The following is a 144,179-nucleotide window of genomic DNA, read 5'->3' as shown; positions in this document are numbered from 1 at the left end:
AATGCTTTCAAAACTCCCTTCCAGCGAAAAGCAATAGCGTTAGCTAATGACATCAGTTTGAAATGGAACTTTTAAGGCTGCTCCATCACCTTGCCGATGCTGGACCAGAGCTGTCCTATCAGAGGCGAGCACAGAGAGACAGCCTGGTGTGGCCCGTGTGATGTATGAAAGTGTATGACATAAATGTGTCATTCAATAAGCCATTAATTATGGACTAAATGTGCCATGAAGAACACGAAAAGACACACACCTACACGTCATACCCTCCTGTCAAGTCACACAGGAACGTAGGGCAAGATTTTCAGATGTAAAGCTATTATTCAAGTCAAACCAGACTAAAGAGGGTATATAAATTAATACATTAATGGCAATATCCTTGAGCATTCAAATACAAACATTCCAAGCATTTGTACATGTATATGCTGTGCATTAAGACATGTAATCTTACATTGTCTACACACCCAACAAGAAGACCTGTGCGTTCAAGATCCGAAATGAGTAAAATAACCGACACTCAACTTTGCATAACCCATGCTGAGAAGAAGACAGCTGGGATGATGATGATGATGATGATGCTGATACACCTCCAGGTCGTGAATAACAAACGCGTTTAACATAATGTGTGTTGGGTGTGTGTGTGTGTGTTTTTTTTATTTTTTTTTATGTGAAAGCCTGAATGACTGAACTCTCTAATATGAAAGCCAAGGGTCACGGCTTAATAGTTTCTGCTCTTGTGTTCCTGTGCTGTGGCTCCTTTGTAGCCCATGATGAAAGAGGCCTTGCAGAATGCCTTTTCCCAGTTTGTCCTTCATTACTTTATTGCATTTCTTCTCGTAGTCCTACTCAAGATCTCTGGGTCTTGAAAGCGTGCCTATTTTTTGGTACTCTGCAAGCATACCTAAAGCACCACATGGAATATGCACTTGGGTTTTACAAGAGAAATATAGACTATACAAATCATTTTGAACAAACATCAAAATTAAAATTAATTTTAATTGTATTAAGATAATGGTAACCGTTTGTTCACGACTATTAACTGCACTGTATATGAACAGCATTACAGTATTTTATTTAATTTTATAAAACAATATTGACCCGTATATTGACTGCACCCGTGTATTAATATCACAGTTTATTGAACGTTACCTCATGCCATGTAGTTATGGTGCGAGCACTACTAGCCATTTAAAAGTTGTATGAAGTAGGGATTGGCATTTCAAGCAAAAATACACCTACACACACAGAAATACCCCATTCCCACTCACAGTGAAAACCATTTCTTCAGCATTTATTTAGTTTTATGGTGTGGTGTGGGAATGGATGCTGAACATTTAAAGTTTAATTGTTAATTGATCCCCTGGCGACCTAGGACCATGAATGATGATCTTCTGACTTGCTTGCAGTGGGAATTGCGACTATTAAATTAATGTGTTAGAGATTACAATATCAGAGAAAGCCCTTGCTCAGTTGATGCCCCATTATTTCTCTCAGGATTGTTTAATGTCTACGTGAAGCCATTTAAAATCACTCGCGAGTGGTTGTGATCACTCTGAACCCAAGACTACCTTCTATTGGTGAGCTGATTTTGAGAAATCAAACTTTGCAGCTCACGTTGTGGTTCCTGGTTGCTATGGTTATCTAGTTGCTATACTAGCTTACTAGCTAGCTAGCTAAGGAAATAATCGTAGATGGCCAAAGAGCATTTTGATAGATAAAGAGCCATGAAATCCTTGTTTCTCAATATTTCCAACTGAAAATGGCAGAGGATTTATGTTGTACTTTCGGCAACACAAAACATACTTTCTTGAATTAAAAATTGAGAGTATATAAATGGGAAATCCTGGGAAATGCAATCCAATATGGCCACCGCAAGTGGTTTAACTGACTCAGCCTCCGCAGTTCTAATATTATTTTAACCATTATAGATACAGCTCTGTCGATCTTATCTGAATCACATATACTCTAATATACAGGTATTTGTGAAGCAAATTTCCATGACTTTCTCAAAACTTTCTGGCTTTATATATTTTTCAAAAAACTTCTTCAGGTCTGGAAATTGCTATTTTCAAATTCCATTACTTTTCCAGGTTTACGAACCTATTCCAGGTTCACGGTACGAACCCTGACAGACATTGTTGATTGTTTTGTGTCCTAGAGGAAACACAACAGCTCTTTTTTCACTTCACCTTTTCTGACACATCCTTGAGACAAACCGCACTACAGTATTTCCTACAGTATTAAAAAATGACATTTAACAACTGAAATATAAGAGATGTAAATATCCAACAGAGCTTTATGTTAGAGGTTACTTGTCTAAAGTTTTAATAAATACATTAGATCCAGTCTATTTTTCCATTAATCTAGACCTAAAGAAAGAAAATTCTACAATATACTGCATGGCTCACATGGGTGTTTTGATGTTATTATATTGCAAGCAGTTCAATCATTTATCAAACTTCCATTTGATAACAATTATCCCTAACATTTTCAGATGAATGTTGTTAAAAGAAAGTAGGATAAGTTCAACCATTAAAAATGTATGACCTTATGATACATTTTTGCAATTCCAACAGTCTCTCTTAGAATGAGAGGCACGGAACAAAACACTGTTATTTTCAGCGTAAAGAAAGCCACAGTCTTAGTAAAGTCAGATGAGGCTGACTTAGATTCATGGAAATCATAACGCCTTTGCTGCTCTGACATATATTTCTCTTGACTGTGCCCAAGTCCCAGAGGCTGCCACCGCCTCTCCTGCACACAGCCGCCGAGTTGCGCTGTCTCAACGGCTCCACTTCCTTACCACACTTTCACATATTAAACTGCAAAAAAGGTGCACTCACATACGCATACACACACACACACAACAGTCAGAAAAGTTTGCTGACAGCAACTCCCCACAACATCCCTGGCTCCAAATGTGGAGTGGAGTGTGTGTGACGCGTCAAAATAAATTAAACGTCACTGTTGTGCCCTTTGTCTACCACTTTGCAGTATGCTCCCCTCAAAATGGAGACTCTGTGGCATAAATGCAACAATGGACTGGGCAGAATTGTCCTTTAAGGTGTTGAGGGGCATATAAGATACCACCAGTTCTTCATATCCAAGTTGACCTTCTGTGGATATCCTCTGTGGAATTATCAAGCAGAACAATATGTACAGACGTAGCTCACATGCATTGTGAAGCCGCTCATTATCTAGTATACGTCACATCCAGTTGCTCTAGTCAATAAATTAGGCCCATTGAATGCATCTAAACAACATTCATCATTGTCTTAGCAGGGGACGGTGCAAAGGCATCGTGATGGGGGCTTCCTGTGGGAGACTGCTGTGTGCTAAGGAGAGGGCAGCGCAGCGAGATGTCTGCTCCAGAGGTCTCTGAAAGTCAGCTTCCAAAGGGCCCCGGCCCGCTCCTAGCGATGCCCGCTCATCACTCAGACACAGAGGCCCTGATTCAGGGAGACCTGGAGAGACTCCTAGGTCTTTTTTGTCCCGCCAGTTCTTTTCCGTCTCCTCCATCCCATTCCCCTTATGTTTATGGATGGGCTGTCATTAAACAACACCAACTCCCCCTCCAACTACTCCACGAACGGCAGTGAGACTAATGCAGAGACTCATCTGCCGTGGCGCTTTTCTGGAGGGGTTTGATGTGTGTGTGTGTGTGTGTGTGTGTGTGTGCGCGTGTGTGTGTGTATGGGTATGCGTGCGTGTGTGTGTGTGTGTGTGTGTGTGTTTGCGTGTGAGTGTGTGTATGTCTGTGTGCGTGGGTGTGTGAGTGTGAGAGAGACAGTGTGTGTGTGTGTGTTTGAGTGAGTGTGTTTGTGTGTGTGTGTGTGTGTGTGTGTTTGTGCACAAGTGAGAGAGAAAGAGGTGGGGGAGGGTGTGTGGGGCACTAACAAAACAAAGTGGCTGAGGATATTGCCATGGCGGCTCACTGGTGAAGTTCTCCTGGAGATGTTTCCAAACTCCCTCCTCCTCCCCTTTTCCCTGCATCAGGCGCAGACAGCCACTGTAGGTCACATGTATGAATCATGCAAGGCAGAATCCAAATGTCACTCACACACAGGCGGACCTGTGCAGACGCTGACAGCGTCGCAAGGGGAATGAATCATGCTCCTCCACGAAGGTCACACTGATCTTTAACACGGCAAGCATGTAAGAGACACAGTTCAACATGTCTGAAAAATATGCTTTTGAATAAAATGAAATAGCTGATGAATAAAATGAAATAGCTGACTGGGGAAATCATGTGAAATGTGCACAAAGTTGGAGGTGTGGGTAGAGATCATGGCAATATATTTTCTTGCGTAGAGAAGAAATATGGACTTCCACAGTGTGAGTTGCAGCTTAAGAACATAAAACTGCTGATCTCACACAAACCCAACCCCCCCCCCCCCAAACACATGCTCCCCTCCCCCGTTGTTTCTGGTACAAATGGGACAGTCTGATTTATATGCCTGATCTGAGCTTGTGCTGAGCCCTCCCAGTGAACATCCCCGCCACGGATGCATCGTCTGGGTCAGTCATTCTCTCCGGCTAATTCAAGGGTTGTCTGAACTGCACTGTGCCATGCCTGTGTTGGCACCGTTCACTATGATAACCAACACAAAGCACCACTGCACACTCCCTTCTCTACCCAGTGCAAAAATATGCAAATATTTAATTTTATCCCAAGCTCTTCTGCTAATAAATCACAGAGTGGTATACACTCTAGAGCCAAGATGGCAGCATGGATTGAACACTCACAACCCAGTGATGCTAATTTTGTCGATTTTATCCTTTTTTTTTACGCTTTTATCGTCTTAGCTTCAGATTGTTATCTCAGTTCAATACTAGTTAAAAGACGATGGGTGAATAGGGCAAAGAAGCTTCATCTGCCACCTCTAAAGCAAAAGGATCTCGGCCTGTCATTGCCGAGTCAGTGCTAGAATATATATATATATATATATATATATATATATATATATGTAGGTACACCTGGAATGGTCCATTGTGTTTGACTTCAATCAGCAAGTTGCCTATGGTTTCATCCGGAACCTCTGTAAAACTTTCCCTATTATAAAACGGCAACCTGATGCGACTTTGACCACGCCCCTTTAGCTTGAACAAAAGGCACGTCTTCCCAGATGTGACTCTCTCTGTGTGCCGGCGCCCACCTGGCAAGGACCTCTTCACCTCTCTCCCTCCGGGCATCGTCCGCGAGGAGCAAGCCTCTTTGACCTCCTCTCACCTCAGGCATCGCCTGCACACGGTGAAGAGCAACTCTCTTTGTTCTCTCGCAACAAAGAGAACTCACTTTTGTCTTACGGCCGACACACGCCTAAGATCTCTCAGTCAACTGACTGCTAAGTGAGACGAAGTAAGTTTAGCGAAAGCAGCTAACAAGAGCGAAAACTGCAACGAACGAACGGTCAAATCCTCCGACCTAAACTGCAGTGAAACAGACATCACAGCAAGGACAACTTTCTCCAGCTACGGACGGCATCATCTCTTCTCTGCCGTTTCAACATCGGACTCGCCAGCACGACCCTTTTCATGAAGGACTGGTAACTCTGACTATAACTGGGCATTTAGCTATCCTAGCTATTCACAACCTGGCTAAGCATAAGACTGTTTACATGCCATTGTTCATGTGTTTCATATGTTTTGTTTACTGAACGTAACTGTTTATATATTTTCATTGTTAGTTGGTAGTTGGCGTCGCCACACCATCTGGGTTATCGTTAGGACTGCTTCTCAGACACATCGGGTCTTGCATGCATCACTAACCATTTCCCTCTCCTAACATGGCATCTAAATCGCGCACGATTACATATATATTGGCCTTCACATAGCCACACACGCGAAGAGAATACTCGAACTTCGCGCTGCATATAGGCTCGCCCTTGTTCACATCACATGTATGTTCGCGTACGTGCACACACATGCACGCGGAACTACGGTGATCCTAACAGCGCAACCCCGAGCTCACAAGCTCTCACACACACTCCCTCTCTATTACACATACACCTATTCCTTCAATTCATTGGTTAGTTACATTTAGCTAGATTACATATTGTGTGTTATTTTCTTATCATTGTGTAAATAAATACTTTGATTTATATACGCTGGTTTATTTAATGTTACACAAGAATGGACGTTGCCAACCTCTTCTATTCAGAATTCTAATGACCTTCAACCATACTATTAGTAAGGTAACTTTGGTTGTAGTTATTAATTTAATTATTAATCAGAGTTCCAAATTGATAGTATAATATATTTTATGAGACTGATATATTTAACGAGACTGATTTGTGGATTATCATTATTTTGACCACGTGGAGGACACTACACTTTGTGTGGCGCCCCTTAGGTGTTCAACTTAATTGATCTGCCTTTGTGTTGAATGGTTGATACCTGTCCAATCGGGTGAGATTACCAACATATTGTTGCTGTTGCAAGGACAGCACCAGTGTGTCTTGGTGGCCCTCGCAAAGACGGTATCACAATTTACACACAATTGCACCCACATTCACCCGGCTCCTGCTCACAGGGTAAGTTACCTACATAGTCTGGTACTCCCATGTGAGGCTGGTACCAATTTCACCTACATATATATTGGCTTCATAAACGCAGAGATGAGTAAGATAAAGTCTGATTTCGAGAACAACTCTGGCATGTTGGTCAACCACGAGACGTCACTACTCTCCATGGCATTACTGATGGTGGATTAAGGGGATAGGAGCAGAAGGTGCAACATTCGCATTACCAGCCTAGCCGAAGGATCTGAGGGGTCCAATGCTGTACAGTTCCTTACACGCTCATTACCTATGTGGTTTCCCCCTCTTAGTGACCTCCAGAACAAGATCATGCAAGCTCATCGTATTTACAACAACAAACGACCCTCATTTTTAGCTTCCTCTGCTATTCCGCTCGTCAAGCCAATCGAAGTGCTACCAGAAGCCCCCTCACCATTGATAGATGGAAGATTTGTTTATCCCCAGACTATAGCAATGGTACACTTAAACAGCGTCAGGCTTTTTCCTATGCAATGGACGCTGCTCACACCAAAGGGCTGGAAATGTTTTGTGTTCTACCTTGCTGTACTGAAAATCAATGGAGGTGGTGGCCGAAGAGAAACCTTCGAGTCAGCTACAAAGGTCGAGCATTTCCTCAACTTGCTAATGACAGTAGGGGAGAAGGCCCTGACAACGGTTCCGGACGAAAGAACCATCCCTGAGGAGATCGAGTGCGGGCAGGACAAATGAAGTGAGCAGATTTAACCTAATACAGAATCGCATGATGGACTTTATCGTTTAAGCTAAGTTGCATTTGTTCATGAATGACGTGTTCTGCCAATCTTGTTCAACATCACCAGACACATCACATCACATCCTTGTGTGCAGAATGTCTGGCGTATACGGTTGTAGGCATTGTGCTATTTGAATTAGATAGTCTGTGAATGTTTTCGGAACTATAAAAACTGGTAACGAATGAGCTGTCTATTCTAGTGTGAAACTGTGGTGGGTTGAATGCACCTTTGTTGCATCGAAAAAAGATTGATGTGGCATTCCTTCGGGAAATGCACCTATTGAGTATAGACACTAGTTGCCTCGTTTTACTATACAAGTATGTCTTATTCAGATAGTACAGAAACTAAAGGAGTTACCATCATTGTTAAATATTGTCTTAAAATTAAAGCGTTGGACACATGGGTGGATGTTGCAGGCAGAATAGCATTTGCAACTTCAGAAATTCAAGGAAGGAAGGTAGCCCTCATTTCTGCCTATGCCCCAAATACATTCAACAAGGATTTTTATGATGCTTTAATGGAACAGATGCTAGAATTAAGGGAATATTCCTTCACTGTAGGTGCAGACTTTAATGCGGTACAGGACCCAATTTATGATCGATCGAACTCAACAGTCGCTAAAGACCAAGCAATGGTGACTAACACCCTGGAATCAAGGGCCAACAGTTTAGGTCTCGTAGATTTATGGTGTTTTTTTTCAGCCAGGTATAAAAGTTTCTCAAGAATAGATTTTCTTTTCATTTCTCCACAACTTTTCCAAAAATGTTGACAATAGCTATAACCAATAGCTCTTTCAAGACACAAAGGTGTTCTGTCAGGCTACCCTGGGCTGCTTGTCTAAATGTGCCACCAGATGGTGCTTCAATTCCTCTCTACTGTAAAATAGGGATAACAGATCACAATCACAAGGAATTTCTTGACTACAATGTTGGTTCAGGCCCAAGGATATTATGGGATGCAGTTAAAGGTTTCATATGGAGCAACACCACATGGTTTTGCCATAATTTACGTAAAACCAGATCCTTCAGACTACAAACTCTTTAAGTAGAATTTGCTAGTCTAAATTTTCTATTTTAATTACTCTACACAAGTCGCTCTACAACACAACTTAATAAGGGAAATCAATTATTTTAAAGCAAAAGTTATAATTTTTGATACACTGAAAAAAAACAGCGTTTTTATTGTCATGATGCCAGACCCTGCCACATAATGGCCATGAGAATGAGGTCCAGTCAGCACAACAATCTAATCAACGACACATTTCATACCTATTACCCCAATTTATACAAATCCGAGATTCTGCTAGACAAGGTTAAGTGCGATAATTTTCTTAGGCAGTTGGACCAGCTGGCCAAGGCAGTCTTGATAAACTCATCTCTTTGAAAGAGGCAGGATACCCCGTGAGTTTTATATAGAATTTTGGAGTGTTGTTTGGAATGGTCTGCAGCTTCTAGACATGATAATTGGTTCTGCAGAAAAAGGAAGCTTTGCAATGTTTTTAATGTAATCCTTATATCTTCACTCCTAAGGAAAGACAAAGATCCAACCAAGTGTGCTAGTTGTTGTTCCTTAGATTTGCTGAACCTTGACCTAAAGATCTATACTAAGGTGACTGACCAACGCATCCAGGATTACATGCCATAATTCATTAACTGCGGTGAGACAGGATTAATTAAGTCAAGACAAGCTGATAATGTCAGACACCTCATCCACATAATTGATGCTGCTGTAAACTTTCAGGTTCCAGCAGCAGTGGTTCTCCTTGACACAACGAAAGCATTTGATAGACTTGTGTGGTCCTTTTTGTTTATCCTCAGTCCTGGAGGCAATGGGTTTTGGAAAGGGCTTTATTCGTATGATAAAGGTTTTGTACTCCCCTCTGCACTGGTGCACACTGGCCAACCCACTCCCCTATTACTAGGTCATCCCGTCAGGGGTGCCCTTTGAGTCCTGCACTCCTCGCACTCGCTCTTGAACCTCTAGCCCAAATGATTCGACAATCTACTAGGGTCCTGACATTTCCCAGTTTATTTGTAATAAAACAACGTCCATATCTCAAACTGTCCACTGTGCAGAGGTGGTGGTCTCGCAGTCTCTTACTTGGCTGGACCCTCATACCCCTGTTTCCCTGTACCCTGGAACAGAATACTGTATACCCGTGGACACTGCAGGATACTATTTGGATACTTGTGAAGACATCTAAAAAACAATGTCAACAAGACTTTTGCCCCATGTCATTCAGACTTGGAGTTTAGTGGAGGCACAGTGCAAGATTTTTTGAAGGGGGTATACACTCTCACCCATATTTAACAACAGAGGCCTGTTAACAGGAGGGAGACCTATCTCTCCCACTTATTGGGGTAACAGTGGCGGTTTGTTTTAGTTACAGCTTAGATCAGCTCTCAAGGTATATGGTATCCCATAGCATCAACCCTTATCAACTCAACCCAACCTTTATCCACTTTATAAACTGTTTGCTACGCAGGGAAGGTCGAGGAGTATGGTGTCCACACTCTTTTATATGATATAGGACTGCTAACCCATTGCTACATTTTGGACTAAAGATGCATCTAAATGATCGGATTTGATATCTGAAACTGTGTCTGCAATAAAACCAGCCTTGATATTAGATGGTCTTTCAAGTATCCCCAAACGAAAAAAAAGTGTATCGACCAAGAAAATGGTCTTTGCTCTCTTTAGCATAAGACATTGAGTCCTAATTTCGCTGATGGGCAATGCGGTTGGCGACACGCAAAGTCTGCCACACTAATTTATAACCTGAGCAAGATTGACAAACAAGTGCAAGTTGGTGACCGGAAATTAGTTGTTTGCTCTACTGTAGAACAAATACTCAGCACCATGTGAACATTAATAGGGTAAGGTAGTATCATTGTAACTCTGATACTCAAGCCATTTATGCTTGATTGTGCCTTGCATTGTGTCAATGAAATTTAGCTACTATTCTCACTGTGCAGTTGCTGATGGGCAAAGCGTGTTCGCAGTGCTCGTTGCGCTATGAAATAAGAGCCCCTAGGCTTCTTTCCTTTCTGGATGTAATTTTTCCTGCAGCTGTCTACTGCTAGAATTAATGGCGCTGATGAGACCAGTTTGAATAACTGCCGTTCTGCAACCAATGCAGTCAGAGATCTCCTTAAAACTTACACAAATTGCTCCTTGACCAGTGGCACTTAAAATGAGAATCCTGAGTTTCCCTTTGTGTGTGTGTGTGTGTGTGTGTGTGTGTGTGTGTGTGTGTTTCTGTTTGTTTCTGTGTATGTGTTTGGGTCTATTAGCGTTTTGAGGGTGAATGAGGTGAGTATTTTTGCTTTAAATTTAGTTTTTACTTTCAATTGGTATGATGATGATGTTAATTGTCCTTTTTTAGTATTTATAGTATATAATTTACTCTCTCTACTTAGTTACTTGTTTAAAGCCCAGTAATGTCTTTGTTGTATATTTTCAATTTTTCCAATAAACATTTGATTGCAAAAAAGTAGTATATACTCTAAGGGAAGGGAAAGGTTTTCTCATTGGTTAAGAACACCCAGCAGCAGTGACCCAATATAACATATATAATAGTATTAACCCTTTCGAGACTCATAAGAGATATACATTAAGTAGAATAGAGTCCATGCATTCTCCTCATACATACTGTACATATGCATATGCTTGGGCAAATTTGTAAATTAATGCACATCTTTTTAGTCCTGATGTTGTTGTTGTTTTTCCACCCTTTCCTGCAATCGGAAGCTACGTTATGCGCAATGCCCTGCCTCAGAATCAGTCATCCTGCATCAGCATCAGCATCAGCCTGAGTCATTAGAAGAGCAGCAAAGCATCCCAGAGCCAGCAGTCTGTCTGAGCTGGGTGGTTAGAAGGGGCCATTATGCTAAATCCCGAGTCAGCTCCAGACGCAAGACACAGGCCTCTCTGAGGGCCAAGGCGGAGTGCACAACCTTCACTCACACACAAACAACACAAACAACAACGCAGAACATTTCTGGTCTGAAAACCACAAGACTACTGCTTATAGAATAAGCAAAGATGCGTATTGGTGTGTTAACAGAACCCAATTTAAAACCTTGAACTTCATCAATTGAGCATATGAGTGATGTTTTCAACTTGTTATCCAATTGGTTTGTCCATAAACAGCACAGAAAAAAGATTTATCTAATGATGTGGCGTATACTCAATGCCTTCCAAAGCTAGAGGGTGATCACAATAAACTATGTCAGTGCTCTTCATATTGTGAAATGTGAAACATTTTTACATTTCGTTTCAGAAAAGCCAGGATTAAGCTGAGGCAACACAACACTTCACAACTTCACAAAAAGATTTTGAAAGACAGAAGCGTGTAGTCGGGTGTCTTGTATTTCAGTGGTGTATTACTGTGATAATGTGCACTATTAATACTGACTTCATTAAAAAGGCTCAGGAGGCAGGATGCATTACCTTCTTTGCTGTGTTAATTAATAAGCCTATTTAGCATATGCTTTACAGCGATGGTCATTTGATTTGAGCTTCTTATACCATCACCACGAGATAAAGCTAAGAAATGACTCAGCATTATTCTGCTTGAGTGACAGATGACGATTAAAGCCACCATTTTAAGATTGTGTATTACTGTAATTTAAAGGACTGGGCTTGTTTAGCTGGTGACAATGTGAGTACAACCTATCTAAATCTAGGTGCCTATTTCGGTGACATTGATAGGTTTAAAATATACCAAGATGTTTTGTGTGTGTGTGCGTGCGTGCGTGCATGTGTTTGTGTGTGTGTTCTGTGTGTGGGTGCACGCTGTAAGTAAAAGACAGATGGAAGCTATAAAGAACTGATGTCCACTCAATAACTATAAGTGCAAAGTTCTCTATTGAACAAACGTGAAGGTAACACACAGGCAGGTAAATCCAACTTATCACTTTAGCATTAACATCCGACTAACGTATATCTCGCGTGATCTCATTACTGGTGACGTCACTCATAAGGTCACATATACATGTACACATTATATGACATCTCCCCTTTTCAGCTTGTTTCTTTCTCTCAGAACAAAACAAGACAATTACATTTCCTGACAACATTCAGAAGATACTGCTTTCATTAAATCAGCAAGACACTGATATTACTTATCAAACACTAAATTATCAAAATCAAAATCTGAGCATTTTATCAATTAGATCATTAGAACATTAGCTCATTTCACAGCTTCAGTAAACTTTTCAATTCACAGAATCAACAACCTTATTTTTTTTCTCTCTTTCTTTTCTTTCCCCTCCCCACAGTCCATAGCTTAATTACTGAACAAAATAGCAACATACAGCACAGTGAACATGTGACATTCTTTTTTTTTTTTTTTCACAGATTCAGTCTTTCCCCAGGTTTACTCTGTCTGCCAGACCGGGTATGAAACAGTCCATTCTGTGGGTCTGGGGGTTTGACAATGGCTGTTGGTGAGGTAGTGTCAGTCGTAACTGGAGGGTCGGGCTGCTGTCCAGCAGCTCCCTGCTGTAGTCCGTCTGGAGCTAAAGGGTGTGCAGCTCCAGCTGTTTCAGGAACATGTTGCAAGTGACGGCGGTTGCGTTGCAGTGTTGCACCCTGGGGTGTTTCAATGACAAAGGAGCGAGGTGTGATGCCTTCTCCAGTGACAATGGCGGGTGTTTTCCAGGACTTCTGATGGTCCAATTTCATGAGGACCGGATCACCTGGTTTTAGTGATGGTAGGGATCTGGCTCCATGGCGCTGATTAAAGTAGAATGCTTGTTTCTGTTTTTCCATTGCATCCTTATTCCTGACTAATTCCAGATCAGGCCATCGAGGCTGAAGATTGGCCTCCAGAGTCGGAAGAGTTGTTTTGATCTTCCGGCCCATAAGCAGTTCTGCTGGGCTTACGCCAGTGGTGGCGCAAGGCGCTGACCGATAGCACATAAGGGCGAGCAGAGGATCTTTCTGCTGTAGGATTCTCTTTGCGGTTTGTACTCCTCTCTCAGCATGTCCGTTCCCTTGGGGGTTGTGTGGACTAGAAGTGATGTGCATAAAGTCAAACTGTCTTGCAAACTCTTGAAACTCTTGGCAAGAGAACTGAGGCCCATTGTCTGAAACGACCTCATCTGGACAACCAAATCTTCCAAACACTCCTTTCAGCTTTAAAATCACCTGTGAAGCAGTGGTTGTTGGCAGGTGAAGTATCTCAAGGAACCGGGAGAAGTAGTCCGAGACAACAAGGTAGATGTGTTTGTTATGGTCACACAGGTCAATGGCGAGTCTCTTCCAGGGTCTATCAGGTAAAGGGGTTGAGATCAGGGGCTCCTTTCGCTGTGCGGGTTTCATCTCACGGCATACCTGACAAGACTGGACTTTGTTTTTAATTTCAGATGAGACGCCGGGCCACCACACAGACGCATGGGCCCGCTCTCGGCACTTTGTCAGACCTTGATGTCCGTCATGTATTCGATCCAGGATGTCTGCTCTCATGACATCAGGAATCACCATGCGGTTTCCTCTAATGATGATCCCGTTGTGTTCAGACAGTTCATTTCTGATGGGAAAGTAGTCTTTAATCACCGCTGGAACATTGCCTATATACTCAGGCCAACCGGATCTGACGTACTGCAACACTAACTGAAGATTGTAGTCAGCTGCTGTAGCGGTCTTTATGGCCATCAGTTTATGTGGAGTAGCTGGCATATTATCAACAATGGCTGCTATGTAACACGCTACATCTGAGTGAGTGTCAGCCTCTCTTTCTACGTACTGTAGCGGACTTCGCGAGAGTGTATCTGCCACTGTCAATGTTTTTCCAGGTGCGTATTCAGCTGTTGGTTTAAACCTCATCAGTCTCATGAGTAGCCTTTGGCATCGTATTGGCACATTGTCAAGGTCCTTTTTGTTCATAAGTGGCACCAAAGGTTTGTGGTCTGTGACCAACTTGAAGTTTTCAAGGCCACAGAGGTACTTCTCGAATCTCTCACACGCCCACACACTAGCCAAACATTCTTTCTCAATTTGGGCATATCTGGTCTCGGCCTCCGACAGACGACGCGAGCAGAATGCCACTGGTTTCCAGTCCTTGTCGTGCAGCTGCAGCAGTACCCCGCCAATGCCATAGCTGCTGGCATCAGCTGATACAGCAGTTGGTCGGTTCACATCGTAGAATTTCAGGACTGGAGAGGTAGACAGAATGTCTTTCAGGCGCTGGAATGCCTCCTGTTGAGAATGGTCCCACGTCCAAACTGACTTGGATCTTAACAGTTCATATAGTGGCTGGCCCACTGTTGACAGGTTTGGGATGTATTTCCCTAAGTAGTTAAACATACCCAGGACACGCCTTAGGTCATTCACATTCTGTGGTGGAAGGAGCTCACGGATTGCTTTGACTTTATCAGGGTCCGGCTTCACGCCTGATTTGTCAATTACCTGGCCCAGGAAGTGAAGCTGGTCTTGTCTGAATTTACATTTTTCTTTGTTCAGCTTCAGTCCGGCCGACTCAATCCTCTCCAACACCTTGCTGAGACGCTGGTCGTGCTGCTCAGGAGTGTCACCATACACTAGCACATCATCCATAAAGATTGCCACGCCTTCCAGGCCGTTGAGCGTCTCCGTCATCTTGCGCTGAAAAATTTCAGGCGCGCTCGTGATACCAAATGGGAGTCGTTTGAAGGCATATCTCCCAAAGGGCGTTATGAAGGTGGTTAATTTGGTGCTTTCTGGGTGGAGAGGAATTTGCCAAAAGCCAGAGGCGGCATCCAAAGATGTGAACATGGTTGCGCCACTGAGCTTTGCAGTGATTTCCTCTGCGGTAGGAAGGACATATCTCTCTCTACGTACACCTTCATTTAACCTCTTCAAATCCACACAGATACGCACTTTTCCATTTTTCCGTGGGACTGGCACCATTGGTGCACACCAGTCTGTAGGTTCAGTCACGGCTTCTATCACCTCATTCTCCTCCATTCGCTGCAATTCTTCTTTTACTTGCTGCAACATGGGCAAAGGGACGCGACGGGCCGTGTGCACTGTGTATGGCTGTGCGTTCTCTTTTAACAGGATTTTAACAGGTTCTGTTTTCAAGGTTCCAAGTTCACCGAATGCTTTGTGAACTTCTTCAATGCGCTTCACAAGCCCCATCGATGTTGCTGTCTCTGCTCAGCAAGTTATTTGCAGTTTTGCCACTGATGACGTACATAGGAAAAGTGTATGGCTTCCCTTTGTATTGTGTGCTAGCTAGAAATTTCCCTAAACAGTCCAATTGACCACCTGGGCTACACAGTGTGATATTAGACGGCTCTAATTTCTTCTTGGGAGTTAATTTGTTAAATGTCTCTTCTCCCATAATGTTTGCATCTGCACCTGTGTCAATCTTAAATTTGACTGATGCTGCTCCAATTGTTAACTTTATTGTCCATAGTTCGTCATTTCTGTTTGTGTTAGTGACTGCACCCAGGTAATACGGTCTCTGTGAAACTGTCTCTTCAGTTACTTCTCTCACTAATTTACTATAGCATTTATTTTCCCAGTGACCCACCTTTTTGCATCTGTTGCATGTTGAATTCATGGCTGGGCACCTTGCTGGATCGGTGTGTTTCAATTTCCCACATTTTCCACACTTAGAGTCTCCTTGCTCTCCACTTTCCCTCCTTTTGGGTTGCCATTTAGATTTCCCTCTGCCTGCTGCATTTCCACGGACCTCCTGCACCGCAGCGTGTGCTTCACCCTGCTGGTGAACTTGGAGTGTGACCTGATGGCTGACCAAGCGTCAGTTCAGCCATCAGTTGCAATTTGCGTGACAGTTCTTTATCGACAATGCCCACAACAATCCGGTCACGGATGTGCTCGTCTCTGTTCACGCCAAATTCACAGTGTTCTGACATCTCATAAAGGGCTCTGATAAACATTTCAGCTTTCTCACCGGGCCGCTGCACTCTCTGGTGAAAACAAGCTCGCTCGTGAATCACGTTGCGTTTGGGATAGAAGTATTCGTCGTATTTCTTTAACACAACGTCAAACTTTTTCTCATCCGCTCCATCCGCAAAGTTAAAAGATTTGAAAATGTTCTCAGCTTCACTGCCCATGGCATAAATCAGTGAACTGACCTGAACTTCGCCACTCTCTTTAGTAAGTTTCGTCGCCATCCGAAATCTCTGGAAACGTTGCTTCCAATCTGCCCATTCATTCGGTCGGTCGAAAGCAAAACTCTCCGGGGGTTAAACTTGGCCATCCTTTCGAAGCAATGTGTTCGTCAAACGCTTCTGACACCATGTAAAGAACTGATGTCCACTCAATAACTATAAGTGCAAAGTTCTCTATTGAACAAACGTGAAGGTAACACACAGGCAGGTAAATCCAACTTATCACTTTAGCATTAACATCCGACTAACGTATATCTCGCGTGATCTCATTACCGGTGACGTCACTCATAAGGTCACATATACATGTACACATTATATGACAGAAGCAGACAGAGAAATAGAGCAGGAATGACAAATTTACTCCACGTGAAAAAATCTGATTCTCTGTATTAGGAATAAATGAATAACAAAAGAGCACAAAGGCTCCATCTGGTAGGCACATCCAGCCGAATGATGTGGGTTAGGGGGGGAGGATACACTCACTGTTTCACTTCATTCGTAACAGCACCCTTGACAGGTATCTTTTCCCCCGAACGCTATGTTAATGGTGGCTCACCGACATTAATAGGAGTAATCTGCACAGCCCATCTTCACTCATCTCCAAGACACAGACGAGTTTGACTTCAACGGGCGCTCGACTGACAACAGCATCACTCAACAGCAAACATGCCAGGGCAGCAGAAACTGTAGAAATCAATGCATAGGTACAGCCCAGAGAGCTTTGAGCATGCTAACTACCATCTATGATCATCCATCTTCACATGGATCATATATCTTGTCATTCCTCCCTGCACGTAGCCTTGGCTTTAACAAACGTCAACTTGCCAAGCCATTGGCCACAGGGCCTGCATCTTCCAAACGCTTGCATATTTGTGCACCTCACATCTTTAGAGCAGAACATGAGAAATATGACTTGTGTTGTGAGAGGCTATGATGAGTTTCTAAAATATCTTTGTGTGTGTGTGTGTGTGTCTGTGCTTGTGTGTGTGCGTGTGCGTGTGTGTGTGCGTGTGCGTGTGCGTGTGCGTGTGCGTGTGCGTGTGCGTGTGCGTGTGCATGTGCGTGTGCCTGTGCCTGTGCCTGTGCGTGTGCGTGCAACAAACAACAAGGGGGGAATCAAGACACAATTCTTATCAGAGTCTCTCTAGAGGACACATGCAGCTGAAACCCCGTTCAGAAACAACATGAAGCATTGCAAGGAGAAAAAAAGATAAGACTTGTCCTGCCTTGTTGAGAGCAGCATTCTGGTCCTGATGCATTTAGGGGTCATATTTCTAAACACGCCGCTGGATTTTGCATCGGCTTTGGGCTTCTCTCTGTGGCACCGTGGCTTTCTTACGGGCTAATGTGTGGCACTAGTACCAGAGGCTCGACCAGAGTTATTTTTAATACGGATTCCACTGCTCGTGTTCCGTTCACCCTTGAGCAAAAGCTGCCAATGTGGCAAAACCAGTTGCGATGACAAAGGACAAAAGCCCCCTTGAGATTTACCTCTGAGGTGCATGAGACCCCGGCCTATGAGGGCAAAATAATGCGACGCAAAAGCCCCCTTGGTGGGGAGGGGAAGGAAGAATCAGCGAGGAAAGCAATGGAACAACCCAAGGCGATGAAATACAAGAAAATATCAACATCATTAATATGCAGTGCTGTAGCCATGATTCTGCCTGAGGTTTGAAATTATACCTGCTGTGTCCTCCTCCAACACAGAACCATATCAAACATGGAGGCGCAGTCAGCGATGTCCTAAATACCAAAGAAATAAAACTCCCCAGCAAATATGGCACTTAAAAGAGCATGAAAATCGAAAATGATCTTCAATCATTTCTTTCATTTTTTTGGTGTGACAAGAAAACAACAGAGATGGGAGAGTGAGGGTTTCTCAAAGAGATCTGGAACTGGCCCCGCTCCTCTTAAGTAGTAGGACGACCAATGCCAGGGTCTAACTCAGCACTCAGGAATCACAACCTCTTTTAAGAGCGAATATCCGTTCATTGGGATGGGAATGTCAGTTGTAAGCAATGTGAAAGCCTGAGTCAGAGTACTCACCTGAGTGAAACAGGGTTGCGGATCTCAGGGCATAAATGAAGAGACTGGCTGGCTGGACAGAGTGAGAGGGCAGAGGAGGAGAGCGGAGGAGAGCAGCTGTCTGCCTCGGTTGATCAGTTCATCAGCCTTTACACGCGTTTCCAGGTTGATAACCGGCCCATTCTGGGGTGAAATGCAGTGCATGAAAAAAAACAAAAAAAACATCAGAAAATAATAAAATCAGATTAGCCCACTGTGATCATCAAAGTGTTAATTAACCCCTGCCGTCAGTCTTGCGTGTCTGCCATACGTTGCACCTTGTCCGCGTCAGGGCTTCCGCAGGCCCAGGGGGAGGGGGAGGGGTTTGCCCCCAGAGCGTACACGTGGTGGAGCACAGGCACCATATGCCGCCTGATTCCTCCACCACACGCTTTGCTGACTTCCCTCATGAAGGGGAAGCCCAAACGTAATTAGGGACTGTGTCTCTAATGCGGTCTGCACTGAATAGAAAGGTAGGATTGCACTGGAGACAGCTTGCTACATCATTTCATAGCTAATCTACTATTTTTGGTCTCTTGTTACTGTGAAGTATATGAAGGTAAATCATAAAAAAAAATCAAAAAACTACATATAATAGAAATGACAAAGGGAGAGTTTTACAGGGACACATCAGCAGGGCCACTTTATCCCTAACCAGAGACATAATATAGTAGTGTACAGGTGTGTTATGTCCCTAACCAAAGACATAATATAGTAGTGTATAGGTGTGTTATGTCCCTAACCAAAGACATAATATAGTGGTGTGCAGGTGTGTTAAGTCTCTAACCAAATAGGGATCCCAAAAAACTCTCGGGTTTACTCTTCCAGGTCATGTGACCAAATGCTGTCACACTTCCAGAATACTGGGAGGATTCCGTCTGTCCAAAGCAGCTCCACCTTGAAGAGAGGAAGAGCAATATACAGTAAGCTAGTGATTCATTTTGACTCTGTAATCCATAGAATATTATAATTATGTTTCAGGCAAATGGAGAAAAGGAATTTACCAGATGCGATCACACTGCTTCCTTAGTGAAATGTGTGCATTAGAGTTCCACTTTAGTCAGGTGTGTATTGTGAAGAATCTCTGAATAAGCACATACACAGAACAAGAAAACACTGAAAACCCATAAGAAGTCAATCATGTCATATTTGTGAAGCTTTACATACATTACACTACAGTGTAGTGACATTATCAGTCAGGTTACAAATGAAATGGTTCTGTTCACTTTAACTTATACATGACAGGCAAAAAAAACACTCCGTAACATACATACTCCATAACATAATATAGACCATAACCAGGCATTTTCCTTACGTTGAATTCTGCTGGATTAGTGAGAGGAATCCAACTTCAACTTCATCCAGGAATAAATTCTTCAAGTAGTCAAAGACATGGAACAGAAAAAGAGGAATAAATGATCTTAGTGTTTGTCTTCATGTTCACAGCACCATCTAATGGCAATTTCTGAGCTGCATTGTCCCAGTGGAAGCTTTGTGAGAATATATCAGATGCCTGTCAGAGGCCTACATAAGAACATTACTTTCACAGAAACAATGGATTTCTCAAACAGAAGCAGACTAAGAATTCTCCCACATATAAATTACTTGTGTGTGTTTGGTCATTATAACAACACAGGAACATAAAATCACCTGTTCCTGACCTCAAGGAATGAATGGATAGGCTATGGTGGTAAGACTGTAACATTGTAAGACTGTTTTGGCAGGGTAGATAGGCTATCACCATTGTACAACCTATTCCCATTCCTCTCTATTAAGGAACTATTTAAAGGTATAAATATCAATCACTCACGGCTACTTTTGCGGTTGCAGAGGCAATGCATCAGGGTAGTAGTGCCCTCTACTGGTATTTTACTGTCAGTGTCATTCAAAGATGTTTCATGTTTATGACATTTGGACAGCAGTAAATTGACGTCAAAAAGACACAGATGTCTTGTTTAAGTTCACTTACAGTATCTTTATAGCGTGAGTTTACATCTTTTACAGTAAACCCTTGCAGACTTATAACTATGAGTTTATGAGTTCTCATAAAGTGGATTCGGCACGGGTAGTCAGCAGAAATATTTGGTCTGACAAATCCACCCCAAGCGGTCTGCCTGGAGAAAGATGAAAGACAAGCATTTCTAGTGTTTTCCATCCCCAGTCTGTGGACACAGTGCACGCATAGCACCGGAGTTAATCGCTTCCTCTGTGGTGGATGGCGATCTGATCTCTCATCTGACACGGGCCCTCTCGCTAAGCATCCCAGAGGTGGAATTCTATTACAACACAGCATGAAATTCCGCAAAGGCTCAACACATAAATCAGACCGTATTAATGTTTAATGATTTCTAAAAGCTAATACTCTTGCCTCGCTTTCTCCGTCATCCCCTTCCTTTCATATCGTCACCTTCGCGGATTATCACTTGACCCCCGCTCAAGGACTCAACTGCGCTGATAGAAGGCGCACATCCGTCAGATTAAGGCCAAGTGTTGGGATGGGGGGGGGTGACGTAGCCATGAAATGGAACAGATTTCACAGAGTGCCACCCCCCTTGATGGTAGGAGCAATAAGTGCCCCTTGCTTTGACACTCACAACCCCAACTAAAACACACACACACACACTTCCTGAGAGACAAGGCCAGCTATGCACAATATGTCAGCTCTCTCTGCAGGCATGGATTTAACCCACATAATATTGCACTAAGGCCAGGAAAGTGTGACGATTGAACGCCATACTTCATTGTACCTTAAGACTTCATTGTACCTTAAGACTCACTTCTTAATAAAACAAAGACAAGCCTTTACTTTAGCTGAGATAAATGCAGCCATGTATAGGGCACATAACCAAACAGACATCCTTATATGATGCTTCAAACATTAAAGCAATAAAGTATATCATATTTACCAAGAGCAAATGCCAATCTCGGAAATCTTTTTTTCCTTACACTAAATTATTAATAAGACCTAAACTATTTATATTGTTAGTATTAATAATGAATTACAGGCCTTTTAACTCTGTGCTTCTGAAGCCAGAAGCTATGGGAGAGAGGCGGCCATTTTTCACTTCTTTTGCTGAAGGGATACAAATGAAGAGGTTCCAATGCTGTACTATACATTGACAAAAACATTCCATGTTATAATTACACAAGCAGACGAGGTTGGTAGCAATGGAAAGAACTAAGGTCATTTAATGACACTGATTTTTTTGAGTTGAGAAACATTGAGTTAAGAAGTGCTTTAGTGTAGAGTTGAGAAGACAACATTATGAAAAAGGTTACACTTCAGCTGTAGGGTCAAATTTACTTTCATTTCCCCCCCTGTTCCTTCCTATTCTTAATCCTGCTGGGGAGTAGCCTACTTGTGGAAGGAAGTGAAGTGTTTGCGCAGAGTGCATTTCTCATCGGGTATCTAGAGAAGGACATGATTGATGTGGGAACACATCTTCAGGAAATATAGCCCTGATCGACTGCATCTCCACACCAGTACTCCAATTAGAGAGATGCAATTCCTCTTACGTGAAAGGAAAGTAGAATGACCGTGAGCCAAGCTCCATCTGTGGCTAAAAGCTAGAATCCATTGAAAGGGCCAAGAAATGACATTGCCATGATACGGTTCACATTATAGTATGTTTCTGCACCAACATTACATTCCAGTCATTCCATGCTGTATTGAAAATATACAACAGTCTACAATAAGGACCTGAAAACTTTACGCATGCTTTACTCTCCCACCAAACACTGAATAATAGCACAGGTGAAGGTCCTTGCTTGGCTCTAATGACAAATTGCTTTCCAAATCCTGCTTGAAAAGTTGTGGACTTTTCAAAACGCAGCTGCAGTTTCAGCAAGCTAAGGCATCGCGCAAGAAAGCCAACTCAGAGCTAAGGGATCATGCACACAAAACAGAGCAGGAAATAGCACACAGACAAGTTATGCAGAACTGCTTAGGCGCCACAAATATCAGTCCATGGGCACCAAGGTTGTCACTCTCAAAGGCCAAGAGGGGCTTATGATGATAACCTTTCAAAAGCTTTAAAGCAAGATCTACACAACACAGTGCTATATTTTTTACATGATTTTGAACTTTTAAATCCCCTAAAAGAGTGCGAATGCAGGGCTTAGCATAGTATTGTACCACTTTGTGCGCTTAACAAAGTGTCTGCTGATATTACATCTCTTCTCTCCTCTACGTGGTTTGCATGTGGAAAAACACGGACTTGTCTAACAAAGACATCATTTCTTATTTACAACATTTCCCTTGACATCAAGAGACGCAAAATAGCATTCATACCACACACTGAAAAACACACAAAAGACCTTCTCCTGTACATGGTGTTTACTGTGGCTTTTGTGTAAATGCACATTAATGGGAGGTTTATCAAAGAAAGGATTTTTTATTTACAGTACAATATGTCTTGCTCACTGACCTGTCAATTGACTTAACAGCTTTTATTGTTAAAAAAAATCACTTGGCATACTCTGCCTTGAATTTAATGCAAGGCTGACACATACCATTAGCAAAACGTACAGATTAATCAATAGTCGGTTCATTTGGACCTGGCCCCAGTGTATTTTGCTCTGTTCTATCCGGTAAGCCGAAACTTAGCGTTAGCTTATCTGCTTCATCTGCCTTCCTGAATGTTTCTGAGGAAGATGGAAGGATCTAAATGAATGCCCATCACTATTATGGGCCATTTTGTTATTTATTGTTACTCCAGTTGAAATCATAAAATGGCAGGCCTCTCTATTTAAATGCGAAGAAGGGCAAGAGTTAAGTTAATAATCTGGTTAATTTAAGTGCCCTCTGATAGCACTCCTCATTATCAGCATCACATTCTAACCTTCAAGTATCCTTCAGGCTAGCTTACCCTCCCTCTAGCACTCCAGCACTTTTCTGTACATTGATAATACACTATGTCTTACATGCCCTTGGCTTTAATTGCGGGATAATACTATTTCATAGCCACCTATTCTATGACCCTGCCAGCCTAACGCTGCACTATGCCGCGGTCAGCTTCTCCGACCCACTCCGATGCTCTATTAAACCTGGACATATTTATGCTCCAGGAGTGAAGTCATTTTGCCAGGCCACTGCAGTCCCCTTCGGGCTGCATGGTTCTGCCCTGAATGGGCGGCACAAGTGGGGATTTCAGTTTGGCTGAAATTGTGAAAAACTGCATCTCTGGACCATAGTTTGTGCTTTACAGCAGACACTCAGTTTTGGAGATGTAAAATGACTAGACGTCAACAGCAGGATGTCACTATTAAGTGTTAATATTGAGGTGTCACTATGAATTGTTACTATTGAGGTGTCACTATTAAGTGTTGCTCTCACATTCACGTGTACTGCCTAAAGATCCAGATATGTTCTGGTTCTGCTCCCACCTACCTAAATGCTCTTGTAAGGGCAAATGTTACACCCAGGACGCTGCGCTCGTCTAGTGAGCGTCGTTTGGCACTGCCGTCCGTGCAAGCACGGCAATCCAGACTATTTTCATTTGTAGTTCCACGTTGGTGGAACGAACTGCCTAGTACTACCAGAGCAGGGGCGTCTCTCTCTACCTTCAAGAAGCTTTTGAAGACCCAACTCTTCAGAGAGCACCTCCCCTCCTAACTGGCACCTGACTAGCGCTTAACTTGCACTTCAGCAGTTACATTCCTGCACTTCTTTTTCCTCTTTTCTAGGTTGTTGTTTTTCTAATTCTCATGTAAAGTAGTATTTATTGTTACACCATGCTTTTTTATTGCTCTTAGCTTGACTGTTCTCTCCCTTGTACGTCGCTTTGGACAAAAGCGTCTGCTAAATGACTAAATGTAAATGTAAATGTAATATGTAGTGCAGCTTACAATTTATTTCGGAAGCCCTGGTATTGATGTGTTGTATAAAACACTGTGCTGCTTCTGTGCTGAACCTTACTCATTTCACAGAAAGATACTGAGTGCATACAACCTATTTCTATTTTATCTGGATTTTTATTACCCTGGTCAAAGTGTAAAAAAACTGAGGGTCCTTGTGTTAAGATATGTTTAAAGGCCTACCAAAGTATTCTCTGGCATTGACATCTCAATCAGCTTACACAGGCTTGAACACGTGTTGTGTAAGTGGCCCAATAAAACAGAAATGAGAGGAGACTTGAATAGTACTGTGTATATATATGAAATCACTTCAAGAATTCACCTTATAGGATAGCTGAGTATTGGAACTTAGTGCTATGGTGTATATAGACGTTTTATCTCAATATCCTAAATAGCTAGTCAAACTATGTAATCTGATCTTATAACGAGGGTAACTACATTGTCTTAAGTTTCTGCCCTTTCCTTTCATCAATTATTTGAGTTAAAAAGGCAGTAATTCTTCTTTTAAGTCTTATTCTAGAAAAGTTTCATCCGAGTGAACGAACAGAATAGAAAGGAACTGGAGGAAATTAACCATGCACAACTCAGCATCTTCTTCTTTCAATAAACTAAAATATTAAATGAATGCAGATACCCTAAGCCCCCTGATGTGAAATCTCTGATCACTTCCTTCTACCTATTACTTTTTGTATTTCTTTCCTTTCTATACTCTGTATATTCAATTCAATTTCAATTGTATTTATATACTGCCAAAACTATAAAATTGTCAAGGCGCCTTTTATAATTTATCCCATTTATCATTCCTGTGAACGATATAGGAAGAGGCTTTGGTGCATTTGTTACCACATTATACATGAAAAGAAAAGAAAAAGGGGAAAGGACTTACAAGTAGTTTGCCTCTAAGCTAATGAATATCTCTTCATGATTAATGACTCAGGGCAGGATGTGGCAAAGTTCATGACCTTCGGTTCATATTTATTTACAAAACTCAGGCACCATTCCGAAGGTTTCTGAATGGAATGGTAGAATCACATGGAAAGCCCTTTCAGTGATAATTAAACAAACAGATTGTTCTCACCTCTTAACTTACTTAGCCAAATGATGTAGCTTCAGAGCGTCTCAGAGACAACAAAGGTACGAGAATATTTCATCTCGCTCAAGTGTATAACACACACACACACACACACACACACACACACACACACACACACACACACACACACACACACACACACACACACACACACACACACACACACACAGCACTCTGGGAGGGGTGAAAGGAGCTTATAATTCTCATTTGAATGTGCAGGTTAATGCTACAGCCTGAAAAAAGCATGCAAATGAGCCTTTTAAATGGGTGTGGGAAATGAGATATATGGCAACATTTACCAAAAAACCGCTTGACACATCCACACCTAGGCAAATGGAAGCGGTTTCCTCCACAGAAAAGAAATGACATTAAAACACTTTGATGATTTTGAGTCTTCAAAGTCTTAATCCCACAAAAGGCTCTTCTGGAAAAAAATTCAAAGGCACGTCACCCATATACCCAACCCCCACACCTTTCTTCTTAATAGCCGAGGAAAGAATAGATAGTACTATCATGCTACTTTACCTACACTGCTGGGGGGGTTTAAAGGGAAAAAGTGAGGGATAGTGTCATGGTGTCAGAAGGCGCTGCCTTACTCAGAGTGGCGATAAAGAGGAATTAGCCCGCAGATCAAATTGGGAACCTCGTGGGAGAACTCACTCCATTCTAAGTAATCTGCTGCACAGATTTGCCTGCAGGAAGCAGATTGAGTCTCAACTTGTGATGTGTGCCATTGAAAAAGAAAAAGGGGGGGAAAAAAGCCTGAATCAAAGAGCTGATATTAATTACATACCACTTCTGGGATTGAGGAAGTTGACACTACCCACCAGTGGAGTTTGGCTGCCTCTGTCACCAAATCAAAAGAAGATTTCATCTGATATATTTATCGTAACTTGCATCGTGCCACGCGCAAACAAGATGAGCATTATGTTGTCCATCAATCACTTGGAAAATCTGCAAGTTTTGAGGAATGCAGGAGAAAAAATCCAGAACACTTGTTTCCATGAAAAGCCTTTCCAACCACCATCACCCCCCTCCCTACCCTCCCTAAACCCCCTTCCCCCCACCCCTCAAGTCCCACACTGGTTAATACTAATTAGATTTTTGACACTTCGTCAATATTATGGGGGGATCCGTGGCAGGCCTGTAGGATATGTGAATGAGTGATGCGCACATCCCCTCTCATGTTCGCCGGGGGGATCAAGAGGGTGTGAAAGCCGACTTGTCTGTTACAGTAAAGAGGATGGAAATTCCGGAATACAGTGTATAATGTGATTTTAAGCTCGGGTTTCTCTGGGCACGGGGCACCGCAGCACTTCAACTCTCTTAATATGACCGTCCGGAACAGAGGCGCGCGTACGTCTGAGGCAGAGCAGGGAGAGGAAGTGTTTTCGCTCGGCTAATGCCTTGCCTTCTTCTTCTTCTTGTTTCTTTCTCCATCTGCTTAAGCACACTGCACAGTTACTGCTGACTTAGCTACGCAGATGCTTTGGGAAGTGAACGCAACCAGCCCAGGAAAAAGTGTGTCAGCAGGCAAGCATATTTGTTACAGAGAGAGGGCATGTCGAAGATCCTCTTTTACAGCAAAGGCGTGCGGCAAGCTAAATCAAGTGTGTGGATGCCCTCCATGCTCATTCAATCCCAGAAACACACACACACACACACACGAATACTCTCACACACAGAGACATACAAACAGATGCATACAAAGAAATAATACAATACAGGACAAAGCGATCTGGATTGTGAGGTTCTTAAAGTTCTAAAAAAGGTATGATAATAGCCTTTCTCTACGTAGTATTTCCGGAGAGCTAACTAGGCCTTTTTCAGCAGAAGCTCACACCTTTCCCAGTGCAGCGTTCCCTGCTGGGGACAATCTGCCCATTGGTAGAGGCGCACCGCAGCAGCGTGTGAGGCTCTGCCAAAAGAGCCGGAGGGAATCTATGGACACGGACCAAACCACGAGCAAAACAGTCTGATACACAAAAAACCCGCTGACACCTCCACACACAGGGGACCCTCAGCATCAATGTGAGTACCCCACCTACTCCTCACCGGAGGTCTCACCTCATGCACAGGGGGGCGGCGAAAAGAGATGAGGTCACCGATAGGTGAGGGGTGTTTCCTTCCCGTGGCCTGATCATGTGACCCGGTGACACACTCCCCTCATGGTGGGAGGCAGAGAAAGGGTGCTAGTGTGTGTGTGTGTGTGTGTGTGTGTGTGTGTGTGTGGGGGGGGGTTGTTTAGGGGTGTGAGAGATGCGCGGCAATAGGGGGTGCCTGACCACAGCGCTCGCAGTTGTGACATTTTTGCGGATTATGTCTAAATAAAGCCCCGGCTCTGCACGAATCACACTGCCACTGATCCTACGGCTGAGAGACAGAGCTGCCGAGGCTGTTTCCTCTTCCTCAGTGGAAATGAAAGAGAAAAAGAGGGAGAGAGCAAGAAAGTGTGCAAGAAAACGAAGGAAAAGAGAAAGGGGAGAGAGAGAGGAAGAGAAGGCGTTCTTCACTCGAGTGCCTCAGCTTAGCCTAAGAGGCTTGAATAATCAGTGGTTAAGCTGTCAGCCCTGCACTCGCACCTACCGCGCGCAACAAACTCCCGTGCAGTTTTAATCAAGCAAAAACGCTGAGACCCAGAAAGTATGCCAAGCCAGAGCGCGAGGGCTACCACATAAGATAAGCTTTTAGAGTCTCCATCACTTCCACCGCCCCGACCACCACTTCCAGGCACCCCACCTCAAGCGCTTCCCGTATATGCACACGCAGAGCACATGAAATATGTATAACACGACCTTAATGGACCGCTCTCTCTCTCTCTATATGCGAGGACAGGAGGATCTCTAAGAGCTCAGAGGAGCAGCGAAATCAGATCATCAGAAGATCAGCCCCGTCCTGCCCCCTCCCATTAACACCCCATTAGCTCAGCCGGCCTTTTGTTGACCAGGAAAACAACAGTCAAGTCACAAGATCCGCCATTATTGTTGTGTGTGTTGGTGTGTGTGTGTGTGTGTGTTTGTGTGTGTGTGTGTGGGTGTACGTGTGTGTGTGTGTGTGTGTACACGCACACAACAACCCTCCAACCCTTCCAACCCCCAACCTGGGTGCAGTTTTCCGACATCATAAAAATAGCAGCACCACCCAGTGCAACACAGGCACACACGCACACAGGCAGGCAGGGGGAGTGGAGCAACACAGGCAGCGGGAGGTAGAGCAGAGCTCCGCCCGTCCCCTTGGCTTCTCAGGTCCTGATTGATCTCACGGCCCATCGGCGGGTTAAATTACACTGCAGAGTGGTCCCTGCTAGGAGAGAGGGAGAGAAAGGGAGAGAGAGAGAGAGAGAGAGAGAGAGGAGAGACAAAGGGCTTGGGATTTCGCAGGCCATAATTCTCTCTCTCCGGCCTCGACTTTCAAGAGGTGCAGCGTTCAATTTCAACCGCTGGCTAACGCTTTTGCATTCTACAAAAGAGTTATTACATGGACCAGGCACTTTTAACTTACATGGGAAAATGGAGGAGGAGACCAAGCAGACCTGTGAAGGAGGCGTGAAAAAAACACTAGTTTTTTCTGTCAACATGAGGCAGCACTGATTATGAAATGCGACATGGTGAAATCCCCCTATTGAAGTCGAGCGTTCTTCACTCTCGCAGTCCTGTAAGCCCCACATCATGTATGGACTCCATTGGGACTCGGTGGTCTCTCACAGAGTCTCTGTGGCTTCCTGGCAAACAGGCCTGAGGCCGTCGCCATGGGAATGTCATGGGTCTTTCACGTAGCAGCACAGCCGAAAAGGCAACTCGGAAGTCAGGACAGCATGAAATCCGGAGAGCGGGACAACAAGCCAAAACACAAATGAGGCCAGCTGCTCCAAGAGCATCAGCAGAGAAAGGCAAACAAACAAACAAACAAAGAACAACCCAAAATGCATAAATAAATGTCTGCTTAGAGAAAAAATGTAGATCATTGGCAAGTCCAAGTTTTCCCCAAACTTCTGGGTTTCTTTCAAAGCTGGCTATAGAAATTTGGGAGGGGGGGGAAAAGAACCCACTGAAATTAATCTGGCATGCTTTCACAGATTTACGTCATCTTTGTCAACATTTCCAATTTACTGCCACAAGATATTGCCCATATTTCTTTGGTAATCCAGAGTGATTAAAAAAATATCTAATCTTTTGGGGATATTAATAAAGCAAATTTGATGTTTAATATCAAGCAAAAGCTATTGCAAAGAACCTGTTCATAGCATTTCTATCAATCCAGAACACTCTACATGGGACTTCCACTGCATGGCCATTTTGATGGACACGTGAGTGAAAAAAAATAAAACAGAAAGGTTTTTGCAGGCCAAACCTGAAACTCTCTTAATGTGCAAACAAAATAACTGCTGAGCACATTGTAAACGAATCTAAAACAAAACACTGCCCTTTCTCACCTTGAAACTTCCCAACAAAACTTCCACCAGGTTTATAATAAGGCCAAGTAAGCAAGCCCAGCCATAACGTGGCACCACCACCTCCCAGCAGCACTTTAAAAAATCCATTTCCCACAGAGTTCCCACCATGAGGAAATGCTGACAGCCCCTGACAGTAGCCCTATATTACTGTTCTGTCACAGAGGTGAGAGCAAGGCTGGAAATGTGGCCGGAGTGGGAATTGGTTTGCAAATTATATCGAGATCACTTCCCATGATGTCCCCACCAACATCTTAGCTTCACTCAGGCTGAGAAACACGCTGAGGTGGAGAGAACAGCAGAGGGGTAGGGTGGGGTTGACAGTGAGTTCAGCCACTCTGCACTAAATGTACTTTTTTAATTCATTTTCCTTCATTAGAGGTTGTGTTGATCTTTCAGGCTTTCATGTAAAATATTGTCGTAGGGTCATGAGTTTTCCAATGCATCTGTTAGAAATGCATAATAATAATAATAATAACAATAACAATAATAATAATGTCAGATCCTAATGAAGCTTTACTGATGCTCACAAGATTACTCACTTCATTATGGCAAGACGTTCAGTGTGTGTTGAACACTTGACTGCCTGTTAAACAAGGATCTGCTCTTGTTAGAAAAGATGATAGTGCTCAGTAAGGCTCTTACATTTTTATTAGAGCTCATTTGCTCACAAACGTGGAAAAAAAAGGTTCTGGCTGTGTGGAAAGGAATCTAACGTGCCTATTAATTTCCTAAATTCACTGTCTTACCTACTGTGTATGTATTACTAACAGTAGAAAGAGCAGAAGCAGTACACAGTCAATCACATCTTCAGTTATATCACCCCTTGGCCATACCTATAACTACTTCAGTCAGTACATCCACTAAATCTCTCTCTCCTTCGTGACACTGAATCATTACTTATTACCGTCGCATGACAGCAAAGGTACACTCAAACTTTCCACCCCAGTCCTCTAAAAGCCTCTACACAGCAAGTCTGGCTGAGTGTATTAAAAATAGAGGGTCCCAAAAAAGGACAGGCCTACACCTGTGAACCTGACAGGGCACGGAGCGAAGCCCTCTGAAGAAGCATTAGTCTTAGGCTATCAGCTCACTTAGCCCTTCCGGCCAGTATTGATAGGTGTATCACTTCAATCTCTCCCAGTGCCCATCCCCAGTAAAGTGCAGCGTAGAACGAACAGACAAGCATTTTTTTCCCCCTTGCTGTTGCCAGTGATGCTTTATAGGCCACGTTAATGTCTGAGTTACGCCGTGAAAAGCTTGCTTGATTCAATCAGGCGAGCAGAGCAAGTCGGGTTATAAAGTACTGTAATTACCGTTTGTGCAATGTCATGACGTTTGTTTTCTGGTGCCCTTTGCAAACTCAACGTTCAGATGAAGAGCTGCTCTGTGCTGGTGCCCACATGACGTTTTAAAAATAGTTTCCTTTTTTTTTCTCCTTTGCAAGTAGTAGCAGCAGCAGCCAACATTATCAGTCAATTAGAAAACATCAACAACGGAACCAGACCAGAGAGTAGACGGTGTGCTTCCACAGACAGCATATCAGGAGGACAAATGGCAAAGTAACAGACTGTTTACTTGGTTGTGTATCACTTTAAGGTTCCTTGCCTAAAGGGATTAGACGGTAAAAATAAATAAATAAATAATAAAAAAAGATGGGATAGATGAAGGGGATAGATAGTGGCGAGGAAAGTAGTAAGCACTCCACATGAACTGAGTTTTCAGGGAGAAAACAGTGACCTCCCAGATTCTAATCCCCCCTCTCTCAACATGCCTCCCTCCGAGAGGAACTGCTAGAGGGAGAACTTGAAAGCCAGAGAGAAAGAGGGAGAGAGAGAAGGAGAGAGAGAGAAAGGGAGAGAGAGAGAGAGAGAGAGTGAGGGAGGGTGTGTGCCTCTGTGTGTGCATGTGTGAGTGTGTGTGTGTGTGTGTGTGTGTGTGTGTGTGTGTGTGTGTGTGTGTGTGTGTGTGCGTGCCAGAGAGAGAAACAGAAAGAGAGAGAAGAAGCAAATTAAATGCAGAAAAAACAAGGATAGAGAGCAAGATACAAGCACCCTGAGAAGCACTTTAAGAAGGCAAGGCAGGCAGTCACATTTACAGTGGTGCTGGGGTCTCCCTTACCTGCTCAGCTGATGAGGCGGGATGGTGAAGAGAGAGGAGAGTCAAAGGGTGGAGGTGGGTGGAGGGTCCGGGTCGAGATCCGAGTAGGAGACGGGTGGTCCGGGAGGGAGGAAGAGGAGGAGGAGGGACGGAGTGACAGGGAGCAGGGAGACGGGGAGGCCAGAGGGGGGAGATGAAACGCTGCTCCTCGCTTTTCTCTCTCTCTCTCTTTATCTCTCCGGTGCACTCCCCACACACACACGCAACATAGACACACACACACACTCGCCACGCGCGCTCAGAGCGAGGCTCAGAGACCAGTCACCAATACCTGCAGTCACTCAAATAATGAGAGAGAAAGAGAGCCCTTGCATCCACACGCGGTCCAGCACAGCACGGAAAGCCCCAGCACCCCGCCCACCTGCTCCCCTGAGCCAATCGCGCGCAGCTGAGCGGTATCACTGACAGCGAATCAGAGCCCTGTCAGCCGGTGCCATGCCCCAGCCAATAAGTGCAATTGCTCATATCCAATCGGAATAATTACTCAGGGAGCAGCGTGAAGCTTACCTCTGAAGGACAGACAAACTGGTGCACTTAGCCAATAAGTGTGATTTAAGACCGCAACAGACATTAGAGTAATTAGATTCAGAGGCACTTAACCCAGCACAATAACATTGCATGCTCCACTGCAGAACTGGCAGAAAGCAAGCTCCAGAAAGAGAGAGAGAGGGAGAGAAAGAGAAAAGTACAGTTGAGCAAGCATCTGTGCAAGAATGAAAATAGCAGCAAATGAGAATAAACATGTCTAGTCTTGAGAGTTAAGACGTTATAGTTACACCTGCATCTCTATGGACACCATAGGATGTCCACAACTGTGTCTGCAACTGAAGGATCGGGGTTGGAGACCAACACCGGAATGGAGTTGATTTCGTAAAGTCTTATTTCATTTCAGGATCAATAGCCCAGCATGGGAAAAATGATCAATGGCAAACTGTCAGGATGAAAAATGAATAGCACATCAGGCATCCCCTTTCTTTCCTGCATGTTAGACTGATCCATGGGAAAAGCCAAAGTGACGTCCCATTTTAAACAGCGTGCAAAGACATGGGATCAGTTCGAATCAGTTTTGTGGTTTGGAATGCTGGACCACCCCCACACCCCCCCTCCACACTCCCAGTCGGAGAAACTCTAAACGGGATGAGGATTCTCTGTTGAGGCAGGGCAACAGAGCAGAGCTCCTACTCCTCCGCCGGACGGAAATGTGAAGAGAGGGAGAGAGAGAGAGAGGGCGAGGGAGAGAGGGAAAGAGAGAGAGAGAGAGGGAAAGAAAAGAGAGGGAGAGAGAGAGAGAGAGGGAGAGAGAGAGAGAGAGGGTGAGAGAGGGAGAGAGATATAGGAAGTACTTAGAGCTGTCGCTACTCTGTTCATTTCTAGGAGGCATCTTGATCGATCTGCCCCTCTCAATAACCGGAGTGCACTGGAACATGGTCTGATTTGCATTGCACGAGCCGGAGGATCCCCCCACTGTGACGCAGCGGGCGTCTGGCCACCACTCTCTGCTCTGCCTTCTGTTGAAGCTGACATCCTTGTCATGAGAAACAAAAGCTAGAGTAACGGAGAGAGAGAGAGAGGGGGAGAGAAAGGAGAAAACAACGGCCATTATTCGTCAGCCCTGTCTCCACCATGTAGATCACAAACACGCCCAATATGTTCAAGTGGAGGGGATAGAAGAGAGAAGGAAACATCCAAAGGCTGAGAGACAACAGAGATGGCAGGCTTTTATAGAACATGTCCCCTCCCAACACACACACACACACACACACACACACACACACACACACACACTCACACATCACGGCAGGCTTTTATAGAACATGTCCCCTCCCCAACACACACACACACATCATGCGTAGCCCCCTTCTTTCGCGTGAGCTGGGTGGGACGGAGGTCCATAAAAAATGCATGAGAGATGGGAGGGGATGTCACATTGGATATGTATTTCGCTGCACAGACAGCCGTGCGTAGAGAGGCAGAGAGAGGGCGGTTAGTGCGCGAGGTAACCATGAACCTGTGCTGAAGTAGGTGAATGGGGGCGGGGGTGGGGTGTGGGAGAGAAGTACATCATAACACCACCATCGATTCGAGATGCCGCCACGTTCAGAGCTTGCAGGATTTCAGAGATGCTGTTGGGAGAAATACAGAGGAATTAGATAAATATTTAACGTCTAGACGAGCAATGAAGAGGTCATTGTAAAACAAGAGTGCCAGGAAAATATTTTAGGTACTTCTGAATCCAAAGGAGCGACAGAATAAAGTGACTGAATAATGCATTGCTGGTACTTTGATGAGCAAACAAGGCTTGGTTTTAGCCCATGGAGGTGACCTGTGCCTTCTGTAGTTGCAAGATTGCAGGGAAAGATAGTCACCTCATCAAATATTAAACTGAAGCTCCGTAACGCTTGAAATGTCAGGATTCACAGGGGTGCCCGAGGGGAGAGGAAATCGTAATTAAGAAAAACTATCATTACTTCAAAGGGTGTGATTTAGAAATATGTTGAGTCTTTGTTGTGTGATTTGAAAATGTGTTGTGCAAAAAATTCACAACACATACAAAAATAAATGATCAAATCAAATGTTGATACTTTGTTGTTGACACCATCGTGAGCGTTAGATGGCAGATGTACTGACATTATTAAGAGCTTATTAATGTATCTTCCAGAACAGGCTTTTAGTACTCAAGATTATTCATTAGTCTGTGACAGCAGAGCCAGCCAGAACAGCAAGAATGATCAGGAACTGAAAACAAACCAGCCGACTGAATTGAAATGGAGGCATCTTAATCATCCACAGCCCATTTGGTTCGGTGGTACATTTATTAGAACATTTCAGCCAACAGTTTTCATTAATTACCTCACAACTGACCCTTGAAATACATTTAAACCACTGCCCTCTCTCAACTGTTTCTTTGATATGTCATAAAATAGCAATTAAAATTAAGCTATTAAATTACAGTTCATTCCTGGTTGCATTTTTTGGACAAAGCACGAGTGGCTTAATATAAATAATATCTAAAAACCAGTGTCATATAAAATATAACCCTCTTTATTTAAAATAAAATGATAATACAAGCCAAAGGCTAAAATAGACTAAGTGGAGGTGGGCTTCTATCCACTCTTAATTCTGTACTTTCAGAGCGCCTCTGGATCCTCGTGACTCACTAAGACAATATAAACACAGCGTATCTGACAGACAAGGATTTACTTCCACCCCAAATGTAATTAAAACCCAACATCTTGTCCCGCTCTTGTATCATTAGCGTCTGTGGGCCACTTGGACCTGCTTAGTTATTACTTACTCCCCTCCTAAATATAGCTTCCACCATGGCAGCGGCTGGAAGAGAGCAGCCATCTGCAGGTTCCCCTCACCAGCCTTTCCAGGCAGAGAGACTTATGAGGACACTACATCACTCAGCAAATTATATTTTGAGGGGGGAAGAAAGATTTACACGGGGCGAAGGCCTTGAGGAATTGCAAACAGCATGTAAGGCTAGTTTATTTTTCTTTCAGGCACAGGCAGCCGGAGAAGCGACTAAAGTCAATCACAGGTGACGCACTGGTGCCACTGCAGCACAAGCTACCGTGAAATGGAGTCTCGTAACACATGAACAGAATGGCGCTTTCTTTGTTTTTTTATTACTTGCGTTCAGCTGCATCCCTGCTATCCTGGGCAGAAGATAATTACATTTGCTCAAAATTAATGTCGGAGACAAGCCTTTCCACGTTTTTGAGTTTTTTTTATAGCCTACTCCACATACAAAAGGACGTTAAACTTAATATCAATGACAATAAACAGCGGCCCAGCTTTGGACTCAATATCTGACACATAGCTACAGTACACAGACTTGTTTATGAGATGTGTGTGCGTCTGCCAGATGGGGAAGAGAGGCTGGACGGATACTCTGCAGCATCGTGCGGCAGGCCCCCTTGTCACCATGACCACTGATTTGTTTCCAGGAGGTCTACTCAAGGCCACACAGCTAAATCCCATTGAGTGGAAAAAAAAAAAAAACACACACACACCCCAGACAGGCGAAGGAAAGGCTGTCACTGCCCAAGCCTCAGCAGTGGGATTGCAATCTCATTAGCCAGGCACAGCGCGTGGCTGTGCAACATGCAGAAATTATCCCCCGATCCCTGCTCAACAGCAGCCAGGCAGATGCAGTGTTTTACCACCAACGCCGAAGAATCTGGTTAAATATGGCAAAGCCAAAATCATGCTGTGTCAATCAAGAACAGAGCAAAAGAGAACATCTGTGTCTGCCATACCAGCGACATACAATACAGAAATTGCTGTATTATTTGAGTAATTATTTCTCCTAACTTAAGATGTGTTTACAGGTATGCTCACATTGCATCAAGCATGTGAATGTGAATGTGTTGGCATGCATCAATACATTTCAATTACGTGACAGGTAACGAACAACCTGTGACGTGTTAATATTACTCACAGTGGATGATTGATTCACAACAATCAGTCCAGACAGAATATTCTATGGCGGTGGGGGCATAAATGAAGAGTGGTGAGACATCTTGAACAGGTGAACATGTGGTGCCAGGCTTGCCCATCATAGTGACTGCCAACTGCCAACACTCCAACATTCACACACACACACCACCACCAAGTTCAAAGTCCACTCCAAACACAGATACAGAGCCAGGCAGTCCCGGTGGAGGATAACAGTTCTTGGTTGTCAGTGGAGGCGGTTCAGAATCAGACAGGGGCCCACACAGTCACTCTCCAGTTTGGGACACCGTCCCTTTGCGCCGTCTTGGATTGTACACCCACCCTGGTTCCAGCTGGCGCCCAGCTCAATGTGTGTCATAACTGCACTTCTGCCTGATCGCAGCACCTCGTATGAGCTCCCTGGCCAAGTGGTGGGCTCGGCCCATGGGACCTTGCAGCTCTACCACATACTCTAATCTTGGTGTCGATGACCACTCTCCGCCTGGTGGTCTCCCAAAGGCCAGGTCTGATGGGGGCTGCGGCTCCCTGCACAGCATGAGGGCCGCAGGTGTGACACCTCTTGACATCTACGCAGCTGTGCGATAGGAAAAGGGGACCAGAGGAAGGTGACAGTCCCAGGCTCGCCGGTGTTCTTAAGTCAGCAGAGTAAGCTGTGTGGCCAGTGAATGGTTCAACGGTTTTGACGAGGCCGTCACAATGGGGGTCGAGTAGCATTGTTCTTGTCTTTTCAATCCCCAGATGGCAGCAGACCTCAGCGAACATCTGGGACTCAAAAATCCCTGATCACTTTGCAGGGATTTCAGGGACCCCAAACCGTGAAAACAGGCCCTTCAGCAGGCAACTTACAATGACAGCTGTCTCTTCTGAGAGAATAGCATATGCTTCTGGCCACTTCGTAAAATAATCCATTGCTGTGAGCATATAATGGTTTCCTGCCTCTGATTGAGGAAATGGCCCCAGGACATTGATGGCTTCACATTTCCTTTGGGGACCCGCTGAAGAGCAGCTGGAGGGGAGCCCAGACCTATCTGTTGGCCCCACGGCACTGGAGTATGGGATCAGTTTGCTGCCTGGTTGGCCATTGTGCACACTGTTTCAGCCCCCATACAGGCCCTGCCTCCTCATCAGACTGCTGAGCTGCTAGCAGGTCAGTGTGGGAGACACTGGAGATGAGCTGCCAGGTGGTGAGAGCACTGACCTGGGGCCTCATGCACAAAACAAAGGTTGTGTAGGCACAAAAACATTGCCAGCTTCATTTCTGGCGAACACACGTTTCTAATGGTTTGAGTCAGGTGGCGACACTTAGAGACTATGCTACGACTTTGTTTACGAGTGTGTAGGCACACATGAAAACTATTACTCTTCAAAAGAATTTACACAGTACTGACCCAGGGCCCTTATTTGAACTATTGAACACATCAAGGTGTATGCAGTTTAATAAGTGGACCTGTAAGCATGCGCAAATCCTATGCTATGCAATACAGAGTCTGATAATAACAATGGCAGCTATGCTAATTAATATAAATAGGCCTAGGCTACCCCGTGTTCAGACTGAGACAAAATGGCAAAAGCAAGCAGTAAATCAACCAAAAAGGAAATTCCAGCGAATGCAAGGTGGAAGTGCTCTTAATCGATGTAAAGCCAAGAAAACTACATTTATCTGGCAATTTGTCATGCCATTAATAACAAAAGAAAACAGTTGTGGGAGAGTGTGGCAGTGGCTATAACTGCGGTGGGGTCAGAGAGCCGTACACAAAATAATCCTCAGAGTTGTCGAGGGTGATTAGCAACCACGGCGTCCTGATGGGCAGTTGAACAATTTATCAAAATAACTGCAAACATAAAAAAAAAAAAAAATGACATCAAATTAATCGTGTCCCAAGAAGCCACCCACCGCGCAGCCCGTCACCTTCGGGTAAATTAATCATGAGTTGATCCAGGCCGTCTTGCCACTATATTAGTCAGTCGCATTACTGCATCACAGATCATTTGCGCATTGATGGAATGAGAATGCTTTCAATTAATAAAGTTAAATCCCCCCCCCCCCAGATGCATTTATGTCTGTGCAGTCAATCGCACCGCTTAGACTGGAGATAACGGCTGTCGCTGCAACTTTCGTTTTAATGTTAGCCTGGTCAACCATATCAAATCGGAACTCTATACACCTGGCTGACATAGGGATGATCCTGATCCTGTCCCTCCTGACCGGTCTGCCAGTTCCCTCTGCAAAGCCCCTGTTGTCAAGAAGCCCGATGGTCCTCACAGCATTGCACTCAAAAACCAGACCCAGCGCAGCACAGACTTCCAAGAGGATTGCTCTTGGAAATCTGAAATGACCAGTAATAGTATTCAATCATGGGCCTACAAACTCCTAGGGAGTCCTACATCGGCGGCGAAAATGGCTACCGGAAATAGCAGCACATGTGCACTGTTGCATAAGCGGTAAAGTTAGCGGTAAAGTCCAATGTTACTTTTATTGAGATCAATATAGCCCATCCCACCTAAGCCTACATTGTGGGGAATTTGTCTTGGACTAGAATGTAAAATGTCCAAACTTAAGTAACATATGATTTAATTCACTTTAATAATCAAAATGTGTTTATTGGAACACATTTGCAACTTCAGAGCTAGGTATTGAAACGAAAAATCTTTGCTGAAATGTTAAAGGCTTCAGCAGACATTCTGGTACTTGCTGAGGTGTGGCTTGTGGGAGCTTAACAGATCAGCTCTATTCTCTATGGAAATAGAAGTTTTTGGAACAAACCCAGGTTTTCTTTGTAGGTAACTTCCACTCCTTTCCAAAAGAGCATAGACGACGTACTATGTGGAGATGTGAAAGAATGATCTTAAACCTTTAGGCTACTGCAACAGCATATTAGGTCAATCTCAGGTTACTGTGGTATTTGATGTTAATTATATTGAAATTGTATCCTTTACATGGGTTTTTGTACCTGTACCACCTTTTTTTTTCAATTTTGTTTTGTTTTTGTTTCCAATGATTGTTGGGGGGGGACAACTGTATGGTAGGGGGGGCATCTAAATTGGGTTCTCCTTTGGCTTTGGAGATGTGCAGCACTTAAGAAGTAGCAGTAGTCGTGAATGACAAAATTAATTTATTCAGTGCCTCAAAGAATTGTTACAGCACATACTGGTTACAAAAGTGTCGTTCCACAGGGTCACACTAGGTCATGCTAGATACATCCGTAGCACTACCACTGAGCTAGTATGGAAATTCAGCATGGTGCTATTATAAAGTGTCTTCACAAAATACACCTCAGCTTTACCTGCACCCCTTCTTCCCACAGCAGTCCTTTCATCAAAGTAGCACCAAATTCAGCATTAGACCACCATTTCCAAAATACACTGTAAGTTAGTGGTCAGAGAATTGATTCTGGAAATGCTTGCTGTTTGGGTAAACGGTAGATTGCCTTCCCCTACACAATTTCAATATCGACATTTCATCTGGGAAAGATCTTAAAACGTCATTGGAGCACCATGCTGAATTAAAGTGAATTGTCCTGGCTTGAGCCAGAGCATACTGTTTGAAACATAAAACGTAACAAATGGCATTGAGCTCCACCTGAAATGTAAAAAAAATCATGTTGTGATAGCACATGTACAATATCAGCATTTTTTCAGATTTTTCATGAATAACAAAAAGTTAAGTAAGTTCACACAATTTTTCTCATCAGGAACCTGTAGACAAAAATGATCATGATTTACATGTGTATACTGTACTAATAGTTTCACCAACTCTCTCCTGTGGAAATGATAGATTCTGAGAAAAAGTGCTCGCTAACAGAAAAATAGTGTTTTTTTATTTCTTTATTCATTCTCAAATTGAATTTATCAGTTATCTCTAAAGACTTCATTTCAAAATAAATATCTAATATTTTCTTTTATTCTTAGTGTTTTTTTCTAAGCTTTTCTGCCCCTCAACATCCCACAATTCAGAATGGAAAATTGGAATAATATAAAAAAGTGGAAAAAGTTACACAAAAATATGTTTGTTAAAATTGGTCGAATATACCAATTACATCAAATTAAGACATTTTCAAACGTAACATCGATAACAACAAAAATAAAAACAAACAACACAAACAATACATTTAATATACAAAAAAATGTATCATGGTTACACTTTCAAATCACAGCCACAAATAGCTGTATAGCATCTCTTCTCCGGCTCAGCCCCACAGTAGAAGTATGTGCCAGCACCCTCTCTAAGGGCAAACACCTTTCCGTCAGATTCATCTCTTTGGCATTGTGGAGGGGCGAAAGAAGTAGAATTCCTCTCTGCCTGAAAGACCCAGTTCCATCTGTTTACCTGCATGTTGTGCTGTAGCTATATGGTGGTGTTTTACACTTGAAAGGGCAGAGGTTTGTTAAGATGACATGGGGCCTGGCTGGGCATTGTTCCTGTTTTCAGGTTTTCCTGGACGCTAAAAAGGGAGAAAAAAAGAACTGGAGGGCTTGTTTTTGTTTTTGTTTGTTTGTCGTTGTTGTTGTTTACTTTTTGGAATGTGAGATGTAGCTGTTCTCGATGCACAGCACTATGTAGGAGCCGGTGCAGCTGCTGGCTGTCTGCTGAAGGAGCTGGCCGGACTGCAGGGAGGAGGCCAGGCCTGTCACTGCCCGGTCGCCTGTCCTCCACGTCTCACAGTAGTTGTCTGTCTGCCGTTGACCCCGCGGGCTGGAGCCGTGCCAGACCATCTTCTCTGGCCTAAAGAGACACGATCATTCAAATGAGCCATCTTTGATCGGCGCGATAAAAAACAGTAAGTAATCAGAGGGAATGCTCCAATTACATTTTGATATGCCTTAATTAACAATCAACCATCGTTTTGGCACTGATGATAGCGAGGAATAAAAATAGACTTCAATTTTGAATCTGAGCCAGGGTCAGGATTAGTTCATTCGTTGTTGAGAGTTGAGAGGCTTAGCCAAGAGTTAAAGTATGTTTGTTACCGAGTTACTAATAGTTTGTAGGCATGCCATATCCCATGTAATGGAATGTGAGAAGCGAAAGAAGTGCTACTGTAACTATTTGTGCCAAGCCTGATTTCTGACTAGTCTGATGTTTTTATCCTCCATTTGCCACTCATTTTTATAATCTGTGCTCTAACTGTTCCTTTGAAGGCTGAAGCTGAACCATGGTTTCAAAAAACTGTATTCCTAATCTGTCATTTGCTTGCGCAGCATTTATTTGTTAAGTTCTACCCAGGCTTCTTTAGCATGTCACAAAGCAAACGTGTGAATGCGTGCAATGCCAACAGCGTGAGATCAGACAGCCTCATCACTAAGGAAAGTACATGGGCCACATTTAAGACCCCTCATGTGCAGCTGCATCAATCAGACATTATTAAAGCGATTTACACTCTGGTCAACATTCATCAAAGCTGACAGGGCACATTTCTCAGGGTCGTTAGCCCCTAAAAGGTCGTCCGTCTCAGCCTCCACCTGTGCCACTCACCATGCACTGTCCCTGAGGATGTCTCGGCCATCAAAGGAGTAGATGGGAGCGTTGTCCTTCATCCTGCCCTCAGCCTCCGAGAAGAGAGACTCCCAGCTGTTGAACAGCACTTGGCCCTGCAGCGTATGGTGGAACAAGAACAGGTGGAACAAACCAGGAACTGGTTACCAAAAGGCTTTGTAGGCAGTTACCATACCCTCTCCTCTAGTCAATCTTTAACTGCTACAGTGGAAACTAGGGGTGGGGGGAAAAACCGATTTTTCGATTTCTCTCGATTCTCTCTAGAACGATTCTGTCTCGATTCAGAAAAGTTCATAATCGATTTTTTAATAATAATAAAAAAAAAAAATTATAATTTTTTTTTTTTTTTTTTTTTTTTTTTACACATTAATTTTGTGTTGAAATGCAAGCGGCATCGATTATTGCAGACTCTGAGTAGCAAACTCAAATGTTTAAAAAATTGAGATGCATCGATAATCGTTTTATCGGTTTAGAATTGATAATCGGTTTAGAATCGAGAATCGGTTTAGAATCGAATCGTTGACCTCTGAATCGGAATCGAATCGAATCGTGAGGTGCCAAGAGATTCCCACCCCTAGTGGAAACCCAGCCTGCATCAAGTAACATTTTAAACTAAACATTATATCAATGTGTACAGAAACAAGGCTACTGGTCTTTGCTAATATAAACAGGCAAACAGGCTTTGGTCATTTAAACAGGCAATATGAACTGAAAACATAAAATGCCACAAAAAGACAGACAAATGTACTTACGCTTCTGTTATTTCAATAACATGTCTACTTTCATAGTTTTCAAAAAGGGGCCTGTGTAGTGGATCAACTCTCGTACCAAAAGACTAGCTCATGTACCTTGATGTTCTTGATGGGCAGGTTCTCCCTGTCGGACTTGCGCACGATGCTGTAGAGGTCCTGTAGTTTGGAGGACAGGAAGGCCCTGTAGGTGCCCGCCAAGCTCACGGCACGGGCCTGTTGGAAGCACAAGAAGTCTGCCCCGCGGATGCCACGCATGTTGCCCACTTGGGGTGCATTCAGGGCTATCAGATGCAGCTGTAAGGAGGGACGAGGGGAAGATCAGAGAGGCATGGCATACTTCTTCTGCTACACAACATGGCAACCTCTAACTGTTAGGAACAACTAGTGAAAGCACATTGAAGGCAATAGTGCAGTATTACATTACAAGAAGGCAGCAGTTTTACACAAAACAGAATACAAGTAAACATCTGTTTCAACTGCATTGTTGACTGAGAAATTCTGCTGATCAGCTTGGTAATGTCTATTAACTGCACTTCCAGGTAACAGGGTATGAAAGGGAACGCTATGAAAAGTCAGGGTGGTTTTTAAGTCTTACCCCTGGGCCTGTAGTGTCCACAGGTCTGACGGGCTGGGGATCTGGAGCGGGCCTACGCACAGGGGTAACAGGGTAGGTGGGTTGCCTGGGGTCGGTGTGGGGAGGGTATCTTGGGTGCGCCTGCGAGGGGTATCTGTGGTCAGGATTCGAGGGGTATCTGGGATCGGAGTGAGGTGGGTAGCGGGTGTCGGGGCGCGTCTCTGGCTCGCGGGGGGCGACGTCAACGGGCTGCTGGGGCGGTGGCTGCTGGGGCGGTGGCTGGTGGGGTGGTGGCTGGTGGGGTGGTGGCTGGTGGGGTGGTGGCTCGATGGGTCGGGTGGCGCTGCCGGCTCCGTGGTCTGGCGGGTAGTGGATAACTGGGGGAGGCTGGGCAGCAGCTACCTCATTGTCCTGAAGGTGGGGCAAGAGGGACAATCAAGATTTGGTAAAAGGTCTTCGTGACTTCCAACATTTTGGCAATATTCTCAAACTTTGTTATGGTTTTTCAAGACTTGGCCCTAGTCCAAAAAGAGGTTTCACAAATCAAAAATGTCTGTCAAACATTGCTGTTTTGCTTAGAACAGGACACATGCCTCATGAGTTGATTTAGAATGATCATATACACAGATGATTTTAGATGTCTTTCCATTCTCTGAAGAGAACTGGATGGTCAACAAAAACAATGTCCTAAATTGTAGTCCTGCAGTATGAAAATTAAACTGACCTAGTTGAATAAGGGTGTCTAAAAATCTGCGGATATTAAAAATATATATTTGCCATACAAGTGTCTACCCATGACTGTAAAAGTGTTTTAATTTCTCTATAGATCTGACTTGGATCATTTTGTAGAGACACTAAAACTCACCAGACCACTGAAGAATGGCAGATAATCTCCAAGCTGAAAAAAATGAAAGACCATTAATAATGCTCAGGTGTGTTCAAAACAAACAGATGAACCATGTATGTACGCTCATAAATGTGCCATTAAAGTCAGAAACTTTACCACAACTTGACGGATGCCTTCTCGGACTCTGATGTAGAGACTGCTCTTTTCCACTTCAAAGATCAAGGTGCCCTCTGGATACGTCCTTGCAGTTGCAATCACCTCATATGACCTCTGAACGGTGACCTAAAGAGAAGCATTCATTTATGAAGAACCGTTCACTTAGAGGACCATGCTAGCAAATTAAGGAACAGGAGCACAGCATCATACTTCATGGTTAATGTGATTTACAGAATTTACAAATTCTGCTTACATGCTTGTAAATCTCACTCTTTGCTCTGTTGTGATGTAGCTAATTATTTTTAAAAGCATTCTTAGGAAGATTTGCTGCTTAGGTAACTAGGCCCTGAAAATGCAACTAGAAGTAAAATGAGTGAGGTGAAATTGTAAAGGAAGTAAAGGGTTAGTGTTGTAGGGTGCTGCAGGACCATCCCTGATACCTCATACAGACATACTGATCACAAGACTAACATCTAAAGGTTTTAGACTCATCAGTTGCATGCCTGCTTCTCATGGCCAAGGTCCCAGGTTCACAAAGTCCAAAGCACCCAAAGTGAACTGGTAATATGATGATAATGTATGGTATGGTAATATGATGATAATGTATGGTATGGTAATATGATGATAATGTATGGTATGGTAATATGATGATAATGTATGGTATGGTAAAATGATGATAATGTATAGTAATATGATGATAATGTATGGTATGGTAATATAATGATAATGTATGGTATGGTAATATAATGATAATGTATGGTAATATGATGATAATGTATGGTATGGTAAAATGATGATAATGTATGGTAATATGATGATAATGTATGGTATGGTAATATAATGATAATGTATGGTAATATGATGATAATGTATGGTATGGTAATATGATGATAATGTATGGTATGGTAATATAATGATAATGTATGGTATGGTAAAATGATGATAATGTATGGTAATATGATGATAATATATGGTAATATGATGATAATGTATGGTATGGTAATATGATGATAATGTATGGTAATATGATGATAATGTATGGTATGGTAATATGATGATAATGTATGGTATGGTTATATGATGATAATGTATGGTATGGTAATATTATGGTAATATGATGGTAATGTATGGTATGGTAATATGATGATAATGTATGGTATGGTTATATGATGATAATGTATGGTATGGTTATATGATGATAATGTATGGTATGGTAATATTATGGTAATATGATGGTAATGTATGGTATGGTAATATGATGATAATGTATGGTATGGTTATATGATGATAATGTATGGTAATATGATTACTCACAGCAGATGATTGTCCAGGGTGCCCAGGTGGCCCGGCAGGACCAGGAGGTCCAGGTATACTAATGGCTGCAACACAGGGAATAAAATATGAGTACTTATACAGATCTACAAGGGCAGCACATGCAGGCTTCTCTGAGCACATGGTCTGCTTATAGTAGTTCACAACCAGAAATGCTGTAGTCTCTCAGTTTGCTGCAGACAGGTAAGTGAGTAGAGGACTCACTGGGTCGGTAAGCTCCGGGATGAGAAGGTGATCCTGGGGGACCGGGAGGCCCAGGGGGGCCTTCAGTGCCTGGGCGACCATCATAACCAACTCCTGGGGTACCGGGTGGACCCTCGGGTCCAGGAGGTCCTCTGATGGAGTCTCCCTTCGGACCCTAGATAACAGGACCGTTGCTCACGTCATTGTTCACGGGGCAATCATAAAACACAGACAGTGGAAACAGAAACAGTGCTGCCGTAAAGCTACACAATCATTATTCTGCCCTCATTGTGGAACAATGGTGTTCACTTTACTGTAACGTGACTTGCATTGTGTAGCAACTTATCTGTTCATTTTCCACATATATCAGGACATGACTGATGCTCAACAAGTCCACGTTTTGAGGGCCACAGTCTTGTTCAAGGGTGCAGCTATATCTTCTGTATTTTTCACCAAGTCAGATCTAGTGGATCAGATTTAGTGGCTCTTACTGGAAGTCCTGGATTTCCAGGGGGTCCCGGATGCCCCTGTCCCCCTCCGTAGCGTGGATCATAGTATCCTCCTGCTGGTTCTCCTTTCTCTCCCTTCAGGCCGGTATCGCCTTGCTCTCCTTTCAATTTCTATCAGGACAAACATGTCAATGTTAGCTCCTCATCTACCTCAAGACTACAGGATGAAATAACAACCACACATTTCAAATTAATTAACACAATTTTGCTCACCCCTATAACTGAATGATAGTCGATGTCATAGGCAGTGCCTGCAAGCAAAAAAAAAGACAATTTAGAAAACATATTTCATCACATGTCATAGTACATCTTAGAAGAATACATTCTTCATTCAGACAAGTTCAAGTGACATCCCCAGATAGCAAATTTGTATATTACATGTTTGTGAATGGTGGTCACATATTAGTAATCACTTAATCAGAGAAGGAGATTGTAACAACTGGGTTTACACACATGCATAGAAAGCTGGTTGACGTAGAATAGAATAGAATAGGGTAGGATAAAGTATAATAGAATAGAATAGAATAGCATGGTAAGTGAAACCAAAAACACTATAGTGTGCTATGGCAGCCTGCTTATAATACATATGATTACATCGGATATATAGTTATATCATTTTCAAACGTCTACAGTAGCTAATCACGATGCATGTGAGAAGAGCACAAGTGTAAACTTAGTGCTGTACCTGGGGTTCCTGGAAGGCCGGCATCCCCTCGGTCTCCTTTATCTCCCTTTGCAGCTGAAACAGAAAAAGAGAATGTAAATGTTGTCCACAGTTTATACATGGAATGCTAGCATTATGGGTTATTAGCGTAAACAAAATACTGATCATGCCCCTCATGTCAAAAATATTAATAGCTATTCAAATTTCTCACCAGGGTAGTTCCTTGATGAATCATCATATCTCTGAAATAAAGAATGAAGTGTTTTAATAGTTGAAATTACACAGAAAAGTATAATACCATAACAATCAATGCATTCAGAGAATTTATATTTTCACATGCACGTTTATAATTTATATACACTATATCACTGTATATATCACTGTTATGCCACTTTGAACATCAAGTGATGTTGTTAGCTTCTGTAATGCTGTTTTCTAACATACTTACATTAAACCTGTCCAAAGGCTGAGCAGGACCTGGTGGACCAGGAGCCCCGGGAGGTCCTGGGGGACCCTGGAAATACACAAACCCATTGACTGTGAAGGTGTTTACCTGTTGGTTGGCTGCTGACTCAAAGTTTGATCCATAAACAAGGATGTGGTAAATTCTCTTCAAATTCCACCATAGCTATCAGAGCTGGGTAGTCAATAATGAACTGACTTTGCCAGCTGATTTTAAAACCGCTATAGCTAACCGCTAACCTCTATCTATAGAATGGGTGTAGATCATACTTACAGGGTAGGCATAACCAGATCCTGTTGATGGATCCCCTTTTTCTCCTTTGTAGCCATTAACACCAGGACGACCCTGATGGCAAGGAAATATGTATGATATACGTAGGATGTATGATTTGATAGGATGTACAGTATACGTTGAATTTTGTATGGTGACTAATGTCACCAAGATGTCTTTCAGAAGGCCCAGCCTGACTTCATGAAGTACAAGCCTAAACATTAAGTTTATTTTCTTATACTTACTGGTCTGCCAGGGAAACCGATTTCACCCTTTGGCCCTTCTGGACCATATTGCCCCTACACAAGGAGGAAGGGAATAAGGGAAATGTATTAGACTGTTTAATGGAACATACTAATTGAATTGTATTTGTCTGTTTAATGGAACATACTAATTAAAGCTTCGTTCAAAAATATATTTTGCATTAGAGGGCATCAGTCCTGTTATTGTTCTGTACATTATCTATCACTATTAGATCATGCTTGATCAGGTGAAGACTTATTTAATAATAATTCATATTTGACACTTACAGCTGGCCCAACTGGTCCAGGAGGTCCCACGTCTCCCTGCAGATATAAATGATATAGATTATTGGTCATGACAGGTTGAGCACAGTGTAATATTTAACGCATTTATGAACAAACCCTTCACTGATGCCAAACAACAAGGAGTCTGTTATAATGATATAGTATAGTTATATCATATTCTGTATTACTGCAATCACCTTGTGTCCACCCGAGCCAGCAAAGTAAATGGCATTGCCATCAGGCCCAATGATCGCTCCAGGATCTCCTTTGTCACCCTGGGAGGTGAAATGAAAAGCATGACTTATATGACACATTTCAAGATCATGAGCATGAGGGAAAAACTTATTTTTTTAATCTAAGCTCAGTCATCAAGCTCCTATCCGTGTCTCTGACCTTGATTGCAATTCCTGGCAGACCTGGATCACCTTGAGTACCTTTAGGTCCCATCGGGCCCTTTTCAAAAGGAAATAAAAATGGAGGATGTTGAGCGAGTCAAACACGGCTTGTTTGAACATCTGTTTAATCTCCTGCAATAGTGTGTTACGGAGACAAGCATGTGAGTGGAGGTGGATAGTCCAAGCTCAAAAGGACCAAATCCTGTCCAATGTTCGTATTTAATGCCAGCGGTTTGAGTCTCCTACTGAGTTCTCCACCAGGGAGTGCAGCGGACAGAGCGACTAGACCAATCAGATGGCTTAAGTGACAATGGACTAACATGGAGGTTTGGTCACTTTCTGAACTTGAAGATTTCCACCCCTTGGTCAGGTGAGTGTTTAGAGGTAAGAATGGCACTGTCAAACTTACAGGGAATCCTGCTTGACCCTGCAGTCCAGGATTACCCTGAGAAAGGCACAACACAAGCAACACACAAATCAAGACTGATAGCATTCAGACATGCATGCAGGTTATGAATATGTCAGGGTATTGCATTAATAAACCTGTAATGAGCTTTCAACAATGATTTAGTCCTATGGATGTGATTGTTCATTTTCTGTGTATTTGAACCAGTTTTGAAATTAATTTCAATGCAGCAGAACATCTTTCTTTGTAATAAATGTAAACAAACTTTCTTACAGAGATATTTCTGAGTCATCATTGTCTCAATGATTAATAACTCTAATCGTAATAGCATAGTCAAGGTCATGCTTTTGTGTGGAATATTAGCATTGGTGACACTAGGACCCAAGCACACCAGTGCCAATATCCCATGATACCACACTCATTCTCTAGTGTATTGTGGTGTAATTAAAATGGGGAGTAAAGCTAGTGCTGATATACTCAAGGACAGATATTATATAACAGCGTTTGGTATAATACACTTTCATGCAGTTTTCTTTTGTCTTAAATTTGGAACTGCAAAATAGACACACATGCATATTAAGAATGGAAAGAGACCGCAGGATTTTGAAATCGCTTGATATTTACCTCAGGTCCTGGTATACCCACTCCATCATGCTGTAGGGGGCAAAGGAGTAAATCAGTGGTCAGACCATACTCTGGTAATTCAGAGGCTTATTTATTTGTTTTAAACCGTAAATCTGTACGCATTACAACAAAGTTAAGTTGCATGTAGTGATGTATAACCTAGGGTTAAAGTAAAGTAAAACAAACATACACTTCCAGAATGGTAGGTGATCTGCCCTGGGGGTCCAGGCAGGCCAGGTGGTCCAGGAAGGCCGGCGCCATCTCTACCAGCATCTCCCTGGCAGGAAACAACCCAGCAGAGAATTCATTAAAGACACGCCAGGCTGAGATGTGACTACTGTGCTAGACGAAAGCCAAGCAAGTCATGCAGTAAAACAGGTTCTAGCCAATGGGAAGAAAATAAGAGAATCTCCTCACTCTTTCTCCTTTGTCTCCTCTGTCACCCTTTGGTCCCTGTAAAGACACATTGGCAGAATAAATAAGGGAATGTACTGGGATTCAATCAATCAATCAATAAAAAATTAAAATGCCAAAAATAGACAGTGGAAATAGGGCTCTCACCTGTGGTCCAGGAAAACCATCCAATCCTGGTCGACCATCTCTGCCCTGAGACCCCTCATTGCCCTTCTGACCAGTAAGACCTGGGAAGCCAGGCTTGCCCTGTGATACACGTGAGACCAAATTCAGTTCAGCAACTCGATCATCCAAGCCATTCCACATTGATGTATGTGAAATGTATATGCACATTATCTATTAGGTTAAAATAGCTATTCTTACCGCAAAGCCAGGAATACCAGGAGGGCCCTGAGAAAGAGGAATAAACAGAATGAATACAACAATGTAAGAGGACTTGTATGTGATGTCTAGCAGAAGGAAGAGGTGTGTAGCCATATGGAAAAGCACTGACCTGTACTCCATCAGGGCCTCTCACTCCAGGTCCACCAGCAAAGCTGCCCACCCCAGACCCCTCCATGTCATCCTGTCGAAAGAAAGGAGTCAGTATAGACCTACAACCAACTGTCTGACCTCGTTATGGTGACGCAGTCTGTTAAGCATCTCAGCTAAGCATAGTGTTCAGTGATAATACAGGGAGGACACTGATGCTTACAAAGCCAACACGGTAGCCTGGCCCAGGAGGGCCTGGAGGTCCTGGTTGTCCGACGGGTCCCATGGGTCCGGGGAGCCCGGCAAGTCCCCCCTGTCCTGGAGTGCCAGGAGTACCTTCGTCCCCCCTGGAGCCCTGTAGAAAGGAGACGCAAACATTGACTGACACTGGCAAACAATGGATCATGCATTCCCATCACTCTAAAATCAATGCGTGGGAATGAAGCAGAGATGGTCACCCTTATGACACCAAAACAGTAATTAAATGTGTTAAACACTCCAAATGAGAATGCAAGCAAGCAAGCAAACAAACAAAGACAGAGAGGTCCAGATGTTTTTTCTAATGACTGTTGTCCAAAAAACAAAAACACTGACAGACGAATCTAAATCTAGCAGAGAGGGTAAAAATCATGCTAGTGCTAGTTATTATGGCAAGAAGCTCACAAACACTTCCACAGACACTGCAAGGACTTCCGCATGTCACATAAAAGATCGCCTTCATCACACGGACACATGAGAACAACACTTCAAAGCCTGCGAGGGGGTACCTGCCACTCTTGAACATTAGCGGATGAAGATGCATAGTAAGAGAGAAGGTTGTAGAGATAGTTGGAAAAGAAGGAGCCTTGCTAGAGGGAGACAGGAGAGAGAAGAGCTTTGAAGCTCTATACTGCCAATATATACAGCAGACCATTACAAGAGGATCCCACCAAATAGGGGGGTGCAACTGAAACACAAAGCTTATCAGGAGAAGGCACATGTATTATTTACTTTTAATCCCAAGGCAGGACTAAGCCTGTTATAGATTGTCCTTGCTGTACATCTTGCAGAAAAGCCCTCAATTTTCAAGTGGCAGTGAGTGTGTAAATATAATGTCTGTAAATATGCATGGATGCCTGTTTGTGTATCCAACCCAGTGCTGACATGAGGGCTCACCTTTTCGCCAACTGCTCCAGGCAGACCCAAATCACCAGCATCGCCCTGAGGAGAAAAGCAGGATTTCAAATAATACCAAGAGAACATTTTATTTATGGGTGTGGGAAATGGGTACAAAACCATGTGCCTTTCAAATACTGCATATGACTTCTCTCATTAATTTCAATTCATATTTCTCCATAGTTGAAACATAACCAGAGCGTGTTTCACTAGTTACAAAGGCAAGAAATACAACTATAATCCTGATATTTCTTACCTTGGGTCCTGGTCGCCCTGGTAGACCTGGTTGCCCTGCAGGGCCAGGAGGTCCCTAGAGTTAAAAGAGTATGATGGCCGTGAGCAAAAATCACATTTGCATTGCATTTACCCATTTAGAAGAGCCTTCCATCCCAGGAGATATACAGTGGAAATATACATTTTAATCAGTATTTGAGTTTTCTGGGTATCTCTGGGTATGATCTTGGTATTGCTAGAACCTTGCTCTACTAGGAGAGCTACAGGAACATTATTGCTATAGTGACAAAGTAACTACGGTAGATAACTAGCTTAACAAAGGTAAATAACAGAAATAACTAAATAAAGGTATACCAATAATAAATATCAGCAAGTTACATACAAACAATTGTTCAGGCAACCTACCGATGCACCAGGGAGTCCAGGTGACCCAGAAGACCCAGATCCAGAAGACCCTCCATAGCCTGGAGATCCTGGGAGACCAGGTGGTCCCGGTGGTCCAGGCAGTCCAGGTGAACCCTGTTAAATAGACCACATCAGTACCTTAATGTGTAAAAAGAATCACTGCCATTGATGTGGTTCTGGACAAGAAACTGCAAAGAGGAGAAAATGCACACCATCCATAATTCCTGAAGAATTTTACTGCAGATTAATGAAAGATCTTGGTTATCTTGTTATTTACTATTTCTTAAGAAAATGCTTTCACAGTGACAAAACAAGATCTTGGTCAAGAGCTCACATAATGCAACTTTCAATCATTCCATATACAGGATGCTACATGGAATACACTTCTTTTTTTTCAACCGCTCCTGTCTACACTAAGAAACACTCCATAAATGGATTTGATGTTTGCTGTGCACCAACAAAATTGCTGACAGGTTCAACGTATGTTGATCCTTCAGAAACCAAGTAAATCATGGATTTTGTAATAATAAACATATCCCATGTATCTTTCACAGCTGAGGTGCTTCTTTGCTTAGAACATTCCATCGTGGAGGTTGACACGCTGCATTCTCTATCCGTTTAGGTAGAGGCCTGCATGTATCCCAGATGAACCTCGGATTGTTTATAAAGGTTTAGGTCTATACAGCAGCTATGCTAACAGAAATGAGGAGATCTATAGGCTTTATCTTATATGTGTAACAACCTACCCGCACACTCTCCAAATCAGGAAAGCCAGAACCCTCGAAGTCCGCGAAGGTCTGAAGCCAAAGGAAACACACATTAGTCTGAAACACTTCACACAAATGCACAAACAAACCTTGTCAAGGTGTGTGAGTGACAATGTGGGAAAGTATCAGTGAATTATCCTATTTGAAACACTGTCTAGTTTGCTAAGCCAAGGGACTAAAACTCACATGTCTGTCTCGGGATGGTCCCAGAGCAGGGGGGCCAGGGGGGCCCGGAAGGCCCCGGGGACCTGGTTGCCCCTCACCACGGTCACCCTAGAAACAGAGGATAGAGGGCCACAGGCAAAAGGACAAGTTGTGACTAACAGAGGAAGACAGAGATAATAATGTATCTTCATAGAGATGATGTAGTATTCATGGAGACTCCGATGCACTGTGCCCCCCATTTTACCTTCATTCCTCTTAGTCCGGGATCTCCTGGCGTCCCAGGGAATCCAGGAGGTCCGATAGGCCCCTGAGAAGGTGAAGAAAAGACGAGAGTTCAGTGATGTGCTTCAGCTCTGACGTGTTGCTTCTGTATACATGTGAGGTTCACTGTCAAATGCATTTACTAGGAGGACTTACAGCACTGCCATCTTCACCAGGGTCACCCTATAAACAGAGAGGAGAGTGTAGTTACCATGATGCATCTCCCCCTGACATGACCAACAGGGTTGAAAGCACCCAATCCATTGTTTTAAAGAAGGCTTCAAGGACACTGTATACACTGCTTTTGCTGGATGCTTGATACGGATTACTCAACCGACACCATGATGCCATCCCCAACACAGCCAGGTCCATGAAAGAGCTAGATACTCAAATAATGTCTTATTAAGGGTTCGAGAAACATTTTAGGGTACTGGGCACTGGGTATGGTGTGGCTATCCCTCTACTAATGTGGTTTCTAACAGTAATATATAAACTTGATGTCAGCATCCTGTACCTGTGCATTCAAAACCACTTTCAAAAGCATGCTGACTTTTTTAGGACATTTTGTCAGAATCTTTTTCTTCAACAAATCTTTCCTAGATTCCTAGAATTTCTGATAAAAGATCCCAAGATGTTTTACCCTTCTTATCTCATGTAATGAATTTCCCTTTGGAGGCACAGTTTATTGACACGCATGTTTCCTTACATGTGAAAATAGATCCGTGGATAATGGATCAGTGCAACAGCGCACACACACACACACACACACACACACACACACACACACACACACACACACACACACGCGCGCGCACACGCAAACACACACACACACACACACACACACACACACACACACACACACACACACACACACTTGACACCCACACTTGACACCTCTGGCAGTTATTCTCTCCATTCATCTCACACCTGAACTTTACTCTTCCCTTTTCATTGCTGAGGACTGAGAGTAGAAAATGATACAGAGATGACAGGTGATACTAGCACTTTGTCACATGCCATGAATGAGAGTGTCAACTCAGGTCCAGACTGCATACCCAAGGGCTCAATGCTTTCAAAAAAAACTGTTCATCTCCCAATGTGTGTGTGTGTGTGTGTGTGTGTGTGTGTGTGGGCGTACGTCCGTGTATATCTGGGTATATCTGATACATTATTTCACTAACTGACTGCAAACGACCCTACATAAGAGTTCTGTTTACCCACAAAGGACTAAAACATAGAGTAACATATAATGTAACCCACACGCTTAAGAGGATTCACTGAGTAGATACCGGAGAGGATAGACTGAAAAGACATGGTTGAAATGTCAAGAGAACCTGTGGTTATAAGAAACATCACTTACAGGTTCTCCATCGTTTCCAGGCAGACCAGCAGAGCCAGGTGATCCTGGTGGTCCCCTGGGTCCTGGGACCTGAACCCGTGAACCGTCGCCAGGGTTCACAACCTGGGCTCCCTGTCCTGGTGGCCCAGGTGGTCCAGGAGGCCCAGAAGAACCACGGTCCCCTTTAGGACCAGGTAATCCAGCACCCTGTTTCAGCAACATACATTCACTCGATCATCAGCTTTCAAAGGGATACCTGGACTTAACATATAACAGTATAACTCTACTGTGTGAGTATATTTCTTAATTGTGTGCTGTTCCATATGCAGAGCAACAAAACTTACCCTGTCTCCTTTGGCACCCTGCAAAAAACACACACATACACATATCAGTGAAAACTCATCATGTCAACATAACCCAACTCCACAGCAGCAACTTTCACATTCATATCATAGAGTCACTGGACCAGGACAGAACACAGCAAAGCTGCTGGAGAGTCATTTTAATATGGATACCACAGCAAGTTGTCTAAACATAAAGCCTATACTAATTTCCATAATTTTACAAATAATTATAAGAAGAATGTATAGCGACCCTGCTACTTTGTAATTAGACCATTGTCTAATTACAGCTAACTGATACTTTATTGACTTTATTTTGAATGCTACAACTCACAGTACTCAATTGTGAAAAATGTAAAAAAAGACACAGTGAGCGACAATGTGACCACATCGAAGTGTTTGTGAAAGATAATCACCTTCTCTGTGCGCCCGCTCCCTCCTCCGCCGTAGCCACTCTCTCCCTTCGGCCCAGTTGGACCGCTGTCTCCTGTGTATCCTCTGTCGCCCTTCTCTCCTTTCGAGCCCGCTCCGGCCGCACCTGCGCTACCTGCAGACGCAAAACACACATCAGCACAATCACAGCCGCAGACCACTTCGAGATCAATAGCTCATTCGGCACGCGCAGGGATGCTGTATTCATTACGCAGTACACATCTCCTTCATTACTGCGTGTAGGACGACGCAGCGTGTGTGAGACGCATGATGGAGCACCACTCTCTTTTCCTCTTGCAAGGAAAGTAGAAACAAAATACAACAAAATGAGAAAATGCATGCATGACTGCTCCTGCTACATTCTGTTTGGTGTTAACAGTCCTGCTTGAAAGATGCTCAGTATAAGCCGTTAAACCACAGAACCATTCAGAGCTGCAATATGAATGTGTATCCTTTTCTGTTCCAAGACTGGACAGTAACAATAATCCTTGACACATTGCAAAGTCTTACCCAATAGAGATGCGATCAATAGAATCTAATGAGGTTCAACTGGTGTCACTTTCAAAGTCTATCTAACAGGTTTAGGAGATGATAAGGACTTTGTGTTTGTTCATAATATTCTGCAGCTATCTCCAGTATAGAACATTTACAATTTCATAGATTAAGTAACTATACTGACTTCAACCTTAAAGGTAATGGACTGGTATTTAGCAGACGGTTTGATCAAAAGCGACGTACAGACAACCTGCAGCGATCGGGAATCGAGCCTGGGTCAGTGACGCTTAGTACTGCACCACCATACACACCAACTTTAATAACAGTTATAGTAGAAGATAAAGATATATGGTAATTATGCAAAATTGTTCCATTCTCAAAAAATCCAAAATGGTTCCATTCACCAAAGCTTGGTGAAGCACTATAAACTACATCATAAACTAGAGCTATTACATATTTATGTTTATGTTTCAGACTGGAATAAAATGGAATTCTATTTATTCAAAATGTAACACATTTTATGGGATTAAAATCAGCGACTGACAGATCCAGATGATTAACTGTGGTCTATGATGGAGGCCTTTTCTGTTTCAACATGGCCTCTAGAGGGTGCCAAACACCACATTACTTCCACCTGAGTGGTGGTGCTATTCCACCCCAGCATGTCATCAAAGCTCCCCGAGTAAAAACAAATACTGTTATCTTTCCCAGACATCTCCATGATAACATGACTCAGAAGAGGGATCAAACCTGCACTAATAATGAATCACTAATACACACACACACACACAGATGACTTGGCACTAAGCTAAAACCACATGCTGACAGCGGAGTGCTGTATGCGTGTGTCTCTGACTCATAACGCATAAATCCTAGCACACAGCACAGCAGAGTAATAATCCTGAGCACTTCAGTGATGCTGGTTAAAATTGAAAGTGTGGGAGTGGCCAGGGTGTCACAGAAGGTCCCAGGTGAGCGGGTGTCATGGTGATGGTGTGGTGGGAGGAGTGTGCCTCGCCAATGACTCACCGGAGTGTCTGTGGCCGGAGTCGCCTTTCGGTGATGTCACTGGGGGCTGTGGGATTGGCCGCAGGGTTGGAGGTGTAGTCTGTAGGGAGGGAGGGGGAAAAATGTTGACATCTCAAGACCTCTGTGCCATACACACGCATGCACACAAACATACACACGCGCACGCACGCACGCACGAATACACACACATTCATGCACACAAATGCATTCATCAGTACGCCTGCACACACACCCAGACATACTCTCTCTCTTACACATATACACAGTAACGATGAAAAACATACAGTCACTGTAGTCTCTCTGATTCGGTGTAGGGTCTTTGAATCAAGGGCTAGAACAATGAAAAGACTGCAAGCTATTTTCTTCATGTGAGTCCAGTGCTTCTCACTCACCATGACAGCATATCTGTTTCAGATTGCATCTACTCAACGTATGGCTTGAGTTCAACCGTTTCATTTGCGAATTATTATTCTCCATGCGTTAGGGTTCCCTTCTAGTGCCTCTGTTTCTGGCAACCAGACTGCCATGATCAGCATAAACCATAACAAAACACATAAACTGTTCACTGCGGGGACCGCTGAGCTGTTTCAAGTCTGCCTCAAGTCTGGCGCCAAAGGTTAGCCATTCTTAGATACAGACAGCTAGCAGTGGGGGATCTACAGTATGGGCGAGCATAGCGTGCAATTAGCCGCTTTTTTTTTAAGCAACGTGACCCCTTGAGTTGTGAGAGGATTAAGAATCCACAGGTGGGAGTAGCTGACCCAGCTCGGGCAGACAGACAGCAGCAGTTCAGACTCCAGGGGTGGAGGTCTGGAGGCCCTCTCTGATCCTCCGGCTTCAAGCAGGGGCAGGAGATGATAGCGGGGTCGAGCGCTCCCCCTCCAGTGGGCTAATTCAGCCTCCAACTGCCTGATGATGTTGACAGCCAGTGAATTGGTCCAGGGAGGGCGAGCACACCACAGAGGAGGAATGTGAGGTGTGCTTCAGAGGGCTGTGCTTTGGGGAGAAGAGGCTGGAAAGTGCAGTGTGTAGTGTGTGTGTGTGTGTGTGTGTGTGTGTGTGTGTTTGCATGAGTGTTTCTCTGTGTGTGTGTGTGTGTGTGTGTGTGTGTGTGTGTGTGTGTGTGTGTGTGTGTGTGTGTGTGTGTGTGTGTGTGTGTGTGTGTGTGGGGTGGGGGGTAGGTTGCCAAGGATCTGCCATCACGGCTAACTACTACTCTGGGAATTGAACGAAAGAATATTTGCTATGATAGAGAGTCCTCTTCCATCCTTCAGCTCAGAGAGAGATAGCAGTAATAGCCTATTCTCCACTCATTCTAAACAGCAGGTACGGTTCTCTGAAGTGCCAGAGTAGGAGATATAGGGAAACATGATATGAGACGACAGACAAGAGGAACCCTTCGCTGTGGAAAGCCAACCAACTTTCACCGTCAGCCCTCACTTCAATTACTGTGACACGAGGAGCCTAGCACGAGGGGAATTTGGCACATCGGTGGGAATTATTTTGTCATAAGGTGATGAGTTTTATAAAACAGACTTTCTAAACCCTCAACCTCTCGTTGAAGTCATGACAGCAGGAGGAACTGTGCTCAAGAGAAGAGACAGATTATGATGATGATGATGATGATGATGATGATGGCTACAGCACTCATACTGACAGCCATGCTCACGCCATCAGCAAACAAACAAAAACAAACCAAGAGCACACTTCTCAGAAGGTGTACAGACTTGTATCTTTGTGCAGTCCGAGGCAACGTAATGAAGTTACGAACATATGTTTACTCCGCTGTCACGAGCTGCCGCACAAGTCTTGTTTTTTTTTATGAGAAACGACACAAAATTAGATTATAGACGCTTTCTTGCCTGTCAGTCTGTCATGCCTGACACATGCCATTTTCTACCATTTTCACCGCAGGAACATGCTTTGACCTAGAAAAAAAGAACTAAACTGAAGCTTTCATTCACTGCGCAAGGTATTAGGAAAATATCCCAGGGGCACAGTCCATCAATCTCATACAGATTTCCATCTAAGACAATGGAAAAAACGTCTTATACGTCTGCATGAAGTGAGCGTGGTGATATTCTGAGCTCCCATCTCCTCTTGCCTGGGCTTGTCGAACAGCAGAATCCACCACTAAGCAGGGGCTCAAAATACATACTCACTGTATTACAACAGGAAACAAAAAAATCAACATTCCTTCTGAATGTGCAGGACCAGCTGTTGAACGCCTTTAAAAGCCTCAGATATACAAATAATTAATAAATGCTTGTCAGAGGAAGGGAAAACTCCTCCATAACAAAAAAAAAGACAGGCTTCAAAGCAGGCTGGAATGAAACTCTCACAGACCCACACTACCTCAAGCATGCCAGGAAAAAGCAAGTGGCCAACGCCGCCCCCTGGTACCTTAACCCCCTCCCCGGGATCCTGAGCCTTAATACTGATTGAGGAAACAGACAGAATAACAAAACAGAACCTCATGGCAGAGGCTTCCACATGCATACGGACCCCGCAGGAGCCACCTGGTTTTCCCCTCCTCTGTAATTGGGTCGACGTGCACAGGCACAGGCCCATGCGTCAGCTAGGTATCGGAAAAAAAAGGCGGCAGGGTAATTTCGCCTCACCATAAACCCTCACTGTCTGCAGACACCTGGCCTACGAGGTGAGATGATTAGGTGTTGTTTGCGAGGCCGTGCCACACATTGTATATCTCCGCGTGTGACCTCCCTTGACATAAAGGGTTCATGTATTTGGAAGTCCAGGTCAAAGAAAGTCAGTTTGAAAGCTATTACCGAGACTGTGGGGCTCCCCTCTCCCTCTCCACTTCCGTAATCGCCCGAGGCCTGCAGAAATGGACAGTGATAGGAGGGGGAAAGAGCATTTTTCAGTCAGGGTCGTATTGCACAATGAGAAATTTACAATGAGAAGCCATTCATCATGGTGTTATCCACCTCTGCTGGAGGCCATGCTGGCAGCATAGATCTTATTGACTGACAATATACTTTACCCTACTGATGACCTATGTAGGGAGAGCATTCTTTCCAGACAGGTATGTCATTCCATATACCACCCAGTAGCCACAGGGTGTACTATTCATTAGCCCCCTTGACAGAAGGCTTGGCCCCTTATAACTTTAGGTCAAAAGTGGTGGTAAAAATATATGGAACTTAATTAAATCTTTCAAAGCTTTATGTGATAATATTTCTTTCCTTGCTGACTGACAGGTTTGAATACAGGACAGAACTAAGGAAGATGGATAACATGCAAAACGCCTGTGAGAGGTTTAGTTTGGATGAGATCATAATGTCACTGGTTATTTCTTGGCATTTTAAAACATGTCTGAGATTCGGTGACAGGTCTCATGTGTAATATTTGGAAAAGGCAACCATAGCCAAGACGAGGTACTCACTGCGTCTGAGTCATCTCCATCTTCATCACATTGCAGCTCTGCAGCTCGGGGATCTCCGATGACCTTCAGCTCTGAAATAACACCCTGAAACACACACACACACACACACACACACACACACACACACACACACACACAAGACACATTTCAAGAGATGTTTCATGTCTGGATTTCCAGGTGTGACGTCATTCCCATCATGCCATGCTCCAGCTGCTTGTTTGCTACACTCTCTCTGAATGTTCTCAGTGTCGACCTCACGAGGCCTCGCCCGCCATAGAAAAACTGATAATGAGATAATAATTTTCCTCAGATGTTGGGCACTTCAAAGGCATGTTTGGGAGCCTCTGTGTGCCAATGCCCTGGGATTTTCCCCTTTGAAGATGTTTGTCTAATTACTGGCCCAACAGTGATAACATTCACACTTACATTACGGGCGGGAAGAATTACAATCACATTCCAATATGTTAGACTCAAGCAGCACACGCACTTTGCTCCAATGGTGATACATCCGTCCAAGGCCGTTTGGAATATGCATTATTTGGGAGGTTATTTCACACTGAAGTCTAAGACCTCCCTCACCCCACAGCCTGAATACACTTTTGTCTGAGTCAAAGAGTGTGACCCCCTCAAAGTGCAGTGAAGGAAACTTTATGACGGTTTTAAAAGAGCTTTTGTGACTCAGGGAGAGAGGCTATAGAACGTAGCGCTTTAGGATTCAAAGGAAGGATCATGCTAAGTGGTTATCAGATGGCCACGATCAGACACAGAGTAGTCCTATCTTAATAAGCGCAATGACGGTTATGACTGAAAATCTCCACAATGTAATGGAAGTAATCGTGTCTTTAGTATCTAGAGTGGAACTTGAAAGAGCACCATAAAATAGAAAGCATACCATGCTACGCTGCCCACACTCAATCTGCTTTCTGCCATTCTTTTGTCAGGCCATCCTCTCTGGGAAGGGCCGGGGGCATTCTTGTTGGGCAAAGAGCATCACTATGGCTTTGAGAGGAAAATGCACGGGAGGAACACTGAAGCTCACAGGAGGCTGTGAGAGACACCCACACACCACAGAGTCCAGAGACTAGACAGTCTGTCTGTCTGCAGGTTTCAGACTCACGGCTTCTTTCTCCTTTGGCCATCCAGATCTGGCCGTGGCTCTCCACAACTCAAAGAGGCATCCACACACCAGTGATCTGTTACTAATTGTAAGTAGTGGACACTATTAAACCTTCAGCCATTCAGCTCCCTATTCAAATGAGAATGTTGAAAATAAGATTAAAAGCCTTGGGCAAAATATGCTAATCACCCCACTGTCGCCACGCTGTCGGTTTTTAACTGTATTATTTCAATATCTGACAACTTCTGAAAAATTAACCCTGCAATGTTTACATGAACAACAAGTTCCATCCTAATACATTTACTTCAGTCATAGATCAAAAGTGTGGTCTCACAGCTAGTTAAAGCAAATCTTTCCACTAAATTTCGCTCAGTTGTTCTTGACGGAGGAGGATGGGCAGAACTCCCAGGACCATTCAGAGGAACCTGGTGGGCAGCCTGTGGCCTTTACTGCAGTGTGATGCTTGGAACCAAATGCATTACACTGGCAATAACCCAGAGTAATCATATTTAGCCTTGGGTCTAAATTAAACCTCTTGTTTTTTATATCTATTATACTCTCTGACTCGCTGTCTAGTTGTCCTTCCCTCTGCCTCTTCCTCGCTGTCCTCCTCTTCTTTATCTCCTCTCTCTCTGTGTTCCTCTGTCAGTGAGTAAGTGTGTATGTGTGTCAGATAAGATAACGTGGGTGTTCATGTCATTTGGCAGATGCTTTCCAGTGGTCGTTTCCGCCACTAATAAAATAATCAGTGGCATAATTCCTCTGTCTAACTTTCACTCTTGTCTATTTCTGGCCTCATCTGATTACCTCCGTCAGGTCAGAGTCTAGCTGTCTGCCCGCTCGCTCTGATCAGAGTGGAGGTTAAAGGGTCAGCTGCTGGCATTACAGCCCCCCCCACGGCTTGGCAGTGCAATTAACTCCAGTGCTGGAGAGCGAAGGATGCAGGCTGGATGTATTTTCTTTTACGGCCTCTGCTCCACTGTTTGTTTTGATTGAAAGCGGGCCAATTTGACCGATCAAATCATGCATCTCTTCCCTCTCCTCTGGTTTCTGTTCCATGTGCCTGCCTCAGCTAATGCTGAAGTACGCAGCCCGGTGTGTGTTTTTCAAAGTGCATTGCTGCTGTCTAATTTCTCTCCTTGTTACTTGCCTTTCCCTTAAAGAACTGTAAGCATTTTCTCCAGAATTTTAAATGGCTTGTTGATGTTGGCATTAGCCCTGGAGGAAGGCATGTTACATACCAGGAATTTATCGCTGTCTGCCCCACCGGCCTGCCCAACGAAGATGCCCGCGCCATTCTCCAGATCCATGTCGTCGGGCGAACGTTCGAAGGTCACGACCTGTGGCTCAGAGTCACAGTTGAAGAAGAGCGTCACTGTGTCCTGGTTGACGCTGAGGGCGAAGCGGGTCCACTGGTCCTGCATGGAGGGCACAGTGAAGCTGGCCGCCAGGTAGGAGGTGGTGGAGTCGGGCTCCGTGTAATAGAGGAGGATCTGCTGGCGGCCGCCCTGCACGGCTCCTAGCTTCACGCCCACGTACATGATCTGCTGCGTGGCGTCGGTGACGGAGAAGATGATGCCGGGCCGCGTGGTGGTGGGCTTCACGTGGAACATGAGCGAGAAGTCGCGGTAGAAGGGGTTGGGCAGGTGGGCGTGCGCCAGCTGCCCCGTGTTAGAGCTTTGGCTGAACACGTAGCCGGGGCTGTTGTCCGGGCCGTAGACCTTCTCGATGTCGGATGGAGGAGGGTTCCCGATAAGCTGCAGTAGGGACAGTCCATTTTCCTCTGTGGACAGGACAGGACAAAAAAAATCAGTACATGGGCATACACCACTGAAAAAAAGAGTAAGATAAAAAAAATGTGTAAAAGACAAAAGGAGCATAGAGACATGGGGTAACTTGGCTAGGAGGAGGGATATGGGACATGTTAGAAGCACTGAATTAGTTAAATACACACTCGGACACAAGTGAGTTTCACAAGGTGACTTTGTGGGAGTAGACAAGGGACACACCACTGCTTTAGTACTGTCTGTTTAGTGTTCGTGACATGGGTGTATACATATCTGAAAAGGAAAAAACGTAGAACATTGTCTGACTTTACAATGAACGGTTGCCTTTTTATGCAGAGAGCAGTTCAACACTAGAGTATAGCTTCAAACAAAACCAGAATTGGGATGGAAATATGCCTAAAGACTTGTGTTAGGATAGTGTAGGTCACATGGTAGGGAAAGCATTGACTGACAGGCAGAGCTTCAGTGATGTCACTTGCTGTGGCTAATTAGGTAAAAACACACCTGTCCTGGCATTCATGATTCACAATTAGTTTCCCTCCTTTGGGTGATGCCACTCTTGAACTTTGGGGAATTGAGTCATTTTGGATTACGTTTTGCTTGGAACATCACCACCACTACAACTACAAAGCCACAATCCTGAACTTACTGAACGCCCCGACACTTGAGCTGGCCATGGGAGTGCAAACCAACCAGCCATCAGTTAGGTGACCACTCCCTGAGGATCTGCCAAGCTGACACACACACACCCTTATCCACAAATGTCAAACCTGCTTCCAAGTATTGCTTCACACAGAGAAAGTGTGTAGGATTAGAGGCTAGGTTTTTTATTTTTACTTTTATTTTATGTTGTGCATGAAGAGGGGAGCAAAGATAATAAACCCCTACACAACAGCTGGCTGGCAGTTATAGCTCTTAGCCTTTGGAGCAAATAAAGTAAGCCCCCTGGCTTCAATAAACACAGAGGAATGGGAGGATTGTCATTCCTGTTCAAGTATGAAGATTTTACTGTTCTTATTTTTTTTCCCAATACATCTCAATATAGATTGTCTTGGGAGAGGAGTGGAAAGCTTGTTCTCTTTGCTTTTTAAATAGAAAAGGCTATAAAATTGAACATCAACAATGATGTCCTAAAAAGGTAGAAGATGGAAATATACCCAGGGCTTGGCAGAACTAATCCAATACCATTTAAGTAAAGAACCAAAAGCTTTCAGTCAATACACGGCGACACAAATTGCTCATTTGGTTGAAAGCCATTGCTTTGACGTGGGTTGAAGTACTCTGCTGACATGATAGTAAATAGAACTGTACAAAATATAAAAAAGTGAATACACAGATATGGCCTATTTTTTTATTTATCTACTTATTTATTTCTTTGTTTTTTTTCCACAAATGACCGTTACATTTCACAGCCAGTCACAGTGACAAACCTTCCTTCTTCTTCTCAGGAAACCAAGCTAAGACACTGTGGAACACACAGTGTTAATCCCATGGGGAGCTGCATCAGCACTTATCTAACCTAGGCCACCACTGCACTCTCAGGCTGATGGGTCAGATGGACTCCTTCACACTCACACCGCCGCCACTCACCACAGGATCCCCCTAGATTAAGGAGGCATCCGAGCCCGTCGGCAGATAACTAAGTAGGACATGGAAAATGTGTCATCCCTCCCATCAACCCCCCCTGCCCCCCACCGACCTCTCTGCACTGTCATGTCATCGGCACAGAACGGGGGCAGCAGCTGGACACCAGAACACCAGAATATCTCCGCTCCTACAGCTATCGCCCATGACGACAGTGATGGAGGGCAGGCTCATTATTAAAGAAGGTTCAGAAATAACAGGGAGGACAATGGCCTGAGTGTCAGAGGCACCAACAGAAACCTTCCATTTCCACTGTGAAAGTGGCCCTGGAGACACAGAGAGAGATTTCCCATGTATTTATAGAAAGACCATCTTTTGAGTTAAGCAACCTTTTATTATTAATGATTTCCCAGTTATGTCAGTTATGAATGAATGAATAAATGAATGAATGAATGAATGAATGAATGAATGAATGAATGAGCTCAGGAATGAGAACCAATCCAACATGTTGTTTTTAAACTTTACAACAAACAAAAAAGCAGCTTGCTTTGATCAACTCCGAACCTTACAAACACCATCAAACAGCAGCTCGTGTTTGAAACTGATAGTTTGAAATACATACCAGGTGGCATGTGACCTTAGTTATTAAACAGGGTTCAAAGGCCCCTTGATAGCCTGTGAGAGCTACATCATTAGGAACTGCAGATGGTGTCTTTGTTGCAAGTCAAAACATATGAGATCCTCTGCCACACAACGCAGCCATGCCCGTGGCCTCGTGGCCCCTCCACCAAAAGAAAACAAGCGTTTCCGAGACTACAACTAGTACACAAACACGTACGGCCCCGCAGGCACTTCCCTGACAGGATGAAGTTGTCTTTCTTAACAAGGCCCGGATCAAACGGGGACAAAATTAGCCAGAAAAGAAGGAAACGGCAAAACTACGTTGATGGAAACTCAAGGAAACCTGGGGGATCTCCTGTTCCCCAGATGGTTTTGTGTTGGTGTGTGTGTGTGTGTATGTGTGTGTGTGTGTGTGTGTGTGTGTGTGTGTGTGTGTGTGTGTGTGTGTATGTGTGTAAAAACAGATCATGGATATCAGCACAGCTCTGTGGTCTATATACTATGTCTGTAGCCTCCAAACACTGTTTTTGCTTTGTGTGTGTGAGAGACCTGAAAATAACACTTTGGGGAATCCTGTGTCCTTGACTGAAAATGTTTTTGACAGTGTGCAGTAAATTGTGATTGCAAAACCCAGATGTTTATCGGAACAGAGGGAGACTACAACTCTCTCAAGGCCTCTGAAAGTGTGTACTCATGGATTGACACCCCACACACACACACACACACACACCCGACATTTCCCACACACACACACATACACACACACACACACACACACACACACACACACACACACACATACACACACCCACAACTTTTGGCCTCATACTACACTAAACTCATCCAATGCTTCATCAATGCTTCATCTTCTATTCTCATCAAATTAAACAGTAATGCTGATGGTAACCGCACTAGCACTGCATATATTAAACACTAGGAAGCAGAGGACAGTTGAACAGCTTAAGGTGATGGATTCCTGGGCAAATTAAAGCAGAGCACAGGAATGTGGGAGGTATGTTCAAAACCAGCATGTGGCTTCACTGTGTGTGAGCATCACGCTCCCTCTGACAGGCCAGCCTTCACTGCTGCTGTTGTTTCTCCTTGTTATTTCTTTTACATCCTTCTCCTCTGATGTGGTGATCTAATTCTTTTTTTGACTTCCACAGGGCTTCCTTTGCCAGCCTCCTGCACATGTCTCTGCCCTGGTATCATCCCCAACGCCACCGCTGCATGTGTTCTGTCCGTGCATTCCGACGCAAGCCCTCATTTACAGCGCAGTCTAATTATTATGCTGTCCAGATGTGCATCTTCTCTCTTTCTTTCTCTTTTTTCTCTCCACCACTTTCACCCAAACCAACAATCAGCAAGGCCAGTCATCAACAAGGCTGGCACACTGCCTGTGTCAGTCGAGAACACTGCTATGCATATCTACATGATAACACGGGGGAATGATCCAGAATGACATAAAAAAAATATGTGTAGAAGGTTTGAGATGACACGGTACTAAATCAGTCCCAAATGTGACACGCATGTCATTGTTTAGTCGAACTGAGCCAATTTCTGAGGTTTGTATTTCATCCAGGAGCACAGACAAGCAGATCTTCTCAAAGCATCGACAGCACTCTAAGGTAACTCTGAGGCCCAGAGGCAACTGCTGCATATGCCCTGACTATACAGCTAACATGTCGCAACTGTTACGCAACTTCTATGAACCAGGCAAACCCTTTTTAAAAAAAAGAAGAGAAGAGACACCTTCATTGTAACATGGGTATCAATGTGCTGCAATGAAAGACATGTAGAAGTGAACACTGGCTGATTCATTTAATCAATACTGATGTCTATGGGGTTAAACATTACCTTGTAAATGCCAATGTCTATTCAAGCATGAGGCCGTCTCCCTTGTTCTTAATCTCTGACAGCTAAATGACTCAGAAGAGTGAGAGGGACGGAGAGAAAGTGCTAACCCTGAATGGGGCCGCAGGAGTTTATGGCTCTATTTTGTTCCATCTGAGTTCATTCCATTCCCGCTAAACACAAAAGCAGAGCTGCCCCTGTTTCCCATCACTAAGCAGAGAACAGGGAGAGACTAAACATATCCAACTGGAGATAGGGTGGGTATGCCTGATAAAGCAGTGAGGTTGTGACAAGACTCATCTCCATGTATGCTTACAACTCCCCCAACTCACTCACCCCCCACCCACCACGAAGCGCTTCCAGGCTTCTGAGGAGATAAGTGGGGAGATTGAGGCAAATGACAGTTGGGGATTTCAAACCGAATATCCTCAGACCACCCCCCCTTCCCTCATAAACTCGTCTCCAGGCAGTGCCGCTCCTGAGCTCTCCATGAGAAAATGCGGAGCATCTGGAGGTTCTAAATTACCATGGAGAACTGAAGGCCCCTGTGGCTATGTTCAGCCACCAATCAAAACACCTCCCTGGCGGGGGATCCTTTCACACGGTGTAAGCATCCCCGCTGACGGCTAAAGACCCGTCTCTGAGAGGGGCAAAGTTCAGCTGCGGAGACATGGAGCATGGGCCGCACCGGCTGCGTTTGCCCACGCATACCACCAAACACAAACAGGCACAAGTGGATTAAGTGAGGTGGTGAGTGACTCAGAGGCCACGGTGTGCTGGCCGGGTTGCCCTGATGTTACATTCTACGAGTAAATTTAATTTGGGTCATGGACAAGGTTCCACTGTGTGATGCTGACTTGTGTGAAACACTTCTGTTGTGGTATGCAGCGGGTGTGTGTTCAGCCATGTTTTACATCGCCCTTATTTCCCCTGGAATTACACTTTTTTAATCTACAGAGATTTTAGATTTAGTTTTTTTTGTATCAGGTATCAATCTTTTTTAAATCTCTTGTGTAGTTACATGTTCACAGCAATACAACATTGCCCTGAGTTTGAGAAGGTTTTATATTTTATGGATTCGAAAACCAATCCTGATACTAGTCCTGAAAACTCTAAAAGTCTTCATATGTAAGTAATGATACAGAATGGGAAATGAATCAACACCTCCATACTGTACACCCAGCTGGACCTGCGTGAAGCTACACACAGTTAATCAATTTTCCCATAAATCCCTGCCTGATGTTCAATACGTGCAGGGATTAAGGAGGCAAAATGTAACCAAGTGTATCGGTTTACTCAGTCAAATCTGGGATAATCATTGAATAACCTAAAGCAAAAGATCTGAGATATATGTGATTAAAGGCATCTATTCCGTGCAACGCTTCAGTGGCAACCACGGCAGAGTTCCAAATCCAGATCCAGATGTCTGATTGGACGCTGAAAAAAGAGACCACACAACCCCGTAGTCTATGAAAATACCCAACTGCTAGCTCTTAACATGGATGAAGTATATGGCCATTCAAGAGACACACAAGGGCTATCAAGAGCCTATCTGGCGGCTATGGATGTGGAGAGCATTTTCCCCCTTAATTGAAGCCCTCTAAGCACTTCTGCTGCCTTTTCTTTGGCAGATCCCGTTGGGCGAGGAGCCAGCAACGAAAGCAATGGGGCCTCATGCCAGACCAAGGCATTGCCAAGTGACATCCGCAAACACTTCCAAATGCCATGGCCACCACAGAATACCAAACAATGCCACATCCAAGTACAGGGCATAGTGGTTGTGTGTAAATGCATAGCTTTAATGCTCGAGACAGACACAAAGGATTCTTTCTCCTCTCCCCGACGGATTCCAAGGGCATGGTGCTTTTCATGTATATTAAAGGCCAGTCATCTTTGCCGTGATGTTATAAAACTGTGGGCTTTTCCTCTGACCCTGGGCACAGAGGGCCTTACATCCTGTCTGAAGTCTGGTGCCAATCAGACGCCCCCTTGTTGCAAAAGGAACACGCCAAGGGCCGCTGGCCCTCCTCCCAGCCCCCAGCTCATCCACAAGAGGAGCTCAATCAGCATGATCTTCCCACGGACAACTATTTTTTCTTCTCTCTCTCTCTCTTTCTCACTGTCCTTACTCTTCCTTTTCCTCTCTGTCTCTCTCTACACCCACCACCTCACACACACACACACACACACAAACACACACACTCACACACACACACACACACACACACACACACTCACACACACACACACACACACACACACACACACACACACACACACACACACACACACACACACACATCCATGCACAACCGCCTCCCTGACATCAGAGCCCCGACAGCGTGTGCATGACCCCTTAGTGATGCATGCGCCGAGGCTGGTGTTACATCCGTCTCCTACAGAACGCTGCCTGAGTTCCACCTCAGAAACACAAGGGCTAGCGATGACAGATCCCTCCATAGAGGCTCATCACTACAACCTGACAAGGAAGCCTTGAGGGCACTGATATGGCTGCACCACTCACTCTCTCTCTCTCTCTCTCTCTCTCTCTCTCTCTTTCACCCTCTCTCTCACCCTCTCTCTCTCTCAAACACACACAGCCCCTGCTGGAGCAGGCAGTAGAGAGTGACTGCTATGCTGAGCAGGGCGAGGCATGGTTGTTGGTGAAAAAGAAAGAAAAAGAGGGAGGGGTGGGGTGGGGTGGAGGATGTGGTATTTCAATGGGCTATTAAGTTCAGTGAAGAAAAGTTAATTAACAACAAAGCCAATTGATTTTGGCCCAGAGGCACTGTTACCACAGGTTTGTAACCATCAGCGAAGCCCAAAGAAAGGCTAACGTGATAATCTATAAATGTTAACCTGCAAAGTTAACATTATTAGCATTTCACTGCCGTAATGATTTGCTCACAGGGGAGTGGACAGTTTTCTCCAGGGGCTGTCACAAAAATACCTGTGGAGTTCAAATTTAGAACTAAAGTCTGAGTCTATAATGACTTTGGCACACAAGGAGCGAGGTAACCCGATACAACTCTTTTGTGCTTCAACAAAACGCTAGCATAGAGAATTTATTCTGGCTTTGGGCTTGAATGTCAACCATTAATCCATATCACGGAGTCAGTCTGTAGTATCACTGCGAGCTGATTTGGGTAAGTGTTTCCAGATGGCGCTCCCCAAGGCCATGTCTAGTCTGACAATCCCTTTATATGTGAGCTGTTTCAAAAAACAAAACAGAAATGCTCATGTCTTCATACTGACCTGAGGGTCAGACACATTTAGCATTTGATGACTAGAAAAAAATCAGCTCAAAAGCATACTTCAGTCAAAGTGGAGATGCCTGCAGGGCAAAATAACTCTTAATATATTCAGCTACACTTTGTTATATTGCAATGACATTATGTCTACTAGAGGCTCTCAATACAAACATAAAAAGATAATGCACAACACCTTAAAACACTTGACGTTGCAGAAAACTCTTGAGTCTGACTCAAGCATCACCCCACCAGGATGTGGAAGGCATGAAATCCACATTATCCCCCGAGTTTCATTTCACATCTTCAGCGCAGCGCAACACATTCTTGCAACATAGGAATAAATCAGACAGCTTAAGAAACAAATCTGTCTCATGTTACATGCAACATGCCAGAACCAATTAGGTAACTTGCATCATTACACTCTTTAGACAACAGCATGCTTGCAGGGGTTTGGCATTTGCAATGTAGAATACCAAACCAAATGAGTTCCATGAAGACGACTGCAGCACAGTTTGGAATGTTCACAGTTCTTTGGAATGGGACATGGAAGTTAAACATCTCTTCTTGCAATAAAAACACCATTCTATGCTCACATGTACTTCATATGTGTAAGGCAGAAGAAGGCATTTCACCATGAGCATATCTATATGGGGGGGGGACGTGAAAAACTTAAAAGAATGTATCTTAGTTCATGTTATCCTGCTGAGAATTGTGCATCTACAGGTGTTCCACCAACTTTGTCGGCATTTGATAACCTATGCCCCTTTCAGAGAGTTGTGAAACTCTAGCTTTCAAGAGAATGTGACGACTGTAGGGCATTTTAATTGCAAGATATATGGCCTGCAATCTAAGGATGACCTTCACTTAAACTGGCCTGTCTAATCTCATCACATAAAGCAGCGTCAAAGTTCGATTATCTCAGTGCTCCTCAGTTTACAGTACATGGTTAGACAAAACAGGAGCCGAAAGCTAAATTCCAACCTGTCCTCTCTTATCTTAAATGTGTGATTTTTGCAAGGTATATCAAATATTGTTATCATGGAATGAGATACTTTTACAGGTTCATTGTGGAATTTCAGCCAGTTTCACTGAATTGATTGGGTTATGAAGAATGTGTGTGCAACACTTGGTGAGTGAGGCGTTATCAGTCACATGCAAGAGCAAGAGGCATATACACTGACATGCAAGCAGGGCAGGCAGCTGAGCTCAGTTCTATGCAGTTTCTATACGTTCCCGGGGCCAAGCAGGTGAGGTGAATGTGCTCAGACAAGGAAACACTTACTAGCTACATTCCCTGCGCACCCAACCCCAACCCCCACCCCCAACCCCCTTCACCACTCTAACACCCTCTTAAACTCTGGGTTATGCAGTTGTCCAGCATGACACAACACTTGGCCAAACAAAACAATTAACAACAGGTGGATGACACACACGCACACAAACACACACACACACACACAAACAACACACAGGACACAACAGGTGGTTGCTGGTTAAAAGAATGCATCTCTGGGGTTAAAAGGAGATGCATTCTAACCCGCCGTTACCTTTCTGGTTACTAACTGACAAGCACTGATACCCTTCATCACCACCATCATCATCATCACCACCATCACCACCGCTCTCCTTCTCTTCGGGCAGAAGGTGGCACTCCACGGCGAACCGACCCTCGGGGAGGAGTGTCCAGCAGCTGTCCACCAGGACCTCGCAGAAGCTGCGACAGGGCAGCTGGGGAGGAGGAGGGGGGTGCCCACCGCGCCCGCCGCCTCCCCCGCCGTCGCACCCTGGCACCAGCAGCAGGCAGAAGAACCACTCCAGAGCGTGGTGACAGCGCGAGCGCAGCAGCCACGCCCACTCAGACAGCGCCGCCTGGACCTCCTCCACGCTGGTGTGATTGAGGAAGTTTGGCACGGCGAATTGGCGCGCCGCCCCACTGACACCTTTCCGTCCGGCGCAAAAAGGCAAATCGGAATCTAGTGGCAGGCAACGCGGAGTTGCCCAGGTGGGAAGAGTGGTAGGGGGGAGAGCGAGAGCAAGAGCGTTCTTGCTCCCTGTTGTTAGTAAATCAACCGGGACAGAGTATTCTCTGGAATACTGCGTCGTGTTACCATTGCTAGCATGCCGACTAGGAGTGGAGCTAAATATGCTACTAGTACTACTGCTGCTCAGCTCACCTGGAGAAACATTCAAGTTTTCTCTAGTCTGATCATCAGTTGTGCGTGGGAAATCAGTTACAACACTTGCATGTTCCTCTGCTACTCTAGTGTATGTCTCTGTAACACTTCTCTGTAACTGGTCCACATTGGTTAAGTCTGATTTCACAGTAGGTCCCTCAGTATACACATATGCATTTCCCTCAGTTAAACTAGCAAAATCTGTGGGTGTTACCCTGTCAACCTCCTGTCTTTCCCCTATAGAGACCACTGACCCAGATCCATAGGCAGACCCAGACCCCAAAGATTCAACTGCAGATCCAGATTCAGATCCAGATCCTAACCCAGACCCAGACCCAACCCCAGATCCATCTCTGGGTTGATTCTCCTTTACCACTGAACCATCTGGACCGGCTCCTGATCCTAAACCTTGAAAAGCCTCCGAGACACTACCCGGCTCCTCTCTCGCAAAAGCATCCACACGTTCACCGGCGCGGTCGGCACTTGTACCTTTTCTCCTCTGGGTCTCTGGCCTTACATTGGCCGGTGTCGCTGTCTGTTTGTCGTCCTTCGCGCCTTCCCACCAGAGCCAGCCCTCTGAGAGCCCCACGCACAACAGGCACAAAAACAGGGGGAGGCCCAGCAGCATCCCGAGTTTAGACATCCCGCTCACTTAGCAGTGATTCAGCAGCTTGGCCCAGCTCCTGCGGATTACTGTGACATGCCCTAGCCTCTGATCCACAGACAAGACTCTCTCTCTCTGCCCAAGAAGTGTGCTAGACACCACACACTACTCCTGAAGCAGCCCAGGGAGAGAGAAAAAAAAAAAGTTGAGAGGAGTGCCATTGAGAGTGGGATTGGGAGGGAGGGTGGGGGGCTTACTCCTTATTGGCCCATCCTCAAGACCTTTCCTCCCTCTGCTCCTCCTCCTCTTTTGTCAAGGCATTGAAAGAGTGTCTCTGCTGATAGATAATCTTACAAAAAAAGAGAAAGGAAAAGAAAAAGAAATGGCTAGTAAGGTTGCTTTTGTTTGCGAGGGGGTGCTTTTCAGTGCTTGGAACAACCTCTGATGAATCTTTAGGTTTGTTTTCTGCAGAGCCTCTGTGCAAACATGATTTGTAAAAAGAAATTCCCCACGTGCTCATGAGGGAGGAGATAAAAAAAGTCAAACACTGTGGGGATTACTGAGAGCATGACAAATAGGGCTTTTTAGAACTGAGAGCCTGTGTTCATGTTCCCTCTCAAAGTTTTCATTTAACTTCTGACTCAGTTGATCCACTAAGAGACCTCCAAATGCCTCTGAGTGCTAGAATACCTGGTGGTCACGTCAAACACACACTTGACCCAAGTAATGCAACAATGCACTGAAACTCAGGAAATGCATTAACCATTTGCTGACCTAATCAAAAGAACTGAACTTAAGAATGCCAAAAATTCTAGGAAAAAAAGACATGTTCACTCCAGTGCAAGCAAACCATCCCTATATCCAAACATATTGGCCAGGGGGGTGGGGGTGGAATGGGGATGTGAAAGAATTCCTCAGTTATTCAATCACTTTCTCTGTACAGCGACAACCCCCCACCCCACCCCACACACACACCCACCCCACCCCACACACACACCCACCCCCCACTCGTTCGACATAAATCTTGGTCGCCAGGCTGCACCTCACAATTACTTTCCAACCAAGCCCGCCTCCTGCTTTCTATTACATGGCGAGTGCAGTTACAGAGCAATCCAGAGTGTGCTTGTTCAGACTGGTACGGACAGGCCTATGGGGTCCGCTGCCGATGGAGGACCCTTTGCATGTAGTAATGGAAGCTGAGCCGTGGAGATTACCATGAAAGGGATAGAACTCTGTTGTGGGCTAACAGAGCTGGCTTTTAAAAGAGAGAGAGAGAGAGAGATGTGCAATGTTTGATCTTGAATGCCAAGGCAACTTGTTGAGTGAGGGTCACAAGTAGAGGGAGGACACACGTCACTAAACCAGGGATTGTCTTCCACAAAGATTGTCTTGTCTTGCGAGGTGTTAACGTGAGTAGACCTAACAATAGCCAGCCTGACTCTTTTTTGGCACAGGATTGGTCCGATCACATGGGTGACCCATTTTAGACTTGGGTTGCAGATTTTCTTCTCATCCACCTCCAAAAAGGATCACAGGAAGACAGCTATACAAATGTTTTCTGTTTTATTAGAAACATCCCTGAATGGAATCAAATAAATACACTGCAGCCCCTGTAGTCAGAGCAGGAAAAGCCAAACGCAAAACAAATACCCTGACAAAGACACAACTTACAACATCAACACAAAAGACTCAAGACATCCACTCAGGAGACAAATACTCACACACAAACTCACTCAGAAAAATGGACCTGACACAAAAGAAAAGTTATAAATATATACCTAGATATAATATAATATATAATAATATCTATGTATACTGCACACATGCGGTAAAGCAGTACAGACTCCAGCATGCACATCTGGGGGGGTTCCCCTCCGCCCCCAGCCTCCTACCGCTCAGCAGCCAGCAGATGAAGCAGAAAGGAATCCAACAGATTGATTCAGGAGCCCACGCTTGGGACGCCTGACCCCACTACACCCCTTTGGGAAGAGCAGGGGAAGCCACCCCCTCAGCCTGAGGCAGCGGGTACCGCCAAACCTTTGGGAATGACATTAACAAGGGCTGATGGTGGTGCACTGCACAAACGCTGACGGTGTGCACTGTTTGGGATCAAATTCGGCACAGTGTCCAGGGTGAATGCTTTAACTGACATTTTTCTTTGAAATGAAATCGATCGAATACTCTCTGACTGCCTTACTCAGTTCAAATGAAGTAAAACTGCTGAAGGAGAGTTAAATCTGCTTTATCTCTTAAACGCAGTCATTTAGGAGAAGTGCAAACATGCAAAATTCCACTAAAACGATCCTCAATGGCGACAAATGATCTCTCGCAGGACACAAAAGGCAAAAAAGCAACATTTACTGTACCATGTTCATACAAGCCTATGGCAATGTCAAAATCCACAAACCTGGCCCAAAGACATCTGGTGCCAGGTCAGGTCAAGGACTCGAGTACTTAAAAAGGCTTGGTCAAGACAGTTTTAGTTTCAATTCCAGACAGTGATATTAACGAGTGAGGTGGAAACCTGAGGAAAGGAAAGTTTCGAAGTGATTGCTGTTCCGGTCATTTTTTGGAGGAGGCAATCAGCCCAAAAACAAAAATACTTGGATGGCCTGACGAGTCTTTGTACTCTGGCAGGCGTTCTAAACAGTCGGCTCTCAGAACTCGAAAGCCAAGTCATTCATGTTTCTCTCCTGATAACAGACGGGATCCTCCTCCTCCTCCTCCTCCTCTGTGTCCCTGATTAACAGTGAATGAAGATGTCAGCGTGCTTTTGCCCTGAGAATTCGATGTGTGTTTTAGAAACAGACATAGACCTGGCCCTCTGTGTTCTCTCTTTCATGTCTGTGAAACCCTCAATAAGGGCCAAACCTCACACTGACACTGTCTGCACACTGCTTTGACTGTGTTAATGGGGCTGTTGGTCCATGCCTGGACAAGACAGTGACAGTATTTCCCTTTGTAGATAATAATTACATCAATGTCGATGGAGAGAAAAAAATCTGGATGAATGTGAAGAGCTGAGAATTTTATGAGTAATTATGTAGCAAGGGGTGGATTATTTTGGTATACTTTTCAAGGAGTTTCCTCTGGAAGGCTTAAGGTGCAGTCTGTCTGTACCCTCTTACACTTGAGTTCTGTCATGGAAAGCCAAAAGCAAATCATTTGGAATGCATGTTTGTGTAAATCCTCACGCTGAGACAACGCTGTCTCTGTCCATTGTTGAGGGGTGAATGTTCATTAGCAGAAATCCACACAGCTAAACGCACTCACCCCCCCCCCCAAAAAAAATAAAATATATATAGCTTAAGCATCAGCAGCTCTCAAGTTCCAAACGCAATGCGTGGTGGGAAAGTTGTAAAATAAATTAAAGGCTGAAGCGCAATTCGGTACAGCATTCTGTATTTACCCATCAGAAGGGCTTTGCGAGACTCTTGTAATTAAGTCGAACATGTGCTGCACATCATAACAAATCTCCCTATCCTGCTTCCGTCGCCTGCCCAGCTCCTGCCTCTCTCTCTCCCTCCCCTGCCGAGCGCACCAAATTCTATAAATCTATTGCCCACATATCAAATAAAAGTTTCCGAGGAATGTGCAAAAATGGGAGGCGCCAGATCCATAATCGTGCAGAAGCAGATGTGACTTTTATTATGGCCCTGCCGAGCGGTGGCTGACAAGGCAAAACTATATGGATTAACAGTGCAGCTCCACGCCGTCTCCGCTCATTCCCCGGCGATCGCGAGGCGGCACGAGCAGACAGCTGCATTGGCTTCCATTAATTTAGAGTGTAAACAGTGAGCTCTATATGCGTAAGTGCAACCGTCGGACTGATAAACACTTGCTCCTCCGTGCGGAGATCCAAGTCACACAGCTGAGCTTAGCCTCATCTTCGAAACGGCCCTTTGGGTCAGCGCAGGGCTCCTCTTACTCAAAGCAAGCGTGCAGGGGCGGACTCCTTAGTACACACACACACGAGTATCATGTTTACATACCGACATATAGGGACTCACACAGAGTAGACCTATGGCGTATAGGGATCGCCGCAGCCTCTTTTCCCCTGACCTGTTTCAGCTTGCGCAAGAAACAAAAAAGGCAATATCCTGCGGCCACACAATTAACTCTAATTTAAGAGGCTTACAGCTAATATGCAACGCACTGAAGAGCTGATGATTCATTCCATAGGAGGGGCGTCTTGAGGTATAGACATAATGCGTGTGTTAATTACACACTACAATTACAAGCATCACTTTGACTGAAGTACCTCATTGAATCATCATTAATCTCTACATGAAAAACAAACAGCATAAGCCCTCTAAAGCCATCAGTTCCAATCAGGAGTTCTCAGTAACACAGGAAACAAGGGGAAATATGAACAATGGTGAACTGTGTGCATGCAGTCAGGATGTTTCACACTGGAGGCTCGTGAACTAGTGTGTAATTAATTCTCACTTTGCTGCTTGTCAGGTTACACTTCCCCTTTTCGTCCGTTCAGTCAGTTTAAAGCCTTCCCCGACCCCTTTGGTTCAGACCGGCCGTGACCCCCCGTCTCCTCCCAACCCCCCCCCAGACTGAGGGACATGTCCTGAGATCCTGCCGCAGGACATTTTACAGCCACACTGAGACTCATATATCGAATGTTTCAACAGGTATTTCACAAGACTATAAATTAAGCCCCAAAGTATAAGGGCTGACAAAGGAAAGTATTCTGGAGCAAGTACTGGCACAAAAATGTTAGTAGAGATAAATGTATATGGGGATGCTTAACCAATAAAAGCCATAATTTTGCGCAACTGTGACTTACAAGAGTCTTTCATGGGTCAGATTATTTTTAGTGCACACTGGAAATCCCCTCTCTTATTACATCTTCAAATTTATAATACAACACTAACCGGAACAAGAGCTCCAGCAATGGGCTGTACAGGCCATCTATGAGAGGACGAATGGCCTCATTAACACCCCCCAACTGGAGCAGAAGGTGGTATCTCAATAACTCAATAGGGCCCAAAGCTGCTGCAATAAATCAAACTCATTCCAATTTGCCGTCATTTAGTTTTAAAAATGTTATCACTAATTAATACGTCAGAGTACAATTAATTCCATAGAGAGAGAATTACTGCACGTAATAATCTGGTCAGTTTGTAAAGGTCATGTGTGGAACTAGTATGCAACTAGAAAGAATCAATTAAACGTTTCTGTCTGTGGGGTCACTCTTGGGTTATCCTAAGGTGGGTCTGTGGCCAGCGAGACTGAAAGAGGGAAACAGACATAAGGTGGGCCTGTGTGACGCATGGATCACTGGCCGCTGCCTCAAACGCATGCCATGCTCTCTGGTGACCCCCGCTCACCTGCCCAGGGATCTTTTGGCAGGGCCTTCTGTGTTATTGCAGCCTCCTGGGGCCTGTAACCTCTGCTGGCTCACCCTGTAAACCTGGGTCACGCTGAACAAACAAGCCCACAAGGGCCTCAAGCAGACACAGACTTCAAGCCTCTCTAAAAACACAGGCACACGCACACACACACATACACACATACACACACTCACAAACAGACACACAGACATTTTGTCAAACACACACACACACACACACTTTGTCAAACACACACACATGTGCGTCTCGCATGACGCCTCCCCACAGGTCCCTGGCGGGGCTAAGCGATGCCCTGCCGGGCCCCGCAGCTGCAGAGGGCCGCGGCTGAGAGCCACATGGGGAATCAAAAACAGCTCTGTCCGAGGAAGCCGCAGACTGAAAAACAAAACATAAACACTATCGACTCAGAAGATGAAATCATGTGAGAAGAATCATCCCACCGCCCCACCACCAACTCCGAAAAAGGTTATTTCCTTCCCTACAGCGCCTCTGCAGTGTTTTGTATGAAGCCAGAAGAAAACGGAACAGGGTTGGTGTGTCTGGGGAGGAAAACAAGAGTCCTTATGGTGCAAAGCTGCCTAGCCTCAGAGGCCTGATGGAAATTATGTGGGAGGGTAAGGGGGAACTTGATGAGCTGTTTTAGTGGTCTCTTCACCTGCCAGTGTCATGATAAGCTTTTTTAGTGGTCTCTTCACTGTCCAGTTTCATGATGAGGTTTTTTTTCTCTTCAGGACACTGTCATTGTCTTCCCATTTAGAATGACCTTCAATTATATTTCCAAAACCACATCTACATAAAACTCCTGATCACACAGCAGGCAACAATAGACATTCCCTACCTCCTCACACACACACACACACACACACACACACACACACACACACACACACACACACACACACACACACACACACACACACAATCACACACTTAAACACAAGCAGACAACTCTCTATCTCTCAAATCAAATCAAACGATGCTTTATTGGCATGAATGAATGAATTCTTTGTTGCTAAAGTTCAAAGGTTGAAATTAGGTACCTATTTATTGATTTTAAATTAACATTTTGTAAGGGTGTAGTATTATTGAATCTATACACCCTTACAAAAAACAAGAACAAACTAACAATAAATCAACTAAAAGTATCAAAGTTAATCTAATTCAAGTAAGGTAAGTATCATGTAACAGAGTATAACACTTACACATAAACTATAGATCTGCCTACCCTACCAACACACATACACACACTCTTTCTCTCTCTCTCTCTCTCTCTGTCACACACACACACACACACACACAAACACACCTCTCCTGGCGGAGGGCAGGGTGAGCCTCTCTTCTGTGAGTGTGTTCACTGCTGGCAGAACAGGAGGCAGGTGGTCCAGATAACTCATATCTCATGTGGGTCTCAAGGTTTCCTCTAATCTCCATCTGATTGTGTACTGCTGACAGATTTAAGCTCCATCTTTGCAATCCATCTTTAGAATATCTGACAAACACACTAGATGACTGCATACATACACACACACACGCTGTCATGTTCAAGCAAACGAACATCTTATCTGCAAAACAACATGACAGCCGCTAATTAAAATGCTTTTTGGGGGTTACAAATTCTGATGGTAAAACAAATTTAAGTGCATGCAGTACAGACAGATCTATCATCGGATGGCAACCCCTATCCAACCGCCCCCTCCAACGCCACATAAATATCCCTGTGGTTTTGTTCTGTCTACCTTCCGAATGACGTTTCTGAGAACCGCTAAAGATAAGGAAGCGCACAGAGGGATCTCTCATCCCACCAATTTGCGCAGCTGTCCATTAGTGGAACAGGGTGGAGCTCCCGCTACAATGTCCAGATGCACAAACAACACAATCAGCTCCTGTCCAACCTGATGACGTCATCTGAAATCTAATAGAATAATCATAAATGCCGTGATAGGTGTAGGTTTGAAAACCCCAGAAAGCTAAACAGGATGGGATCTCATGCTTTATCTATCATGATAACATGTTGATAATAAATGTTTTGTGAAAACCTTTTGCCTGGATGTAAAGAATGCCTTTAAGACATGAGGAATGCTCATAAGATACCTATCTACCTCCTAGAGCCTTAGAGTTTTTAAAGTAGACCCTTGATGGTTCTAGATGTCACCCTTTTTTCCAGGAGAATGCGGCCCCCGCATGCAATTTGAGGGGTCGGCTCCTGGCGGTGCGGCCCAGACTGAGGACTCTCCCAGGTTGCTGCATACTCAGTGGTGCATGTCTGGGCGCGTGGCGCGGTGACTGATGGAACGGCTCCTCCTCCCAGGTCATTAGGGGCACGCCAGCAGTGATATCATGGAGGGGGAGGGGGGGGGGGAGAGAGGTTGGGGAGTGCATCGAGGCCCGGCAGAAAACGGAAAGACCTCCGAGATACCTGACAGGGACATGTCAAGGCGACTCTGCCACACGATCAGAGGTGGGGGCTCTCTCTCTCTCTCTCTCCCCCCCCCCCCCCTCTCTCTCTCTCTCTCTCCCCATCTCTTTCTCTCTCTCACTGTCTCTCACTGACAAACGTCTCACAGGCATCAGTCAAGACCCCTCTCTCCTAGATAAACACATCCTGTAGAGACAGCCCCATGTGAGAGCCCCAGAGGGTCTACAGCACTGCTCAGGCAAGCAGCGGCAGCTCCCCCTAACTGGGGAACATTCCTCAATAATAGCACAAGATGGTGGCTAGACAACATACAGCACACATACGCCTCAATGGTGGTGTGAAATCAAGGGCAATTATGGCAAGCCTCTTTCATCCCAATCTGGAGGAGCCACACGGAGAGCCTAAAGGCTCGACCTAAAAACGAATCATCTCTTAAATCACACATGAAGTGTCTGATAGAAAATGTGTAGCTAATTGATGAAAGTGATGATTTTGCAGTACAAACATGCACACTCAGACGAAACTCCCAAAGACATAACCACACGCACGCACACATCCACACACACACACCCCAAAGTTTAAAACGAATGCCTTCTGAATCATTTTCTAAAGTGTTCCATGCTGACTAACCCAATGCCTGATGCAAACCATGTTGAACACAACAATGTCCATACAGGCCATTTCTGCAACAGTGATGCCCTTTCTGAGGAAAGACAGTATTTTGGATAGTTGTCTCCCTCTGCTGTGGAAAACAAATTATGCACGCTTTAAAAAAAAGTTGTGATGTTTCACTACTTATTAATAATCTTTCACGGACAAAGGCATTGTTATTTAAATGTTTAAATTAAACATGTTTGTGTTAATGGTTAATGTGTTTAATTAATGCATTTTGAAATAAAAAAATAAAAATTTCCCAAACCATGCTAACATCAGCCATCTCCAGCAGAGGGGGCACACTTGGCCCTTTGAGTCCAGACCTGCATGTTCACTGCACACCTTTTCTGTGTTCGCTATCTGCTTCTCATTAACAAAACCACCAGGTTTATGTGGCTCTTCAGGGGAATACAATCTCTGGCCATTTAAGGACACTGACTCTCACGCACAGGGTTATGTGGAGTAAACATGAACCAAATAGGAATCTGGAAAGCCTTGAAGCACTCAGCAACCATGGTCCGCGGGATGGTGGTGTGTACGTGTTAAGAAGGACCCCCCTGCCCCCATTTTTTGGCCGCTGACCCAGATATGAAGATTATGGTGCCTTGCGCTTCCATGCTGCACTTCTCCACTGGAATAAGTAAGATTGGGATCAAAACTTCCCAGCGCAGGAAACGAGTGCAAACACTCGCACAGCATGCACATAGCCGGTCAACAAAGACACACCTGTGCAAACACATGCACACACACACACACACACACACACACACACACACACACACATAGACAGATGCAGGCTGTTAATAAGGCCTGTCACCATATGACTGTATTCACTGACACCTTTGTCGGGGGAAGCGTGTGATCAGTGGAAAACAGATGAACACAGAGTGGCGGATACACACTGATGTAACATTCTCATCATCCACACAGGGTGATACCACCGCCCCTTATCTAAACTTCCTATCTCAGTTGACAGGATGGGTAGGCTTACAACATATAATTACACCGGTGCGGTTTCCATACAACCATGTTCTACATTGTACTGTACAAATATGAACCCACATATATTGTGTTTACTGTGAAAATCTAAGTTGTTATAATGAATGCAGCCAGACCAGCAGAACCTGGATACAAACCAGTCGTTTGTTGATTCTGAGAACACTATCCAAAGCCACAGACTTGTGATTTTAATCTCAGTGTTTCCTGACTGTGAAGTCAGCAACCTCAAAACTCATAATTAGCTACTCAAGGCCAGGCCACTAGATGTCTAGTATCGAATGCGGCTCATACTTGCCTAATGAAGTGTACACAAAGAGTTATAGATCTACTCAGCTGCTAAAACACCCACTGACCACCAGGGGGAGACACACAGACCCTGCTGGGGCTTGAGGAGGTGTGTTCCTGAGAGAGGGATTTGAGTGCAGTGGTCACTGTGACCTCATGTGAGGGTTGCGGCTCTCCTGGGATGCTGTCATTAACGGCGCTCAAGAGCAACTCTAAGAGAGGGACTCTTGGGGGTTTCACTCAGACGAAGGGCCCTGGCCGAAAGGCATAGGGTGGAAGAGGGGAGGGACGTGGGAGAAGCTGTCAAGCGGGGAATTAGTGCTCTCCCATACCTTGTCAACAGTGGGACTCGGTGCCGAGGCTCTTGGTCAAGCTAATTATTTACACGCCCCTGGAGACCTCAGAGTCGCACCACCTGGAATCCAGACATGGGTTTGTCAAGGACCAGGGTGTGTTGCGGAGGCCACCATATCCAAAGGTCCCGAGGGGGGGAATTCAGAGCTGCTTTATGTTTACTGAAACTCCAATGGAGGCTTTCTCAAATGGAGATTATACTGGCGATAAGATAAACATGCATATGAGAGGGGGAAACCAAAAACATGTTTACAAATAAGCCATGAAATTTGCAGTCAGCTATAGCAAAAGAGGGCTCATAATTCTGTTCTGAGGCCACATCAAAGCTCTGCCACATACCCACACACAAAGCACTCATACTCACACACACACACAAAAAACCAAACATAGGTAAGATCCCCATCACTACCTCATTAGCTGAAGAGAGGAAGGCCAAATTAAACTAGAGATGTATTTCCACAAGAAAAGCGTGTGATTGCTGACCAGCAGCAGAGGATTGGTAACCCTTGCCCAGCAAACGACAGATTATACCCTAACACCCAAACATAGCCCTCTTGCACCCCACGTAAATGTCAGAAAAGCTTTCCCTGTACAACTTTGCCGACTATATCGCCAGAAAAGTGCCACCTGGGCTGTTGGTGGTGTTTGCAAGGTTATTGCATGCCTTTTAACATGTGAACTCACTAGTTTTACACCAAAACTCCTTACCACTGCTGTAAGTGTAAAGAATGTCAATGATACTTGGATTACTTGCTTTGAAAATCCTCAAAGTAATTTTAATAGTCTAACGGAAGACCTATTACTGTAGTCTTCTTCTAGTCTTCCAATAAGTCCTCTTTGGTAGTACTAAGACAAGGAATGGACCGCACTCTATCTGTCTTTGAGAAAGCTGACTTGTGACAACCAGAGTTATCTGTGTGCCAGAGGGATGTAGACAAACATTACATTTCTACCATTTGCTCTCTCCAGACTAATGGAAATCTCGCAAGCTGAACTGTGGTCAATGGCTGTGTCACACATGCACAAAATATTTCGACAGCTGCAAACCTTTATTACACATGTGAACATCATTTCGCTCAAATCGTTTTACCCCTAAATTGATCCCACACTATGGAGCACTGTGAGTCTATCTATCAACTTGTAGTATGGCTCCGCTCCCAGTTTAGTTCGCAAGTTTACTGTAAGTACCGACCAATCAGTCAGCAGTGGGTAAAGAAGACTTGGGTGTTGATGTCCAAAATGGTGTAATGTTATAATAACGTTACCATAGCTTACAGTCTCAAACATGTCAGTCACAGTGGCGTTAAAGAATCGGCGTGTACGAGAGGTTAATCTTTCTCCACAAAAACTGCTTTTCAGCCAAACTGAGAAACTGGCCTATCTGATCTAACATTAACGGCGGGGTTTTGTAAAATGATAGCACGTCAGCCAAGTCTCTCCTAGGATCAATAACTAAGGTTGAGACGTAACTTTTGTATGGTCCGTAGATGTAATAAATAGGTACAGCTTGAGCATGCATTGGCTAACAACAACAAAAAACAAGTATTGAGTGTTCACTGTGGAAGAGTTAGCTAGCTAAACACACAGACAATGATTGAGGCAATTCACATTAAATTAATTTGAAAGTTTTATATGAGCTTATTCAAGCAATACTTTTTCTAAATGGAAAATGCCGCTCACACCTTGTGCAAAGAGTTAACATCTTATCTATGGTAAGCTAGTTGGTTTGTTGCAGTATAGGCTGCTTGTTATTTGGATAGGGATGGACACCATGTTTTAGGTAGGCTTAGCAGTATTCAGCGGACTCCATGTATGATCTGTGTGCAAAACTCTTTAACAATTATAGACTGTTATTAATTTGCATTGGTGGTGGTATCTTCATTTATTTGAAGTGACGTTGGGTGAGCTGTAATGTATTTGAATGGCTCTGTTTAATGGTGCTGCTTGAATATAAACAATCTCTCCAATTACCATGATATGACACAAACCAGAACATTTTTGATAACACTTAGATATGTAAACATTATGACCTGGTTGAAACAAAAGATAAAGCACTATAATCTTTCATTTAAGGTTTAGAAAAATCTCTGATATCTCTCTGCTTTCGCCCGGTCAACTGCTTGAAAGTAAACAGTGCTAACCACTGTCCCACTAAAACAGTTCTGGAAAATTTCTGATAACCAGCCTTATAGCTTACCAGCTATGCCATAATCTTTGATTAAAGGTTCGGGAAAATCACTTACCACCAGCCTGATATGTGAACGTAGTGGTGGTTGAAATGAACGATTATAGAGCTACCATCGGTCTACCTAGTCTACCTAGCTTGCAGAGTGAGTAACGTCACAATAGGTGAACATTCCCTTATTCATTTACATGGGAAAAAAATAGGGATGAAAAACGACAACAACAAAAGAATGTCGTTGCAACAATCATTCTAAGAGCACTACACAGGACCAGGACTGATGTGTCATAGATGGAGAGGTGTCGATATCGCAAAAGCACAAAAGTAATACAAAAAAAAAATCACACTAATGATGGGGTGAAAGTCCCCTAAAGTTGGACATTCCTGTGCAGTGGCCTCATCATTGTCACTCCTCTTAGCAACAAAGGGCCACATTGACCTCTGGCACAAAAATCCACACCTGTCACTGCAGCACAAGCTGCCTTTAAAACACCCATCAATCTGCCCTCTGAAAGACAAGCCCTCCACCATTTTAAATCTCCATTGAAAAGGGAGCGTTGGGGGGAAGGGAGAGCCTGCAGACAGCAGCTGTTTCTAGAGACCTTGGGTCTTTGAAGCACCACAACTATTTGGGGGATCGCTCACTTTTGAACTGCCCGCTGTCAGTGCAGTGGAGGAGGAGGAGTCCACGGGACTCTCTGAGACACACACCCGACAGAAAAGGGGGAGACAGGACGCCCCATTCAGTTAAACAGTCAATCGTCTTGCTCCTTAGAATAAAAAAGGTCCTTGACCAAAAAGCCCCACTGACCAAAGCAGGACGCTCCCATACGGGCACGAGCAACAGCTGAAGGAGAGACCATTGTCTGAAGCTAATTCTTCAAAACACCACATCCTGAAGGTTTGTCATAAACAAGTCTACGCAGCAGATCCGAGGACATAATGGGGCTTTTGTGTTGAGTGACACTGAAGCACCAAGCAGGCAGGAGGGACAGGGACCAGCGAGGAGAGGACAGGAGAGGAGAGGAGAGGACAGGAGAGGAGAGGAGAGGAGAGGAGAGGAGAGGACAGGAGAGGAGAGGAGAGAGGAAGCGGTCAAAATAACAGGCTGTCATGGCAGCGTGTGAGAGGAGGAGAGGCGCCGACACACCACGGCTGTCAGCCCTCCATCACTCTCACCTCACCACGGGAGGACGCAGGTGTTGAAGTCAGGGATTAACATCTGGATCAGAAGGGGCCAACACCTCACACAGACATCTGTAAGGACCAGTTTCACAGAGCAGAAATACAGACTGGCGTCCTAATTTCAGCCTTGACACCACTGTTGTCTTTGCACATCCCTATCACTTAGTGACTGAGTTAGAGCTGACAATGTGATTGTCCCCACAGGGAATTCTGATGTGTGCGGTATTTACTTTTTAAATCATCTGTTTCCTTTACATGTAGTCATCGGAAGGGTATGGGAATGTGTGGACCATTGTCTTATAACAACATGAGGAATGGGGGCTGAACAAGAGCACTGGAAAAGTCTTGGGGTTATGGAAGAAAGACAATGCAACAATCCATCAAACTGGTAAGACATGACTAGCCACAGGGAGAATAACTGGCCTCGCTGTGCCCCTTCCTACACATATTCTTAAGAGTCACTTCATAGGAGGTCCTATGATCTTTCGTTTTATTTTATGATCTGTCAACAATCTGACAGCCCCTTCTCCCCCCAAATCTATGTACCCCTCTCTCTCCCCCTCTGCGTATCTATCATTTTACAAAAGGCAAAAGTTTACCTTTAGGTGCAATACATTCATTATGGTCATTACGGTAAGACCTCACGGACTTGGCACACTTTTCTGTGGCATTAAACTTCCCCCCATTGCTCCACCCTCCTGAGTGTTCTAATTCAACCCAGAGCCGTCTGCTCCCACCTCCGCCTAGCCACCTCTGTCAGCATTTGAGCACCACTTTCTGCCATGCACCACTTTAAGCTTTTAATCTTTGCAAAAGAGCCATGTATGTTGTGACCACTTCATTAGGAGACAGGGGGAGCTGCTTGGCACCTATGCGGGTCCCTCATGACTACATCCTCACGGCTGCATAGAGGTACATTGTGCAGCCTATATTTCCCCCCCACTTTGTAAAGGTTTAAGAAGTTGTGACGGCAAAACAGTCATCTTTGATGCGAAGGGCTTCTTTGTGGCAACCTTAATCGCTCTTCCTAAAAACAAACTTCACTGGGGTTAAACTGTGCTTGCCTTCCCTTGACAATTGCCCTGCAATGATGTTTTGTGTCTACCCTCATCATTTGACCCCTTTTAGTTTTTGTGCTCTCTATGATGTGGAAACTTTTTTTCACATATAACACCCAAAAACCTTTAATGTGCAGCACTGTCAAGTCCAGGCTTTAGAAAGATATAGATGCTTTCAGCACTTGACGGGGCTGCTGTCGATGTGTTACGACATGATTTGGCAAGATTGGTATCATCATTTTTGCACAATTAAGCTTGTCTCATTACCTGTCCAATTTTCCATGACTCATTTGGAGTGTCTGACTCGCTGAACACACAAGCTCTCTCTCGCCACAACTCCACATATACCCCTTTTCCATCAACATGAACTAGGTCCTAGTTCTGGGCCGGTGCTAGTGCTAGTGTTTGAGTTGGTTCAACTTGTGAATGTTCGGTTCTGGTTTGCTTTTCCACAGGCTACAGAGCCACCATAGAGCCATGTCATTACGTCATTGTATACAATTGTATACGTCTCCGCTTTCCCAGCTACGCTAGCACCAAGCACAACAACAACAATGGTGGACTACCAAGCAAGCACAGCTACTAATTTCTCACATCACTGTGAAAAAGTGGTGTGAAAAATTAGTAGCTATGCTTGTTTGGGTAATGCTAGTTGACCAATAGCTAGCTAGCCCTGAGTGTTATGATCGTAACATTGCTCTGTTGACAGCTTTTTTTAAATGGTAATCACAAAGTTTTTTTTTGAGGCCTTATGTGCCACGAGGCACGCAAGAGACTAGAGAGAGAGAATCACAAAGTTTTAGTTGGTCTTGTTGGTCATGATAATCCCGCTCCCAGCCCCTGACGTAAGTGGTCCTTGGTTCTAGTGTTTGTACTATTCTGGAACCAGTTTTCCTGGCCGGGAGGTGGTTCTTTGGCTGTTTAAATGCGAAGAACTGGTTCGAGATTAGGCATAGCTCCGAACTAGCCCTTAAACGGCCTTGATGGAAAAGGGGTAAGTGTCACGACTTCGGGCAACCGTTTGGCACATTGGCAGCCTCTGGTGGCCAAAGGACATCATGAACTCATTTGTGTCCACATGTGCCTTTGTTGTCTTTGTGTGCCCTCACCTGTTCCCCATTGTGATTTGTGTTCTCACCTGTTCCCCATTGTGTGCTCTCACCTGTTTTGCGTTTTGTGATTGTCACTTTTCTCTATTAGCCAGGGTATAAATACCTGGCTAATCTCTGTGGCCCGCATCGGGTCGTTAGAAGTCTTTCCTCAAGGACACGCAGCCATCGCAAGCACTCAGGTGCCGCTAGTCTTAGCTAGTTCCGGTTGGTGTCTTGTTGCGGTTCTCACACCGCTTCTGTCTCTCGTTGCGGTCCCTAACCGCTTTCGGCTTCTTAAAGCCTTCATCAGGTAGCTATTGTGAAAGCTACATTTTGTATCTTGTTTAGTTTATGGCCTTTTGCCCTGTTCATATCCTCTGTGCTTTTGGATTATCTCCTGAGTTTGGATTATCTTCTGTGTGTTTGTTTCTCGCTGTTGAAGCATCCTTGTTTCTTAATAAAAGAACCATTGAGAACATCATCCTGCCATTGGGTCCTCTCATTAGCACACTGGGCTAAGCGCTGGTTCCCCACATCCAGCATCTCGGGTTCAGTCCCCGAGAAGAGCCTGACAGTAAGAGAGTAAGTTTTGACAATCTACCACACACCAATCCACATATCTATGTCGAAAGGCACATTTCACAGGCAGGCCATATCTCGCACGTCTATCCAAAACACTGGAAAAGAAACAGCACAAAGGCCAATGCAAGGGTTGAGGGTTGAAATAACGAAAGGCAGGCACCGGACTTCAAAGAGGATTTGGAAATGTCACGCATCCCCAGCTCCTTTTGACTGAGCACAATTAGAACAAACAAGGACTGACCTATGCCAAAACTAATTAACTCTGACACAAAACATGGCTGAGGAGCCAAGCTATGAGCCGCAAGGTGAATCACTACTCTGTCTGGGGATTTCACCTATTCTGTGGTAACATGAGGGGAAATCCAGTACCAGTACTGTTTATCCAACTCAGAGACTCGGAGACTTGTTATTTCTTAACATTCGACAGCAAGCACAAACATTTACACTTTATCCCAACAAATAAAGGTTGAACACTATAAATAGGTTATGCAAACCATACAAGCCTGCCCTAAATTCTTCTCCAAGCCCTCTTTTAACTCAATCCACCTATGCACCATCTATGCAGTTGAGCAAATGAGTCTCTCTCATTCTCGCTCTCTCTCTCTCCTGTTTCCCTCTCTCTCTCTCTTATTCTGCCTCACATGCTTGTGACTAGGAGTGTGTGTTTTCAGCATACAAGGCACTGGGTCATTACAGCTGCCACACAGGCAATTTCTGCTTCTTAATCCTGAAACGAGACTCCTCAGTCACCCCCTTTTAACATCAAGCACCAACCAGCACCCCAGCACCACAGCACCCCGACGCATTGTTCTGCACCCCTGCCAATGAAAGGGAGTCATTTCCAGTAGCTTTACCACACATCTAAAGCCCCTAAAACAGCGTGGACTGGTCCATCAGACAACTCCTGACTCTGTGATTAGGCTGTGAATTCTGGATCTGCTAGAGCGCTCTGACTTTTTCTATCCATTCCTTTTATATTAATTGGGGGGGGGTGAGGGGCGTACTAATGAGACTCTGTGTTGGTCGGTGGCCAAGACGAAATCTCCTCTGACCCGTTATTGCATTTACATAGCACCAAAGCCCCAGTGTCCGAGGGCATAAACTCAAAGTGTGGATATTTTCACTAGCTCATGGCGCTAATGAAACTAGGCTGACAGGGCAGGGCAACACACTGCGCAGAACACGGAGGCTTAGACTCTTTCAAGCGACTCCAGCGGTGGGGTTAGGGTGGTGGTGACGGGGTTTGGGGGAAGGAGGGATTAGTCAAGATGGCTGACCCGTCCCGATGTCACCTGACCCCCGAGGTCCAGCTGTCTACCACCCCACACAGTGAGTCACTTTCCCTGGGGAAAGAGCCTGAATCATAAATGCATGCAACAGGGGCCTGTAAACATCCACAGCTTCAAAACATTCCCTCCACTCTATCTGACTCACTCAAGAGACCTTTGAAGTTTACTTTTTTCGAAAAGTGTTTTCTTTTTCCCCCAGAATTAGACGGGTAGGCTTGTTTTCCTGAGACTGTCCCAGGAAGTGGATGGGAAGAGAAAACGCTGTGGTTTAGATGATGGGTCATCCATTTCCCATCAGCAAAACCGTAAGCAACACAATGTTTTTGTTTTGAGACTGGAGCTTATGAAAGTGGGACTAATGACTATACTCAGACTGAGAAGGCCTAATTCAAAACACCATCATCCCGATAAGTCACCCATGAGGAGGCCGACAGCATCCCACAGAGATCCACATCCGGATGGGAGCACGGAATGGGAAAACCATTGATGTGACCCTTTGACAGAATATTCTTGAAGGAAAAAACAGGAATTCCTGGACAGCGGGTGGTGCTTCAGGACTGCAAAAGGACTGCATTTCCCAAAAACCTTCATTGTGCTATGACCATCACTGAATGATAGGTAGACTATCATTTTGAAGACTCTCTTATACAAAGCTATGATGGTGGTACACCAGCGATGCTTTTGGGAAATGCAGAACAATGAACAGAGGAAGAAAAAGAGGACTAAGGGCCAGGAGAGGAGAGGAGACAATTTGAGGAGACCTTTCTAGCCCCTGTCCTCTTTGACACTCTCTCGCTCTTTCTCTCTCTCTCCTCTTATCCAAACCCCAAATGCCCCCCTGAAGGGAATACATTCCAACTTAATTATCCTACTGGAACAAAAGACCCCTCTCTCAAAAAAAAAAAGACAGAAAGAAAAAGAATTCCAATCATGTTGATTCAGGCTTGGCATTACCCCACTGGCATATATGAATGTCCACACAAGAATGGCCTAAATAAAACCGTCTGGAGACTTCTGCATGGGTAGTTGTGGTTATGGATGATAAATGAGTATGTATGATACAATTCAGAATGTGTTTACAATAGCTGAAACATAAGACGATGGCCACGCACATGAAAATGGTCCAGTTCATATAGTGTAAAGAGTGTGCACTGGTGATGATGGTGTTTTCACTTAGTCCGACACAGCAAACACATCTAGAAATCCTCAGTTTTCTCTTCTAAAACTGCCCTCAAGACGACCACAAGATAGAGTGAGACATGAACTAATTGTCTTTTAAGCTTTTTCACGAAACATAGACATCAACCAGATGTGGCTTGCAGGGACTACCCAAGATCAAGGAAGTTGTTCTCATTATTAGTAACTGTAAGTGAAACCTGGCAGGTCCTCCTGAAAAAAACCCTGATGTGTTGTAAAGCAATACCCTACAGTAAGCAAACCCAGTACATTTTGGGTTTATGTGCATGGGATGCTTTCTGTTTTATGCCTTTCATACCTGTACAACAAGTTACTGATAAGTCTAAACAGTTACAATAAATGCACGCAAGGCATATACTGAACTCTAAATACAGAGACAATATTGACCTTCAGTGATAATATCCTTCAGCATTAAGCACTACCTAGAATCAATTACTTTAGTTTGTTTACTTTGGCTCAGTCACAGGTACAACAATAAATATCACTAGGAACCCACAGCCAAAGGGCCAAATGTATTGCACTTACTGTGCAATGTGATAAATAACATTTGTTTTGACATAATAGTTAAATAAAGACTTCTCACTATTCCTTCTATTTATTTCACTGACATTATTTCACTGTAAATGTGCTCATCTTCTACTTCTGTTGAAGATGGTTAAGGGTGAGATGATTCTCAAAGGTTTATTTAAAGGTGTTTCAAAGTAAGCCAAAGATGGAGGTTGATTGAGAATGGCTCCATCATAGGAGATAGGGTGACTCCATCATAGATCTAATGGATGCTGTTAACTGTTGACTATGGTATGAACGGTCCATCATTATAATCTAAGCTAAGCAAAGATGTACCTACAAAATGAATTCATCTCATCATTTGTAACAATCAGCATTGGGACTCTGAATCAATGAACCAATGCCTGCATGCTTGTGTTTGTCCCTCTGAATTTCTCTCCCTCTCTCACTATCACTCTCTCTCTCTCTCTCTCTCTCTCTCACACTCGCTCTCTCTCTCTCTCTCTTTCTCTCTCTCTCTCACTCTCTCTCTCTCTCTCTCTCTCTCTCTCTCTCTCTGTCTCCTGCCTGGTGCTGAGGTGAGCCGAGGGCTCTTTTGTCCAGCGGATGCATTCCTGACAGGGACTGTGCCTCTCTTAGGAGATCCCCACGGCCCTGGCGGAGTGGGCGCTGGGCTAGGAGGCTGACCTCGGCCTGAGCTCCAGCCTCCGTGCGAACATTTAAGCCCAGCGGAGGGGTGCAGGAGATGAATAACCACAGAGATAAAGGGCCTTGTTCTACATGAGGCGAGAAAGCAGGGGCCCCCAAAGAGCAGGCCCCTACCGCAGGTTTGGGGGTGGGGGAGGAGGCAGGCATTTTTTGGCAAAGGTAGATGGGGGAGGGGGGCTACAGTAGGAGGCCAGGGGGGTGTGATTCCCCCACTTTTTTCTTCCCTCTGACAATGAGCCATTCATGGCGGAATAAATAAAACAAAATAACAGACAAAGCAGCACAACAGACAATTTGTAACAAGGACTTTCAAAGCTGTAATGGGGGCACAAAGGGACCGGAAAATGCATTTGTGCATTCGAAGCAGTCAGCAAATTGTTTGATGTTGCGACAATAAGACTTTATGTTCAGCTGATAATGAGGATTTAGGGTTAAACTAAAATGTTACAAGCTTGTTGAACAAAAAATTTGACCACCGACACAACTTGAAGTGGATGTGCCCATTTACTGGAAAATTTCATGGGTCCCCGTGGAAACAAGTCTAAATAAACACCAGTATCCCACTTGTGTTGTCTTAAAGGGACTTTGATGATGTTTATATGCTGTGAGTGACAATACTGACTGATTATCCTGCATGTTATTTCTTAGAGAATCTTCCTCGTCAAACAGAATTTGTTAAAAGCAAAGGTCAATAACAAATTGCTGTTGGAAAAACAATCCATGTTGGGGATTTAGGGTTGCTTACATATTCCCATAGGAAAATGTTTGTTCTCAAAGATGTATTTTTGATAGCTCAAGAGACCTAGATGTGAATCTGAGAAACAGGAGATTTAAGCCTAAATCGTACACATTGTTGTGTAGGAGAAACTAAGGAAATAATAAGGAATTCACAAGATATGAAGGTACAGGTATGAAATTCACATTTTTTCTTATGGCCATTTGCGACATCATTCACAATAATAACAACTACATGAAAAGTTTATTAAAAGTTGTGAGTTATGGCATTTCTGTCATGGAGTTGTTTACAGACCGAGATGCTAGATAAGACATTGGCTGTGAAAAACAGACTAAATACTGTGACGTTTTTCATTAGACTTGTCTTCGTTGGAGATTCTAGACAATCTGGCAAAGCTTTAGCTGGTTAGTGTTATGGCTTGGATGTCTTGTTAATAAGCAACCTCTGTAAATGCCCATGATGCTATTTAGCACAAGATCAGATGGATTAAATATCATTCTGTAACCCAATAGTGCAGCTAGAGTGGGCAGACTGGCAGACGGAATGCATGGCAGGAATGTGGGAGGGGTAAGGTACACCTGATGGGTCATGGCAGTTCCCTGCTTGAAAGGTCTTTTGTTACACACACACACACACACACACACACACACACACACACACACACACACACACACACACACACACACACACACACACACACACACACACAGACAAATCAACTCCCAAATCTCTCCCCAGCTCAAAGTCCATTCCCCACCTCTACCCATTTTCTCCAAAAACTCCCTCTGTTAATCTCCTCCAAAGGGCCAGCCTCTGCTGAGTTTATTAAGGAATAATTTGTTGCCAGTGTACTTTTCACCTCATTGTGAATTACCAGCGATCTCTAAAACGCCTGGCAGGCAGCCAAACAGCCCATGACTCCTTAGAAGACTCTGCAACCTTTGTGATCCTTAAGCTGTGGACACTGGCTGCCTAGAGAGTGCAGACGGTGTGAGAGAAAGAAAGAGAGAGAGAGAGTGAGAGAAAGAGAGAGAGATTGAGAGAGAGAGAAAGAGAGAGGAGGCAAGCAAGCCTCAGCCTTCCCCCAGGCCATGCATTCTACACAGGACTCAGAGAAAGCTCTACCATTGTTAATACTGCCGGTATATTGTCAAAGAGCACATCAAATCAGATTAGCAAGATGCTCCACAGTAGTTCAGCTTGACAAGAGTGCAAAAACAATACAAAAGCACACAAAGCAGCCCCATTTTTGAGTGAGGTGGAGAGAAGTACCCAGTTTCATCACACCTCCAACAGGTTGCAACCTGTTTTACAATATGGACCTGGAATAGCTGTAGCACAGGTCCTATCTGAAATGTACAGTGGTAGCACTGTGTATGGCTAACAAATCCAACAAAGGGAATAAGCATCGAATCAACCCAATAATTGTTAATTGCAGTTAAATAGCTAGAAACATACAGATTGAGAACTGTACAGAGGTCACTGCTTACATAAACTTCTTGCATAACACAATAGCAGAGCATTACCAAATAACCACATGGTATCTCCATGAAGCCCCATTGCAAATGTAAAGGTGTATATATTAATACATATTTTAATACATAGATATGTTGAGAGATTGATTCTATGTGTTTTCACGGTTTCAATATTTGTCATTGAGAGCAACAATAAAACTTGTTACATGTTTGGCCAGTATGTGTTTCTCATCAAAGCTGACCAGGCAAAATGAGGTTTACTATTCTGTTTATATGCAAAGGCAGAGGGACAAGAAGAAGTTTAAGAACCCACATAAACAACCGAAAATGTCCTTCTGGAATCCAGGCTGCGTGATAGACGAGTTATTGAGAATGTATTCTCCTGAGACCTGGCTTAAAGCTTTGCTCACTGAAAAATAAACCTTTGGACAGATCAGATGGGCTTTTCTGTGCAAAAATGCTGTATTAACAAAACTGTCCCATTGCCAATGATGACATAACTAAAAGCCTTGTTAAATGGAATCCAATCAGTTAAACAACTCTATAGAGTCCATCAGATATCAGTAGCCACACTAACGTTTTTAAAGTACTAATTAGTACAAACATCGGAAAATGTGGGAAAGGATTTTTGGAACAAGAATCACAAACAAATAACATTTACGTTTTATTTGGTTTCAAGGTGGAGTATCATGCTGACTCTGGCTCTGACTCACAACTGCGGTTTCACAATGGCTTCATTAAGTTGGCCAGAGACTGGGCTGGACCATCAAGCTCCATGTTCTGGACCATCAAGCTCTGTGAAAAACTGCCTTGCAGGGGTCTGGAGGGGAAGCAATCCATAAAGTTAGACTCACACTTGACCCCGGGTTCAGGCGGGGACCCCTTCCCCTCTTCTGTTCAAACAGAAACCCACCAGTTCACCAGCGCCAGGAAGCAGGAGAAAGACTGGTTTCATCTTGATGCAATTCAAACACACAGACTTCCAGAAATGGCCATCAAAGACACCCAAGAATGTTACACTGGTGAAAAATAACTTCAGGGCCCTGACAAAAAAACAACTGTGCAGCAGACGTGGGAAGGCAAGCCATCGCATGCAGCTTGCAGCTGCAAGCTTACTGTATTCTGCAACATTAGTTTCCAGTGTGTGATCTGACAGTATTCTGCATTAGTCAACCACATGTCAGTTAAAGTTAAAGTTTTGTGGATATGCTAATACACCTTTTATCTTCAGACACCATCCTAACACACATGAACATAATGAATGTATGTACTATACATTTTGGTACTATGCATCATGTATGTATTAGCTAGCAATTTGACCTCATTTCATATATCAATATCAGAAAGGTCACCACAGCAGTAATATACTGAGGTATATATATAGGACATTTTTTAAATGTCATGAAGTCTCTCAAGACGAACGAATCTGCACTTTTGCGCCAGTGGGGCTCAGCTGACCCTCTAAGTAGACAGCACTGGGAACAGACCCAGCCATTGTCACCTTAGGAGGAGTGTGCTTATTACACCTCTAATCCCTGCCACCTGACAAGGTAAGGCCGCCACACCGTGAAGTCACAGGATTCCATTAGAGGAGAGGAGAAGGGGGCCTGAGGCTTTTTTGAGATGATGTGATGTACATCTGTGAGGTGAACGCTAAGACCAGGCTGGCATTAATAGCCCATGGTGCACTCATAGAAATGACACTCCTTCACCTGGTTAAAGAAGTACCCAACATTTATGAGAAGTCAATCTGGAAAGATTTTAAAAAGACTGAGCCTACATAAAAGTAAATTAAAGACCATGCTCTATGAAGAGCTGGAATTAAAGAGCCTTTGGACACAAAATACTGTATGTCGAACGGGCCTCCAGCATCTGACAGGAGGGAAGTGTTTATTCTGGCAAAGATGTATGAATGGGAGGCAAGAGAGGGGGGCGACTACATAAGAGGGAAGGATCTAAATTGTTACAGCTGGGAAGGGGGCTATCTGAGACTAGAGGCTGCTTACTGAAAGCCTGTCATAGCGCTGGAAAGGCAACAAACACAGTGTCAAAGGTGTCAATAATGAAACGCAGACCCGAGTGACATGATACAGCACAAGGGTTATTGACGACGATGGTTGCATTAGTCTGGTCTAAAAGGCACTTCACATTCCTGCAATCATTCATATCTAATGAAATAGGGGCCCTTACGCACTTTGAAAGACTACTGACAAACCAACCAGGCATTCCACATTCCCAGCATTCCCTTGTCAATCAGTAAGACAGATTGATTTGACTGCATATCACCTCAACTAGCGTCAATGATAAGTCTCATGGTTTTGCAGTGACTGCAAACCATGGCTCAGGGCAATAATTTCTCGGTATGATAAACGGCAAACCCACTAAATACATACTATAAGCTTCTAGCCTGGCCATCTGGCATTCTGGAATGTGTCTATGCTTTAACATCAATATTGTTTTGTACTTATGTCTCCTTTGACAACTATATGCTCTGAAAGGCATCATTTTATTTGGTCTTGAGATGTTGAGTTTTGTCAGAGAGAGTAGATCATTAAACATTCAACGATGCAGAAAGTCTCCCTTGGTCACCAACAGCCAGAATATAATTAGGGTTGCATTCTCCTTGTCTCATTCCATCTCCTGGCCTCACGTGAATGCCTACTGAACAATAAAATGAACAAATTATGAAGACCTCTGATGGCTCCAACACCTTTTGTCTATTGCAGGGAAGATTGTAGATTATATACTGCATTACTGTAAAATGTGTAAATAAAAGCGGTATTAAATGTCTAATAATGTGGTTTCACCACAATATCAAGGCCTTCTTAATTTGAGACCAAATGGCCTAAACACAGCTTGTGAACCACATAGTTTAATGTGAAAAAGGAACATTTTCATGGGGGGATGCTTCATAGAGTATCCCATTGCCAGCCTTAAACCATATGAAATCCTAAACACCACTGACAAAATCCACTACATATTAATTTTGACACTTCTTTGTTGTTTAATTAGAAAGATTAGATTTCAAACACCACTGTCTTTGGTTGTGGTGTTGAGGGGTTTTAGGTTTTCACACACCACCAGACATTTAGGCCTTGCTCGTCTGTAATTATTCAGCTCTTGTAATTACACCCAGATTAGAACCCTTTCCACTTGGGGCTTATCCTGTGTCCCTTTACTTAGAAAAAGAAAAAACGTTCAGACGCTTGACCATTTACAATCCTCAAAAAACTCCCTCTGAAAAAGGATCCCCTTGATGACACTTCTTTGCAATTCCTAGATGTCCTCCACCCCACTGGAGATATGGCACTGCACCTCCACTCATGCGGAGGCACCAAGGAGGTGTAAAATGTCATATCTCAGCTCTCCCACCCCTCCTCACACAACAGTCTCCTTTTACTGCAGCTTGGGGCACCTCAGCAAATACTGACATTTCCACAGTATTTGCACATATAGCAAAAGTACATGCCTATGCAGGTACGGCTCCTTCTCGAAACCTTATGCAAATTCCAGACCCATTGTCAGTAATAGTGTCTATTCACTGCTGACGTGTGAAGGTGCGGTGCACTCCATGTGAAGGGGAACGCAGATTTAACAGAGCAGGGGCTATTAAACACAAATTTAAGAAGTCCATAAGCGCGTGGTTTCAAAGCTGGCATCAAATTCCAGGGCACTGAGAATGCAACAGTCCATTCTTCAGTGTTAATCCCTGTTGCCTGGTTACTGACTGTCAAAGAAATCTTATACTCCAGGATTAGTGGGCAGACGGTGACCTTTTCTCTGATTTCTTTCTGGAAGAACTCCTGACAAGTGAAATATACTTCTGATGACGTGATGACAGAGGAGTGCTGGGTGCAACCTTCAGACAGACAATCTCAAGCAAGTCAAGCCTAACTTGCCTTAAACTGATGCTCTAATCCACTATAATGAGGAAGTAAATGACTGGGGGGGGGGGGGGGGGGGGGGGGGGGGTTCAGGGGGTGGAATGGAGGGATGATCTTTTAGCCTGCAGCAACATCACAGGTCTGAGATCCACCAGGTCCACAGTGGCAAACAAAGAGGCCCTTTCATCACTGAAACAATGCAAGTCCTTCAATTAGCAAGGACCAAACTGAATAGAGTGCCAACCTCATTGTGTAAGGCCAGGACTTAAGCAGAAAAGCCTTGAGACTTCCTGTTTTCTTGATGCAAAAAAACTCAAGTAATAGCATGTTAATCCACAGGTCCTAGTGAAACCAGAGTCTTACAGACCGCGCTGTAAGGAAGATATAAGCTGTACAAAAGTCAGCCCTGCAAGAGCTGTCTTAATACAGGGAAACCGATGATGTAGGTGGATCACACACAGCAGGTTAACTGCACATTTGAGACCACAAAATCCACTGGCTTTGGCAGGCTTGCGTTACCTAAAAATTCATTCACTTTCAAATGAGACAGCAATAGCCCAGTTTAAAAGTGATCTGTACTAAGGCACTTCACTGTATGTGTGTAACAGAAATAAATGCATTTCCAAGTTAGTGTAACAGTAAAAGCATTACAAAAGCATCAACAAATGCTGCAGATAAATAAGAGACATTTCCTGACAAAGATAAATAGTGGCACATAGCACACGACAGACAAGCAGAAGCATTTTTCATCCCAGTGTGAACCCGAGGGTGCTCTAAAATATTGAGGGCAGACAGAGTGTAACCTGGCTGTGTCTGTGTGGGGTTTTGTTTTCTTTCTTTCTTTCTCTTTTTTTATCTAGCCCCTTAACACAAAGAAAAAGGTGAGCCTTGGAGTTTCTCCCAGGTGGCAGAAAATTCCAGCTCGGCCTGGAGAGCAATGCCAAGACGGTGTAATACTATCATGGGCTTTAAAGATGAAAGTGCACGGCTGGCACTCCGGCCTGGCAATGACTCTGAATTCGGAGCCACTGGCAAAGTAAAATCACCATGGAAATACCTCTAGGCAATTTTTCCAAACCCTCATAATTAATAGCCAATAACACTGGGCAAAGTTTTAATGGCCAATGCTGGACACAATGGGACTATGCTTGGTACACATTCCTGAGTGTGTGTATTTGTTTTGAGTAGCTAGGACAAGGTGTCAACATTTTGTTAGTTACAGGAGGAGGTGACGTTAAAGTGGCAATAAAACACAAGCCCTTTGGTCATTCGCTCCAACACAAAGCAGGGAATGGGGAATTCCAGCCATCTCATAAGGAGGCATGCCACTGTGGATCCTGATGATAATGCTGGCATTGCCGTACCAGTGAACAGACCTACAAATCTTTCACTGCACTCTAAAATGTTTTAACAACCCCCCGACAGTTGGTCGAAGTCCCTTCCTTCTCTTTAGCCTGTCTTGGTCCCTGGCACTGTGCCATCTGGCTTGTATTGGCGAGATGAATAGATGGCTTCACTCATTGTCCCCTTCCCAATTCACGAACAAGACATTAGCAGCCTTCGAGCAGGCATTCACCCGGACTCTTTAGCGTTAAGTGGCGAGACTAGCCCCCACAATAAAGGCCCACTGTCTTAAAGCTGAGCCTCCTTCAGGGGCCATTATAGCCCGGTCCTGACAATTGACACACTGTTTTTGTGTGAGAGAAATGCATCCGCCACACCTTTATGTGGAAAACATTTATAAGGACTTTTTAATCCGCCTAAACGCTGTCTGTCTGCAGAGCCTCCCCTCCCTCCCTTTCTGCAGGCCCATCCGCCCCCATGCAGACGTTTTACTGTATCCCATCTGAGGAGCAAGAGAGGAGGCGATGGCAGAGAGGAAACGGACACCCCAAGCACGTCGTGCAGCGGTGTGCTCTCTCTGGCCGCGGAGCCACTGAGCCTGTATACGCTCGAGCTGCACCTTTCAGGGTGCTGCTGAGAGGTTTTCCAATCCATGCATTTCCTGCTGCTAGCTCGAGATACACAAAAAGGTATTGCGATGGCAAACAGAGGTCGCACCTGGTTGCAAAGAACAGGAGGAGCCTGTTGGCCTCAGAGGTAGCTCAAAGCCACCGCCACATTATTCCACTGACAGAGAAAAATCCATGAATGATACCCTCTCCCCTATCGACCACAGCCCCCAATTCTCTGAATCCTCAAGAGGCCTAGCATATGCTAAAGGACTCGGAAAATCCCTTTTTTGTCCTTGAGCCCTCTGCACTTGATGTTAATCTCCCTGACCCGAGGGAAAATGTCCTTCACACCCCCATGGTGTGAGATTTGTGAGGGAGTGAAACAAGAGAGCTGTCTGAGGGGACTCTGTGCTCTCTCTGAGGCAGTCAACCAGCAAGAACTCACTGATCTCTAAGAGAAGGGAAAAAAATCACTAATAACAAGGCCCATTACGAAGAAAATACATCTGCAAATGAGCACAGGCCCTAGGGAAGCGACGTGATGGTGTTCAAACCTGTAGAAGCAAACCTGTAACCTACACTGAACATTCCAGTCTCGTGCGTTCAAAGAAATATCTGCACACATCTGAAGAAATGGGTTTGCAAATTGGACATATCAGATATTGCGGCGTAGATCAGCTTACCGGCCTTTGCCCTCTTACTCTAACATGTATTACAGTGGTGGTCATTCAAATACCATTTTCATTCACAGAGATAAAGAAAATGGTGTCTGTTTCCCGAGGGGCCGTGTCTGGTTTCATCCGACCCTGTGCTTGGGAGCCTGTTACCTGGGACGTGTAAACACTCCTGGAGCTAGAGGGAGGGGAAGAAGTGCTAGGTAAAGGGATCATGTTTCTTCCACAGAGGCCAAGCACCACTTGCGCCTGACAAAATCTGCACCTGGTGGCCATGGAAACTGTCATTCAGCCACATTTCAGGGGAGCTGAAGAGTTTGTCCTTCACGTTGTCAGTTCACAGAGCGACCAGGATCATAAAACCCTCTTGTTTCAAAAACCCGCCAATTTATTACCCTGAGGTCCAGGGCAAACATTTGCTCTGCATTGCTTACCAAATTCCATGAACTCTGAAAACGACTTGAACCTGACCTCAGAGGGATTTTCCAGTGGTTTTGTTTAGGCTCTCTATGGGCTGTCACTGAATAAAATGACTCTGTGAAAATAGTTGTCCATATCCACTTCAGCACTGATCATTTTCCATTTACCAGGTTGGTCTCCACCTATGATATACAGTACAGTGAAATGCTCTATCTATGATATACACTACAGTGAAATGCTCTATCTACCTGTAGCATTACATTAAGTGTGTCAGGTTTCAACACAGCAATGTTTATGAACATATAAAAAAACATTCTAATAAATAATTTATCAGCACCACAGAACTGAAACGACTGACATCCAACATACCTGACAAACAACATAAAGAATATCATTAGGTGTTTGAAAAGAATATAAGAGAAAAACAAACTATTACCACCAATTATCTGTTTTAAGAGCATACGCCGAGAGACTAATTAATTTAATATATAATTTAGAGGTGATAAATCTCACTAATTGGTGTTATATAATATCAGTCTTCGACCACATCTCTAAATCAGGGAGCATGTCACATACTGTTTTACGCAAAACATGAAAAGCACAGCTACAAACCACATGGGTGTTTTCTATACAATAATCCAGTGGCGTGCCTGGCTCTTGACAAAAACACACCTAAAAAACATGCTCTATCAGCCTCCATGGTTCTACAAACAATACACAATGTTTTCACTTTGTAACTGGCAAGGACTCTCGAGAGACTAACACACCTTGTTTGTATACATTTCATGAAAGCTAGCCTTTTGGAGTGTAAACAAGCTGGCTTCTAAAAATGACTCTCAAGAATGAGAAGAAGCTCTTGACATCTTGTCAGCTGAGAGCCTTTTTCTGAGGTGGAAAAGGACCTCCCAAGCTGCCTGAAAACCTCAGAGAGCAACCAGAGAGAAGCGTGGCATCCTGACAAGACTGGGTTTGTCGGATCAAACCGGATGGAAATGTTAATGAAGAGTGGCTTCTGCAGTATGCTGATGTCTGCATGCAAACTTCCTCACCTTGAAACTAAATGACTCTGTTATAAAGTGCAGTGCATGTCAGAGCAGTAGTCTGGAAAGTAAATGTAGCTCTGAAAAAATGAAGTAATGGACAGCAGCCAGACAGGTGTTGTACAACAAAGCCTGCTGCTTTTTTAACCCTCCTTAACTCCTACATGCCCCCTCCCCGCCCCCACTATCACAACCGCCCATGCCAACCCATGTTTGTGACAGCTACAAAAACAAAGGCAATGGCAGTGGCACTGAAGCATGCACAATTCACCATTTTTAACAAGACCTCACAGAACTGCACTACACCACACCTCCCAACACAGCGCGTAAAATGTCTCCTCGGGCTGCGGCGGTTTTCCAGACATTTGTTTTCCCGCAGGAAGGTGCACTTCGAAGACATGCTGGGTGTGGGCAGAGTGCAAAACTAAACCTGTCATTTGCTAAATAACGCTAGCAGAGAAACAGTTGTAGGGATTACAGGAGAAAAAGGGACTAAGTGAGGGTTTCAAACAGGGCAGGAAGGGACTTCTGGGGTGGTGGGGAGAGAGAGAGAGATAGAGAGAGAAAGAGGGAGAGAGGACGCTTAGTCGGCCATTAGCAGTGGAGTGGGGTAGAGTGCACACTGTGCCGGCCACCACAAATCCCCCTTTCATAAGGCCAGTTAGGTAATTATGGTTTTGCTCTGGGGTTTTGGCATCATCCCATTGGTGTTTTTTTGTTAGAGCCTTTGTGGGTGTCCCTGAAAGTGTGTGTGTGTGTGTGTTTGTAGCCTCTTTCATATACGAATCCCATTAATACATCAGGTAAAAACACAGGATAGATAATAAACATTGATTCCCAATCAGTTTTCCATAATGGTAAGTTTTCCATAAAGTCTTGTATTCCCACCTGACTGCATTTAATGGGGTGCTACAGAGCACAAACCTCTGTGAGACGTGTAAAACATGTAAGTTAACCTAGCGATGAAGTAAGCTATCTCTAGCTTAGGGAACCATCTTCTGGCAGTTGCTAGACTGTATTAATATGAACTAATTAGCTGCTAAGATAAACGTATGTAATTCGGGCCCAAGCAGAGAAGCACCTGAGGTTTTCTGCCTAATTTTATCAGTTAAATTGGGGAGACTGTAATGTCAGCTAGATAACTATCATATGCAAATGGAATTCTGCCATTTAAACTGTTAGGTTATTTAAAAGTTTCCTTAGCTAACTAGTTAGCTAGCTTATCAACTAAGCAACCATAGCAACCAGGAAACACTGTTTGCTGCATAGCCTGAAGCAAAGATAAGTCCTCCCTCCCCTCCCCTCCCCTCCCCATTCTTCAACACGTTTATCAAAAGGTTCCAGTTCCCACTAGAACCGTGATAGAAGATTACCATTAATGTTACTAGGACGCCAGAGGATAGATCAACGCTTTAACGTTAGCTCCCATTCCCACACGACACTAACAGTGAACAAGCGATAAATAAATGGCTTTCTGTGTGAGTGGGAATGAGATATCTCTGTGTGTGTGCGTGTGTGTGTGTGTTTGTTGTGTGCATGTGTGTGTGTGACTAAGAGAGTGAATGAAAGAATGGATGAATGACAATAGAGAGATAAACATACAAATAATGTCTGTCATCACAACTCATTGAGCCTGTCATTGTACCACTGACATGAAAAGAACGGTCATAAAATAAGTAAGTTTAACAATTGATGAAGGTCAGATGAACTACCGGACAAAAGGATGACACACATTTGACACTGTCAGTGAACTCACTTATGCCCTCTAGCCCCATGCATTTTATAGACAGCTTTAGGACTTCAGTATTTCAACTAAGTAGATGATGAAATCAAACCATCAAACAGAGGGAGTTCAGAGTGAAATTGCCTGAGCTGCTTTTCAGGCCCTCAGATGCCTTTAGCAGATATTTATGACGCTGGGTGTGTGCCGCAGTCTCGAGTAGTTGGTTACGCTTAACACGCCTGTGATCTCTCTGAGGGTGGTATACCATGAACATGTTCAGGGTTGTAAATTAACAGGTTGTAAAGAGTATCAGGTGTGTAGCCCACCTCTCCCTGCCAGAATCTTAGTTGTCAACCCTTCATTTCCGAAGGCATAACATTCCCTAAACCGCTGTATGGCACATCTGAAAATCGCAATATTGCACTGTAATCAACTACGCTGAGACAACAGGCATAGTGCTTCCTTTTCTCCTAAATAGCCTCTCTGTTGGAAGCAGGTGGAAAAAAATTACAACAAAGCATCAAGACAAACAGATGTTCTCATCGCTGTCACCCTGTGTTTGCCCCGGTAGCTTCTCCTTTACAGTGATACTGTGAGCAGCTCTTATAGCGCGCAGCTCTTTGATCTGGCTCGCTGTTAAACACATATCTTGCGGCCAGCTCCCATTCATACATGCAGTTCCCCGTCATGTGATGTATGTAATTTTAGAGAGTGGACTCGAGTTTCACACCTCTTCCACATCCTGGGCCTCTCTCCTCTAAAATGAAAGCGGTCTTAAATCGGCCGACAGTTATCGTTGGAGCAAAGCCTACAGCACTTCCTCTCGACCCATCGCAACCAGAACCTGGGAGCGCCATAGCGTTTGATCTCAGTCCAAGTCTTCTCCTGACTGACACACAAATGGGTCGCAGGACTTATGTGATGAGTGCGCGGCCGATTGTAGAGATATTCAAGGGGGGTCACAAAGCCACTAGGTCGTTCGGGCCATTTCTGGGTGAAACATTTTCATACACTCCGTCATGCCGGGTCGGAATGAATTAAGGGCTTAAGCCTCTTGATGAAAAGGAACCTAATACATGCTAACCCAAAGCAGGAGAGCAACATTGTGGTTGCGTTACTATGTTGCAAAGGAAATCCGCACGGTGAGGATATTGATACTTCAAACCCGCTCCCTTGACATGATTTGGGCTAGAGCGGCTGGTGTGGGCTGGTGCCACATGGCTATTCAGATGTTTCGAGACAGCAACTATGTGAACAGGAAAGACCCCAGATGGGCCAGATTAAAGCATCAAAGCAGGATATGACAACCACAGCTCTCCTGTAAAAACACAGCCTGGCCCAGCACAGAACTTACTTTTTTCTATTCAGTCTCCACTCAGAGTTGGCTGGAGTTCTGGTCCAATACATCCATGTGGGTGCACCAATTGGAATCGGATATTTATTTTAAAATAAACACTCATGTAAAACAAGCATTTAATTCATCTCCGGAGAAGTGGATGTGGGCACATGGGTGTTTTAATGTTGAAACTCAAAGAAATGAGTTAACAGGTCTGAGTCACTGGTATATGCGATGGTAAGATAAGAAAAGTAAAGTCTTGTGTTCTGGCTTGAATTTGCAGGCAGGGTGAAGGAGGAGGCAGAGAAATGGGCACCCCTTGCAGTTTCCTTGACGACGATGTAAATCCTGAGTAACGGAATATCTGAGCACCAGAGCCAACAATGACAATTACACAATGTCCCCTCATTGACCGCAAGTCTAAACACCATTACAAAGCCACCTCACAGAGAGGATCTAAACAAACACTCTGTCCAAAAAACACAGGTGGATGTACACACACACACACACACACACACACACACACACACACACACACACACACACACACACACACACACACACACACACACACACACACACACATACACACACACATACACACACACAAATAAATACCATACTTTCACTGTGTGTGGTTCATTCAAGATGCACTTGCACATGTGAAATGGGATAAGCACATTTGCCTTGAGGATGACATTCAGAGTCTGCAACAAGCGTGGCAGTTCGAAAAGATGCTGGGCAGCAGGTCTCAGCTAAACACACTTGATGTCCCTGTATCAGCATTCCTCAGCTACTAGAACGGGGGCCCCATTTAAGTCTGCCCGGGCTTTGGGTAAGAAAAAAACGTCAGCCATCAGTGAATCTGTTTATTGACTGGAAAATCTGTGGATTACCATCATCACTAGGAGTGCTGAGGCAGAACAGAGCCTACGCATGACCTGCTCTGTGCTTTCATACATACGGCCACTATCACTGACCTAAAAGATCTCAGAGCAGGGTCAAAGGTTATGCCCAGCCAGGAAACATATATTCCTCTGACTTCTAATTAAAAGCAACAATAGATTACATGCCACTTTTTTTTATCTGCTTTTTTTAAATATGTCTTTCATCTCTGTAGCTGTGCATAAACAAGTTCAGACCGCCTGCATAACTTAAGCAACTGTATTCCTCTTCAAAGCATCAAGTATCAAGTCCCATCAAGTTAAATCCCCACCCTCAAACTTCTTCAGTCGATTATGCTAACAAATGCTGAACAATAAGCCTCACTCTTCTCACTCAATGCAGCATACCAGCTCTAAACGGGCTAATTTAAAGAGTAACATGACAGTACAAATGATGAACAACTCATGAATATGCCTGTTGTAACAGATGGTTGAATAATGTGCAATATATGACATTATCATTATGCAGTGTTTTGGGTCAAATTAAGGTTGAGCTAGGGATAACTGAACAGCTGAAAAAGTTTCCCCTTAAGTTTTTCAGGAGTCAGAACAATCCCTCTTTCAGTCAGGTATATAATTTCAAGTGCCAGAAGTGGAGAGAGTAAATGGTCATTCCCTCTCTCTCACAGGGTGCCTCAGGATTGTGTTGATTATCTACTACACTGAGTGGAATAAACATGATTTATGGTGTGTTTCTGTGGCTTCAAAGAAGAAAACATCTAATATCCAGAGGCCGCTCACCAGAAAATGTCAGAGTTCAGAGGTTCCTAAAGGTTCTCCAAATCACTTGCTGACCGACTCCATCAGGTCATCATTATTATAAATATAAAATTGATTAGTATCACACTGTAGTCTGCTAAGAAAATCTATTGGCATTCCAACGTCATGAACCCTAAGCCTCCAGTCCTTAGTTTTAGAAAATGTCCCCAGAACTTGGCAAAGGGTAATCCCGAGAGAATTTGGCCAACAAAGGGCGAGGTGACCTCTATAGCTTTTGAGTGGAGGCTTGCAAACATGTCCTCTCTTTTTGTTTGGTGAGCTTTGTTAGTTTCAGTACACAAGACTCAGTGGGGCCTTCCTGGCTCCTGGTGCTTTGGCATCCCCACATGACAGGTGGAAGCCCTTGTTTGCACTGATTTTTAATGCAGCATTTTATTTAGTGATTAAATGTGTCGGTAGGGTGTCCCCTTACAGCTGTTGCCCTCCTCTCTGTGCTCCAGGCTTCAGGCTTGGCTACGTGAAGAGGGGGGGTGGGGGGGGCTGATTGCATGACAAAAGGGAATCCTCCCTTAAGGCAAGTGAAGAGAATGGCTCTTTACACCCCAGTGACTTCAACTCCGTATCAGCTCCACATGCTACCAAAACACTGAAACTGCAGATTTGTCCTTTAATGTTATCATTACTAAGGCATTGCATATTAATTATGCAAAGAGTAATCACAATAACGTGAATTTCAACTTGAATTTCAACCGAGACGGTACATGAAAGTCCGCTGATCTCGATATGAAGTTGATGTTTGATTACGTGAGGGCAACGGGTGCATGCATGACCACATCAACAGGTGAAAGTGCCCAAACTCACACAGCTCCGAGTCACATCTAACACGCCTGCAACACGCTAAAAAAACATTGGCCTTTTCATGTCAAACCACACCCAGGACACTTGACACTTCCTCTTTCATGCCTGTAACTGGGAGTATCTCTTACAGTGTCATTGTGGATCAAGTCTTCACTGCATCTGTGCTCATTGACCAGGGTCCCTATAGATTAAGTTGTCCCCGAAGCACCAAATCTGATAGCCTTAAATTGAGCCAGGTGAAGAAAAGTGTAGTGTTCTTCTGACAGGGACAGATCAATACATTCCGAGACCTCACTATAATCTAGATCAGTTATGTCATTGACAGGTGGATGATGATAACCACAGTGAGCAACATCAATCAAATATTTATGGAAGCGTTCTCAGTTTCTCTTCTATGTGACATCTGTACAACCAACAGGCAGTCGTTTGGCTAAATTAAGTGCAGGGCTGTAGTGAGGTTTATGGGTAAATAATCTACATCAGAAGAGATGTGCGCTCCTCTGAAGTTCACTTCCTGCGATACCGTGTAAAAAGACTCACACTTCCAGACTCGCCCTAAAAAGAGGGACAGACGTTGAACAAACATGGGAAGAATGTGGGTTTAAAAGGTAGACTTTAGACTTGAAAGTGACCTAATTGGAAATAATCCAGCTACAAGAATATGCAGCATGATGGAACATGGAAATTAGCGCCATAAAGGCTAAATACCATTTTTTTGATAAGCAGTTATTTACTTTGGTGCAACCAGAGTGGTTGATCAGTTATTAAGAGTTGATAGTGTTGTGGCATACTGTTGGAGGGGAGGAATTGGACTAACCCTCTTGAATCACAGCAGTGCCACATTCATTGGGTTTAATGATTTCTGAAAAGCTCTTTATTGTCTGGCTGTGAAGGGCTTATCTGAAGGGCAATAGACACATTCTTTAGACACAGTTTCTGTGTTTCAAAAAATCTTGCCCTGAAGTGTTTTTTATTACTTACAGTTTATATATCTGTCAAAAGCTCACATTTATGGATGTTTCCCCTACTCAATATCTAAACCCTCATTTCAACATTTAATGGGCAAATTCATTCTAGATTGTTCTAATTTACAAAGGAGGTCTTTTCAGCAGGAACTGACAACTGCCAGCAAGCCACTAAAACTAAACTGGATAGACCAAAGCCCTGTCTCCACAAAAATATAACTTACAGCAAAGGCATCAGCGTATTTGTTCAAGCCCTCCTTTCACATTGTAGTGTTAAGATGATAGATCATTTGCAATGAAGTATATCCTATTACCACAAGGTTTAGGGGAAACTATTAGAGTGCAGATAGCACCAGGGCACAAGCGCCAATGATCACTTCCCACAAGATCCTCTCAGATAATCTTCATCGGTGGACAGTGATGATGGGAAAGAGAAGAAAAGGCTAATTATGTCCCATTAACCACGTAATACTTGTATTTACCATCTGGGAATATCCTGCAGGTGATTGTGTCTGAGGGGCCACGTAAAATATAACAGATATAACTCGTTAATAAAACCTCTGCCTTGACGTTTTGCTTTCTAATGACCTCAAGGCAAGAGGGCATGCATGAACACAAATCTACTGTCATTCCGCTCCGAAACCCACATCCGCTCGCTTCTGCTATACCTCGTCCATCACCTGCTGCAGGCTACCTCAATTAGTCTTTTCATTTAAAAGGGTACGCTTGCAAAACTCAGTACGCGTCTGATCAAACAGTGTAGATGTGTCTGAAGCAGTAATGAAACAGTTTAAACTCTCCATCAAAAGGCATATGTCGTAGCCTATATACTATGCAACTCATGTTTAACTTTCAACGTGTGTATGTTGATACTATCAATCTGAGCCCACACCGAGTCTACGTGATAATGATATCAACAGATGCGAGAGTGCATCTGGTGCAATTGTGTACTTCACTACAATAGGCTACCGCAGTGAGAAACTTTGCTATCAGGATTACAATTGTAAAATGTCTAGGTCCTTTTCCTCTGAACTAACCGACGTTACCATGGACAGCAATGTTCTGCTAAAACATAACAATCACGTTAACTCTTCCATTTTTAAGACCTCAGCACAATACGATGGAAAAAAGAGGGAAACAGGTGAAGAATCCCCTCTCCCAATAAAGTACCCCTCTTCACTGCAGGTTAGGTCTTACCTTTCCATTGCGATGCTGTCGGCGGCAACGCTATCAAGAGGCAGATAACTATTGGTCCCAACCACGAATAACACCTGCAGACAAAAAAGGTACGTTACATGTTAGAACTATTTCGCGTGTAACGTAACTTCTGCAAAAAATGGTTACACTAACAAATACCTTTTACTCATCTCAGAAACAACTGTGACGCGGTGAAAAAGACTACATGGGCTTTGGTGGAAATGAAGATGAAAGTTTGCACCCTTCCCCGAGTTGTACTGAGTCCCGAGACCGGTTACTTTGAACAGCTGATGTGAATGGGCTCTCAAACTCTTAGCGGATGAGAGGGGAGAAAAGGGGTGCACGAGGTCTGCCGAATATGCCGCTGGGTCCTAAAGCGTCCTCCCACACCTGATGAACTGACGTGGGTTTTCTTTTTTTTGTAGCGACTAAATTTAGAAATAAAGAATCAATACATTGATAGATTTGATAACATTCTGCAATAAAGTAAAATAATAATCTTTAGCCTAAGTGTTTTAACAAGCGGATTACTTTAATAGATATAGAGGCTTTTTACTGAGGAAGTGTTGCAATGTTGTGATCTACACTAGGGTACCTGTCTCAGTGACTTTATTTTCAATTTGAAGACCAGCAACATATCCTCATTGATTACATGAAACCAGTTTAAACGAAACAGCTGGTGGTTGTTTCAAGTTTCTAGGGACATAATAATAATAATAATAATAATAATAATAATAATAAGGATGATGATGATGATGATGATGAAATGATGGCAGTGAGAGTGTGTAACTCAATGTTCATTATGGATGCTGATAAAATATGGCAGGACCAACTAACAATTTCATCAGATGGTATTATTTGTTAATTTATTTATTCATTTATTCATTTATAAGCGACCACTCAGGAGGTAAATGGGATGTCTACACTGAGCAGAGACCACAGTTTACAGAAAACGTCATTACTTCATTCGTTCTTTTCAACTGCAATCTGTGAAGAAGTTTTGCAACTTCAGAACTATGCATTTTTGTGGTTAGACAACAATTCTGTATTTAAACCACTTTGCCACAGTGTCAATGCACAGAGGTGATACAGCTAACCTCCTGCCACTTGCAGGTACGGTAGACATTTCTGCACATACCCTCTGTGACCACGCAAAGCAAAGTAAAACATTCTCCACACCTGGTGAAATGTAAGAGCAAATGATGGCCTATAAAAAAATATATATCTGATTCTGATAACCATTGCATTTATCTTACCACTGAAGTGGATCAGAGAGCAAGTGTTTGCTGTATGGGCCTCGCCCTGAGCCAAGGAGCATGCACTGAGAAGCACACTCAGCCTTGACTCTGAAACTGAGGAGGGGGTGTCTCTCAGGAAGAGCTTCAGACAGCGGGTGTAGGGACCTCTTCAAAGTACCTCTGCTGTACAACAGGGCTGGAGACTATTCCAGATGCAGTCACAGCCAGCCCCGTCACCCACCCAGTCATTTCCAGCATTCCTTTTAGGTGTAACCTCTCACTGATCACACAACAGGGGTGTGGGGTGGTGGTGGTGGAAGTCGAGAGAGGGAGAGAGAGGAGTGGAGAGAGAGAGAGAGGGAGAGACAAAGCAAGAGAAAAGAGGAGAAGAGAGGTGGAGATGGAGAGAGAGAGAGAGGTGGAGGGAGAGAAATAAAGAAAGAAAGAGAGAAGAAGAGACAGTGAGTGAGAGAGGGAGAAAGAGAGAGAGAGATGGGGAGATAGTGTGATAGAGGGAGGGAGAGAGAGACTGCAGGCCTGTCTCACCTCACTTGGCTCAGGTGTTGGTCCACAGCCCAGGCAGTCCTTAATGTGTGCATCCCCAGGCTGCTGTTGCAACACGTCCCCGGCCTGGGCTCGGCTCACTCCCCATGCATTCCAATGTCAGCAGAATGGATATGCATGGGACCAGAGAAAGAGCACCTTGAAACAAGACACAAGCACTGGAAACCAGCTCCCATTAGTCTATCATGACTGAGTTCAGCCCAATCCACAGATTTGGGCATCAGTGCTTGGTCATTTCAGCTACAGTATCTGTTTTCTGTTATGAGAGGTTTGGGAGGATTACAGTTGAAATGCATCAAGTATGAGAGAAATGCAATATGACATTTTCTCAGGCCTCCTAAACGAAGGAAAAGAAAATATTACTTGATACAGTTCACACCTCTTTAAACACAACTCTGACAGTTTGGCAATCTCATGTTTCCTATGGGATGTGTACGTAGATCTCTGTCAAATTTCCTTGCCATTATTTTGAGATTTTTAAGCTTTTTTTTGTGATAAAGAACTTCACATTTACAGCCAAGAAATGAATGCATGGAATTTCTTAGGAGTCTTCAGCAGAGGACCATGTCTGGACAAGGTTATTCAGGTGGCGGTTCTGTGAGGTGGCTTGAAGGTAAAAGCGCCATGGGGTTTTGGCATAACTAGCGTCATCGCTCCTGGGGAAGCACAGTCATGCTTGTGAATATCTCAGTCTGGATTTACTGCAGGTGTATCTCAGTCTGTGCAGCTATTACCCTGTCCTGTCAGAGATAATGAATGAGCTCTGAAAATGTCTGTTAACATTCTCGTGACCCCAGAGATGAAGTTTCCTCACAGTGCTTTTCTGACTGAATGATCGGTATTTGTATTGAACAAATAAATATCCGACTCTTTGTGAGTCTTTGATATGATTCACAGTTCTCTTGTGTATCAGTCTGCTCAACAGAGCTGAATTTCAGTAAGTTTTGATATTACCAGATTCAAACAATTATAGACTTGCTGTGTTGACCTTCTTTTGAGTTTACAGTTATCTGTATTATTTCTCATAAATATACAAGGTGATTGTAACACAATAAATAATGAACAAGTAAGGAAACATGTTGCTTAATGTATGTACTTGCAAGCGTGGTGATACTTGTACAATGTCTGTATGATATACATCTAATAACTTGGTAATGTACCATTTTGAAGTAGAACACAGTGGGTATGGAAGGGCATTTTCAGGGGGCTGCTAAAGATATTACTTGACATAATTCAGTATCAAGAAGCCTCCCCAATTCCCCAAGGAAACATGACCGTTTAACATCTGAGAACGGGAGGGGGGGGGGCTCAAGCCAAACATCCCGGGAAATGGATAACAGTTACATTTTATTTTGCCACACTGCTTGGATCTCATCCTTTCTGGCGAAACATTTATGTGTCAGATTAGATTCCATGTCAGTCATCTAGCAAAGCCAATGGCATGCAGTAGTGAGTGCACTGACGTGTGTGTGGAGCACTAACACGAGTATGGCATACATCTCCCTGAGTCAGCATGTGACTGAATCAAGTATTGATGTATCACACACATTTAACGGTGTTTAAAATACATTGATATGATGGCAAAGTCTGGTGTTGTAACGCAGAAATATTGCCCCCAATGGTGACAAGCGTGTTAAACCACGTTTTGCCCAGGGAAATATACTACTGGTGCAGCCTCCACCATTACCAGTTTATTAGATCATCAGCTGACAGCAAAGAAGACTACAAAAGAATGCAAGGCAATATTTCTCACCATAATAGAAGCGGTGCTGTGGGGCAGTGGGGAATTTGACATTTTTATAGGCATATTTAGATTAATTTACACACTGGCTTCTGCCGGAGTAGGTGGAAATGAGAATGCTGGCCTGGCTATCTAAGGACATACAGCAAGGCAAGCCAGGGTGAAAAGTGATACCAGATGCCCAAGTAAGTGGAAATAATGAAGGCTAGATTAATTCAATCTTGAAATAAAATCTACACCATTGAATAAACAAGCTCTTGTTGAGCTCTGCAGCCTTTTTTTTCAGCCTATGAAAACGGTCTCAACATTATGACAGCATGAATAAAGACATCGTCTCAGTAAGACATGGTGGAGAGAGTACAGCATCCCAGGTGCAGGATGCTCTCTGTCTGGAAGGCGATTTTCTGCTTATGGCTTTGCACTGCCAAGAGAAACGGGCATGCATTTAATGTCTAGGGAACAAAACAACGGTTTTACACAATGCACCTAACTCCTGATTCAAAATTCACAGAAAAGCTCCCTCTACACCAGATGCCACATGAAGGTACCATAGGCAATGAGGAGAGGCTTTTGGTTAAAAAAAATGGATGTCTGCGCCAATTTATTCAGATAGATAATAGTGTTCCCAAAAACCTTCAGGGATCAGCGTATGTGTTTCAGGCGTGGAAAACGTATGATGTTCCAAATGAAGTAATTTCTCTTTTTTGACAACTGTGATCTTATTGCCTGTTGCATGTTTTTCTGACTGTAAATCCTGACCTGAATGTGAAAATATGCAACAGGTTTGAACAACCTCACATCTACTATACACATTAGAGGCTTATGACAACATGCCTTGAGAGCAGTGTGTTTACTGCCAGGCCTTTTTCAAAAGGGCTTCTCTTTTTAAAGAGAGGCACAGTCTCAACAGAGATGGAAGCCATATCTGTGTTTTAACATGCAATACTTGGCAGATAACTGTAGTGACAAATGAGATATGACTTTGGCAAACTTGTCAAGAGCCTTAATCCTGCAGACACAATGGTTGTTTACTTTCATCCAATTAGATCTAAATATTTGTGTTATTAAATGGACTATGATAGGAAAGTTGCACACAGATAAATGTGAACATAACATTCCATCGGTATATTTAGTTTTGAAAGCACAGACAGTATCATTACAGATACTTGTATTATATACTTGTTCAGTATGATATGCTCCAACAACAAATTATACTGGTCCTGTATATGTTTCACTGAAACTCGACAGTCTCTATTAAACTGCCAAAATAACTCAATTTCATTATTCATGATCTTGTGAAGCAAACTTTCACACACTTAGTTGTGAGACCTGCATTACTTTATCTCCCATTCAAGTTGAGTAGTTGAGATGTGATAAAATCCTGCAAAACAGCCTCTTTTAGAAACCTTTGAACACAGACACATTTGTCCCCACTATCTCTTGGTGGTACTTCAATGATAAGATTCCTATTAATGATGGAGATGATTCAGATTTCAATTATTCAGTCCTCTCTTTTGAATGACAATAACAATCAAATCCATTCATGTGAGCACTGAACAACCATTGTAGGGGACCTGCCAACATATGAATACTTGGTTTGTGACCATAAAACTGTGTACTGGGCAGAATCTACTGTCATACACTGTCCCCATGCATAGAACAATGCAATCTCCTGTGCACTGTGCTGCTGTGAGGGCATCCAAAGGCAATAAAATCAGAGTCAGAAAACTCAGAGCCAAATGTCTCTCTGTAAGTCCCTATCTTCTCATAGATGTACAAGTTTGACCTGGGTGCCTCATACAAGGACTCATTTAAATGGATGGATTTGGCACAGAAATATTGAAATAATTGGAGTGTACTTGACTCAACAGGCTCAGTTTAATCATATTATTCAAGATTATTCATTCTTGAGCAATAGTCTAAAAACAGAAAAATAAAAATAAAAACTTTTCTTTCTTCTCTTAATACCAATTGTGTCGAACACCATCGCGTGAGTGCCTTTATGATAACAAGAGCCAACAATGTGGGTACATTAAATCAAAGTCTTTTCATCATTCATCAGTGTCATCAACAACAACCTGTGTCTGTGTTTCTGAATTAATCAGGTAATTTCTGGCTACACTCACACACATTTGTGTCTGGGTAGGCCTTCAGACAGTTCCAGTACCTTCTCAGGAGAACAGGACCTAGGGGTCTGTTATAATCCCCACAGCTCCACAGGCTAGGGGGTTGGGCCTCTAACCTACTGGGCAGAAGCCAGGCCTGAGTGGGGCTAAATAGAGCCAGAAGTCAGGACCTCCCCTGTTCTACACTTTCAAATCCCTTGGATGGTTACAGTGCTCATGTTTCTGAGTTGAGTGGCTTAAGTTTAACCTGAGGCACCTGCTCTGATTTGCTTCTTTAAAAATCAAATGAGAATATTTACCCTCCAGTGCCACCCTGTGAAGCCGCGTTTCTTGAGCACGTCCTCACCGCGCCCTAATGGCGGACGCAAAGGATATTTGTTATACTTTTAACTGTCAATGGAGACTTCTACAGTGCCTATTGTACATCCCCACATAACTCTTTGAACTGGTTTACTGTGGCTGGCGTGTGTGAAGGCATAGAGGTGCACATTTTTTCGTTGACACCACGCCAAACATTTGACTGCACACTCATTCATTTACCGTTGTTCAAAATCTCCGTTTTATTGTACACATATTATTCTGTTAAATCACTGTTATTCCATTGTCTTTACATATATAATATAATAATTTGACAGCGTACCTACCATGCTTGTTCACCAAACAAGCTCTCTTCTGTGCAGAGAGCTTCATGGGTGAGAGTTTGGTAATGGGCTTAGTCTATGCTCTTCTCTATCAGCTTCAGAAGCGTGTGGTTGTATCTGTGTACTGTCTCAATTTAGTGACAAGTGTACTCAGATGTAATACTGCCTATACGTATACAGCTGTTTGTAAATATCTGTTGTTTTCATTTATATTCTCAGTCTTTTTGTTTATGTAAGGGCCGAAAAGGCCTATACTAAGATTTACCACTAGGGAATAGTGAAGTAGCCGACTACGCCAGCCCAGAAGGGCAGTAATTATAATGAACTTCAGTTTAGCACAGGTTCGTTCAAGCTTGTGGCTGGTTAAAACACTCACAATAGGCAAGAGTACAATGCATTGTAATTTAATGTCACAATAGTAAAAACAGATACAAAAATACCAACAAGGGACAGTGGGCAGTCCACTAATCCCCAATAAATAGGTACAGGCAATAAATAGTATAAATAACAGGTGTTCTGAATAGCAGCTAAAACACAATGTCTGGCAACGATTGGTAAACTGCCAATGTGACTACGAGGATCGGTCACAAAACTGGCAACCACACAAGCTACTCACGGCAAACGGCAGCGTCAATGACGCCCGAATAGCAATAGCTAGGCCGGTTCCGATGCTCAGTTACACACATACAAAGTACCTACGGAGGTCAAAGCCTGCAACAGGCGAGGAAGCACAGGAACCTTGCGTGCCTGATAGAGAAACTCTCCAGGCGGAATACAAGCCTGTAGCAGAGCTGGCTTGGGAGGCGCAATCGCCACGGAGGAAAACTCCTTTATACCAACATCAAAGATGTAGCCACTCAATTGCAACCAGGCCGCTCGTGGATTCCGGTGCTCCCTTCACAAAACGCCTCTACCCTGTGGATCTTCTTCTTCTTCTTCTTTCACTTTAATGGCAGGTTACACGTAGTGGTGCATGCTGCCACCTACAGATCACTGTAAACATTGCAGTTTTGGGCATCTCAGTAACACAAAACAAAGAAAGAAATAACAATAATAATACCAAAAGGGATATTCATATTCTCTTGTATAGCCCTGCTATTTTGAGGAACTTGACCAGTTCCCCTGGCCTTATTCCCTCCCCCAGAACCTCAGCCAGACCGAATCCCGAGCATCCAGCTCCCTGCAGTTGTTCCCTCCAATGCTCCCTGTGACCCTGGTAGGTGGGACAGACGAGCAATACATGCTCCACAGTTTCCTCTTGGCCTGGACACCACATGCAATTTCCTGTGTCTGTCCCACCTACCCTGTATTGGGTGCTATTCAGCCGGGTATGGCCAATCCTCAGCCTGGCGACCACTATTTCATCCTTCCTGCAACCTCTAACTCTGGCTTCTCTCCCAACCTCTCTGTGTATTGCATACATATGCCTGCCTTTAGGACTTGTATTCCACTGGATCTGCCACTGCTTTGTCAGAGCCCTCCTTATAAAAACTTTTACCTCCCCCCTCCCAAGCTTAGTGTTGACCTGTGGCTCTGGATTTTCTAGCGCCTTCTTGGCTAGGCCATCCGCCTTCTCATTGCCCCATATCCCCACATGGGCTGGGATCCACAGGAAAGTCACAGAGGCCCCTCTCTGCTCCAGCCTATATAGGCATAGGTACACTTCATTCAGTAAATCCATTCTACAGGATCTAAATGACTGTATACTGCCCAACACTGCTGCAGAGTCAGAGCAAATAAGCCCCTCCTCTTGCCCAGTCTCCTCAACCCACTCTAGTGCTTTAATGATGGCAATTAGCTCCGTGGTGTACACAGACACCTCATCTGTCAGCCTCCAGGAGGCACAGACACCCATCCCCTTCACAACCATGGCAGCTGCAGTTTTCCCAGATTCTGGGTCCTTTGATCCATCAGTATATATCTGGACAGGTCTAGCATATGTACACCCAATGTGGTGTAGTGCGTACCCAGCCACGTACTGCTTCTCCTGTTCTTCCTGGGCATACTTCAATATGCTCATGTCCACTATAGGCATGGGGAACAACCATGGTGGCACTGGTGATATGGCTACTGTCGGACTAACCATTCCCTCTTTCAACCCCGCTTCCTGTACCCATTCCCTCACCCTCCACCCAAACCCCTTGCCCTTTTTTGGCCTCGTACTCCCAGCATGGCTCTATCACTCTTTTTGCAGGATTCCCTTGATTGTGGCCTTCCAGGTTTGACCAGTATGCTAGGGACAGCTTTTTCCTTCTGATTGCTAAAGGCATTTCCCCCAGCTCAACATGTAAACTCACTATTGGGGAGGATTGAAGTGCTCCACAACAAAGCCTCAGCGCTCGTGACTGTATTCTCTCCAGCTTCATGAGTCGAGAATCAGACGCAGATCCATAGACAAAGCTACCATAATCTATTGCTGAACGCAGGAGGGCATAATATAGTGTCATTAAGGAGGATCGGCTTGCCCCCCATTCCATCCCTGTCAGACATCGCATAACATTTAATACTCTCTTGCACTTTGTCTCCAATTTGTCAATATGTGCTTTCCATGTGAGCCTTCTGTCAAACCAAAGCCCTAGATACCTGGCAACCTCAACTCGTTCAAGTGGTTCCCCATACATGTACAGTTTAACATTATCAGCAACTGTCCTTTTTGTGAAGAATTCACAGTAAGTTTTTGCCACTGAGAATCTGAATCCCCAGTCACCAGCCCATCCTACAACTGCCTCAATTGCTTGTTGGATCTTACTGACTATAAAATTAATGTTCCTTCCCCTCCTCCACAATGCCCCATCATCTGCATATAGTGAGACCTCTATGTCTGGGCTTACCCTCCTAAACACCTCATTTACCATGATGTTGAACAACACAGGGCTGATAACACTGCCCTGGGGCGTGCCATTCTGCACCTCAGTCACTGTAGACACGTCTGCCCCCACCCTCACCTGGATTGTACGCCCAAATAGGAAGCTCAGTATCCAGTTAAATAGCCTCCCTCCCACCCCAAGCTTTTTAAGCTGTATCATGAGGCCCTCCTTCCACAACATGTCATAGGCCTTCTCGATGTCAAAAAAGACAGCCACTAGAACCTCTTTCATTGCTAAGGCTTTTCTAATGTCAGTCTCAAGCCTAATCATAGCATCCAGCGTAGACCTCCCCTTCCTAAACCCACTTTGGTATCCTGCAAATAGACCCTTGCTTTCCATAAAGTATGTTAACCTGTTAACCAGTATTCTCTCCATCAGTTTGCACATGTTAGAAGTAAGAGCAATAGGCCTGTAGCTAGCTGCCTTTGAAGGGTCTTTCCCTGGCTTGGCTATTGGGATGACAAGTGAATGCTTCCACACATCTGGCACCTTTCCTTCTGACCATATTCTATTAAATACTTCCACCACCTTTTTAAGCACCTCATCAGATACATGCTTCAACATTATGTAGCACACTTCATCTTGACCTGCCGCAGTATTGGAGGTATTGATGAGGGCACATTTAAGCTCAAATAATGTGATATCCCTATCCATAATGCTGTTGCAATCTGTTTGCCTTTCACATACATTTCCCCACTCTCTCAGGGTTGCTTGTCTCCGCTCCACCAACGGTTCTTCCAGGTTATCTGTGCTATGAGCTTTGGCAAATGCAGTCTTCAATAGCTCTGCCTTATCTTTTGCTGAGCTTGCCACACTATTTCCCTCAACCAAAACAGGAATAGATCTCCCTCTAAATACCCCCATCATCTTTTTAACCATACCCCACACCTGTTCTATCTGGACATATGTTCCAAGTTGACTGCAGTATTCCCTCCAACATTTCCTTTTTGCATCTTTAATAACTTTCCTAGCCTTGGCCCTTGCTTCTGATATTCCACCACTTTCTCAGGGGTGAGCGTAATTCGCAACACCCTAAATGCTTTATTGCGTGTTTGGATTGCTTCAGTACACTCCTTGGTCCACCATGGTACTATCTTCCTCCTACCTCTCCCTTGGGATCTGGGTACTGCAGCTGCAGTTGCAGTCAAAAACACATCAGATAGGCTTCTTGCAATGTCATTGACCTCTCCTGTGATCTGTACCTGGCCCACCCTGGTTTCACAAACTTCATTAAACAATTCCCAGTCTGCCTCTTTCCAATGCCACTTCCCCGGACACCAATTCACCTCTCTGTTTACTTCTACAGCTATTTTGCAAATTAAAGGGAAGTGATCACTTCCTATAGTGGAATGCTCCAGTATATCCCACTCACTTAACCCGGCTAATGTACTGGATACACATGTGAGATCCAGAGCTGATAGTGCTCCAGTTCTAACATTCACTCTGGTGCCTCGCCCATCATTTAGGCATACAAGTGTCTCATTGTCCATGAACTCCTCTAAAACTTCACCATTCCTATTTGTGACATCACAACCCCACAGAGAGTTATGTGCGTTGAAATCCCCACACCACACCACCCTTTTACCCTCTCTCTGCACCACTCTTTCCAGATACTCCACTGTTAGGTCATTACAGGGATTGTAAAAATTAACTATTATGACACTATCCCCTCTTGTCCACCACATTTCCACCGCCACACACTCACTATCATCACCCACTATTAATTCCCTGTATGGCAGACCCTCTTTCACAAAGGTGCAACATCCACCCCCATGCCCTTCCCTCCTATCTTTCCGTACTGACGTGTAACCCGGGACTACAAACTGTAAGTGAGGGACTAACCATGTCTCTTGTATACATAAAACGTCAGGTAAAACAGGTAGATCATATACAAATTTCTTAAATTCCTGCCCATTCGCCACTAGGCTTCTAGCATTCCACTGTAATATGGTTAATGGGGTTCCTGTCATCCTTCAGGCTGTGATTCAACATTTCCCTCTGATAGCTTTTTCATCACCTCTTCCACAGGCACACTAGCCATGTCCAAATGTGTCTTTGCAGCTTGCATTATTATCCTGATGCGATCTGTACGTGTAGTTGCTTGGGCAGAGCAGTTAATAACCTTAATTATAAAAGCTAGAAAATCTGTCTTAGCCACCTGCATTGTATCCACTCGTACTGGGGAGTCGCCCCTGCCTTGTACTTCACCCTGCTTTCTGATTTACCCTCTGATTGGTTGCAGGCTCTTTTGCTTTAACCTGTTTGACAGCCTCTGCATATGACACCTGGTTAACTGCCCTATATTTTTGTACCTCCTGTTCCTCCTGCTGTTTAACACAACCCTGAAATGCTGCGCTATGTGCCCCACCACAATTGCAACATCTGGGCTGCACTCCCTCCCCACATTGTCCATAGTCGTGATCTCCTCCGCATCTACAACATCTCCTTGCCCCTCTGCAGACTGCTGCGACATGCCCCAGCCTTTGGCATTTAAAGCACCTGAGCGGTGCCGGCACATATGGCCTGACTGGGTAGCAAACATATCCAATCATCACACGTTTAGGAAGCTGCAGTTCACTGAACTGCAGCAAGATCGTTGTGCTTGGAACCTTTTTACCCTCCTTGGTAGTGTGAAATCGTGTTGCCTTCACTAGTGTCCCTCCTTCCATACAGGTTTTCATTACCTCTTCAGAAATATTCATAGGGACACCAGTAATGACTCCTTTTGTTCCATCTCTTACTCCCACCTCCACACATTCCACATCCTCCTTCCCTAGCTTACTCAAACTTAAAGCCTTCTGTTTTTGCTGGCTAGACTTGCAAAACACTATGATCCTATTGTTGCTTATATACCTTGCTGATACCACCTCTCCAACAGCTTCTTTTATCAGCTTGGTTAGACGCATTGGATTGGAAATGTCATGTTTAGATATATCCTCATTAAATTTCATCAAAACTTTAAACTCGTCCTCCTCCATTCTTCTACCTTTACTAGCTAAGCTTTCGTCGCCATTACCACCACCACCACCACCACTTCCCTTTCTCTTTTTCGCCCCTCCGCGCCCAGCACCCTGAGATTCCTCATCCATATCACTTTCACTATTCCTTATAGAGCCTGGCATATTACCGCCAAATGAAAGAAAAATAAAGCAAAAGTGCCGGCCAGCCGACGGCCGTCGGACCGACACCCTCGCTCTACCAAAACAAACAAAAAGCTTCCAAAGCAAACGAAAAACACTCACTGATACAAACTCCTGCGAAAAACTTCGTGTCCACGATAGCGTCTCTCCCCGATAGCACTTGCTGGTTCGAAAGAGACAGCCCTCTCTGCTCAGGTCCTGCCCTGTGGATAAGTTCCCGTCTGCATTAAGTACTGCGTTCAATCACGTCTGAGGTTCACGGATTGGTGGAGCTAAAACGGAGGGAGAGGACAGCAATCAGTGGACAGCAGACCGAGAGAGAAAGAAAACAAGGCAATGGGGCAGTCCTACTACACGTCACTTCAAACACCTGTGAATTACGGTAACACTACAGCTCATTGGTTACGTTTGTACACACAATCACAGCACTCTTATATTATGCCACTACAACACTGTTTACATCCACAACACTCGTGATACTGCACACTTAAGTTTACAAAGGCTACCCATTACATTTATATTTTTCACTTCTTGGGTTATGCACCTGGTGGAGGACAAATACATTTACAACTGCAGAGTCTTGTCTCCCTGCTGCCTTTTGTGCCACCCTAAAAGACCCTTGACACGGTTACTCTTTGACATTTGGTGGCAGCGGTGGGATGGCTTGCCTTAAGGTCATCGGAGGCGTGCCCGTAAAATGAATGAAAGACCTCCAGGTAGGTTGACCCCTGTGTGAGTGACCCCATAGAGGGATGAACCATTAGTGTGTGGGGCGCTCTTGGATGGGTGAAGTACGGTTGGTGGATGCGCAAGGAATTGCCTGTGTGCGTGAAGTGCAAGGGTGCTTTTCCCGAAGGGGAGGGCAGAGTGTGACGATGTGCCGTCACTACACATGAGTATGTGCTCTGACTGCCATGCCATCGAGCCTCGCTCTTTGGCGTTGCGGTCAGAGTGCAGGTTCGGCACCCTGTAGACCAGGGTTCAAGTCTGGGTGGGGTTACCACTCTCTCCCCTTCGCTACACACCCCTTAACACATGTATAGAAAGACAAATGCACAGGAAGGTGGAGAGAGAGAGAGAGAGAGGGGGGGAGAGGGAGAGAGAGACGGCTGTAAACCTGTGAGGGTTTGGGTCAGTCCCCCCTCATAGAGGGCTCTGTAAAAAGAAGAATCTGCATCATCTGGTTTGAAGCTCCACTGGCAGTCCTGTCCTGTTCACACACGCAGGCTTCACATCAAGCGTGCTCTCTGCTGTTACAGCACTTTGCCACTCAAACAGTATAGCCAGAGGCGGGACAAGTTACTGTCCAGACTGCCCAGGTAGCCATTTAAATAGCCTGACACCTTTCATTTATTTGTATTCACCTCCGGGCCCTCTTAAAACATCTCCTCCCTACGGTTTCAGTCCGTTGTTTCTAGGGGGGTATTGTCATGGTTCATTTGGTACAAATACAAAAAGGTGATGGGGGGAGAATGTAATATACAGCTTTGTTGGAGGCATGGAGATTGATTCCAACTCTGGTGCACTGAAGAATGATGATTGGTTGAATGACTGGATGGTGAAAAATCATGTTGAGTTTTGAGTGTCAATTTTTCAACACACAGCTGAATGCAAGGAGTGTTTGAAATACAATACACTCGCTTTAGTCCATGCTGAAAAATGTGCTCAGAAAGCAAGTATGTGAACAAATCCATCACCAATCTCTGAATATCCTTCAGTAAGGATCGAGAGAAGCTCTTGAAACACAGAGAGCATCAGTAGGACACACACACACACACACAAGAGAGAGAGGGAGAGAGAGCGAGACAGAGATAGAGACAGATTGTACATGTGGACCTATAGAACATAAGAATCACTCAAAGTGAGACAGAGAGAGAGAGAGATTGTACAAGCGTACCTATGGAGCGTAAGAATAAATTCTTACATTTCCCAATTCAATTTTTTTTCTTCCATAAAAACAAGATAAGATGTCATATCCATATTTTACTAGAAAATTCAGAGTGAAAAAAGATCACTCATCTGAGAGAACTTATACTACCATCTTCAATGCCACTCTGTGGATTGCAGTGGAACTGCAAGTAACTGGTATAACAGCAAATGTACTGCTACGTGCAAATTTCACTCTGATCTCTAGAGTGATTATTGCCATTTATCACTTAGATTAGTTTCTGAGTTAAACAAAATCATTAATCATTGTGTTATAAACATGGTCTCCAGGGCACAGATATCTGGAATGTTCAAGACAATGCAGTTCAATGAGCCATGTACACCCTTGCGAAACTCACTCCATCAACTTGATCAATGACGTTACATGGCTCAAGTTTAGGAGTGCGCCTTGTGGTTTTGGCATCTCCCACCATCTATTAGTCTCAGATTCCCTTGCCGCTTCCCAGCACTCCAACTTCATCGTCACAAAATCTATATAAAATAGACCGTAAGTATAAGAATGTTACAGACACAAGCTCATATTTGGTTATCTACAGCTCTTTTCCAAACGGTGCACTTGATGCACTTTATTGTTCTCAACAATGAGTAGCAGTTTGTATCATTGCAGCATTTCATTTGCAGTAGTGGCGATATCAGATGACAAGCCTGACACAGACGAAGACCTGAGAGTGTGCAGATATGACCAGACTTGTCCATGTCTCAGTGACTCCATGAGGAAACACTGACGGTGAGAGAGCTAAAACAAACAGCAAAAGAAAAGTATAGATCCGTACTTATGGAAACTCAGGGTCATGCCAGGTTTATATCATGTTGACTAAACAAGGCATGACAGGCTCTGTCCATCACTGCAGAGGACCTGTTAAAATATGTGTTGACTTTTCAGGTTTTTGAAAGGGTGAGAGAATGTGGGTTATGAGCAAACCTCTTGAAGTACCAACAAATGGTGGATGTTGTTCAGGTTTCTAAGCCAGCTGGCCCCCTCTAGGATCTGTCATATATCTATAAAACACTTGAGACACACAATAGATAAGTATAGTGATTTAGGATCAATGCAGTATTTACCACTCAGTACAGTGCATTGTCAGATGATATATTATGACATTTTGATAAGGCAACACGGTGTTATGCACAAAACAAATGTCATAGCAGGCAGGCGTAGACAGACATTTCATTGCTCGGTCTACACTGAGATCCTCTGCTGCATCTCCTGAAGGTTCATATTCAGTTTTCATGCCCTGTCATGTGAAGGGAAAGTATTTATTGCCCTGGGCCTCTGCCATGTGTGTGTGTTTGGTCTGAAAGTTTACCTGCTCATTCTTTGCTGTTAAAGAGAAGCATTCATCATGCCCACACCATAACTGCTAACCTGCCAATCGCAGAAAAAAAGGGACTTGATGCCAAGCTTAAAATACAGCAGGCATAAGGTCAATGAGACACATTGAGAATCACACCTGATCAACTATTTCAACTTCTTCTGACCCTGCAAATGCCAAAACACGAACAATCATATAATTCCTCTGAGGCTTCTCTTTCCCTGAAGATTGCTAGGCTATTTAATCAACATTTATACAACATTGATAGGCTATTTAATCAACATTTATACAACATTTAATCCAAAGCCAGGAGTTGGGAACACTGCCAGGAAGCACTACAGAGCCCCTCTTCTACAGAGCGTTCAATTGTGATACGTTAAGTAGTGATATTATCCACATTTTACCCTGTCAACAATCTGCAGCTCCATATCCCCCATTTTTTCCACTGACCGAGTACGAACAAGCACGGCCCATCTTATCTGGAGGATGTAAGGACACAAAGGCCTTGTTGCTCTTGGCAAGAGCCGGGGCTATCTTCTGTAAACAAATGGCCTGAGGCATTTGGATGAGGTTGTGGGAGGAATGCAGCCAAGCCTGGATGTTTGGAACATGTTTGGGCTGGTCAGGGGAGACAGCTTGCACAGAGTGATGACACTCCACCTCCTGCTGCCAGTCCAGTCCTCCTTATGCCAGAGCTAAGGGCAACCAACAGCGCTGTGGAAAATACGGTGTAGGGACTGCAGGATACTTATTCTTTATTCTTTCATGTATTCATCAGACCTATTAGCATGACGATGCCCTTGCAGTTGCATACAGTATATGTAGATGGGATTGCCCAGTTGTAACACTGTTATGTGTGACATAGAAAAATCCTGTTTAATCAGCATTTAAAATTTCATTATGATTTCTTTGTAAACAGAATATACAGAATGAGACAACAGATCTGAGATTCACTTTCAGCAGGAGGCTCAAAATACTGAATTGAGTGTAAATTCTATGTGAGTGAGTATTTAACCAGTAGAGGGAGGGAACGAGCTGGGACTCTGGCAGGATGAGGCTCGTCTAGCATACACAGGCAGTTTCATACTTCTACATGCATGTATATAATATATTGTGTTCACGAGCATAGTCAAGGATTCGCTTGCCATTCACCACGCCATTTGTTAAGATGGAACACTGACAATGATATAGGGAAAGCTTAGGGGTGGTCAGAGGACACCAACACACCAGGAACTCTATACTGGGACACAGACACTTAATTGCCAACATAAATATATGCTAACTTTAACCAAAGTAGGGGAAGCATGAATACATTCTAAATCCGAATTTACAACCAGAATTAAACATTAAGCACTCACGCTCCCACTCACAAGGGGTTATGGGACACTCAATTGAGGAAACTCAATTACTCTTCCATTCAGGTTCAAACTACAACCAATGAAAGCATGTATGCCCTGCAAACTACACAGCCCCCTCCTAACAGGTTAGCTGTCCTCAGCAACCTCAGGACGAGATGTTAGATGCCCCTAGATGTTGACGCGACGATCAGGACGATGAGTTGCCCTCAGCACCACCACAAGCCGGCAATCGGCACAAGCTCATGGTGCGGTGAAGGGCAGAGGACACAGACCCGTCAGGAGCAACTGGCTCTGGAATGGCAGGGCTGGAAAATGACAGCAGAGTAGCAGCCTCCTATGAACGCAGCGACGCAGAGGACCCTCAGGCCAACAGCAGGAACATGGAGCCTCCGAGGCGGTAGCAGGTGCACAGAGGGCCCACTGCTGTCAGCACCGGTGCACAGACCCCCGGGCTGTCATGGCAAGGCTGTGGCCCGTTGGCCAGTGGCACGACACAGGAGACCCCTAAGCTGTCAAGCCCCTACTGGCTGGAAGAGGTGGAGACCCTGGCTGTCGATCTGTTGTGTAGCTGTCCTTCTGGTCGGCCGAATGATGTGCAGGTCCGCCACTAGCTCTCTCATCATGGCAAGGGTGCCATAGACTCAGCACCCAGACAGAGCATGGCTTAGGTCGCCAGCAGGTGCTTCTTCCCAGCAGCATTCCCGGTCTCAACAGTCAGCAATGTCCACAGCGTGATGCTCCTCAGCTCATGAAGACTTGGATGATGGCAGGATGAAGGCTCTTCTACCAACAGCAGCGGTACAGAGGACCCTCAAGTGAGCTCCAGTGGCCTGGGAGTTTTGAAGTGGCAACAGTGGTCAGACCAGGCTCATCTGCCACGGTAATCTCAGTCCCTGGAGCAGCAGCAGTGGCTTCTCCCTCATGCTACGGCCAGGGAAGAGGCCTGGCAGGCTTAGTCCCATTAGGGCTCTTGGAACATAGCCTGCTTCCCAAGCCTCCCCCTGCAGCAGCTGGATCTAGTCCTCGACATCTTCCTCTTCTTGGCCTGGTCATCTCGCGGCACCATTCCTCCTTTTCTCCAGTGGGCACTGATCCCACTTCTGACACCAATGTAGCTACTGGTGGAGTCAAGGCTTCTCTTGGCATTCATCAAACTATGGGGGATGGAGGACACAGACAGGGAGACAGGGAAAGCTCAGTGGAGGTCAATGATTTAGACAGGACACACAGTAAGGGTACAGATAATAGTATTAAAATAGTTTGAACACCACTCATATATATGGAAAATGTCGACATAACCAATTTAAGTACATTGATCAACTTTTTAGTTTAGCATTGAAGTGTGTTTTGTCTTTTTGTTGTTCAGTTCAATATGTAATGTAGTTTTCTCTTTCTTTGTTCACAATTTGGTTTGGTGGTGCAAGGATGGCATAGATCTAATGCTGGTTGTTAGTCACATTAGTTTGGTTGTGCTCGTTTCTTGTGTTAGTTTGTGTGAGCCTTAGCACTAAAAGGCAGTGTTTTTGCGCATCTCTTGGCTATCAAGGGTTTTAAAACAATAGGAGTTGGGGTCACTTGTATATGTTTCCAGAATTTGATGGATCATTTTTCAATTTTATTTGATAAAGGGTACTGGCGTAATTCAGCCCTGCATGCATTGTTATGGGTACTCCTTTATAACTTGAGTGTAACAAAATCTCTGTATACCGAGGTTTTAACTGGTTGTTGTCCCCATTTTCGAATCCTTTGTACATCAGAGGACCTAAAAGTTTGCTGCCATATCTTGCGATTGGTTCTATGACTGGTTGGAATATTTTGAGCCTTACAATTACTGAACACTGTACAAACCATACAGCTTTTCCTTTTAGATGACCCCATCTACATGAATGAACAAATGCCCAGTTAAAATACTACAAAATAATATTTTGCTCCCGGCCCCTGCAGCATTATAGGGGGGACAAAAATCAGTGCATTGAGTTTTCTAAAATGAATACACAAAGGAAAAAAGACTAGTCTTAGAAATCTTATTTATGGTGCTGTGACCAAAATGTCTCTCATCCTCCTTACTACAAGTCTCAATATTCGGCGCTCCATTTCACACTGTTAACCTCCTATTCTGCCACTGACATACATTCAAACTTCTCATTTGTGTTTTTCGAGTTTATGTTGTTCTTTCTTCCTGTTGTTAATATTTTAAACTCTAAACATTTAGTACATCTGATCTATTCTTCACTAACAGTTCAACTTGCAGATACAAAATGCAGTTTTCTGCCAGATGATTTGGGCTGGAATCGGGCCTCCAAGTTCCATGAGTGCTGCTCAGGAGCACAACACTTGTCTAAAATGTTCCTGCATAGTGAATTTCTTTCCCTGACCTCTGGATTTTTCTGAAAAGTTAGTATTTTTTCTTTTTTGGGATTTAATGGTCAGGACCCAAGTCTACCAAAACATGTGTATGAGCTTCAGGTTCTGTTGTAGTCCCTCTGCTAATGGGGACAGCAAAACCAAGTCGTCTGCAAAGAGAAGACATTTAATTTAGTGAGGTGCAAGTTTACAGCCCTGTCTTACTCCACGTCTCTGAAAGGAAGCTTCTGTTTTCTTTGTTCCAGCTTTAATTGAGCACTACCCATTAGTGTACATTGAATATATCAGATCGTATGTTTTCCCTCTGATACCACTTTCAAGTAATTTTAGGAAAAGGCCGCTGTGCCAGCCTGAATCAAAGGCTTTTTGACAATTCACAAAACAGGCCTAAATCTTTGCATTATTTGTGTGCCCTTAATTGTCAATTACTGTGTTTAATGTGAAGCTATGATGTGTAGTTCTAAATTTAGTGTTGTGTGATGTTCTGTGATGAAGTCTATGATTCGTGAATTTAGGATGCTACATAAGACTTTTCCTACACATGAATTTATATAGATCCCCCTTTTGTGGATCTGTCTTGTCTCCACTTTTAAATATGGGGGTTATCAGTCCTTCATTCCATACTTCAGGAAAGAAGCCGGTTCTAAGCACTAAATTGAAAAGTTTGCTTTAATTGATTTGATTTGATTTGAATTCATAGTCTGCATGTTTAAGCATCTCATTTAGAATGCCGTCCGGGGCACAGACTTTTCTACATTTTCAGTTTTTGGCCTAATTCTTTTCTGTAATTTCGTAATCTAATGGGTTTTGATAGTTCTTAATGACTGTTTCGAATGGGTTCAATTTGTCCTGTATTTGGTCTCGTTTTGGTGTGTTGCAGGTTTCTTGATATGGATCTTTGAAGTGTTTAATATACAGTATATATCTTCATATTGAATCACTAGATTATTATTATTATTTTGTTTAAGGTCTTCCAGTGGTCCCAGAAGCTGTTTGAATTGACTTGTTTTTTTTAGGTGTTGCTCTTTCTTAGTTCTCAGTCTGTTTATGTTGTTTGAGTGTCTCTCCATACTGAATACGTAGGTCCTGATTGTCTGGAGGCCTGTGTTTTTGGGTGGATAATTGTCTTAGTTTTTTCCTAATGTTTTTTACATTCTGAGTCAAACCATTTTTCTTGCATTTTCTTTTTTTTTAGGGGGTAGGTTTGGTTTTTGGAAAGGTAAGTTTGATTGTTGTGCCACAAGATGTGCTTTGTGGCTATGTTTACTCCTTCTTTACTGCTGAGATATGCATGGGGGCATGAACAAATTTAAATGTTCTTGAATTTCATGGCTGCTCAATGCTTCCTGATATTCAGGTATTCTGCTTTGCGCCCATCTTTATTGAGTTGTTATGTTATATAAATTACTGGAGTTAGAACATGGTTGGTTAGAGTGGAGTCTTTTTAGGTATATTCTGAGCTGGTCATGGTCTGAAAAAGGGGGTTGTTGCCTGAATGTGACTGCTCTGAGCGAGAAAGGGTCCAAATATGTTAATGCATAATCTGCTGTGCTACTGCCCCGAGAGGAGCTGTAGGTGTAGCGGCCCAACGAGCCCCCTCTTAGCCAACTATTGACTATGTACAGACAGTGGGACCAACAGAGCTGCAGTAGTTCTTTCTCCTTTCTATTTGTTAATTTTATCATAGTTATTCCTTAATGGAAGAGTAAGACTGGTGTGAGTTTTGTTATTCATGTATTTGTCTCTGTTTGTGCTAGTAGTGTGTGCTTCTTCAGCTGTGTGTGCATACAGATCACCTACAATTAGGATGTTTCCCTGGGTTTGGAAGTGGGTGATTCAATTGGAGGGATGTAGATTGTCCATAGGAATATGTTTTGGGTATTGGAGCTCAGGTCTTTTATTTTTTTTTATTTTTTTTTAACTTAAGCCATATATCATTTTCACCTTCTCTAACAAGTTCAATATAATTTGTATATTTAGCTTTAAACCAGATAAGGATTCCATCCTTGAGGTGGTTCCCTGTGTCACTCCAGGGCAGCCATTTGGTGTAAGTGTCCCTCTCTCCCCCTCCCCCTCCCCTTGAACTCATTAAATAACTCGTTACTTTTTAGTCCAAAGGCTGATGATCTTAACCCTTGGACGTTCCCTTGGCTAATTACAAAGGATTCGTATTGTTTCATGCTGCAATATGAGTTATTGAATTTGTTGTTGTTTTTTATACAGAGTGGAGTGCATTTCTTTGATTCTCGCTCTTCTGTATATCTCTCTCTCTCTGCATCTCTCTCTCTCTCTCTCTCTCTCTGCATTTCAATTAAATGTCATTGTCTTTATTGGAATGACTGTACAATACAACATTACCCAAGCACCTAAGCAGTAACAACAATAATAATAGTAATACAGGGAAAAATGTAATAATAATAATTAAGTAAATATAATCAAGTAAAGTTAAATTCCATAAGATATACATATAGCAAATACAAGTAATGGACAGTTAGAAAAAGGGAAAACCCGTAGTTAATGTAATTTTCTTTATTCCTTTCTTTTAGCTGTTTCAGTTTTGAAGCAATGGTTGAATCTTTTTTTTTTTAATTTTTTAGTTGAGCCCCTGTTTTTTTTTTAATAGATAGTTTAAAGGCTCTCTCTCGGGGTGTCCACCCCCTCTGCTCAAACTTCACTACCATAACATAGTATTGGTTTCAGTAGTGAATCAAAAATTTGTAAGCAGTGTTTTATAGGATGGTTATATTTTAGTGATGAGTTCCTTAGCATGTAGTATGTTGTTCTTGCCTTTTCAGTTAAATATCTTATTACACCATCAAAATGTCCTGTAGATGAAATCATTAATCCTAAATAACAATATATGTTTACCTGTTCAAGTTTTTGTTCGCCAGTTGTGATCCTATAAACACTATTAAGTATGGTGTGTCTTTTCTGGAATATCATGATTTTGGACTTATCCTGGTTAATTGGAAGGGGAGGCCTTGTTAGACTGTATTAGTGAAGAATATTTAGACTTTCCTGAAGCGCCTCTACACTAGGGGAGTGTAGGAGAAGATTGTCAGCAAAAAGCAGGCCTTTCATTTCTTCATTTAGAAATATAAGACCTGGGGCCGCAGATCTTTCAAGCTCTGTAGCCAAATCATTGATCTATATGTTGAATAAGGTTGGCCTTACTCAACAGCCTTGTCGAACTCCTTTTGTCTGGTCAAAATACCAGTTATTCTGTTGTTAATTTTTAGACAGCATTTATTGTTTTTTATACCTGTGTTTAATGATGTCATACATTTAGTCTCCAATTCCACTATGAATTAGTTTCAACATAAGTCCATCATGCCATACTGAGTGGAAAGCGTTGCTAAAGTCTATGAAACAACCAAATATTTGACCTTTTTAACATTTTGTACATGTTCCTCTATGAGTGTATGGGTGTGTATATATGAACAGTTGGTCTGTTATTTTGCGAAAAACGTATCTGGGATGAATTTATGATATTATTATTCTGGATAAATTGTGTTATTCTGTTGTTCAGGATGGCACAAAATAAGTTCCCTAATTTGCGGCCTTGTGTGAGGCCTCTATAGTTGTCAGGTTTATGTTTGTCACCTTTTTTATGAATTGGTGTGATGTGGCTCACCTTTCCATTGTTCTGGAAAAGGGGTCTGACGACAGGATTAAATTGAATAATGTCTCTCTTAATTTAGGTGTGCTGTGTTTCAGCATTTGATTGTACCCTCCATCTACACCACATCATTTTTTGTTCTTGAGGTATTTCAATTTTGTATTCAATTTGTTTTCTCAACTTCTCAAGTTGTTTTCTCAACTGAGCATTTAAGGCTTTTTGTTCAGAATTTAGATTACCTTTTTGTATAATTTTCAAATGTTCTATCCATTTTCTACCATCAACTAATGGGGTGACTTTCTTTTTTCTTTTTTTTTTTGTTATTCCAGTGGGCCCCGAATGTGTTGTGTATACACCGTTGCTTAACAAAGTGGATTTAACACCTTTCTCATCTCTTACTGTGAGTGTGGGTGTGTGTGTGTGTGTGTGTGTGTGTGTGTGTGTGTGTTTGTATGTCTTCAATGTATCACGCTGTTTTGGGATTAAACTAAAATATAGTCACATATTACACAATACCCCTGTTTTATTGTTTATAATATAACTATTAGTATACTGTGTATCTGTCTCTGTGTCTCTGTGTTTGTATGTGTGTATGTGTGTGTGTGTGTCTGTGGGTGCGTGCGTGCGTGCATGCATGTGTGTGTGTGCTGTTGAACTATATCTTCTTTTGTTGAGCTACCATCTCATGAACAAATGTCTTATGGGTCAAGCCTTACAAAACTAAGTCTTTTAGACTTGAATAAGCCGGTATCATTACCATTAGACCATAGGGATTATGTGTATATCATGTTAAAGTTTGCTATAATAGAATGAAAGAATGACATCTCACAGGCTGACAAGACTCTGGTGTGCTTGAGCGCCTGATGAGCCAAATGGCTTTCTTGGGTAGCACTGGTTTACGACGTCATCCACCACAACATTTCTGTTATCAACCCCATGCTCACACCTAGATCACCCAACCATGCTGACCCCCTGCTATGACAATAGGATAGAACCTCATCCTCTCAGATAACACCTTACTATCAAAACGATTCACACCATTTGTGGGTCTCAACTGGCTGTGTGGAGGGGGGAGAAAGGTCAGAGGGCCTGTCCCATCACTCCAATATGACAAGCAAGCTGATATCCAAACATGGATCAAACTAACCATCCATCCAAATTGTCATATTAATAACCCTTTATGACCCCTCATTACTCCAATTATGACACATACCCCCCTCTAAACACTACTTACAGACACCAGCACACCAGGAAAACTACACTGTCTGGATTTAGTATTAAAATGGTCTCATAAGCCATTTTTATTCAGCCATAATGTATTCAATTATAGTCATAATTTGTCATGTAAGTTACCGTATCTCTCCTAATAGGCACTCCTGATCAAATGACAAAAAGCAAAAGGAACACCTACTAGGCCGTTACGGTAGTCCCATATGACCTACTCAAACCATGGGGTGACAGTCAGTGACAGTTCTAGGTTTCTGCAACTTTTGACATAAATCCCCATTTTAAACTTTAGCATATATTAATAAACTTCATATTATCAGGGACGGATTACTGAACAGGCCTACCGGGCCCAGGCCCAGGGGCCAATGAGCTCAGGGGGCCCCTAAGCCAGATCCTCTGTGCGAAGTCACTGTTATGTATCTCTTATTTGTGGTTGAAAGAGGTGTATTTTGTTAATTTGCTGTTGGCTTTAATTGAGTGTACCTGCGCTGTGTTAGAAAATGTGCATGTGTGCCAGGGGCGTAACTATAGACAATGCAGCCAGCGCGGAGGGTTCGTAGGCAAAGCAGGGCCTACCTGGCTACTTTCTCGGACATATGATTGTCAGTGTCGATATTGTCAGTTTAATGCGACTGTGATCAGCGATTACTTTATTTTGGATTCTTTAGGATACCTTATGCTTCATATGCCCTCTCCGTCATGGTTTTCATCATTTTTTGGGGAAAATCGTCAGTAGCAATCTATAACACAATTTTTATGCTTATCGTTCATAAACTATAGAAACTATTAAAAAAACGATTCAATTAAATTAATATTTTGAATTAGTATTTTATTTTTTATTTTTGTCATGTACAGATATGCAAAGATGGGTAATATGTATCTTGTTGTCCAATGTCAAGTCCCTATTTGATCATGTGACGAGACGATACGCTATAGCTAGTTTAGGCGCAAAATCTGAACGTCAAGACCGACAAGCTGACTGAGCACAGCCAGAGGCACAGCACACCTGCAAGCCGAACGACGCCTTTCAAACATAAAAGTGGTGATGCATGATTTGCTTTTTCAATGGACAGGATAGCCAGCCCATTCAGCCTCTCCTGCCCCAATGCTGCCTCTCAGGTAGGTCTGAATTAATTTTCAATTTGGAAAAAGATCACTCGGCTGTTGCCCTGTCACATGTAATGTCAGAAACAATAGCAGGGCAGTGCACACCTCACCGAAGGGGGGGGGGGGGGGGGGGGCTTTTACATGTCCAGGCCCAGGGTTTCATAATCCGTCCAAGGATATTATACAGACCTGCATGGGGAGACATTTCTGCACAGTTTATCTGTGCAGGCTTCTCCTCCTTGGCGCTGAACACTAAAACACTTCACAAAAACTGTTCACAAAAACTGTTCTATTCTACAGTCCCTCTCATGACTTTCATTAACTTTTGAAACCCCAGAGATATGATGACCAACAAGGGGTCACTTTTTGGATTCATTTTACTGACACCACAGCCTCATTATCAGAGGTGAAATGTTGACATTATGGCTGCACTTTGTATTCACACACATGTCCAAGAGATCCAGGTAACCATACACAAGAAAAACGACATAGGCCATACGCGCTAATGACTTCTTTAGCAACTGGAAGAAAGTCGAAGTTTCAAAAAGAGTACTGCTAATCCCGTCAGGTTTTACAAAGCAGCTGGTGTGAACCTCTTCACTGCCAGAACACTAGTTTCGGAGTTTGGTGCAGAGCTCTGATTACTACCAATGGCTGAAATAAGAGGAGGGAGTGCGAGACTGAGACATGAGCCACTAAACAGCTGAGGGTCAGTGCTCAGCGGGCTGTGTCTCACACATTCATAAACCTCACCACACGTGTGTGGTGGAGCTCGCGCCTCTGTCTCGTGGCTCCACCACAGCCATTTTGTGATTTACCTAGTGGAGGAAGGCTTGCAAGGGATGATGGGTTTTGACAACTCTGAAACCTGCAAGTGTATCAATGCATCTTGATTTCACAGCGTAATAGAAGTGTGTAACAGGTGCATCCACACTAAAGTTGAGCATTTTGTTTGGATGAATATAGAACATTTCAATGACTTGAAAGATTGTGTAAGTGTAAGGGTCAGCCACACAACGTCTCTGTTACAAATGACCTCTCATAACACAGCGCCACTGTCGCTGCTGGTGCTTAACATGGATACTCACGCCTGTTTGTTTTCTTGAGGCAACGGTCTTGACAACAATCAAAACATTGAGGATGTTTAGGTGAGCGCCACTGAAAGTCTTGAGGAGGCCAGAGGGCCACTGCCCTTCTCCTTAGATTTTATAGCGAGGGGCTCAAGTATGCCAAGCAATCTACCCTGCACAAGTCTAGTCCAGTCTATCTTTAGCCACTGTGAGCAAGTGAATGGAAGGGTCTGACTTCTCTTCACTGCTGTCATCGAGGCGGTCGGTATTTTTAGGGGACAGCAGCAGCTGCAAAAGCATTTAACGGTCTTCCATGAACAATGACACTCGGGGTGTCTCAGGACTGAACACCACAGAGACTGTGGCACTGTCGGTCTAGAAGCCTACGCAGAGGGGGCTGTCGGGCCACACTGGGAACGCTTCACTGGACCCAGGAAGCGATCGAGACAGGCACAGGGGGCCTGACAAGATGGACATACAGAGCGCTGGAAACTGATCCGGAGGAGCTTCCTTTTCACTACCACATTCATCACCAAGGAAAAAGGGGATTATATTTTGGTGGCCAAGGCAACGTTACCAGGAGGAGAGGGGGAAAAAACAGCCTGGAAATAAGAGAATTGGTGTCTGTGGCAGGAGAGGAAGAGTGGCACGGGGATGTGTGTTGACAGTCGGTCCTGAGGACTGAGGAGAGGTAGGTCGCGTGGGGAGTCCAGGGTGCAGCTTCACTGGGGGCAAAGGGCATTCTAATTAAATCGGAAAAGCAAATGTGAGGTTAATCTCCGCTGAAACCCTGTAGGGGATTGCAAAATCGCTGTGCATGCCCCTCATGTTGGAGGTAAGGCTCTAGTTCAAGTGAATTCAAAGTGTTATTTGCGTATATTTTTGTATTTTATAATTTGTTTTGCCTTTGAGTAGAACTTCTTATGTCCTCTTAAACTTGTTACCTCTATGGGAGCCTGATTTATCAGTTAAGTATAGCATACATAAGTATAACTTTTCTTCTTTTACACACATAGGCTTATAGACATATTTTCAGCGTGATTTGCTGTGCTGAGTATGGCATTTGGCAAGCATAACTAATATGGCATATGGCAAGCTTGGGAAAAACAAGCAGAATACATGCAGAAACCTCATGCTATCTTGCACTAGTTAGTAGAGTTAGTGAAGGGATGGGGGGGGGGGGGGTTAAGATGGACATGATGGATACCTAGTGGGAGTTTATGGATCTCTAGAACCCTTGGGTTGGGGATCATCTTCCTAAAGAGGACAGCTGTGTGTCAGAAACCCTTGCGGCTCTCTCCAAAACTGGATAAACAGACCTGGGTCATCAGCGTCTCGTTCTGGCAGGTACCCCTCAGCGTAGTCAAACCTGAGAAGGCGACCATAAAAAAATCTGATGACAAGAAATCAAACTAGACTGCGCTATTTTACGCACACACAAACAACTGCGTCATACGTGCTCCCTTATTGCAAATGACAAACAAATCTAATTTTGACAATGACATTTACTGTCTAAATTCTTAAATGAGTCTGCCAAAAGGGGTGTGATGGAGGCTCAGCATATTTTGACTGTGAGGTCCCCTGGGTGTAAGCACTGTAAGTGAGGCCTGTGTTTGTGTGTGCACGCGTGTTCCAGGGTGTGCTTTGTGATACCTGACACATGCCCCTCGCAGGTCTTTATTTAGGACGGACTATATTAAGCACTTTCCCATTGAAATACAGCACCAGCTGTGCTGGATATGTGTTCTGGCGGGGCTGTCGCAACAGGACCAGAGGCAGTTCAGTCTCCAGTCTACTGGCCTGGGGCTCCTCTCTCAAACATCTTCGAAAGTTCTGGGGAACACATGCTTTGCTGAAATGTAATCGCCAGCACTTGGGAGAACCCACAGTTTGGCCCTATCCACTAGTCAGTGTTATACTCTTACCAAACCGGCAGGTTCACCTATCATGCCAGGGCACCCTCCATAAGGCATACTTCGGAGATATCACTTTTCCAATAAAGTTTATTGCCTGCTATTGGGTTAGGCTATTCTGGATGTTTGAACACCTGCTGGATAACAGCAATGAAAGGCTGGGTGGATAGGTCAAACAAGCAGTTATTTGTTGTTGTTGTAAATAGTGATCATGTATTATGGTTTTCTCTAACAATCAGAGGAAAGGGAGTGAGCAAAAGCACACAATATACAACCAACCAAGGGTTATGTTTCTTTTTTACGGACCACAACTCAGTTGTATCTACATCTATGTTCAAGAAACATTCATGTCACATCCAGAAAAAACTACTATTTTTCAGTCCCTCTCTGCCTAATTCCATTACTAACAAATGAATGATAGAAATACCCCCTAATTATTTTGAAAAGTAGTATCAACTGAAAGTTAAATAGGCCAGTTTGCAATCTGCACATATTTTGGTAACTGAAAAGATCATCCACAGTGTGACATTTATAACAAACATTAATGCCATAAGCACACTTATCACAAACTCTACACTTACATGTAGGGGAGAATGGGGTAAGATCATGCCGTGAATATGGATATTCAGAACATTATGTGACATGTTGGTGTTCATGTTATGTGACACGTTTGTCCAAAACAACTTAAAGTACAGTGCTGATGTTTTTTCATGTGCTCCCTGGGGAAAATAATAATGAGTGACCATTTTACTCTCTTTCAGATATTCATTCAATCCATAAGTGGACGACCGAGCTGGTTGTGAGACACAGAGCTGCATGCCAGTGGGGTAAGGAGCGGAGATGGATGTGTTCGGAGGTGCGCCCCGCTTTCTAGCCTACCCTCGCCCTGTGGTGGTGCAGACGGGCACAGACGGCGTGGTGAAGTGCCAGATCGGCGGGGACCCTCGTCCAGCAGTCATATGGGAGAGGAACAACGAGCAGATCCACCCAGAGGGACGCTACCGCGTGTTTGAGGACGGCAATGTATACAACCTCATTATCACCGGGGCAACAACGGAGGACAGTGGCCAGTACATATGCAAGGCCAAGAACTGCATTGGGGAAACGTATGCCGCAGCCACTCTGAAAGTAGAGGGAGAGGCTCAGGAGATTGAACTGAGGGAGGAGAACAAACCTCGTTTCCTCATCAAGCCGCTCTCCACGCGGGTCGCCCGGGGTGAAGACGCAGTGTTCTCCTGCAAGCTGTGGGGCAACCCACGTCCCGAGGTCGTTTGGGAGAAGGACGGCAGGAAGCTGAATGAGATCTTCGAGAGTACCCACTTCAGTGTAGGGTACCAGGAAGGGGGATGGTTCACGCTTAAGCTCTTCAAGGCCCGCGCGCCAGACGGCGGCGTGTACACGTGCAAGGCCAGGAACGAGTTTGGGGAGGGCCTGGCCGGTGCTGTGCTGCTGGTGGATGCTGGCCCGGGACACGACGATGACGGAAACAGAAATGGCTACACAAATGGACACTGGAAGGGCCATCAGGGGAAACAGAGGGGTGGGAGGCAGGTCGCATCACGTCTGAAGGAGGACCCGCCAAACTCGACCAAAGTAAAAATGTTTGCGGTGACTGAGGGAAAACATGCCAAGTTTCGTTGTTATGTGACAGGGAAACCTAAACCTGAAATAATATGGAGGAAAGATGGCAGGCTTATAATTTCTGGACGTCGCTATCTATTATATGAAGATAGAGAGGGATACTTCACTCTGAAGGTACTCTATTGCAAACAACAGGACAATGGAGTATATGTCTGTGCTGCATCAAACACTGCTGGACAAACTCTTAGCGCTGTGCATCTATCTGTGAAAGGTAAGGACATTCCAATATATATTTTTAAACTTTAATATGTTCTTAATAATGTATTGGCCTTACATGTAATATATTTGCCTTGTGCCATAGCCAATTTTGAAATGTTGATAATGAAATTCTGTTGAATACCACAATGTCAGCACATTTTTTATACAGTAATTAGTAATTTTGCAAATATATTTTTTTGCTTTTGTTGGTAAACATTTTTGAAGACTTGCAACAATGATTCTATGACATAAGAGTATGATATAAATATTCCCAATTTTCCTGTGCAGTTTCTATATCTAGCAAAGACTCAAAATTCACAGGAATACAGACAAACATTTGACTGTTCCTTTAAAATTACATCATCACTATAGGTCTAGGAGCATTTTCACAACAAAAACTATATAGAGCCTTTAAAATGTAGCCATTCTTTGCCTTTAACGCCTGCGGCAACAATAAAGAGACCATTTAAGCACCCCCATAATCCCATCAATCATCCTGAAAAATGCATGGCCTCTGTGATTCGACAATTATTCGGAGCATGGTGTGCCAAAAACGCCAATTAGTAATCTGCAGTGAGTTTAATGAGATGTCTTAATTGTGTGAAGTGCACCCGGGGAGCGTTTAAATGACGTGGACAGGCAAGGCTCATTGACATGAAGCGGATTCCATCCAGTCCCATGTCTGCAAAGTCACTTAGGTTCTGGAAGGTCTGGGGGGCCACACATGTAATGAAAATCTCTGGAGGTGGGATCACATTTCTCACATGGTCTGCAGAACAGTCAAAGCTGAATACTTGCATGCAACATTGTACCAATGCCAGGGAACACAAAAATATTTAACTTCTGAGAGCTGTGAGCTGGTAAATTAAATTTTCATGTACAGGATTCAGGTGCTTCTGATATCTAGAGAGTATCTAGGGAATACAGAATCAGTGTGTAGATAAAGTAGATTACATGATTAGAGAGCTTTTGCTTCCCCATATATGAGCTGAGGAGATAGCTACAGTCAGCTAAATACATAGTGGCTACTATGTGCAGTTGAGATTCTTTCCTTTACAACTGTCTGGTGGTATCAGTTACAAACAGTTTATTTTCAATCCAACACCTCAGGGTGTTCATAGTCTTTCCATGGCTTATGTAAATTACACCACTTGTCCCTTGATTCTATCTATCTTGTTTGCTTCGGTGGTATTAACTTTATTATGAGCTGCATTTCAGCTATGCAAATTGGTGCAATTACTGGCTGGTAAGGAAGTCGTGAACATTGTTTAAATACTTTTTAAATAATTTGTATTGACGTTGAGGTAGAAAAGCAATAAAACTACATTTGAACTTGAAATATAGCTGAATAAGTTGCCTGCTATATCTCTGCTCGTCCTATTTAATCACTTAGAGATCTAACTGAGACCTTTACTGACATGTGGCCATCATTGAGGTAATACCTCATTGCCTAGAATAGCCTTGTGAATCTGTCTCCTCTTCATCGACATTGTTAGAGCCACCTGTGCGGTTCAAGCAGCCGCTCTGTGATCTACAAGTGTGGGAGCGAGACCTGGCAGTTCTCGAGTGTGAGGTGCCAGAGGACTCTGTTCCTATCACATGGTACCTGGAGGACAGGAGGCTGCAGCCAGGGGCCAAATATGGGATGGAGGAGTGGGGCACGAAGCGCAGACTCACAATCCGTGACATCGGGGTCGACGATGACGGCATCTATCTTTGTGAAATGGCAGACGGTGGGAGAAGCATCGCTGAGGTAGCGGTCAAAGGTAAATGCTTTTGATATCTAGTTCTGGTTTGTGTCGTAACATAACATTCAGATTCCCTTCATAAATCATTAAATCAGAGTAACTTTCAATAAACTGAGCGACATCATTTTCTTGTCGTTTAAAAGGAGTAGCCCAATACACTCTCAATTTTGGTAATGTCCAAACCTGCAGTCAATTACTAGAAGTGAATTAACGGGCAATACATCTAATACGACACACTTACACTTCCTTAACGTTGCCAAAAGTTTTCAGCACTGTCTTGGCTCGAGACACAATGCAGTGAACTGGCACTGATGGAAATAGTCATGTGTGATGTGACGGCCAATAAATTGGCTTTGAAAGAGAGCAGATAGCTCGCAACTTGTTCTCACCAAACACTTTTCACTAACTCAGTGGATCACACAAAATTATAAATTAGATCATGTTAACACGTTTAATACATTACATACAGATATTATAAACATATACCAGTATGTTTATTCTGTGAAGATACATGCATTACTCATCAATTCTTTAAGGTGAATAGTCCATGTATACTTAGTTAGCTTTTGTGTTGTCAAAGCTACAAGTATTCAAAGTTTCATTTTTACAGATTTTTGTATGTGTTACTTTTCTAATGTTTTAACTTTGGCCCTGTAAGGTACAATTGTCAGAAAACTTCCCCGAAAAGTGGATGTTCTAGAGGGAGAAAATGCTGCCTTCTGTGTGGAGGTAGAGGAGGAAGAGATGGATATCCACTGGTACAAAGATGGAGTAGAGCTAAGGGAGACTCATCAAACCATTCTCAAGTCTTTCGGAAGAACTCATATTTTGGTCTTTGTCAACACCACACCACAAGATTCTGGTCTAGTGACCTTTTATGTGGGCAGATCAAAGACTTCATCTCAGCTTCGGGTGAAAGGTTTGTTCTCAATCACTTTGCGTTACATTT

The 144,179-nt window shown here is 43.8% G+C and overlaps 2 protein-coding genes and 1 long non-coding RNA gene across 12 annotated transcripts in view; 1 reads left to right on the top strand and 2 right to left on the bottom strand.

The window, feature by feature from the left end:
* Positions 1 to 32,389, bottom strand: part of LOC122133654 — a 45,396-nt gene extending 13,007 nt beyond the window's left edge. Inside the window, exons 1-5 of the long non-coding RNA XR_006152929.1 lie at positions 31,998 to 32,389; positions 19,793 to 19,851; positions 19,482 to 19,561; positions 19,265 to 19,374; positions 18,460 to 18,621 (exon numbers count right to left, since the gene is read on the bottom strand). This is a non-coding gene — a long non-coding RNA (uncharacterized LOC122133654). The remainder of the gene's footprint in view (positions 1 to 18,459; positions 18,622 to 19,264; positions 19,375 to 19,481; positions 19,562 to 19,792; positions 19,852 to 31,997) is intronic.
* Positions 32,390 to 39,600: 7,211 nt separating this feature from the next.
* Positions 39,601 to 111,734, bottom strand: col18a1a (collagen type XVIII alpha 1 chain a). 2 transcript variants are annotated; one of them, XM_031585809.2, is made up of 42 exons: positions 111,568 to 111,734; positions 111,409 to 111,482; positions 62,972 to 63,513; positions 60,614 to 60,697; positions 59,997 to 60,047; positions 57,208 to 57,286; positions 55,668 to 55,798; positions 55,255 to 55,272; positions 54,932 to 55,117; positions 53,725 to 53,751; positions 53,552 to 53,614; positions 53,329 to 53,415; positions 53,122 to 53,172; positions 52,376 to 52,489; positions 51,993 to 52,046; positions 51,737 to 51,781; positions 50,805 to 50,936; positions 50,604 to 50,675; positions 50,474 to 50,500; positions 50,258 to 50,356; positions 50,114 to 50,149; positions 49,887 to 49,973; positions 49,697 to 49,726; positions 49,076 to 49,111; positions 48,665 to 48,724; positions 48,469 to 48,546; positions 48,275 to 48,310; positions 47,990 to 48,043; positions 47,748 to 47,819; positions 47,460 to 47,525; positions 47,223 to 47,253; positions 47,033 to 47,086; positions 46,561 to 46,598; positions 46,330 to 46,458; positions 45,860 to 46,013; positions 45,638 to 45,702; positions 44,324 to 44,449; positions 44,186 to 44,218; positions 43,342 to 43,731; positions 42,843 to 43,040; positions 41,974 to 42,089; positions 39,601 to 41,223 (listed from the first exon to the last, which is right to left on the bottom strand). In XM_031585809.2, the coding sequence occupies exons 1-42, from the start codon at positions 111,576 to 111,578 to the stop codon at positions 41,010 to 41,012; spliced, it is 4,050 nt and encodes a 1,349-aa protein (XP_031441669.1). In that variant the 5' UTR covers positions 111,579 to 111,734; the 3' UTR covers positions 39,601 to 41,009. The 2 variants fall into 2 exon arrangements, with proteins under 2 accessions (XP_031441669.1, XP_031441661.1); XM_031585801.2 differs by lacking the exons at positions 111,409 to 111,482; positions 111,568 to 111,734 and adding an exon at positions 73,491 to 73,809.
* A 26,211-nt stretch (positions 111,735 to 137,945) lies between these two features.
* Positions 137,946 to 144,179, top strand: part of obsl1b (obscurin like cytoskeletal adaptor 1b) — a 28,650-nt gene continuing 22,416 nt past the window's right edge. For 2 of the 9 annotated variants that reach the window (XM_031585742.1, XM_031585741.1), the window contains exons 1-4: positions 137,946 to 138,421; positions 140,405 to 141,495; positions 142,979 to 143,248; positions 143,889 to 144,149. In XM_031585742.1, the coding sequence (XP_031441602.1) occupies positions 140,484 to 141,495; positions 142,979 to 143,248; positions 143,889 to 144,149 (1,543 nt within the window). In that variant the 5' untranslated portion in view covers positions 137,946 to 138,421; positions 140,405 to 140,483. The remainder of the gene's footprint in view (positions 138,422 to 140,404; positions 141,496 to 142,978; positions 143,249 to 143,888; positions 144,150 to 144,179) is intronic. The other 7 variants (XM_031585755.1, XM_031585748.1, XM_012833973.2 and 4 more) reach the window with 5 other exon arrangements.

This window comes from Clupea harengus, chromosome 2, assembly GCF_900700415.2.
Source record: "Clupea harengus chromosome 2, Ch_v2.0.2, whole genome shotgun sequence".
Classification (NCBI taxonomy): domain Eukaryota; kingdom Metazoa; phylum Chordata; class Actinopteri; order Clupeiformes; family Clupeidae; genus Clupea; species Clupea harengus.
This window is presented reverse-complemented; position numbering and strand designations above follow the sequence as displayed.

Bases quoted from the DNA above. Each gene is read 5' to 3' on its own strand.
- col18a1a (XM_031585801.2), bottom strand. From the start codon at position 73,644: ATGTCTAAACTCGGGATGCTGCTGGGCCTCCCCCTGTTTTTGTGCCTG. The intron at 60,698-62,971 runs GTATGTAACATG...TGTGTGTTTCAG, and splicing joins CAGACAGCGATAAATTCCTG to GGTGTTATTTCAGAGCTGAA. The intron at 45,703-45,859 runs GTGAGTCCTCTA...CCTGTGTTGCAG, and splicing joins TCCCGGAGCTTACCGACCCA to CCATTAGTATACCTGGACCT.